Here is a 144,179-nt window from a genome sequence, read left to right on the forward strand (position 1 = left end):
GCAGCGAGACATGGACGATGTACGCCAGACAAGAAAAACGCCTGAACACCTTCCACATGAGAAGCCTCCGCCGCATCCTGGGAATTTCGTGGCAAGACAAAGTCCCAAACACAGAGGTCTTGTCTCGTGCGGGCCTGCCAAGCATGTCAACCTTACTCAGGCAACGTAGACTCCGCTGGCTGGGCCACGTTCATCGCATGCCAGACGGCCGCATCCCCAAAGACTTACTGTATGGTGAACTAGCCACTGGAAGTAGACGCAGAGGACGCCCACAGCTGCGATACCGAGATGCTTTGAAGCGTGACATGAAGGCTGTAGGAATTGACACAGAGACCTGGGAAAATCTCGCAGCTGATCGGTCACAATGGAGAGGAGCCGTTACAAGGCACCTCAAAACAGGAGAAGAGAAGCTGACACAAGCTGCCACAAGGAGGCGGACCCGCAGAAAACTTCGTATCAGCAATGTCCAACAAACAGCATACACGTGCAGCACTTGCGGCAGGGACTGCCATTCACGCATTGGCCTTCACAGTCATAGTCGCAGATGCTCCAGCCAAACACACAATTAGGATGCTATACCCATGGTCGACCCTGACCGATGGAGGCCTACAATCCGTTTCAATTATTACTCAGTAGTCCCTATCAACCAAGCTAGAGGTCTGTATGGCAGAACTTCCATGTTGTCATTCTAATCCATTCTAAGTTTTGCCCGAGAACACACCACCATCAAACTGTAAAGGTCGATCTGGAATTACGTGCGCTACCCACTACGCCGGCTCCCCATCTCCCTTAAATGATCCTAACTAGGGATTGGGAAATTAGCAAGAAGTATATGGAATGATACTTGTGTATGGATCTCATCGGTAAAATTTATTATTTCAGTACCTGACGAATGCCAAATGTTTTTTGTCTCCAAATCCTCCCACTCGTTGTATTCGGGGTCAACCAACTGCTTTATAACCACCTCGTACCCTTTGGAGTTAGAGGCACTGTGCAACAAAGCTACATTTATGCTTCCCGAAGCATTTTCCATGAATTCCAGATCAGGTGGGCCATCATGAGACAGTTCAATCACATTGCTTACCAAGAGCTCATTACTACCAATGGGCGGAGAAAGGGCTGCGGGGGTCCACAATGAACATGTTATGGTCAAGGATTTTGTTATCGCTCCAAGGTTAAATGTGATGGATGCACCAGCTTTTGCAAGATTCCAAGTCTCTGACTCGTCTGCAATTTTACCTCTGAAATCACAAAATTACATTTTCCAAGCTTTTGTTTGAGTGAAAACGCTTATCATGTTTCCTCTTGAATGTAAAGTGAGTTTCTCTTTCAAGACGGTTTTGCAGCTCTTTAAACTCGGTCTCATCAACTTCAGTGATGGGCTATCTTTATTAATTGGTTGTCTGTATCTTACTCCATCGGCGAAAAGCTTATGCATAACGTAACATTCTGATATTTTATGCTCGAGGGTTGACATTCCGGATGTGATGTCACTATCAAATAACCAAATCACGAAGATGCAGTCTACTTCGTTGGGCAAGGCCAAAACGGCGTATTTTATACCTTTTTTGCGGGTGAATATGCGACAGAATCGGCTTTTTTTTTAACAGTTATTAGCCCTCTGCAGGAACGCTAAACTATAAAAATACTGAAGTTAAAGAATAAATTATAAGCAACCTAAGACTACACTTTCTATAGGTCTATCGTTGTATAAATAACGAAGGACGGATATTGGGGAAGAACTTAAAGACGCTTTAGATTACCGGACTATAGCCAATACAACGCTTCCGAATGTCGCAAATTGAGAGTACCTAATTGAAGCAACGATTCTTCTAATTAAGTGTGGACTTACTTTTATGGAATAAATTGTAGGTTTTTGAGTAATTGTAGTGCAAATTGTATCTAAGCTATCTCATCAAGTAAGAGAATCAATAACATTCTATACAAAAGTTCACACGGCAACCAGGTGGACAATCAGACATAGCTTGATGCCACTCTGGTTAGCAGATTTAATGAATGTAACCGAAGAAGTTACAATTCATAGACCTAACGTTTCGACACTCCTCTCTAGTGCCTTCATCAGGGGTGATCTAAACGCTGAAACAATAGGTTTCTTTTTCTGACTAGGTGTAATTAGGCGTCAGAAAGCAAACCACCATCGTCACGATTTAAAGGAGCGTGGGCGGAGTTAATATGCCAAACCTCCAAACAAAGGCGCTGGTGGTAACGCCGATTAGTGGTGATAATTTTAGAATTATCCCACCCAATTGTATGGTTAGTTAGGCACATATGCTCCAATAAAGCTGAATTTTCCTATTGCAAAGGAAAACCGCTTTTTGGTGCTCTTTTAACCGTGTACCAAACTGACGTTTGGTCTGTCCGATGTATTCGTTAACACAGTCATTGCAAGGAATAGAATAAATGGCGTCGTTTCGTTGTTCTTTCGTGACAGGATCCTTAGGTTTGGCGGAAATATGCCCCAAAGTCTGAAAAGGTTTTTGAGCAACTTTAACGTTGTGGCTATTCAAAATTCTCTTTATGGGTTCCGTGACACCATGTATGTAAGGACCCCGGAACCAGTCGCTGGTTCCCTTTCATCAAGAGCGTTACTATTTGTAACTGGTTTTTGGCAGTTACGGAGAAAAGTTTTTGTATAGCCATTTGCCTTTAGGACATTGGAAACATATTTCCTCTCCTCAGCCTTCGAATCGAGTGATGATAGTAGACAATCAGCCCTCCTAAGTAAAGTTTTGGCTACAGACTTTTTATGGCAAATAGGATGGTGAGAATCGAAAGCGAGGTATTTGTCGGTGTGGGTGGGTTTACGGTAGACACTTGTCTCTAAATTACCCTGAACCCCTCTAGACACATTTAAATCAAGGAAGGGCAAATGTCTATCCTTTTCACGTTCAAGGGTGAATTGGATCGACGGCTCTACTGAATTCAAATGCGACAAGAGGCGCTCCGCTTCATTTCCGGATACCGCAGAAATAACATCATCGACATATCGTTTCCAGAAAAAGGGTTTAACCGGTGAAGTGGCTAAGGCCCTTTGTTCCACGTCTTCCATTACCATGTTAGCAATGACAGCAGAAACAGGCGAACCCATAGCTGTACCAAAAACTTGTTGATAGTATGTGCCGTTATATGTAAATTGCGTGGTTTTGAGGCAAAAAGACAGCAGATGAATAATATCCTCCACAGGCAAAGAAGTTCTTAGTCCTAGGGAAGCATCTTCTCTGAGTCTTTCCTCCGCAACCTTAACGGCAAGATCAACTGGGATTTTAGTGAAGAGCGAAACAACGTCGAAAGATACTAATTCTTCACAAGCGTCAAGAGTTTTATCTCTTATGAAATCCGTAAATTCGCAGGAATTTTTGACAGTGTAATACCTAAAATTCATAAACCGGGAATTCCTTTGAGACCCATTGTCTCTTTTGTTAATTCTCCGACTTATGCAATTTCTGGTTATCTTGCGAGAATTTTGTCGCCTGTTGTTGGGATACATCGGACAGACCAAACGCCAGTTTGGTACACGGTTAAAAGAGCACCAAAAAGCGGTTTTTCTTTGCAAAAAGGAAAATTCAGCTTTATCGGAGCATACTTGCCTAACCAACCATACAATTGGGTGGGATAATTCTAAAATTATCACTACTAATCGGCGTCACCACCAGCGCCTTTGTTTGGAGGCTTGGCACATTAACTCCGCCCACGCTCCTTTAAATCGTGACGATGGCGGTCTGCTTCCTGACGCCTATTTACACCTCGTCAGAAAAAAGGCCGCTAATTAGTGATCATATAAAAGGACCTCTTGTTGCAGCGTTTAGATCACCCCTGATGAAAGCACTAGACAGGAGTGTCGAAACGTTGGGTCTATGAATTGTAACTTCTTCGGTTACATTCATTAAATCTGCAAACCAGTGTAGCTTCAAACTATGTCTGATTGTCCACCTGGTTGCCGTGTGAACTTTAATATATTTTAATTTGAGTAGTATGCTCAACTTCGCTGGAAGCAACAAAGCGGAAATGAATTGGGCTACAACCGGAAGTTGGGAATCACTTGTCTTTGTGATACGTACTAGAAGAGTATGAAACAAACAGACCTTAGAGCCTTCTTAAACACGCTTACAAAATTCTGCCAAAACCAAAATGTAGGAAACTTAAGGACGAAAAAGATTATGAATGGTTGATTTTTTTAAGTTTTGTCAGTTGTCAATTAGTTGCCAAATTTAGTCTCCTCACAGCAGGATTCCGCCTGTACTGAAGCAAAACCGGAAAAAAAAAATTGAAACAAGGTTTTGGCAGATGGAAAACTTTTTCTAAAGGCATGGTCCATCGAATAATTGCCACGATTGCAGTAAACTTGGCGTGCAATGCTTGTGTGGCAAAAAACTTTTCAACCTGACTTCGTTTGCCCGGTTGTTAAATTTATGAACGACTCGTCACAATATCGCGACGTTGATATCTGTTGTTTTAAGCCCGTCTCCGTATTGGCCATCTGGGGCAAACTCCGACCTTTTCTTCTATTTCTGGAAATAACGCATCCTTGCCGCAAGCATCTTTACAACGATCTCAACGGAGCTATTGTCTAAGAGATTGGCTTCTATACCATACACGTTGTTGTATTCGGAAAAAAAAAACCGACATTTGAAAACAACGACTTGAGCGCTAGAGGCGACTTCAGTGTTAACCCGGCTACGTTTTATCATTTCTTAGGGATTTTAGTTCGAATAGCCCAATTAAATTTTTGTGCACAGCCTGTGAATCAAATCTATGAAGTAAAATATTGTATCCTTCCTCGTACTAGTTTATAGGAATGAGTTTGCTAGTACCTGTATGGCTTTACACTATGATATTTTCCAGGCTCCAGAAAAGTCACTTTCCTCATTAACATTTCCCTTAAATCTAATGGCTTGCTAAAATCCTCAGTCCCTCGCCCTGATAGCCCAGCCTCATGAACTAGTCTGCAACAGGTGCGAGAAGCAAATGAATGACAGAAACAAGCCACCCTTCTCCCTTATACACGTTTCTCAATGCCGTTCGCTTAGTCTGAAGGAGGTTTTTCAGACATTTTGTATATACTACACATTTTTCTATTTAGCCAGGGTACCGGCATAATTATTTCGTAATGGTGTTCACAAGAAAATGGTTGTGTTGAAATATATTATTATGTTTTGCCAGTAGGTAACTGCATTGATGAAAAAATGTTAAAAAAGGTGCATTCAATGTATAACCTGAGTTGTTGCATCAAGTTGGCTAATTTTAACAAATACCCAAGCCTTTTAAAACCTCTCATATTAAAATTTTGTCGGAGTGAACCAGTGAAAGTCTTAGTTGATGGTTAAATGAATACTTTTTCAGGTCAATAAAATGTATTTTTGTTTTTCATGGTAACCGTGATGTTGCCGCAACTCCAGTTTCCAGGATAGAATTTCATAGAGGCTAGCGTAGAAGGTATAAGAGATGCTAAGTACGATCCTGGCACATTGTTTCACGCATATTGATATGTTGATCACTTTGCAAGTTGTGAGAATATCTTCCTTCCGTTCCACATCTCGTTAACTCTTCGAGAGCCAGTGCATAGGAATTTTTAAAAGTTGAAGGGCTGGACAATAAACTGACTGGAACTCCGCTTTTAGGGTTGGCTATATAAATCTATATAATATTTGACGAGGACCACTCGTCGAAGCAGGGGTGAACTTGTTGTTGAACTTTCAATGGGGCGAAACCTCTATAAACCACAAAGAATCATGGGAGTTAGACCTGAGAAAGAGACATTTTGTATTTGGTTTTTGCTGAACTTTCACACTTTTTAAGAACAAAAAGGTAGCTCAGCATCTACAAATTTTACAATCTAAGGCCGTTACACGTTTTATACTTATCCACCACACTGAGACAAGGGGAATCTCACTCTTTACAAAATTATTCTGTTAATTCAAGCTAACCACAAACGATTAATTCAACTCAAATAGTGCCTAGCATCTAAATTTTCCTTACAGTGTCAACCTAAATCAAAAATTAAGAACACGAGAATATAGTAACTGATCACTAACTTAAGAAGCTCTTAACTGTTAAACCAATTCTCTTTGTTTGTTCCTTAGGAAATGCACAGAGAATAATGAGGAGAAAATACATTCTAATTTCAAGCTGTGAAGTATGAAGTAAGATGCTTGAGGGTAGTAATGTGCTTCACATGTTCTGGACGTTATTCAGCTCTGTCGTTCTGGACGTCTGAGTGTATTCCGACCTTAGTGTTCTTTAGCTAGCGGTTCTTGAGTGCAAAAATACGGGTAAATATGTTTTTTTTTTAAAGAGATAATCTTTCCCCTATCTTGAATCGCAAGGAAAAGGAACGACTTACTAAGCGCGAATGCTCGACACAGACGCTCTTTAGAGTAATCGCAAAGATATTTGACGTAATACAGAAACGACTCAGTCTCTATCGTATATGACTAAGGAGAGTCATCGCAACAATACTGCTCTGCTAAACGTTTACATTCCACCAATTTGTGACACAAGGTATCGTACAAAACTTTGTAAGTAGCTTCGCAGCCTCCTTTTTGTTTCCAAGCCATTAACATTTTATAAGCCTTCTCTGCCAGCTCCTTATTGGCTTGTTCAAAGTCATCTATTGCAGCTTCGTTGAATCCCAGGCGTCTTCCTAATGTCTTCCATTTTCCTGCAAGTTCCCTGGACAGACATTCCAACTCCTCATCTGATGGTTCACCATCTTTAACCAAATGAGGATAACAAACCAAACCTGAGGATAACAACGGAAGGAGAATAAAAAAATTTGAAAAGGGATGCTTCAAGGCTTTGGCGAATAGCGAACAGTTGTGGCGAAAGGCGACTTCTCACCTTTTGGTATCATTCAATACCGAATCGTCTGCCCTAAAGATTTTCAAGCTTGAGCGAGGATACATTTGCAGCGGCAGGGGAACCATTTTCCCAACCATACATAAAAAAAATAAAAACGCTTAGGAAATTTTCCAGACTCGTTATCTATTTCTGACCTCTTATTCGCGTATGGCCCGACAAGCATCTTGAAAATGGAGGTCATTAACGTCTCCTAGCTAAAGTCTCCAGCAGTTAATGCTGGAATAGGTTAATGTTGTTCAAGATACACGGGTTTTGGATTAATGATAGAGCCCACTTTTAATTCATTATTTTTTATTCTCTTATATAAGTGGGTAAAGAGGATGTCTAAGAAATATAATGCCAGTCTTTCTGCATAAACAAATTTTACCATACATAAACGCGTGTAAACAACATGCAAACTTGAAAAAAAATACAATTAAAAAGGAAAATCCATCGCGACATTTTCAATCTCGGTACTACCTGTAGATTGGTGTATCTTCTTCCTAGGAGCTGCAACAGGGCTGCATGACGATGATTCAGAATTTGGATGCTTTACGATTGAATGTTTCACACTTTGGGAGGAGATACCTGCGGAATAATGGGGTTAATTAGATGGCTGGCTTGAGAACTAATGCAAGTTTTATGGCGCTGATGGTTCGGAAACGTTGATGTGGTGATCCTGGACTGTGATCATTCGGGTAAGACCCGGCGTTTACAAATTAAAGTGGTAAGTTTTGTCGATTTCTCTTATAAGTAACAATGAGCATTGACAAATTTGACGAAGAGGCAGTTATATTGAAAAATATTCGATTCAAGATTTCATTTGAAAAGCAATAGCAGGTGCAAAGGATTCATCACTGTCAGAGTTACTCCATCATTCTAACGATAAAGCCAACGGAATAATTTTCTGGAGAATTACACTTCTTTGTGTCTTTCCTAAGCCGTTTTGTGTTTTATTCGTTTTCAGCATCAAATTCCCTGCATGGAGGGACGCACGCACCGTGGTCTGCATTGAGTTTACTGATACATAACAGAGACAATAAGCCATCACTGTTGAGCGTGAGGGGGGCACGGCCCAATTTATTAACACATGAAGTAAGGCAGGTTATTATGACTTTCCGTTGAGAACACCTGCTTTGTCATTAAAAGCTACATTCTCAAAACCCATAAAGCCTACATTTCTGAATTTACATATTTTAGAACAAGATAACTGGTCTTAAGTAATTGTATTTATTCGAATCGCATATTTTAGAACAAGATGAATGGTCCAGTAAATTGTATTTATTCAAACAACAACGAAACCTACAACAAAAACAACAACTTACCACTTCCTTCTTCAAAGTCAGAGGTGACAGGAATAGAAACCTAAATGGAGGAAGGAAAATTTGCAATATTACGGGTGCGTATGTGATGAATAGAAATTAGGAAATAAAGAAAATTACTAATCAATAAGAAAAAGGAAAGTTAATTAAGAAAAAAGGCAGAGGCATACAAAGGGACTTTAAAGCAACTGAAAGTAAAGTAACCACAAAATCAAAATAAAAAATTTGCAAGGTCCTGCATGTTCATGTACTGTTTTCTGTGGGCAGGACATTTCTTTACCTATTCGACGTTCCTCAGTGTTTTGTTTCTAGTGATTCGTCCTTAATAAGTTTCGTGCCGCCTTAAATGACCTCATTATCTTACTCGGAAACTAGCTTTACTACTCCTAGGAAGAAAGAAACCTAAAAATGGAGAACTTGCTAAAATGGCTTCTTTTCATCTTAGTAAGCGGTCTGACCACAGGCAATGCACTTTGGAAGTAAGGTGAGATATTTTAATTGAGAATTTGACTGTAATTTTACTTCCTAAGAGCGGTCGTAATTATTCCAACACAAACTAAAATTTTCGCTAGGACTCTTATTTCGCAAGATGATCATCTCACAAATGGAGCTTGGGCTGCCTGTGGTTAAAACTTTGCTAATCCTTTTAATGAATTGTCATCTACTATAGTAAGGTTGGCATCAGTACTATATTAGCTCTGGGCTAAAAGGGCATTTAATTAGGAAATCCACAAACCGTGAGATGTCACCTACTTGAGACGCTAATACCATGATAATGTTGCACAAAAGTTGCTGATTTTGGTCGCAAAACTTCACTCCTGGAAAACTCTCACTTCCTAAGCAAACTTCACCACCTGTGTAATAAACTTTGTTCTCGTGGAATCTGTTAAAAATGAAATGAATTTAAATGAGGCAAACCTAACGTACACCAGCCGAGTCTTCGTCTAGAAAATCACACGTTTTGAAATCTTTTCTTACAACCGAAAATGACAGCACATTTAACGAGAGCCCTACTAAATATTTAAAAACGAGCATTTGAAGACCATAAAGCCGAAAAAAGCCATGGCGAAAAATGTTTCACTGACAGTTGAACAATGTACAATTTTACAATGGAAGGAATAAATCATTTCTTTGTAAAACTAGCATGACGTAATATATTATACCTCACAAACTGCAGGGCATTTTTTTGGTCTGTGCCCTGGGGTATGATAGCCTCGGAAGGAGACACCAAAATTTTCTCCTCTCCACAAACTGGTTTAGAAGAGCAGCCTTCGTCTTTGTAGGGTACGACACATTCCGATATTTTCCGTATTACATTATAATACAGTCTTTGAGGATAGCAAAAAAGTTTGAGTTTAAAATGTCCACGAACACCGGTCTCACACAAGCACGTAAAAAATCGGGCATGCTGAGGCCTAGACCTATAGCAAAGTTTTCCTACAAACTCAGTGAAGCCCGAAGTAGATTGTAAAAGTGATCTCATCAACTTGATTGGACGGAATCTATCGAAAAAGAAAAGGAAAAATCAAACACAGCTCTAGCAATCCAATGGAAACGATTATCAGCCATTGCACAGTAATCTTGAGTATATACGTACTCGAGTGGTCATTTCAATTACTGAATCTATAGTTAACTAAAGGAAATCCATGTATGTATGACTGTACACTAAAATACGTTTGAATTTCCTCTACGTCGTGCGTATTATTTTTCAAATAAAGCCGACGAGAAATACTTACCCAGAGAAATGCCTAACTTTAAATTGCACTTTCCCATCTACAAGACGTGGCGGTTCATCTAATTTATCTGTTATGTCTTTCCAGTCATGTGCTTCACATTGTAATATCCTCAGTTCACCGGGACGTAACTCTGCCAACTCTTGTTTTTCTTTACGGAAGGTGAGAGGAATCCTTATTGTCACAGGCGCGATGAGACTAACATTTTGAGAGCCTGAAATGTAAATAACTGGACCGACAAGTCCTCCCTCTCCTTTTAGCTCACTGCTTGGAAATTCTTGTACCTGGATTTAAAAGCAAAACAAGTTGTTGGGCATGTTAAACCACTCCCAGCATAAAGATAATTTGCTTTACATTGTGGAAAGTGAATTTCAGGATGAAATTATCTAAAATTATAGTACACAATGTAAATGTCCTTTCAAAGTTTTACGTAGTAATATAAGCATTATTATGAAAAAATGCATACACTGGACTCAATATAAAAAGTCTGATTGGTCATGAGCACTCAATCAATATACAGTAAAGAGTGAAGTTCACATATAACCCAATATCTACCGCAGATATTGCAGTTATCATGTCGAGTTCAACCTCTGCCTAGTTTCCAAGCCCTGACTGTCTGTGAAGTATTCTTAAACTTTTGCAAATTTAAAGAGATATCTTCTTTCGGAATTTGTTTAAAAGATGTATGATAAAACAATAATTTAATGTGGTTTTTGCATGATGTCATAACTCACCAAACCTTATGTCTGTGTTGTCTTCGGCTTACGTAGATAACTCAGACCTTGGCTTTGCTAATTCATCATGATATCATGCATAACTTCATCCACTAATTGCATTAATTGCAAACCAATACAAACCAATTTACCTGACAGGAATGACTTCAATTTGACATTTAAATCGAGGCAAAAGTCTGTTTGTTGCTTAGAATGAGTTTTCCAAAACCTAGTTTTAAAAAGGGAATGCCCAGGATCCATGAGTACACATGGGGACAGTAGTACCACAAATAATTCGAAGTTACCAAAACTGCTGATTATAACTTTGTCACATGTATCTTCACACACATGCAAGCACAAGCCCAACTGTCCTCTATTTTAGCTTAAAGTTGTTAATTAATATCTCTCTTTCCATGAATATTGCCACTAAGTTCATGGAGTGTATGACAAGTAACTGAGGGTACAGGTTATACTATTGCAACACCTTTGTTTTATCTCCTTGCTTTTGACAATCCCCTCACGCCAATCCTATGACTTTCAAAACTGGAAAATAAAAAAGTTGCAGGACTCATGCACGTATATAATTTTATAGTGCCATGCACCTTGATTGTCACACAGAAATCTTGATAAACAGGAACACAACTCTGAGGAATTTGGACACTGACATCAGGAAGGTCAGGCACAATACATGTCAATTCCGGGCCTCCTGCAGTACCTCTTGAAAAGGTGAAAGACTTAGGACGCCAGACTGCAGCAAATGAAGAAACTGCTGATTTTGTACAAACAGCTTGTGCAAATGGGAAAAGCCACTTGGGAACTGTTGAAGTTTCTGCATATAAAAATAAATGATTGGAAATGCATCCTTCAGCTGTGGTTTGAAGTCTTCAAACAATAAAGTTACCCCCAACAGATGTCATTATGATATTTATGCTTCAAAGAATAAAGTTTAATTTGCAACAACATGGTTATTGAGGAAAATTTATATTATAGTGATTAAAATGCATTGGAGACTTCATGTAACATTTGTGCAATAATTACACGTACTGCTTGGATACACCTAAAGGGTAAACGAAAAAAAAGTTCTAAAGTTGGATTTGAAATGCCTATGAAGAAGCAAGAAGTCTACTTTGACATTATGAGTGCAGCAGGTCATGCATTGCAGGGATAGATGTCCGCATCTAAGTCATTGCACACCTACTCCTTCTCCCTTAAGTCAACTGATAAGTTCGGGTTACCAGTTGGGTTTAATTTTGGGTTAGGAGAGGGGGAGCTGCACATTTCTCAAATGCTGACATTGATGCCAGTGAAAAAGGGAACCTAGGAATATCATGATCATTCATTAAGTTATTATGAAGTTATTCACAGCTATATTTAATAAAAACATAACGTTACCTGATCCATGCCAAGTATTGTGTGTCTTTAATTCCTTCCATTCATTGTTCTCTTTGTCAGTCAGTTGCTTGATAACCACCTCATACCCCTCCAAATATGGGGCATTGTGCATCAAAGATACAGTAAAACTTATTCCTTCAAAACTTTTCTTGTAATCCAGATCTGGTGGGCCATCATGAGATATTTCAATAACACTGCTAACCAATATCTCATCACTGGCAGTGGAGGGGGAGAGGGTCCTGGGGTTCCACAATAAGCATCTACGTGCAAATGGCACAGGTTGTTGTACAGCTCCACTGCAAAGTTTGATGGAGGCACCAGCTTCCCTCAGGTGCCATGAGTCTTCCTTACCTCCGATTTTTCCTCTGAAATACAAAGGAAATTAATTATCCAGCATTTTAAGATATTTTTCCCAAGTGGAGTAAGCAATGACAAAGGTATTTAAAATGCAAGTGGCAAACTGGCAGTTTGAAAAACTCATTTAGATATTGACACTTAATTTCAAAACTAGATCTAATAAATGTTATTTTTCTTTATTTTTCTTTTCTTTTCCATTAGTTTGCTTTTCCTTGACTCAAATAGCCTCAAGTTATAATCATAAATCAAAACATTTATTTAAATGATTCACTATCATTTTTGATAATAATTAAATACCCCTTTATTGATGGAAACACTGAAAAAAAATGTTGAATACCTGTAGAACATGGTAATTGAACTGGGTGGAGTAAACTATGTTCTGAAATCATACGCGTGACATCTGAATCAAAGGGTTGTGCAGCAGCATTAGACTTGAAATCACCAGAATGATTTCAGACCAAAAGTGCATGGCAAAAGTTCAATTACCACTTCATTACATTTATTTTAAATTTCCAAATTCAGTTGCTAAATGAATAAAGATCTTTTTAAAGCCGGTACAAATACATATATGTTATTTATCCAGTACTGAGCTGGTGTGTAAAATGTTATAAAAGTTGTCGTTCTTTTTTTCTGCAATTTGATTGATTTCCTAAAACAATCGGTTAAATCTAATTTGTTGCTGTACTTTCGTGGAGCTTTCTCATTAGCTGAGAAATCGATGCACTTTAGAGCAAAAAATAGTGCATTTTATCAATAAATCGTGCCAATGAGAACCAATCAGATTGCAAGGATCACCAGTGATTTGAGCACGAATGTAATAAATTTTTAATAGCATTACAGTTATTAAGCATGAACTTTATTAACTAAAGATTAAAAATAAAATAAAAGAAAGTAACTGTCATTTATAAAGAGGTCCGGAGGGTTGTTCTTTAGTCAGAGCACTTTGTCAAAAGTTGCCATTAGTTAACACCTCCTAGCAACTCCAACCCTGCTCTTTACAATGGTCTGTGCATCCATGAGAAAAAAAAACATGGGAAAGGCAAAAAACTGAGTCATTGCAGAAAAACCCATACCTTTTGATCAAAGTCTTTTCATTGTCTTCAGTGTCTACTGTTGCATCTTCTATATCTGCCAAATCTTTCCTGTCGGTGTAATAAGGTACCTCATCCTCCTCTTTGGCTGGGGAAATTATTATTTTGAGGTGTTTGGTTTCAGTATACAATATAACGGACATTTACTACCACTTAATTCCCAATATCTGTTCAACCAAAATTGTTCAACATGGGGTCTTTCCGCACTAACAAAAAAAGTTGTTTATTTAAAACGATTTTTTCGTCATCACTAAATTTTGACAAATTTTGGCCAAGGCCGACAAATCGTGAAACACATTGCCGACAAATTTGTCCCAAGTAAAATCTGGACAAAATTAATTAAATAAGCAAGACCGTGATAAACTTGTCGATTAATTATCGCAAAAGCTACGAACAGCGTGTAGCTGAACTGAAATCAGGTTACTACAGAGGCAAAAATTCTCTTTTGTCGCAAAACTCTGGGATTCTAAAATTTTAAAACAGCTTTGAAAAATCCTAGAAATTGGAGGTGGAATCCTTTGGCAGACTAGGTCGAGCAGTAAGAGAATTTTCAACTTTGAAATTTATAATGTAGATGTAACACTCAAACAAACTTTTGTCCTTTGATTTTGCCAGGACAATTTTAGGCTGGAGTCATGAAAATCGCGAAAGCTCGGATATCCATTGATTAAGAGTATAACATAAGATTACCGTATGACTCTCCTTCTCCAGCCATGTCCCCCATTTCTTTTGCAATTTGTAGATGACGCTCACGGTACTCGATTGCCTTTGGAAAGTTGCCTAAGCTATGGAAGGCATTGCCAAGACTTCCATAAGCCCGTCTCTCTCCAGCTTTATCCCCCACTTCTTTTGCTTTTTGTAGATGACGCTCGTGGTAACTGATAGCCTTATGAAAATCGCCTAAGCTATCATAGGCATTGCCAAGATTTCCATAAGCCCGTCCTTCTCCAGCTTTGTCTCCCACTTCTTTTGCAATTTGCAGATGACGCTCGTGGTAACTGATAGCCTTATGAAAATCGCCGAAGCTATCATAGGCATTGCCAAGATTTCCATAAGCCTGTCCTTCTCCAGCTTTGTCTCCCACTTCTTTTGCAATTTGTAGATCACGCTCGTGGTAACTGATAGCCTTATGAAAATCGCCTAACTTCCGATAGGCATTGCCAAGATTTCCATAAGCCCCTCCTTCTCCAGCTTTGTCTCCCACTTCTTTTGCAATTTGTAGATCACGCTCGTGGTAACTGATAGCCTTATGAAAATCGCCTAAGCTATGATAGGCATTGCCAAGATTTCCATAAGCCCGTCCTTCTCCAGCTTTGTCTCCCACTTCTTTTGCAATTTTTAGATGACGCTCGTGGTAACTGATAGCCTTATGAAAATCGCCTAAGCTATGATAGGCATTGCCAAGATTTCCATAAGCCCCTCCTTCTCCAGCTTTGTCTCCCACTTCTTTTGCAATTTTTAGATGACGCTCGTGGTAACTGATAGCCTTATGAAAATCGCCTAAGCTATCATAGGCATTGCCAAGATTTCCATAAGCCCCTCCTTCTCCAGCTTTGTCTCCCACTTCTTTTGCAATTTGTAGATGACGCTCGTGGTAACTGATAGCCTTATGAAAATCGCCTAACTTCCGATAGGCATTGCCAAGATTTCCATAAGCCCGTCCTTCTCCAGCTTTGTCTCCCACTTCTTTTGCAATTTGCAGATGACGCTCGTGGTAACTGATAGCCTTATGAAAATCGCTTAAGCTATCATAGGCATTGCCAAGATTTCCATAAGCCCGTCCTTCTCCAGCTTTGTCTCCCACTTCTTTTGCAATTTGTAGATCACGCTCGTGGTAATTGATAGCCTTATGAAAATCGCCTAACTTCCGATAGGCATTGCCAAGATTTCCATAAGCCCGTCCTTCTCCAGCTTTGTCTCCCACTTCTTTTGCAACTTGTAGTCGACGCTCGTGGTAACTGATAGCCTTATGAAAACCGCCTAAGCTATGATAGGCATTGCCAAGATTTCCATAAGCCCCTCCTTCTCCAGCTTTGTCTCCCACTTCTTTTGCAATTTGTAGATGACGCTCGTGGTAACTGATAGCCTTATGAAAATCGCCTAAGCTATGATAGGCATTGCCAAGATTTCCATAAGCCCGTCCTTCTCCAGCTTTGTCTCCCACTTCTTTCGCAATTTGTAGATCACGCTCGTGGTAACTGATAGCCTTATGAAAATCGCCTAACTTCCGATAGGCATTGCCAAGATTTCCATAAGCCCGTCCTTCTCCAGCTTTGTCTCCCACTTCTTTTGCAATTTGTAGTCGACGCTCGTGGTAAGTGATAGCCTTATGAAAATCGCCTAAGCTATAATAGGCATTGCCAAGATTTCCATAAGCCCGTCCTTCTCCAGCTTTGTCTCCCACTTCTTTTGCAATTTGTAGATGACGCTCGTGGTAACTGATAGCCTTATGAAAATCGCTTAAGCTATGATAGGCATTGCCAAGATTTCCATAAGCCCGTCCTTCTCCAGCTTTGTCTCCCACTTCTTTTGCAATTTGTAGATGACGCTCGTGGTAACTGATAGCCTTATGAAAATCGCCTAACTTCCGATAGGCATTGCCAAGATTTCCATAAGCCCCTCCTTCTCCAGCTTTGTCTCCCACTTGTTTTGCAACTTGTAGATGACGCTCATGGTTCTCGACTGCCTTATGATAATCGCTTGAATTTTGATGGACAATGCCAAGATTTCTGTAAGTCTCTTCCCTTCCAGCTTTGTCGTTGGGTTTCAACTTTTGTGTATTTTGCAAATTTTCGCCTACCCTCCAATATGAAAAAGGAAAAAATGGCGTTCGTGAGAAGAAAAGAGAAATAATCTAGCAATCATAAATACACAAAAAGTTCTTTTCTTCATAGAGATTCTCTTTTGCATTTAGCTTTCCACTTTTTTTTCTTATTCAAATATCCGTACAATTGAAAGTAAATAATATTTTTATTTAACAAATGGCCAAATTGATTGGAAACTAACGAAATGTAGATGTTGCTCGATGGATTACACTAAGTTTGACCTTGGATGAATTTTATTGCAAATGCTCTTCCGGTCCTTGCCCACAGTTTATTACTAAACTATGGAAAAAAATAAATAATCGTTTCGGGATATCCTTTTCTCCATTTGTTTGAGGCTGGTTTTCACTAATGACGGAGTCGAAGTGGTAAGAGCACTTCTTTTCGCGTGAAAACTGAATATCGGAGTCGACCAGCCTTTGGGTGATGCCTTATCATCGGCCGTTAAGCTTTCAACATAGGAGATTGATATTGAAGTGAAACAATTTATTAAAAAATCACCCGTCGCAGTTTGAGGATAAGTGTTAACAAATGTTTTGTTCCCCCCTCCTTCTGCATTCCTAGAAGCACCATAACCTAAACATAGCCACTGCTGGTAGAGAAGAGAAGGGAGAAGGCAACAAGGTTCTTCTAAATGTTTTAGCATGCCTTTGGCAAAAGTGCTTCACATCGCTGATGATTGGAAACAATTAAAAAGTCCCATTTATTGAGCATGACATGAAGAAACTATAGTGGGAAGCCATTGCCTAGGTTCTGCTATATGGTTACCTATGGGCCAATTACTGCCTGGTAAATTTGTTAGATCTTTTTGTGGCCTTGTATCTTTATGGGAATGAAGTGATCACTTCAGAGACGTTGATATGAAGACTTAGCCAATTTGTAACTACAGAAGATAGAGAGGCATTGGACAAGTGCCTTGGCGATGATTTTAAACCTAATGATGAAGATGTCTTGGAATTTTTATATTATTCAAGTGTTTTAACCCTTTGCATCCTAACATCAGCATACTTTTTTTCCGTACTGTTCTCTATGCATATCCTATGGTGCTGACAAAGAGAATTTGTTTGACAACCAAGAGCCTCTTTAGTTCGTTATCATTTCCTTATTCTCATGATCTTGATGTTTGTTTTAGAGGGGATTCTGATAGGAGAAAATGGTCACTAATCACTCTTAGAGATCAACTGGTGGAGTCCAATTCTCAAGATATTATGCTCTAAGGGAAACTTTCAGTCCCTCGAGACTAAAGTAAGCCGCCAAATTAATTAACAAGTTATTCAGAGCTGAAGAACCAACTGAAGCAGAACTGACATCCTTTGAACCACTGAAACGGTTTATAGAGTCACTGAATTGCAAATCTTTACCCATATTTCTCTGGATCTGTACTGGTAGTGATGTGATCACTGTACGTACACAACATAGATGTGCACTTTGCTATCCTTGAAGAGTAGCATTGACGTCCTTTTGCCAGAACATGTAGACCATTGCTAGAACTTCCATCTACATATGAATCATACCCAGCACTGCTTGAGGAGTTCACTAATGTAATGAAAGAGGAGCAAGCCTGTTTTGTGGTATTGTTGAGTATGGAAGATGTGAACAATTTGAAATGAACACTCAGAATGCTTTGAAATGAATACTTTGAAATTTGCTTCTTAGTTTTTACAATTTTTTATGTTATGCATAACATTTTCACATTACTGATATAAAGCTTTTTTTAAACACAGAATACAAGTTACTGTTGATGGCATTTTCTAAACTTTCCGAAAGAATAAAGAATTAGGTCACAAATTTATATCTATTCAAATGTCATTACAGTTGTCACTGGCAGTTAGTTTGGTTACAAGTTAGAAAGCCTTTCGAGAGGGATGTAAAATATGCAAGTTTCATGACTACAAATTCTAAATTAAAATTTTATCAGCTTATCTCTAATATCACTAAGACTTTAAGTAGTAAGTTTAAGTGGTCATAACATGACAAGATTTTAATTGTCAGCCCTTGGAATGCGAAAACTTGGGGTAAAAGGTGACATGTCGCTTTTACTACCATTACGTGTCTTCTAGGAGATCAATGCCTGAATTTTAAATTGCACGAAATACTACATTGATTTCCGTGGACTACTTTACACCACCAAATAAATGCATCTACAAAAGTGAAAATGGTTCGATGATAAATCAGTGAAAATAACAGCATCCATCAAGATTACATCAAAATTCAGGAGTCATACTTGAAGTTATCATTAAGGGTCAATTATACTGGTGACAGCCGTTAAAAAATGTCATTAATTTCATTTTATACCTCCAGACAAATCGTGAAGCATGAAAATTTTCATCCTCTCTTAGTGTTCAGTGCAATTTTGAAAGTATTGAAAAAAAGATTATTACCATTTCATTATACAAGCTTCGAACGCAACAGCATAACTTCAGTCTTATTCACTGGTTGATCTTCACAATGTTTTATGTTGTAATTAACACAGCGTCTGCATTAAACTTTCCCATGTGAGGGAGGGATAACAATGATCATGTACAAGTACTTCCATTATCATCAAAGGAAATATCAAAATAATTTTGATTAGACGCTGATAAATGTTAAATTCAATATTGAAACTTTCAATGATCGTCACAGTGTTCAGAAAGTGCTTAATCCCATTGTTTCCATCGTCAGAGAGAGGGTCAATCCTATTGTGTAATTACTGTAAGCTGACTGTGTGACTCTGGCACAATAAACATTGTTTTCTGTTTCAGTATCAGTCATAATCACAGTCAACCATCATAATCAATTCCAAATGTCTGCCAATTTGTGCATTAGCCCCACATTTTAGACTGCCTGTAACATGAAAGTGCAGCGCTTGTTATCTGACAGCTTGCTATTTTTAAAAGAACCCATTTTAGCGAGTTATCCATTTCTAGGTTTGCAACATTAGACAAGCCGTTCTTGTATAGTAAACCTAGAAAACATAGTAAGCGGTCAGATAATAGGCGATGCACTGTGGAAGTAAAGTGAGGTATTTTTATTGAGAATTTGACTTAATTTTTTTATTCCCAACAGCGGTCGTAAATATTCCCATATAAACTCTTATAATTTCGCCATGACTACTATTTCGCAAGATGATCATCTCACAGCTGGAGCTTGGGCTGCCTGTGGTTGAAGATTCCAAGGCACGTTCCCATACTTATCCAGTTTAAACTAGTCTCACGCAGTTGCTCGATAATTTCCTTTGTAATAATGTACGCCGGTCTCCCTCCTGAACTTGCAGAGAATGCCAATGGAATTTTTTCCTTTGGACAAAGGCATGATACATTTAAAATATCTGACGTCTTTCTTAATAAGACGACTAAAGATAATTCTAACAGCTAAAACAGGTTTGAAGAGGAATTTTGAGACAGTGATACGGCGATAAGCATTGTTGTGTATTCCTAAAGCTTCCTGGCACAGATTTCTAATCCTACATTAACAATGCGTGATAAACGAAAGTCCCTTTCAATGGTGCTCTTTAGAGAATCAACAAACTTTGTAAAGTATTCTGCACTAAGTTGCTCCGCCATTTTGAGAGAAATATTCCGCTTACTAGCTGTTGTTCACCGGCTCAGAAAAAGTAATCGATAATCTCGCATAGTGATTTCTTTTTCTCAAGCAACAATTTCTCAATTCTGAACAGTTAATATTTAATTCTCAGTATATTGCTACATCAGTCTTTTTCTCGATTAAGGTTTTATCATTCTCGATGGGTAATTTAAATTAATTTTTTTTTTCGAGGGCACGGTGACGAATCTTGCAATTTGATTGGTTCCTTACCCGGCCAGTATTTTCCTATCTCTGCCCACGGGCCACGGTAACGCCTTCGTGAGTCGCTAAGTACATCCCAACTTTCGTTGCCATTTTTCATAAACGTATCTCGTTTTTCCGGCTGGGCAGTATTTTTAAGCAAACACGTCGGTCATTAACTCAAGCCGATGAATAACTTATGAATCCTCTCTTTTCTCTCACTCAAATCACTTTGGTTGACAGAAAAATATTGGTTTCAGAATAAATTGGTATGAACAATAGTGTCATTACGTTGGTTGACAAGAGGCCTAAAACCCGTCTGCAATTAATTTTAATCGTTCACAAAAAGTACCTAGAAAATTAAAACGTGAGGTATTTGGTTACAGTTAAACTGAACGATGGAACTTTCATTCATTTAATACCTGAATTTTCTCAAGCAATTTGTTCGCAGTGAAAGAGCGAGCGAAGTTTTAATTTAAGTTCTACAACAAATATCCGCTCTCGGTGAGTCTTTCCAAGTCCGTTCTATCTGAACATTACCGTAAATTGCACAACAGAAACTGAAGGAATTTTTTGAGAAAAGACCGAATTAAATCCCCTTGTGTCTCGTTGGAATGTGCCATTCGAATTTAGTTTTCGTGAAGGAAAGACCAGATTTACACACGCCATTGCAGCAAACAAACGAGCAAACTCTCACAACTTCAAAATAAAAAAAATTGAATTTACTCACAATTACTTTCCTCGCCGTTCACTTAATAAACAGAGGTAAATCTTCTTACATGAATGAATCGTCTACTTTCCGTTAGATCATTGACTGTTTTTGAAGAAAACATTATCGTGAAAGTCCTTGCCAAACTAGTTCCGTTGTTTTTCAAATGTTCTTACGCTTTTTTTACTTACGCGCTCTCTAATTGACAGGTGTCAGATTGTGACAGATACTTGTAAAAATAATGTTTCAAAGTTTGTTTGGAAGCCTTTTAAATTATCGTTACGGTAATGAAAATGTTTCGCTAAGGCATCTCTCTTGAATTTGCATCATCTCTATTTTAACTACCATTTACTCGCTCAAAAACTGTTCAGTTTATAGAAGATCTTGCCGTATTTACAGCCCTAAATCATTCGGGTTCTTTCGGAAAGAATTTCGTCAAGTTTCAAAAAAATAACTATGTTATTTACCGGCTAAGGGTCGGTCCTTATGGTGAAAAACTGTGACCTCGGTCTTGAAAATGCTGTTCTTGGCCTACGGCCTCAGGCAGTATTTTCAAGACCTCAGTTTTTCACGGACCTCCCAGCCGGCAAATAACATATATATATCTCATGACAGTTCTTCATTCTCATACAGTGATTGCTATTTCTGATGTAGTGGTGATGTAGGCTAATTTCAAATTGTTTTTAAGACATAGTCTGGTAACTAATTATTAGCACCAAGCTGAGGCTAAGGGGCGCTTATTTTGAAAGCAAGATCGGAGTGACTGTAAGTCGAATATGAAGTTTTGTGCCATTTCTGTGTGCAAAGGCGTACTAGACTCAGGTATCGTTTCTTCAGCCTCTTGCTCCTGTTGACTATCCGCTGCCCGAGTTTCTACTAGATCCAACAATGCGCTCTACCCAGTCACTGTCAGACTCTGAATTTGAGTCAGAGGCTGGCTGAAAGTTGTTCTGACTGTCCTCCACAATAGAAGTCAAAATCTTACTGCCAATATGTGCCTCACCAGCCTAACTCTCTCATCTTTCTTTCCTTTAAATGCAATAAAGTTCAAGTTCACCTACTCTAAGGGGTGGCGACTGGTTTCTGTGATAGAGATCTTCCTAGTCAATGTCATTGTAGCCCTGTTTCTTTATTTCGGCACAATTCCTTTCATTATCTGTTCGCCGCTTATCTTTTCTCATTTCAATGTCAGTTAGATACTCAATATAATCTGCAACAAGCTTTTCTGAGACCATGTACTTTTCAGAAAACTCTTTGATTGCCTTTTTATCCCCTGCTTTGAGCTTACCCTTTTGAAACATCTGTTTTATTTGAGCTCAAGGCTGATAATCATCAGGTTTACGGCCACTCGTAGATGTTTTCGTACGTGGAGGAGGTGAAAGTCGGGAAGTTTGGTGTAATCGGGATTGGTTCGTGGAGTTTGTGTGCCTGGAGAAGGACTTACAAAGTCTCAAAGTTTATACTTCCATATTCAAACTTCAGCTATACAACGTTAATATCCCACAGTGAATGTTCGCAATTTCTTGTTTCACCTCACACTCATTTAATATCGAGATATATTTACATTCAAACATTTTGCGTTCACAAGGGAAACGTTCCGAGATAACTACGGCATGGAACATACCACGAAGTAGTTAGGGGAGTGTCGCACTTTTGTCAGTCACCTTAAGGTGGGGGGTCAGGAGTTTTTTCTATTAAAAGGCCAGGGAGGGCCAACACTTTTTTTTGAAAAAAATACCAAAAATTCCCCAGCCACCCCCCTCCAAGAAGAAACGTACCTTAATTCTTTAAGATCGAAGAGAGGAACATCGCACTGAGCTTCATATTCGCGATGTAATTTCGGTATCAGGTCACTGAGCCGCGAGAACTCGGATTTACTCAGTCCGGCCGATCAACATTACAGAGAAGTACCAAGTCTTACAAATACCTTTGTATATTCTTGTGGTAACAGAGAAAGTTTGCGTCGCAAAATAAACTTCGTTTCGACCGAGCTTAACTGTTGTAAATCAGAAACAATGAACCAAAAAGCTTAATTGTCCATAGGATTCAATTTGTGCTATATTTAAAGCCGACAAACATTGAAGCATGAAAAACAATCAAACATGAAGAAACTGAATATTTTAAGCTGTGTTTGAAAAAACAGCTTTAAAACATGTTTAAGCCTTGTTTTGAGTGGGGTATAACCCTGTTACTGGCTAATGATGCATCACGTTAAGCAAAACGAGGTGAAAGTATCTACCAAAAGATGGCAGACTAGCCCGCTATTTATTCCGTTGGGACTTTAACTAACAGCTCTAAAAGCCACGCAATATTTGCAGCATGATTAAGGTTCTTGTTTCTCCATCTTCACGTCGTTGTACTAATTTTACTTTCAAACAAAATTTAAGGCCATGATCAGTATTTAAAGTTAACTTGCAAATATGTAGCTCTACTCTAAGCATGAAAGACGTCATTATGGAATAGTGTTAATGTTCATATTCAGTGTTTTCAAACCTGAAGAGCTGTCTTGTTCACGATCTCGATCTGTCTCGCCTTGCGGAACCTCCATAGCTAAAAAAAAAGAACATAAAGGAAAATATTACTTATCTTCCCCAAGCGCTTCAGCGGTCAGTTCATTTTCCTAATTTATCAAGTTAAACAAGCCATAATGCAAAGGAAAAAATCGAAGGTTTCTTTGCACACCTTTATCTCAAAACAATCGTATGTTCAATTTAAAGAATTAAGCTGCGGCTCAATTTAAATAGACGTAAGTATAGGAAGACGCCTAAAGGTAATTCCGTTGGATGCCTGGGAGCTACTAAGTGTAGCATTGAAAGAAATTGTGCAGTTACAGTGTACCATGATTAGTCATTTTAATAGATCAGCCGAAGAAACCACTGTAGAAAATTTTAGCGTTGAAGAAAAACCGTGACTGTTTTTGTATTTGAAAATGGCGGAGAGTCGCAGGTAAAAAACCTTTTTCTAAAACAAACTGCCACTCCACCTCCTAATCTCCTCGTGTTTCTCAGCGCCTGTTTCATCCCTCCTAAAAGCAACAGCTCGGTAAAAACAATTTCCATCCCCGCTGACAGACTTCTCTCCTTTGAGCCGTGATTTGTTTATCGAAAACGTCAATAAGTACGAAAACAGGCCGTATACACTTTAATACAACTGAAAGACTGTACTTAAGTTAAAGACTGTACCTAAGTTATTTCCTAGAGATTTGTAGTTAAGTTTGTGGTAAGAAAGAAATCGATTAAAACACCACAGCATGACAAATAAATTCAGCTGTCTCCTTTATCTAATCAAAGAATCATCATTGTAACGCAATGATCTTTGTTGACACGGTTTTCTCCAGCTTGTATCTGATAAGTTTTCTGCCTCGGAACAAAAATACCTCAGAACGTACTTAATATGACCGGTAGTTTTTTTGACTGAGTGAAATTATAGATATGCGGAAATGATTTCCATAGGTTTTCTTTTGTAAGAAAATTATTTTCGTCCGCTTCTGATCAATCTAGCCGCCAATGTTTACATAAGATGAAAATCGATAAGATTTTACGTATTCCTATTGACTAGCTTTGCAATTTTTCCATGCAATGAAAAAGAAACACAGCTGGGTTTTCACCATGGTATGCCATACGCATACCACGGAAAAAGGGAAAATTCCTAGCTGCGAGCGACCAGGGGCAGAGGGAATTTCCATCTTCAGAGGTCGAAAAAATCGATTTTGCTTTATTTCACTAGACTGAATTCAAACATTCAACATAATGTTTCCATAAAATAATTCCGAAATCTTGAAAAGCAACCGATTTATTTCGAAAAATGTATTTTTAAATGAAAGTTAATAAATTAGGAAGGTGTCATAATCTCGGACCTGGGCGCATCCCCTGGGCGAGTTTCGCGGCAACCGCTCACGTTGAGGCTCGATTTTCATTTAAATATAATTCCATATCTTGTTTACATCGCGCACTTTAAAAAAGCCACTCGTAGAAGCTCTTTGCTTGTGGAAAAATCTTTGCTGACGGAAAAATCAAGAGCGGAAAAAACTCCTTGGTAAAAAAAAAAAAAGAAAAAAGAAATAAAAGGCCCAAAGAAGAAAGAAAGAGTACCATTCTGTAAAGAAAAGAAAAAATTTCCTTTGTAAATGAGACTTGTAATGTTGGAGCTCCACGCTGGCGTCCATATTTCGAACAAAGAAGTCGCCGTCCAACCAAACTTTGCCATACACAATGTTGAAAACGAGGTTTCCTTTTCTTTATTGAAGCCTGGATACAAAGACATCAACAATCGCCTCGAATCGTAATTTTAAAAGTTGTCTGTCGATTTGTTGTCTTGCTCCTCAGCACATTTTCCGGCTTCTCCATTTTTACCGCGGGTTTTCTTTGCCTTTGGCAACTTTGCTCATTATTGTGTCGCCCTCCTCGACGCTCCACCGAGCGATCGAGAATCTTGATCCATCGTCATTGACGCCAGGAGGTGCAGTTGTCCCATTGCTTGCGGTTTGAGGAGACGAGTAATCTCCTGGCGTGGGGAGATGTTGTTTGGGAACCTCTATGAGCTAAAATCTCGAATTTGATTTTAGGAGGAATATGACAAATTTGAGGGAATTTATTGGATACATAGATTTGTCCGATTTTCGTCAAATTTCACCAAAACATTCAAGGAATAATGATAACGGATGTATGAACGGTTGTGAATATATGGAAGTCATATATTTGAACTGCGGTTAAAGATGTGAATATGAAAGCGATCTATCACTTCTTTTCACTACTTCTTAAGTAGTGTTCATTACTGCGAAGATCGCTTTCATATTCACGTCTTTAACCGCAGTTCAAATATATGACTTCCATATATTAAGAACCGTTTATTCACCACTTCGCGGGTTTATTTGGAACCAACACAGTGAACAACTTCCAGTCGGCTTGTTAGCTCAGTTGGTGGAGCACTGCACCGGTATCGCAGAGGTCATGGGTTCAAATCCCGTACAGGCCTGATTTTTTTTCAGGTGTTCTTTTCACTACTTTTTAAGTAGTGTTCAGTACTGCGAAGATCGCTTTCATATTCATGACAACGGATGTGTCGGGAAATCGTGATATTTGAAATATTTGTCCCATGGCGTCCATTTACGCAACACGCCTCACATATTTTTAGCTCAGCTCCAACTTTAGATGCCGATGATCATGTCTAAAAGTACACCCCGAGTGACCACGCGTGACCACGAGTCACCACGAGTCACCACGAGTCACCACGAGTGAAAAAGCGAAAAAAAAATCAATCATTAACTAAAATAAAAATAATTGATTAGCTAAGAAAAATATTAAGGTGAATTTTATGAGAAATGCTAAAGGAAAAAGAACTATAGGGCTGACCGACATTCCGCAAAGGAAACTACTTTGCGGTTCTGACGACTATCGACTCAAGTGAATCAAGTTCATCCCCTGACACTTGATTTATGGGGAGTGTATCATATGTCTGTTCGTCTCACATGGTACTGGTGAAGATGGCGTTCTTGAGAGGGAAGTAATTGTTAAAGGTAAGCCAAATTTGGTGTTGTTGGTTTAAGGATGAATTTATAATCATTGGGAATTTTCTGAGATAATGCACTTATCAGCGGCCATCCCGTGGGGTTGACCCCGGAGAACCCCCGGGCATTTGCACCAAGACATTTGCAAATTCCACCTATCCAGGGCCAATATTCTTCCACAAAGAGCTTCTACTGTCCCTCCCCCGGAGAGCATAATTTGAAAGGAATTCCAAATTGTAACGTAATTTCCTACATAATTTTTAATTAAAAAATTGTAAAAGTTTAGTTAGCAAAATATGAATAATTCAAACAGATGGCAATATAAATATTCAACACCTAATCATTAAAAGACTAGCATGGAAGAGATCATAGATTCTTGCGAAAAATGTTTTGGCTATGTTAGGGAAGGATGACTAACAAAAGGGGACAGATTTACGAGAGAAACGTAAGACACGCTTACCTTTTTCTCCGTCGCCAGTTTGGAAGCCGTTCAACGGTAATACCCAGTCCCCGCGGTCCGGATCTTTCATTTTCAAGATAGCGGCGATGTTACAAATCCCGCGGGTCTTTCCCCGTGTATCTTGCCTCGGAAGTGCAAAAGCGATCTAATGCCCGCGTCCCGGGCCAAAGATTGGCGACAAAAGTCAGCAAATCCCGCGCTATTCCCCCAGTATGTCCCCGGGGTTAACCCCCCGGGATGGCCGCTGATAAGTGCATAAGATGCATCATTCCTCTAACTTAGGATATGCTACATGATTATCGGCTGTACATTTGAGCGGTGATTTGAGAAATTATCTTGTTCATCGACACAAAATGTTGAGTAAACTAGGTTGAATAATTTTGCGCGATACCCACGAGCAAATGTGTGTAATGGTCATGCAAAACTAATTTAATTAATAGATCCTTAAAACATTTTCAAAGTCATTTATTACGGCAAAACGATTCGATTGCGTTACTTCAGTCGACAGCTTAAAGGTCAAACTATGAATGAAGCGTGGACGACTAGACTTATTACTAGACTTATTACAGATTACAAGGAAAAAATCACATTCGAACTTGACAGAAATTTAGATTTTGCTATGAGCTTTCATAAAAAACTTTCAATAAAATCACATTTATTTCACTTTTATTCGGGGTTTTTAATGAATGAGAGCTACAGTTCTTTTTCCTTTAATACTTCCCTTAAATTCACTGAGATATTTTTCTAATTATTATTTTATTTTAGTTAATGATTAATAAATTTTACTAGTCACGCAATCAAACGCCGGCAACACTCGATCGAGAGAGATGTGGATTTATATGTGTCATAAAATGCTTTAAAAAAATACGGTATTTTACGAGAGAAGGAAGCAAATAATCATAGAGATCTGCAGATTATTCTGAAGTTTTTATCTAGCAGACAGCATGAACAACGCGCTTGAGTAATTCCTACGGAAAGTCTACGGGTCACGCAACAGTTAGTTTGGCGGAGTTCTGCATGGAAATGTTCGATGGCGGTAATAAGGATGTAATAATATGTGTGCAAACCCTCAGAGTAATTGGTTAAATACCATGGCAGTGAAAGCTTCATACATTTTACCTATTTTGAAGCGATTTCCCTGGTAAAAACCAAGAAAAACCGAGGGGGGGGTTGTCTATCTCTCCCCGGAAAAACCAAAACAGAAACCAATTTGTCTTTTTGAGTTTTGGGGTAGATCCTTTAAACTGGCCAAATTTCACTGAAATCGATAAGACGGTATGTAGCACGACTGCCTGGTGCTCTCGTGGACACACTTAAGCTTTGTTTTGAATGGGGTATAACCCTGTTCCTGGCTAGTGATACATTTCTTTAAGCAAAATGAGGTGAAAATATCCACCAAAAGATAGCAGACTAGCCCGCAGTTTTTTTCCGGTTAGGCTCTAATTAACAGCTCTGAAAGCCACGTAATATTTTCAGCACGATTAAGTTTCATGTTCCTCCATCCTCATGTCGTTGTACTAATTTTACTTTCAAACAAAATTTAAGGTCATGATCAATATTTACAGTGAACTTTCAAATATGTGGTAGTTCTACTCTAAGCATGAAAGGCTGCATTGTAGAATTGTGCTAATGTTCATATTCAGTGTTTTCAAACCTGGAGAGCTGTCTTGTTCACGATCTTGATCTGTCTGGCCTTGAGGAACCTCCATAGCTAAAAAAGAACACAAAAGAAAATATTATTTGTCTTTCCCGAGCGCTTCAGCGATCAGTTCATTTTCCAAACTTATCAGTTGAAGTTGAAGTTAAACAAGCTACAATACAAAAGAAAAAATCAGAGGTTTCTTTACACACCTTAATCTCTAATGAGCTTATTTCCGTGGTAATTTATGTCTTGCATGACAATCTTAAGTTCAAATTTAAGAATTTAGCTGCGACTCAATTTGAATAGACGTTTAGTATAAAAAGGGAAAATAATTCGTAGCTGAAAGCGACCGGAAGCAGAGGGAATTTCTCTTCGTTAAGTGAAAGTGAAAATGAAACTCATGACTTGGATTTCACACAATCAATATTCAAGAGACAGAAAGAGGGATGCCCTCTCGATTGCGGTGATTTGAAAGTTTTACTCAGCATCCTTAGATTTCATTTACCCATTGCTATAACAGTAAACATGGTGAAATATTTTTAACACCGAGTTAATGCGTAAGCTCTTCATTAAGAGTCAATGTGACTGTATAAACGTTAAAATCAAATTACGAACGTCTGCACAATGTGAAACACACTTAGCTGCGTTAGACATGGTTAACAGCCGGTAAGAGACAGATTAAAGCGGTAGATTTATGAAGACAAGCAACCTTCGGAAATACTACAACCTCTTGATCAACATTTCACAGCTTGCTTCCTCGAGTTCACGACACTCTTAGTTTGCTCTGAAAATGGTTCACATGCAAGCATACCGAGCTCCCGAGCCCCCGAGCCGAATTTTTCCCGAGTGCGTCTCTTTCCAAATGTTTTGACAATAGTTTAAGCGTTCTGAATTTTCTCATTAGCATTTCCGAGAAACAGAAAGCTACCGACCGTGTGCTCGAATGTTTATCCAACATCTTGAACCCTTACGTTTTATTCCGATTCTATTAAGCTTGATCTTGCTTCGCTTTCGCTATTTATCAGAATCACATACGACTGTATACACGATGATCTGAAGCAGGTTGTTTGGGACATCTCTACAATTGAGGGTACTACAAACAACGACTGTCATCAAAATATCTTCCAAACCGCTGCTCTAAGTCTTACCTGGAACACAGAGGTAAGGATTCAACCAATCTGTTACTCAAATCGCTTGGGAAAATTCATCCACAGCTACAGTTCCTTTCCTTCGGCTGAGGTGTAAAACTAACTGATTTGTAGATAACTGTACAGCACTTTTACAAACGAGAAATTCGACGAGACGAGAGGCGGGAGACGAACGACGATTGATTCATCGCTTCGTTTGTTTCCTAGAATTTGAATATGTAATCGTTACATTCGCACAATAAAAATCTTCACTTGACCATGACAATAGAAATCAAATTTTCTTACTGTCACGCGATTACTTGATGAGGTCTTTGCCTCACTTTACGGTTACATTCTTCTGACCCCTATTTTTATTCAGTGGGGAAATGTATTTCCTCGTGTTTATCTTGGTTACATCGTTGTCATTTTCATGAATCTCCGAAGATAAGTTCAACCGACAAATTTTCCAAAAATAAGAAACCTGCTCGAGACTCTGAGTCAGTGGATTGGAGACGAGCGAAGAACCGGGCGAGTTAAAGTTCCTGATCCTACGGCAGCTTTTTCGCTCATTTTCATCAGCCCTGCCCCGTCTCCACCCATTAAAAATAAATGGCGCATTTTTGGTAATTCCACTCTTTTCTTGTTTTTAAGTTCTACGCTGAATGCGTGACTGAGCCCACAGGCAGCCCAAGCTCGCAAGTAAGCCTTTAAAACTATGCAAAGATGATGATTATTTTAGCCGACGAACGACGGTATGAGGATTTGTCTGAGAACAAACTGTGGCATACTTGGCCCAGAAATTTGAAACACTGTTCAACAAATAACTTTACTTGCCTCTATATTGTTTGTTCGTTTGAATTTTGTAAGTTTTTTTGAAGCTGATTTACGGCCGCATAGGTAGCTCTCAGTTCCCTCTCTTGCCTCTCTCAACAGCGAGCTAATCAGCCGCAAAACAGCCTTAAAAATTCGAAAAAAAGCTGTGTTATCTTTATTCTCACTGAAAACGGAATCAAACTTTCAAGTTGAGAATGTGACTATTCCAATCCTTTCTGATCCACAACACAAATATACCGAAATCTAGCGATTATAAGCTCAGCGACTATACAACTTTGTTAGAGGTTTAGGAAGAGCTTATAAACGAAGGGGCCTGTATCCGAGAGGGCCTATAAACGGAGGGCGCTTGTGAACAGAATAGAAAAAGCGAAACCAGCTGGGCGCTGATCAGAATGCGTTTTGCATTTATTGGTTGTTAATTAAGCTTCAAAACGTCAAAATAATTCAAACTCGTTTCGATACATTTAAAACAGAATTTAAAAAAAACTAACAATACGAACAAAGTTGCAAGATAACAAAGCTGAAGTTCAGACTTCTCCCTTAAAGTTCATCTTTGCTCTCCTAGTATATATAATATTTTTATTTTATATATCGTTGTTTAATGGTAGATGGGCATTCAACCTGGGGGGGAGAGAAGGTTTATAAATGGGGGTTGGGGGCTTATAAGCAGCAGTTTACAATGTTTATATCTTTGCAGTATTTATATACTATCAAAGTGTTAATGTAACAGTTTGGGCTTCCTGTGGTGTGGTAGGCTGTAAGTAGGGTATTGTACATCTTTCTGTTACAAAATACAACTGAGGTTAAATGAGCCATGGGCATTTTTAGTTTAATAGATACTCTTTTCAAAAGCTTGGAAAAGAGAGCCACAATAGGATATAACAAATCCTTATCAGCATCACACAGTGCAACTGCCACTTTGACATCTCAGGGACAGAGGATGGGGACACTGAGGTAGAAATATTAAAACTAGCAGATTTCAGATGACAATTAACAAGCGACATCATTAGAATACACAAGTTCAATAACAAGCCATCAAACTAAGTTAAAACTTGACTTCTTTATGATCATATGCCCAGTATTCTTTTTGATGACTGATGTTTCTGTTCTTCATGGGTTCAACTGCCTAGCACCTAAAAAAAAAAAAACTAATTAAAAAACTAGTAAAATCATAGCATTCAAAATGAGCACAAGGATGTCCATTACATTGTTTTTAAGCTTCCACTAGCCCAAAAATCTCGTTACAACATTTTTTATCCCAGACAAAAAGTGAGTGAGTCCCCTATGGCGTCTTCTGTCTCCGAACTTTGCTGCAACAGGAGTGGTCGTTCTCTCTTTCCAAGTTTCTACACTTAAATTTTCTTTGCCTGCAACAAAAATACATCATCAAACCAGACGGAAACTTAAGAGAGGTAAAACAATTAAATACGTAATAAATTTTTCATTGATAAGAATCCCTATTTTACTTACAACTTGTCCCATAGGAAAAAAAAGGCCAGGCACACCAGGTTTTCTACTGTTTAAATATAAACTTTCTCTGAACCTTTAACCCAAAATAGTGACAAGCAACTAATTTCTCCTTGCAATATTATCCCTAAATTATCATTATTATCATGAGACTGAATAGAGGACACAATTACTAACGAAAAAAAGCTCTTGATTGTTGAACAAATTCTCCTTCTCAAAACATTAGGAAATGCATAGAGAAAAGAATGGAGAATATGCACATATACAAGATGTTAGAGTTTAAAGGGTTAAAACAGACAACACCAATTGCATGTGAATGTATGAAGGATTTTATAATATCATTGTGCTTCTATGATTTCCTTAGCTGACAGTGTGTTCTTGCAGGAATTGGCACATGTGAGCACAGGCTGTAGATGGAAATGTGTATAATGGCAGAACAATTACATGAGCATCATCTTCCAGATATGATGAATTTCATTTCTTTTTTTCTATTGCTCAATTCTACAAATCTAATTTAATCTCACATGTATTTGTAAGGGAAATCCCATGAGCTCAAGTACATTTCTTAATTAAAAGACATGAGTGATGTTTAGAAAGCTTTGGTAATTGCACAAGCTATGGGAGTGCTTTTTGAAAACCTTTCATAACAAATTTTGAGTAACTATAAATTATGAAATGCAAGAGCTGTTTATGCTGTTTTATGTATGCAGATATGTTATAAACAAAACCTCATAAAAATACTGCTCTTTGTAAATTTCTGGTGCACATTTCTTAAAATATTTTCAACCAATTGGAAAATGCCATAAGATAATTATATTGTGCAATCTGACTATTCATTAGATTGCAGAGGGTGATGGACACATCAAATTTTAATGTTTTTTTCTTTAACAATGAAAAAGTTTAGTGCTGTTTAGTTATCTTTAAAAGCTTTAATTTCAGGCCAGTGTGTGGTATGGAAAACCTGTAACATAATAAGTAACTTAATAAGTTATTTTTCACTTCATTCACAATAGACCAGCCAGGAAGGAAACATTTTGTTCCAGTATATAATGATTATCATTAGATTATTTTAAAGGTAGTATTTGAACTTAAGTAGACAAAGCACAACAGTCCTATGTCTAAGTGACTTGCTGTAGTCTCTTATTTATCTCAAGTCCCTTATTTTTGCTGATGACTGGTAATTAAAATCGAAGAGAAAATAACAAAAAAAGGACACCAACAATTTGACAATGAAATTTTAAACCCCATCCCTCTCTCAATGTGGGAAAGTTAACCATTGCATTATAAAGTATGAACCTGATTAATTCTGATGAAAGCTGACTAATTTGAGAGTATATGAGTTTGAGAGTACATTTTTAAGTATGTAGGTACTCAAAATTATTTTGCAATAATTGTTTAAAATCATGATGTTATACCTCCCACCTCAAAAACCATTTTTTATTTGACCCTAGTTTTCCCCTTTGGCCTCAGCTCAGGAACATTTGAGAGTCTTGGAAAAGAAAACTCACTTTTTCCCTTGAAGCCAGTCATTAGGTGCTTATGTTTAAGTACATTAACAAAGCTTGATCTGAAACAAACTCTGGACAAGTATGGCAAAGAATGCATTGCACCCTAAAACCAAGGCTTCCTCTTTTTAACACCCCTCTCTTTATTGGCAACTTAGCCCTATTCACTTGGGTTTACTGAACTACACTTAAGAAACGATCGGTAGAGTTGTTTGTCTAACGATTTAATCACTTGGCTCACTTTTGTAGTAAATCACTCAGTATAACAGATGTGCCAGAGCTACTTTTATCACATGGAAAAGAATGCTTGATTTGTTATGGGTTTTATGCTAGTAAATTAGATAATGTAATTGGTTGTTGCAAGGTGATAATCAGAATTAAAGGCAATAAATTCCTGTTATTAAATTATGCTTTGTCTCTTGATTGCTAGAATTATTCTAAACATCTGTCACTGGGTAGATGGCTGTCATCCCTGAAAGGACACTTTTGTGCCCCTCGTTGACTATCTTGTTATGATAATTGAGTTTGTGGTTTAAAAACTAACATCATGATGGTACCCAAGCAAATTAAACACAGAAAGAAAAGAGAGCCTGATCAGTTGACCAGGAAACTTACTGCTTGTCTCATACAGGCTTTAAGAGCTCAAAACTCCTTATCACAGGCATGTTTGGTAATGTTGTCTTTCTGGGACACAGTTTCCATAAAGAAGGGCCTGAAGAAAAAAAAACGTTTAAATGAAATAAAATATCTAAGACAACTTGAAGACAAATTTTTGGTTGAGCATTTAAACAATCTCCAGTATATTTTCAGCCATACTAAAAACAAACTGTGTAAGGTTTTCAGTTGAGTGAGTCAACTCTCAGCTCTTGGAAGATTTCAGGTGGTCGGCTGAGAGGAGACAATTTTAGACAGACTTGAACACTATACACGGTGCTATCTACAACATTGATTGAGCCTAAAAACAATCAAAACAAAATTAGTTTCTTTGTCTCTGTTTTTTTTTCCTCTTTCTTCTTATTTTAAAATCTTAATTACAAGACCACACATTACACTTTAATACCTCAGCTACCTTACTTCTATCAAAAATTTCTCATGATCAATAATTCCATTATAATCCAACAAATATATTTGCTGGTGGGCAAATGGTCTAAACCCATCACATGACAGAATATCCCCCGCAGTTAAATGAGTTGAGGCAAACTGCTTTTTTAAAACAATTATCTCTTTTTTGCTTTTTTGTTATTTTTCACTTTTGTATTTTATTTTTTTACTTTCGACTTTTTTAAGTACGCACGTGCGTACCGTGCGTACAAGTAGCTACGCCCCTGTAGATTAACGACTCACTTTTTATAACATAAGACTAAGGAGAGGCATTGCCTTCAATCTCAATAGAACAAAAGTTTTCTGCTAGAAGTTTGCATTCCACCAATTCGTCACACAAGGCATTGTGCAAAACTGTGTAAGTGGCTTGGCAGCCTTCTTTTTGTTTCCAAGCCAATAACATACGATAAGCCTTCCTTGCCAACTTCTTATTGTCTTCATCCAAGTTAGTTATTGCAGCGTGGTCGAATCCCAGACAGCTTCCCAATTCCTTCCATTTTTCTCCAAGTTTCAGAGACAGCTCTTCTAACTCGCGATCTGATGGTTTCCCATCTTTAACCATATAGATATCTGAGAATAACAATTGAGGGAGAATTAAAAAATTAGGAAAGGGGTGCTTCAAGGCTTTGGCGAAAAGCGAACAGTTGTAGCGAAAGGCGATTTCTCTTTTGGGTACCATTCAATACCGAATCGTTGGACTTAAAGACTTCACGCCTCGGAGAGGAGACATTTGCACCAGCAGGGGAACCATTTTCCCAACCCATCAAAGAAAAACGCTGAGAAAGTTTTCCGGACTCGTTACTTTTTTCTCACCTCTTATTCCGCGTATGGCCCGAAAAGCATCTTGAAAATGGAGGTCATTAACAACGTGTCCTAACTAGTCTCCAGCTGCTAATGCTGGAATAGGTGATAGCTGTTCAAGGTACACGGATGTTGGATTAGTGAGAGCGCCTAGTTTTAATTCGTTATCTTTTATAATCTTCGCATTATAACGAGGTGTAAAGGATGTCTAATAAATGTAATGCCAGTCTTTCTGTATAAACAAATTTTACCATATATAAACGTGTAACAGCAACATGCAAACTTGAAAAAAAATAGAATAAAAAGGAAAATCCATCGCAACATTTTCAATCTCGGTACTACGTACATTGTTTCCTCTTCCCAGAAGCCGCAACAGGGCTGCATGACGATGATTCTGATTTTGGATGCTTTACAATTGAATGTGTCACACTTTGGGTAGAAATACCTGGAGAACAATGGGGTTAATGAGATGGCTGGGTTGAGAACTAATGCAAGTTTTATAGCATTGATGGTTCGGAAACGATGATGTGGTGATCCTGGACTGTGATCATCCGGGTAATACCCAGCCTTCACAACTTAGGGTAGTAAGTTTTGTCGATTTACCTGTTAAGTAACAATAAGCATTGACAAATTTGACGAAGGAGGCTGTTGTAAGGAAACATCTCGATCCAAGGTTTCATTTGAAAAGCAGTGGCAGGTTGCAAAGGATTTCTCACTAGTTACTCCATTACTTTAACGATATAGCCAACGGAATAATGTTTTGGAGAATTACACTTCTTTGTGTCTTTCCCGAGCTTTTTTGCGCTTTACTCGTTTGCAGTATCCAACTCCCTACAAGAAAGGACACACGCGCCGTAAACGTATGCATTGAGTTTACTGATACGTAACAGAGATAATAAGCCATCACTCTTGAGCGTGAGGCGGGCACGACCCGATTTATTAATACATGAGGTAAGGCAGGTTAATATGACTTTGCGTTGAAATACGTTTCTTCGTCACTAAGTACTAAATTTTCAAATCCCACAGAGTCTGCATTTCTAAGTTTGCACATTTTAGAACAATGATGACTGGTCTAGTAAATTGTATTTATTCAAAAAACAACGAAACCAACAACAAAAAAACAACAACTTACCTCGAAGGAAGTCACTTCCTTCTTCATGATCAACGGTTACAGGAACCTAAAGGAAGGAAAATTCGCAATGTTACGGATGCAAATGAAGTGAATAGAAATGAGGAAACAAAGAAAATGACTAAATAACAAGAAAAAGGAAAAATAAGTAAGTAAAAAGGCATAGAAAGTGACTTCAAAGCAACTTAAAAATAAAAATAGTACACTTAATAAAAAACTCGCAAGGTCCTATATGTTCATGCGCTGCGTCCTGTAAACAGGACATTTCTTTACCTATTCGACATTCCTCAGTCTTTTTTTTCCAGTGATTCGTCCTCTATATGGCCCGTGCCGCCTTAAAATAACCTCATTATCTTACTCGGAAACCTTTAGATGGCGAATTTGTAAGACTGCTATCGACTCAGCAGTGCTTATCTAACCTCTCTCTTTCTAGATTACTACTGGTATTTTAGAAAAAAGGCTGGATCAAAAGACCGGAAGGCCGATCCTAGTGTGGCCGCTTTATTTTCTTAAGTACTTGCTGGATTTGTTTCGGTAAAATGAATACAGCAAAGCTTATCCCAGTAATGTTAAATTTCATGTTGAGCGTACAAGAAATATTAGCAAGCAATAATGTTTGCAGGAAGGGTAAACACATTTGTATCAGTGCATCGAGAACTCATGCTGTCAATTTTGTGTCTCTCGAAACTAAACCACTCTCAGGAGTAGCAAACCTCGAAATGGAGAACTCGCTAAGATGGTTTCTTTTCAACACGGTAAGCGGTGAGACAAAAAGCAATGCACTTTGGAGGTAAGGTGAGATATTTTTATTGAGAATTTGACGGTAGTTTTACTTCCCAAGAGCGGTCGTTATTGTTCCCATACAAACTCATATTTTCGCCATGACTCTTATTTCGCATGATGATCATTTCACACCTGGAGCTTAGACTGCCTGTGGTTACAACGTTGCTAATCCTTTTAGTTCACTGTCACATACTATAGTAAGGTTGGCATCAGTAATATATTAACTCTGGGCTAAAAGTTCATTTAAGTAGCAAATCCACAAACCGTAAAATGTCACTTACTTTAGATACCAATACCATGGTCACGTTGCACAAAAGTTCCTGACTTTGGTTGTTAAACTTCACTTTTGGAACACTCACACTTCCTAAGCAAACTTCACCACCTGTGTCATAAACTTCGTTCCCACGGAATCTGTTGAAAATAAAATGAAATTTAAATGGGACAAACCCAACATACACTACACCAGCCGAGTCTTTGTGTAGAAAAGTACACGCTTACAATCGAAAATGACAGCATATTTGACGAGAGCCCTACTGAATCTTTGAAAACGAGCATTTGAAGACAATCACACCGAAACAAAACAAAATGTATACCTTCATGGCCCTATTGATTGATAAGAAACCTAGAAAAGCCATAGCGAAAAATAATTAACTGACAATTGAACAATGAAAAATTTTACAATGAAATAAACAAATCATTTCTATGTAAAACTAGCATGACTTTATCTCGAAGTATTCAGTTAAATCCTATGTATTTGATGGAGCAAAAATAAATTCTATGATTATACCTCACAGACTGTAAGGCATTTTTCTCGTCTGAGCCTTGTGGTATGATTGTCTCAGAAAGAGACACAAAAATTTTCTCCTCTTCACATACTGGTCTTAAAGAGGTGCCTTCGCCTATGTAGGGCACGATACACCTTGATATTTGCTGGTTTACATCATGTTGCAGTTTTTGTGGATAGCAGAAAAGTTTGAGTCCAAAATGTCCAGGAACACTAGTCTCACACAGGCACGTAAAAAATCGGGCATACTGAGGCCTCGACCTACGGCGAATTTTTCTTACAAACGCATTGAAGTCTGAAGCAGATTTAAAACGGGATGTCCTCAACTTGACTGGACGGAATCTATGGAAAAGAAAAAACCAAATACAGCTCAAGCACTCTAACGGAAATGATTATGGCCATTGCACCGTAACCTTGAGTCTACGTACTCGAGTGATCATTTTAATGATTAATTTGTATTTAAATAAAATAAATAGATGCATTTATGACTGTATGCTGTATGCTGAAGGACTTGTTAAATTTCCTCTACGTCCTGCGCACTATTTTTCAAATAAAGCCGACAAGAAATACTTACCTAGAGAAATGATTGACTTTGAATTGCACTTTCCCATCGAGAAGAAGTGGCGGTTCATCCAGTCCATCTGTGATGTCTTTCCAGTCATGTGGTTCAACTAGTGACTCACAGTGTAATATCCTAAGTTCACCAGGACATAACTCTGACAACTCTTGTTTCCCTTTACAGAGGGTGAGAGGAATCCTAACAGGCGCGATGAGAGTAACATTTTGAGTGCCTGAAATGTGCAGAACTGGACCGACAAGTCCTTCCTCTCCTTTTAACTTACTGCTTGGAAATTCTTGTACCTTGATTCAAAACCAAAAAATGTTATGTTGAACATGTTAAACTACTCCCAAAATAAAGTTCATTTACACCCTTTACATGATGAAAAGTGAATTTGAGGATGAAATTCAATTCTCCAATGATAGTATACAATGTAAATGCCCTCTTAAAGTTTGATGGAGCATTAATTTAAGCACTATTATCGAAAAAACTATACATTGAACTTACTATAATATATCTGATTTGTCGACGGCATTCCATCAATAAACAATAGTGTATAAAGTTAACAGGATAACCCAATATCTGCAGCAGATATCGCAGTTATCATGTTGAGTTCAGCTTGTGCCTATTTTCCAACGCCCAGAAAACTTAGAGAGAAGTGTCTTTTTTTATCAAACCTTATGTATGGGTCATCTTCAGCTTTGGCAGATACGTGAAACCTCGGTTTTGATAATGCAGGACTTCATGCTCAACTTCATCCACTAATTGCAGTAATTGCAAACCAATAAAAACTACATAACCAACTCAGCTCACAAGAATGATTTCAACTTGAAATTTATATTGTAGCGAAACAAAAACAATGTTCCGTTGTGAGTTTTCCAAAATCTAATTTTTGAAAAGGCGATTGCTAGGATTCATGAGTACATTAGGGGACAGAAAGTGCCACAAATAATTCATAGTTACCAAAACTACTGATTAGAACATTACTTCATGTATGTATCCTCACACACATGTAGATACATGCACAGTTGTCTTGTGTTTAGCTTAAAATTGTTAATTTGTTTCTCTCCATCAATATTGCCACTAAGCTCATGAAGTGTATTGCAAGTAACTGAAGGTACAGGCTGTACTCTTATAGCACCTTTATGCTATCTGCTTGCTTTTGACAATTCCCTCACACCAGTCTTATATGTTACTTTCAAAACTGAAAAAGGTTTTATTCATCCATGTATATAAATATATAGTTTAATGTACCTGGATTGTCACACAGAAATCTTGATTAACAGGAACACAACTCTGAGGAATTTGAACACTGACATCAGGAAAGTCAGGCACGATACAGGTCAATTCCGGACCTACTGCAGTACCTCTTGAAAAGGTGAAAGACTTAGGACGCCAGATTGCAGCAGATGAAGAAACTCCTGATTTTGAACAAATAGCTTGTGCAAATGGGAAAAGCCACCTGGGAACTGTTGAAGTTTCTGCATGAAAATAAAAATGATGGTTGAAATTACGCCTTTCAGCTGTTTCTTAAAGTCCTCAAACAATGAAGTTGCCCCCAACAGATATCATGAGAATAGTTACGCTTCAAAGAAGAAAGTTTGCAAGAACATTGTGATTGAGAAAAATTTATATCATAGTGACTAAAATGCATTGTAAACTTCACGTAACATTTATGCAACAATTACACGTACTGCTTGGATGCAACTACAGGTAAAACGAAAAAAAAGTTTTAAAAAAGCCATTGGATTTGTAACGCATATGAAGTGGCAAGAAGTGTATTTTGACATTAAGAGTGCAGGAAGCCACGCATTGCTGGGATCAATATCAGTATCTGAGTCATTGCACACCTACTCCTCCCCTAAGCCAATGATAGCCAACTGATGAGTTCAAGTTACAAGTTCGGATCAATTTTGGGTCAGGAGAGGGGGAGGTTGACAATTGCTCAGATACTGACATTGATGCCAGTGTAGAGGGGAGCCTGAGAGTATCATTCATTAAGTTATTCACACCTGCATTTAATAACAACATAACGTTACCTGATCCATGCCAAGTATTCTCTGTCTTCAATTCCTTCCATTCATTGTTCTCTTGGTCAGTCAGTTGTTTGATAACCACCTCATACCCCTCCAAATTTGGGGCACTGTGCAACCAAGCTACAGTAAAACTTAATCCTTCAACACTTTCTCTGTATTCCAGATCTGGTGGACCATCATGAGATAGTTCAATAACACTGCTAACCAATATCTTATCACTGGCAACGGGTGGGGAGAGGGTCCTGGGGTTCCACAATTGGCATCTACATGTAAATGGCACGGGTTGTTGGACAGCTCCACTGCAAAGTTTAATGGAGGCACCAGCTTTCCTCAGGTGCCATGTGTCTTCCTTACCTCCAAGTTTTCCTCTGAAATACGCAGGAAAATTAATCATTCAGTATTTAAAGATAATTTTTCCCAAGTGGAGTAAGCATGACAAAGGCATTTAAAATGCGAGTCGCAAACTTGCAGTTTGAACGAGTCATTCAAATAATTGGCACTTAACCTCAAAACTAAATCGAATAACTGTTCTTCTTCTCTAATTTTGTCTCAGTCAGTTATTAAAGTAAAAGATACAAAAAAATATTTTGAATTGGCCACTCCCTATAGTAAATTGAGATTCCTGCTCTGGTTCATTAAATTGCTAGATGAACATAATAAGAAATTCTGTAGTATATGAACATCCTAAAGGTTGTTCCTCAAAAACCCAATTTACACAAAATTAAAAAATGGCTCTAACATTATTAAGCCAGCTGTGCTAAGAAATTTTTCCATCAATTTATTTTTCTTTGACTCAAATAGACTCAAATGAGAATCATAAATCAAAACATTCATTTAAATGATTCACTATCATTCCTTATAATGACTAAGTACCACTTCATTGATGGAAACACTGAAAATAAAAAAACAAAAAACAAGGGATAGGTAAACAACTGAGTTATTGCGAAAAACATACCTTTTGATCAAAGTCTTTTTATTTTCTTCATAGTCAACTGTAGAATCTTTTTTATCCGCCAATTTTTTTCTGACGGTGTAATAAGGTACCTCATCCTCTTCAATGGCTAGGAAAATTATTTGTTTGAGGTATTTGTTTCAGTACACAATATAACACACATTTTACTACCACTTAATTTCCAATACCTGTTCAATAAAAATTGTTCAACATAGGGCCTTTCCGCACTAGCGGAAAAGTTGTTTACTTAAACAAATTCTGAACAAACAAATCTTGAAATACATCACGGAAAAACTTGTCCCGCGTAAAAACTGGACAAAATCGACCTACTAAACAAAACCGTAATAAACTTGACAATCAATTGTTGCAAAAGCTATGACTAGTGCGTAATTGAACTGAAATCAGTTTACCAGAGAGATAAAAACTGTTTTTTGTTGCAAAACTCTGGGATTCTAAAATCTTAAAACGGCTTAGATTAAATCCTGAAAATTGGAGGTGGAATCCTTTGGCAAGCTAGGTCACGCGGTGACAGAATTCTACGGCTGTGAAATTTTTAATAGGGATGTAACAGACAAAACAAAAATTTATCCTTAGATTTTCTCGGGAAAACTTTAGGTTTAACAAAGCTCTGATAGGCATTGCAAAGATTACCATATGCCCCTCCTTCTCCAGCTTTGTTCCCCACTTCTTTTGCAATTTTTAGATGACGCTCATTGTACTGGATTGCCTTTTGAAAATCGCCCAAGTTATAATAGGCAAAGCCAAGCCTTCCATAAGCCCGTCCTTCTCCATCTTTATCCCCCACTTCTTTTGCTATTTCTAGATGCCGCTCATCGTATTCGATCGCCTTATTAAAATCGCGTAGCCCCTGAGAGGCATTGCCTTCAATCTTATCGCAACAATACTGCTCTGCTTGATGTTTACATTCCACCAATTCGTGACACAAGGTATCGTACAAAACTTTGTAAGTGGCTTCGGAGCCTACTTTTTGTTTCCAAGCCATTAACATTTTATAAGCCTTCCCTGCCAGCTCCTTATTGGCTTGATCAAAGTCATCTATTGCAGCTTCGTTGAATCCCAGGCGTCTTCCTAATGTCTTCCATTTTTTTGCAAGTTCCCTGGACAGATATTGCAATTCCTCATCTGACGGTTTACCATCTTTAACCAAATAGGTACCTGAGGATTACAACGGGGGGAGAATAAAAAATTAGACAAGGGATGCTTCAAGGCTTTGGTGAATAGCGAACAGTTGTGGCGAAAGGCGACCTCTCATTTTTTGGTATCATTCAATACCGAGTCGTCTGCCCTAGAGATTGTCAAGCCTGGGCGAGAAGACATTTGCAGCAGCAGGGGAATAATTTTCCCAACTCATAATAATAAAAAAAAAAAAACGCTTAGAAAGTTTTCCAGACTCATTATTTATTTCTGACCTCTTATTTCGTGTATGGCCCGACAAGCATCTTGTAAATGGAGGTCATTAACAACGTCTCCTAGCCGGTCTCCAGCTGCTAATGCTGGAATAGGTGATAGTTGTTCAAGATACACGAGTATTGATGTAGTCACCGGATAGCGCCCAATTCTAATCCGTTATTTTTTATTCTCTTCCAACCCAGTTATAATGTGGCACATTGTAACTGGGTGTGAAGGATGTCTGATAAATATAATGCTAGCCTTTCTGCAGCAAAAACAATTTTCCACAGATAAACGTGAAGCAGCAATATGCAAACTTGAAAAAAATACAAAAAAGAAAATCCATCGCAAGATTTTCAATCTCGGTACTACCTGCAGATTGGCATATCTTCTTCCTTGGAGCCGTAACAAGGCTGTGTGACGATGGTTTTATATTTGAATGCTTTACAACTGAATGTTTCACACTTTGGGCGGAAATACCTGCATAATAATGGAGTTAATGAAATGGCTGGGTTGGGAACTAACCTAAGAGTTTATGGCGTATGGCCCGACAAACATCTTGAAAATGGAGGTCATTAACAACGTCTCCTGGCTAGTCTCCAGCTACTAATGCTGGAAAAGGTGATAGTTGTTCAAGGTACAAGGGTGTTGGATTAGTGACAACGCGCAGTTTTTATTCCTTATTTTTAAATAACATTCGCATTATAAGGAGGTCTAAAGGATGTCTAATAAATATAATGCCAGCCTTTCTGCATAAACAAATTTCACCATAGATAAACATGTAACAGCAATATGCAAACTTGAAAAAAATACAATAAAAAGGAAAATCCATCGCAATATTTTCAATCTCGGTAATACCTGTAGATTTCCGTTTCCTCTTCCTATGAGCCGCAACAAGGCTGAATGACGATGATTCTATATTTGAATGCTTTACAATTGAATGTTTCACACTTTGGGCGGATATACATGCATCATAATGGAGTTAATGAGATGGCTGGGTTGAGAACCAACGCAAGTGTAAGGGCGTATGGCCCGACAAACACCTTGAAAGGGAGGTCATGAATGTTTCTCACTTTGGGCGAAAATGCCTGCATAAAAATGGGGTTAATGACATGGTTGGGTTGAGAGCGAACGCAAGTGATATGGCGCGTATGGTTCGGAAACAATGGTTTGGTGATCCTGGACTGCGATCGTGCAGGTAAGACCCAGCCTTCACGACTTAGAGTAGTAAGTTTTGTCAATTTCTTTTCTAGGTAATAATGAGCACTAACAAATTTGAAAAATGGGGCTGTTATAATAAAACATAGTCGATCCAAGAGTTCATTTGAAAAGTAATAGCAGGTTGCAAAGGGTTTCTTACCGTTAAAGTGACTCCATTATTTTAGGGATATAACCAACGGAATGATATTTTAGAAAATTATAATTCTTTGTGTCTTTCCTAACTGAGCTGTTTTGCACTTTACTCGTTTCCAGTATCAAATTCCTTACAAGGAAGGACAAACCTACTGTGAAGGTCTGGATCGAGTTTACTGATACGTAATAGACAAGAAGCGATCACTGTCGAGTGTGGTAGAGCATGTCCTGATGTATTAACACATGAATTAAGGCAGATTACTATGACTTTCCGTTGAGAACACGTTGCTTTGTCACTAAATGCTACATTTTCAAAACCCACAGAGCCTGCATTTTTGAGTTTGCATATTTTCGAACAATGATGGCTGGTCTAGTAAACTTTACTAAACCAGCCATCATTTTATTCGAACGACAACGAAACCAACGACAAAAACAACAACTTACTACTTTCTTCTTCAGGATCAAAGGTGGCAGGAACATGACCCTAAATGGTGGAGGGAAAATTCGCAATATTACGGGTGCGTATGGAGCAAATAGAAATGAGGAAATAAGGAAAATTACTAAATAACAAGAAAAAGAAAAAACAAAGAAGAAGAAAGCAGAGGCATGGAAAGTGACCTCAAAGCAACTGAAAAATAAAAGTAGTACACTAAATCAAAAACTTTTAATGTCTTATATGTTCCTGTACGATTTCCTTTGGGCAGGACATTTCTTTACCTATACGACATTCATCATACTTCTGTTTCCAGTGATTCGTCCTCAATAAGGTCGTGCTGCCTTAAAATGACTTCATGATGTTACTCGGAAACCTTTTGATGGCGAATTTTACAAGACTATTGTCGACTCAGCAGTGCCTCTAACCCGAAAGGACTATTTTTCAAGAAGAAACCTGCCGCTTTCCAGATTACCACTGATATAACAAGAAAAAATCTGGATCAAAGGATCGGAAGGCCGGATCCTAGTTTGCCGCTTTATTTTCTTAAGTATTCGCTGGATTTGTTTTGGTGAAATGAATACAGTAGAGGTTATCCCACTCATTTTAAATTTCATATTGAGCGTGTAAGGAACATTAACAAGCAATAATAATTACTGGAAAGGTAAACATATTTATATCCGAGTGGATCGAAAACTCATGCCACCAAATTAGTGTCTCTGGAAATTATATGGGTGTGGCCACATGCTTTTCACTGCCAGGTACACCCTAAATTTCAATCCAAAAGACTGTAATCTCTAAAACGTATGGTTCAGTGGGGCAACAGGATTAACATCCAATATTCAGAACAGCTTAAATTTATTTGTCGAAAAGCTGCTGAAGTTGCAAGGCAATTGGGAGATGGAAATTGCAGAATATATGTATGTCGAAGAGAGCCTCGAGAAAAAGCTGCAAGTGTAACTCTTTGACTTTACTTTACATTATAATCGTCCTAATACTTTAATGAAATAAAAGATATTTCACCACAGATACTTTGTTTGGTTGAGTTCCAAGCATTCTGGGAAGCGATTTACGACAGTACAATTTTTGTTTATCCACATAGTTTGTTTCAGTGAATGAAAATGCAGATGTATGCATTTAAACAGCAGTATCGTAAATACCTGTGCTGGAGATCTTGGAATGATGGGCACTTTACATATTATTGGGAAATTATTTCTCTCCTCGCCTCCTAGCAGTTTTAGGAAGTCGACTTGCAGATCACTCGGGTCTTTAATACTAACACGCAGAAACTCGTGATCATGGTGCTCACTGTGGAACCTCGCATAAATAAGGGAACAAAAGTTTAGATGGATATTAACTTTTTTCTTAGGTTTCTAGTATAGTGGATTTAGCAAATCACTTAAATTTGCGTCTTTGCAAGCGGCAAAAACACTTGTTAAGTTATTTTGACTTTCTTCCTGGTCAAACTCAGTGAAGGAATCACGTACTTAAGGAACTTATTTAACTTTACAATGCTGAAGTGTAAATTTCTCTTAGATTTTGAGCTTTCTAAAGGTAAGAAGTTAGAATGGATAATTTAGATCCCTTCGTGAAACAGACTTGTGACCTTAAGCCGGGAGACCATAGGACAGAGCCGCTTTCTCAACCCTCCTCTTAGTTGCAGCTTAGTTACAGAGGCAGAGTCACTATGCCTTTCTACATTATTTTACGAATGAGCTGATCATGAGGACGGAACGATAAAACGTAACAGTGCTGGTACTTCCTTTAAGACGATTTTCTCTACATTTCCCGCTCCCTGCACTTCAAATCCATTTGATAGAGACACACATGTTTCATCACCGCTAGACAGCGGTTTCTTCGAGGTTCCTTCTCCTTGCATATTCACACAATATGTTGAGGACATATCGCTATTCACTTTGGACCTTAACTGCCGCGGGAAACAAAACATATTCAACACGTATCTCGAGGGTACTACATCATTGCATAAGCAAGCTAAAAACCCAGCTTGCTGTTTCATGATTCCATCGCATAGGAGCGAGGCATATTTGCATGGAATGCTGGCGGACGTCTTCAACAACCAGGGCCAAAACCTGAAAGAGAATGGCAGGAAACTCTACACGACATGAAAAAAAAAAAAAAAAAACACACACACACACACACACACGTTTAAAGAGCTATGTACACTTTTGTAGATGTTGACCGCTTGAGAAGAAATATTTGCTAGAGGGAAATAATCCCTCGACAAGTACCATGACCTTTTTAAAGTATCTACCCGAGTCAGTTACCTAGCTCAAAACTAATCAACAAGTCCGGTTTTTCGACTTCGCAAGAGAGAAACTATTTCCAATGAGAACTTTTGATTATAAAGCCAGCTTGATTAACCTGGGGAAGCTCGAGAGACGCGCCAAATGTTGAGAGAGAGTGGGAGGAGGAAGAGAAGGGGGAGGAAAACGAGGAGCAGAGGGGGGGAGGGGGTTATTTTACTCACAAGTAGGTATACCTCATTTGTGGAAAGTGCTGCATGTTAAAACAACAGATTTCAAACGTTTGTATACGACTTACACTGTGGAGCAGAACAAAAGCTCACATGAGGAGCAGTTTTTGCAATAAAATTGGCGTTAAGCATCCTTCTTTTCAACTTCTAGAGAATTTTCACTGGATGCTTGTTATTTTTAACAACTCAATTCACTCGCCAGTGGGATCAAAATATCTCAAAAATTAGGCGTATAATTTGGAAATGGTCCTCACGGCCTTAAATATGTGTTAGGTTACTCTTTTGCACTCATCATCACATTCAACCCCATAGCATATGAATTGACGAAATTTAGAGTTTCACAGCAATTGCAAAGCGAACTTCTGGTTTCTAAAACTAATGGTTCACTTCGAGAAATGTAAAAAAAAAAATTAATTAACTGCATACAGTTTATAAAATAATAATGCGGTCTACACATTCATCTTACCGGCAGAAAGTTTTGACATGAAACGTCACTATTCCACCTCTAAGAACTACAGGCATATCCAAATGATCTGTGATATCCGTCCATTCTTGAGATTCCTCTCTCGAATTGAAATGTAGTATCTTCACTTGACCTGAATGCAGTTCCGCTGGCTCTATTCCACCGTCTGTGAGTGCCAACGGGAGGCTGATTTTCGCTGGCGCTGACAGCGTCACATTGTTTGAGCACGAAATGTGAAGAATCGGACCAACAAACATTCCTTCCACATCGTGGTCGATGGTTGGCGCTTCTTGCACCTCAAATTAAAAGAGCCAAAACAATCATATCAAAAATTTATGATAACCCAAGGTACTCTTGTTAGCTACCAGTAGTTTGCCAATTGAAATAGGGACGATAAATAGATTTGATTAAACATTTTTTTTTCAGCTAAAATCTATGCACTCTATACTAACATGATAGTTTTCATAAAATCCGCTATTGGCTGTAATTAAGGTCAAAGCATTTGATTTTATATCAAGGTAACATCCTCTCGGCAATAAGTTGGTTTTTTTGTTATCACCATCTAAGTCTTTTGAAACAAATGATCGATATAGTAATAATGATGTGAATGATAACGATAATGATGGCAATAAATTTCATCATTATTATTTCTTACAAATGCAACATCGGGTGTAAATACCTTTAGAGTTAAAGAAAAGTCTGTATCGGCAGGCAAAGAATTCCATGGAATCGCAACACTAACATTTGGATAGTCTGGCAGTGGACAGATAAACTCAGAGGTCTTAGACTTAGGCTTAGGAAAGACAAAAGACTTGAGGCGCCAGACTGCTGCAAACGAGGAAAACCACCTTTTCGAGCAAGAAGCTTCAGCGGAAGGGCACGTCCAATTGGGGACGGTTGGATTTACTGTAATATATTGATATTATTAGTAATGCTGTAATAGATATCATTAGTTATGGTTACTACTTAAACCTTGCTAACAGAGAGGTCTGTGTAAGAGAATCTCGACCACGACATAAAGATACTGTTAATAACGTTCCTGTAGGTTTAATCCGTGTCAATTATTACTTAGTCCCTATTAGCCAAGCTGAAGGTCTGTATGGGAGAACTTCCATGTTGTTATTCTAATCCATTCTAAGTTTTGCCCGAGAACATACCACCATGAAGCTGTAAATGTCGATCTGGAATTGCGTGCACTAACCACTAAGCCGGCTGTCCATCTCCCTTAAATGATCCTAACTATGGATTGAGAAATTAGCAAGAAGTATATGGAATGATACTTGTGTATGGATCTCATCGGTGAAATTTATCATTTCAGTACCTGACGAATGCCAAATGTTTCTTGTCTCCAAATCCTCCCACTCGTTGTATTCGGGGTCAACCAACTGCCTTATAACCACTTCGTACCCTTTGAAGTTTGAGGCACTGTGCAACAAAGCTACATTTATGCTTCCCGAAGCATTTTCCATGAACTCCAGGTCAGGTGGGCCATCATGAGACAGTTCAATCACATTGCTTACCAAGAGCTCATTACTACCAATGGGCGGAGAAAGGGCTGCGGGGGTCCATAATGAACATGTTATGGTCAAGGATTTTGTTATCGCTACAAGGTTAAATGTGATGGATGCACCAGCTCTTGCAAGATTCCAAGTCTCTGACTCGTCTGCAATTTTACCTCTGAAATAATTACAAAATTACATTTATCAAGCCTTCTGCAGGAATGCTAAACTATAATAATACCGCAGTTAAAGAGTAAATTATTAGCAACCTTTACTTTCTACCTATACTTTCTATAGGGCTATCGTTGTATAAATAACGTAGGACAGATGTTGGGGAAGAACTTAAGAAGGCTTTAGATCACCGGACTATATAGCTAATACAACGCTTCCGAATTTCACGAATCGAGAGTACCTAGTTCAGTGAAGCAATGCTTCTTCTAAATAAGTGTGGACTTACTTTCATGGAATAAATTGTAGGTTTTTGAGCAATTGTAGTGCAAATTGTATCTAAGCTATCTCATGAAGTTAGAGAATAAATAACATTCTATTTAAAATTTTATGAACAGCATTCAAAATAGCCATTCTTTTCTTTATCCCGAAATTTTCAATTGTGCATGTGACCATCATGGCTGATTCTACTCAGGGAAAGTTTTTCTTTTATTAAGCTCAGCTTAATATAATTGTTATGTCGCTAATGTGCATTGCACGCAAATATTCGCAAATCATGTTAACCCTTTACACCCTGACATCATACAGTTTTTATTTTCTCCAAACTATTCGGTAAAAATTTCTTAAGTTGCTGACGAGGAGAAGTCTTTTGGCAATCTAGAGCTGCATTAGAGGGTGATCATTTTCTTTATTCTCCTGACCTTAAAGTTTGATTCAGGGGTGATGTTGTGAGGAGAAATTGCATAGTAGCCACCCTTAGGGGCAATTGTATAACTCATTTTTTTATCTATATATGTATTTATAATTCCACTAACGTGGGATAACAGAACGACTACATGCAAATGAACTGCACCTCTTGATGACAGTCTTTCTTTCATCCACATTTCTTGCAGCCTCCTCCTTCTGGAGAACGTCTTGATCAGTTGATCTGGAGGAGTAAGCAATGACAAAGGCAAGTGGCAAACTGGCAGTTTGAAAAACTCATTCAGATATTAACACTTAATTTCATAACTAAATCTAATAAATGTTATTTTTCTTTTCTTTTCCATTAATTTGCTTTACTTTGACTCAAATAGCGTGTAAATATGCGTCAAATATGTGCAAATATTATAATCATAAATTAAAACGTTTATTAAAATGATTCACTATCATTTTTGATACTAATTAAGTACCCCTATATTAATGGAACACTGAAAAAAAATGTTGAATACCTGTAGAACATGGTAATTGAACTAGGTGGAGTAAACTTTGTTCTGAAATCATACGCGTGACAGCTGAATCAAAGGATTGTGCAGCAGCATTAGACTTGAAATCACTAAATATGATTTCAGACTAAAAGTGCATGGCAAAAGTACAATTACCACTTCATTACATTTATTTTAAATTTGCAAAATTCAGTTGCTAAATGAATAAAGTTTTTTTTTTTTAAAGCCGGTACAAATACATGTATGTTATTTATCCAGTACTGAGCTGGTCTGTAAAATGTTGTAAAAGTTGTCTTTCTTTTTTTCTGCAATTTGATTGATTTCCTAAAACAATTAGTTAAATCTGATTTATTGCTGTATTTTCGTGGAACTTTCTCATTAGCTGGGAAATCGATGCACTTTAGAGTAAAAAATGGTACATTTTATCAATAAATCGTGCCAATGAGAACCAATCAGATTGCAAGGATCACCAGTGATTTGAGCATGAATGTAATACATTTTTAATAGCATTACAGTTATTAAGCATGAACTTTATTAATTAAAGATTAAAAATAAAATAAAATAAAAGAAAGTAACTGTCATTTATAAAGAGGTCCGGAGGGTTGTTCTTTAGTCAGAGCACTTTGTCAAAAGTTGCCATTAGTTAACATCTCCTAGCAACTCCAACCCTGCTCTTTACAATGGTCTGTGAATCCATGACAAAAAAAAAACATGGGAAAGGCAAAAAAACTGAGTCATTGCAGAAAAACCCATACCTTTTGATCAAAGTCTTTTCACTGTCTTCAGTGTCTACTGTTGCATCTTCTATATCTGCCAAATCTTTCCTCCCGGTGAAATAAGGTACCTCATCCTCCTCTTTGGCTGGGGAAATTATTATTTTGAGGTGTTTGGTTTCAGTATACAATATAACGGACATTTACTACCACTTAATTCCCAATATCTATTCAACCAAAATTGTTCAACATGGGGTCTTTCCGCACTAACGAAAAAGTTGTTTATTTAAAACAATTTTTTCGTCATCACTAAATTTTGACAAATTTTGGCCAAGGCCGACAAATCGTGAAACACATCGTGAAACACATCGTCGACAAATTTGTCCCAAGTAAAATCTGGACAAAATTAATTAAATAAGCAAGACCGTGATAAACTTATCGATTAATTATCGCAAAAGCTACGAACAGCGTGTAGCTGAACTGAAATCAGTTTACTAGAGAGGCAAAAGTTCTTTGCCTTTGGTAGACTAGGTCGAGCGGTAAGAGAATTTTTCAGCTTTGAAATTTATAATGTAGATGCAGTACTCAAACAAACTTATATCCTTTGATTTTCCAGGACAATTTTACGTTGGAGTCATGAAAATCGCGAGAGCTCTGATATGCATTGATTAAGAGTATAAGATAAGATTACCGTATGACTCTCCTTCTCCAACCTTGTCCCCCACTTCTTTTGCAATTTGTAGCTGACACTCACGGTACTCGATTGCCCTACGAAAGTTGCCTAAGCTATGAAAGGCATTGCCAAGACTACCATAAGCCCATCTCTCTCCAGCTTTATCCCTTACTTCTTTTGCTTTTTTTAGATGACGCTCATGGTACTTGATAGCCTTATGAAAATCGTTTAAGTTTCCATAGGCAATGCCTAGATTTCGATAAGCCCGTCTTTCTCCAGCTTTGTCTCCCACTTCTTTTGCAACTTGTAGACGACGCTCATGATAACTGATAGCCTTATGAAAATCGCCTAATATCTGATAGGCATTGCCAAGATTTCCATAAGGCCGTCCTTCTCCAGCTTTGTCTCCCACTTCTTTTGCAATTTGTAGATGACGCTCGTGGTAACTGATAGCCTTATGAAAATCGCCTAACATCTGATAGGCGTTGCCAAGATTTCCATAAGCCCCTCCTTCTCCAGCCTTGTCTCCCACTTCTTTTGCAATTTGTAGATGACGCTCGTGGTAACTGATAGCCTTATGAAAATCGCCTAACATCTGATAGGCATTGCCAAGATTTTCATAAGCCCCTCCTTTTCCAGCTTTGTCTCCCACTTCTTTTGCAATTTGTAAACGGTGCTCATGGTAACTGATAGCCTTATGAAAATAGCCTAACACCTTATAGGCATTGCCAAGATTTCCATAAGCCCGTCCTTCTCCAGCTTTGTCTCCCACTTCTTTTGCAATTTGTAAACGACGCTCGTGGTAACTGATAGCCTTATGAAAATCGCCTAATATCTGATAGGCATTGCCAAGATTTCCATAAGCCCGTCCTTCTCCAGCTTTGTCTCCCACTTCTTTTGCAATTTGTAAACGACGCTCGTGGTAACTGATAGCCTTATGAAAATCGCCTAATATCTGATAGGCATTGCCAAGATTTCCATAAGCCCGTCCTTCTCCAGCTTTGTCTCCCACCTCTTTTGCAATTTGTAGATGACGCTCGTGGTAACTGATAGCCTTATGAAAATCGCTTAACATTTTATAGCCAATGCCAAGATTTCCATAAGCCCCACCTTCTCCAGCTTTGTCTCCCACTTCTTTTGCAATTTGTAAACGACGCTCATGCTAACTGATAGCCTTATGAAAATCGCCTAACATGTGATAGGCATTGCCAAGATTTCCATAAGCCCGTCCTTCTCCAGCTTTGTCTCCCACCTCTTTTGCAATTTGTAGATGACGCTCGTGGTAACTGATAGCCTTATGAAAATTGCTTAACATCTTATAGGCATTGCCAAGATTTCCATTAGCCCTTCCTTCTCCAGCTTTGTCTCCCACCTCTTTTGCAATTTGTAGACGACGCTCGTGGTAACTGATAGCCTTATGAAAATCGCCTAAGCCACGATAGGCATTGCCAAGATTTCCATAAGCCCGTCCTTCTCCAGTTTTGTCTCCCACTTCTTTTGCAATTTGTAGATGACGCTCGTGGTAACTGATAGCCTTATTAAAATCGCCTAACATGTGATAGGCATTGCCAAGATTTCCATAAGCCCGTCCTTCTCCAGCTTTGTCTCCCACTTCTTTTGCAATTTGTAGATGACGCTCGTGGTAACTGATAGCCTTATGAAAATTGCTTAACATCTTATAGGCATTGCCAAGATTTCCATTAGCCCTTCCTTCTCCAGCTTTGTCTCCCACCTCTTTTGCAATTTGTAGACGACGCTCGTGGTAACTGATAGCCTTATGAAAATCGCCTAAGCCACGATAGGCATTGCCAAGATTTCCATAAGCCCGTCCTTCTCCAGTTTTGTCTCCCACTTCTTTTGCAATTTGTAGATGACGCTCGTGGTAACTGATAGCCTTATTAAAATCGCCTAACATGTGATAGGCATTGCTAAGATTTCCATAAGCCCGTCCTTCTCCAGCTTTGTCTCCCACTTCTTTTGCAATTTGTAGATGACGCTCGTGGTAACTGATAGCCTTATGAAAATCGCCTAACATCTTATAGGCAATGCCAAGATTTCCATAAGCCCGTCCTTCTCCGGCTTTGTCTCCCACTTCTTTTGCAATTTGTAGATGACGCTCGTGGTAACTGATAGCCTTATGAAAATCGCCTAACATCTTATAGGCAATGCCAAGATTTCCATAAGCCACTCCTTCTCCAGCTTTGTTTCCCACTTCTTTTGCAACCTTGGATGAATGTTATTGCAAATGTTCTTCCGGTCCTTGCCCGCAGTTTATAACTAAACTATAGAAAAAAAAATTAATCATTTCGGGATATCCTTCTCTCCAATTTGTTTAAGGCTGGTTTTCACCAATGACGGAGTCGAAGTGGTAAGAGCATTTCTGTTCGAGTGAAAACTGAATATCGGAGTCGACTCCGACTCCGACTCCGTTGTAAAAGAAAACCAGCCTTTGGGTGATGCCTTATCATCGGCCGTTAAGCTTTCTACATAGGAGATTGATATTGTAGTGAAACAATTTATTAAAAATCGCCCGTCGCGGTTTGAGGATTAGTTTAGTGTTTAGTTTTATTTTTCCCCCCTTCTTCTACATTCCAAGAAGCACCATAACCTAAACATAGCCACTGCTGGTAGAGAAGAGAAGGGAGAAGGCAACAAGGTTCTTCTAAATGTTTTAGCATGCCTTTGGCAAAAGTGCTTCACATTACTGATGATTGGAAACAATTAAAAAGTCCCATTTATTGAGCATGACATGCAGAAACTACAGTGGGAAGCCATTGCCTAGGTTCTGCTATATGGTTACCAATGGGCAAATTACTTCCTAGTAAATGTGTTACATCTTTTTGTGGCCCTGTATCTTTATGGGGATGAAGTTATCACTTCAGAGACGTTGATATGAAGACTTAGCCAATTTGTTACTACAAAAGATAGAGAGGCATTGGACAAGTGCCTTGGCGATGATTTTAAACCTAATGATGAAGATGTCTTAGAATTTTTACATTATTCAAGTGTTTAAACCCTTTGCATCCTAACATCAGCATACTTTTTTCCGTACTGTTCTCTATGCATATCCTATGGTGCTGACAAAGAGAATTTGTTTAACAACCAAGAGCCTCTTTAGTTCGTGATCATTTCCTTTATTCTCATAATCTTAATGTTTGTTTTAGAGGGGATACTGATAGGAGAAAATGGTCACTAATCACTCTTAGAGATCAACTGGTGGAGTCCAATTCTCAAGATATTATGCTCTAAGGAAAACTTTCAGTCCCTCGAGACTAAAGCAAGCCGCCAAATTAATTAACAAGTTATTCAGAGCTGAAGAACCAACTGAAGCAGAACTGACATCCTTTGAACAACTGAAACGGTTTATAGAGTCACTGAATTGCAAATCTTTACCCAGGTTTCTCTGAATCTGCACTGGTAGTGATGTGATCACTGTACGTACACAACATAGACGTGCACTTTGCTCTCCTTGAAGGGCAGCATTGACGTCCTTTTGCCAGAACATTTAGACCATTGTTAGAACTTCCATCTACATATGAATCATACCAAGCACTGCTTGAGGAATTCACTAGTGTTATGAAAGAGGAACAAGCCTGTTTTGTAGTATTGTTGAGTATGGAATATGTCAACAATTTGAAATGAAAACTCGGAATGCTTTGAAATGAATACTTTGAAATTTGCTTCTTAGTTTTTACAATTTTCATTTCATGCATAACATTTTCATATTACTGGTATAAGGCTTTTTTTAACACAGAATACAAGTTACTGTTGATGACATTTTCTAAACTTTCCGAAAAAAAAAAGAATTAGGTCACAAATTTATATCTATTCAAATGTCATTACAGTTGTCACTGGCAGTTAGTTTGGTTACAAGTTAGAAAGCCTTTCGAGAGGAATGTAAAATATGTAAGTTTCAAGACCACAAACTCTAAATTAAAATTTTATCAGCTGATCTCTAATATCACTAAGACTTTAAGTAGTAAGTGTAAGTCGTCATAACATAACAAGATATTAAATTGTCAGCCCCTTGGAATGCGAAAACTCGGGGTAAAAGGTGAAATGTCGCTTTTGCTACCATTACGCGTCTTCTAGGAGATCAATGCCTGAATTTTAAATTGCACTAAATACTACATTGATTTCAGTGGACTACTTACACCACCAAATAAATGCATCTACAAAAGTGAAAATGGTTCGATGATAAATCAGTCAAAATAACAGCATCCATCAAGATTACATCAAAATTCAGGTGTCATACTTGAAGTTATCATTAAGGGTCAATTATACTGGTAACAGCCGTTAAAAAATGTCACTACTTTCATTTTAAACCTCCAGGCAAATCGTGAAGCATGAGAATTTTCATCCTCTCTTAGTGTTCGGTGCAATTTTGAAACTATTGAAAAAAATTATTACCATTTCATTATACAAGCTTCGAACACAACAGTATAACTTCAGTCTTATTCACTGGTTGATCTTCACAATGTTTTATGTTTTAATTGACACAGCGTCTGCATTAAACTTTCCTATGTGAGGGAGGGATAACAATTATCGTGTACAAGTACTTACATTATCATCAAAGGAAATATCAAAATAATTTTGATTAGACGCTGATAAATGTTAAATTCAATATTGAAACTTTCAATGATCGTCACAGTGTTCAGAAAGTGCTTAATTCCATTGTTTCCATCGTCAGAGAGAGGGTCAATCTTATTGTGTAATACTGTAAGCTGACTGTGTGACTCTGGCACAATAAACATTGTTTTCTGTTTCAATATCAGTCATAATCACAGTCAACCATCCTAATCAATTCCAAATGTCTGCCAATTTGTGCATTAGCCCCACATTTTAGATTGCCTGTAACATGAAAGTGCAGCGCTTGTTATCTGACCGCTTGCTATTTTTAAAAGAACCCATTTCAGCAAGTTATCCATTTCTAGGTTTGCAACATTAGACAAGCCGTTCTTGTGTAGTCAACCTAGAAAACATAGTAAGCGGTCAGATAACAGGCGATGCACTGCGGAGGTAAAGTGAGGTATTTTTATAGAGAATTTGACTGTATTTTTTTATTCCTAACAGCGGTCGTAAATATTCCCTCTAAGCAAACTCTTATAATTTCGCTATGACTGCTATTTCACAAGGTGATCATCTCACAGCTGGAGCTTGGGCTGCCTGTGGTTGGAGATTCCAAGGCATGTTCCTATACTTATCCAGTTTAAACTAGTCTCACGCAGTTGCTCGTTCATTTCTTTGTAATAATGTACGCCGGTCTCCCTCCTGAACTTGCAGAGAATGCCAATGGAATTTTTTCGTTTGGACAAAGGCATGATACATTTAAAATATCTGACGTCTTTCTTAATAAGACGACTAAAGACAATTCTAACAGCTCAAACAGGTTTGAAGAGGAATTTTGAGACAGTGATATGGCGATAAGCATTGTTGTGTATTCCTAAAGCTTTCTGGCACAGATTTCTAATCCTACATGAACAATGCGTGATAAACGAAAGTCCCTTTCAATGGTGCTCTTTAGAGAATCAACAAACTTTGTAAAGTATTCTGCACTAAGTTGCTCTGCCATTTTGAGAGAAATATTCCGCTTACTAGCTGTTGCTCACCGGCTCAGAAAAAGTAATCGATAATCTCGCATAGTGATTTCTTTTTCTCACGCAACAATTTCTCATTCTCAACAGTTAATATTTAATTCTCAGTACATTGCTACATCAGTCTTTTTCTCGATTAAGGTTTTATCATTCTCGATGGGTAATTTAAAATATCGCATAACAGTTCTTCATTCTCGTACAGTGATTTCAATTTCTAATGTAGTGGTGATGTAGGCTAATTTCAAATTGTTTTTACGACATAGTCTGGTAACTAATTATTAGCACCAAGCTGAGGCTAAGGGGCGCTTATTTTGAAAGCAAGATCGGAGTGACTGTAAGTCGAATATGAAGTTTTGTGCCATTTCTGTGTGCAAAAATAACTGAAAGGTCGGACCTCAACTTTTCCGAATTTTCAGGCGAAGAGAGTCTAAGAAAGAAAGGAAGCGCCTACTGTCGTCGCGCTGATAAGGAGTTCACGTCCATCAAGAACTTGCATATATGCTCCGAACACTTTAAGACTAAAAAAGTCGTGAAGACACTTTCTGGAACTAAAAGGTTAACACACGGCACGGTTCCAACAATATTTAATCAGCTTACAGTCCGTAGAAGTCCAAGTCAACGCGAAAAAAGGTCGAATGAGCGGAGAAAACGAAAACGCTAACGAAGACAGCAAAGGAGTACTTCACGCCCAAATCCTGAAGTCTGAAATACCGGTGAAGTCATGAGTCCAAAACTTCAGCAAAAATGGATGGGGAAGTAATTTTTCTCCTGGCAACGTAATCAACTCGTCGCATTGCTCTGTTTTCTTCTCAAGTTCAGGAACTTTTATTTCAGCTGCGTTCTTGCAAAGCTCTAGCAGTTCTGCCCTTTTCCTACTCTTACCATTTACAGAAATTTGAATACCCCTTTCCTTTAAGAATTTCCGTAGCTCAGGAACTTTCACATTTGTGAAGAAGGCATCATTCCCTGCCATGTTGAGACGACTCCTATTCCCCTCAGCCTCGACTTGATGCTAAAAATCAGACTTACTCGAAAAATAATTCGAAACTAGCCTATTAAAATCTCACATATCGATCACTGAAATTCGATAGGTAGTTTTGAACTCAACTCAATTTTGTCATGTTTGGCTTGCAACATTAAGGAAAGCTACGTTTTTTCTTGGGGGGTAGGGCTGGGGCCTCAGAGGGGAAGGTTATCAGTAAAAGTGAGCACCTAAAGGGGAGGGTCATACCTTTCTGTAAGCAATTCAAGCTAAGGGACACACTTTTTCCAGAATTTTTAAACGAGGTCTTTTGTGATGTGCTTTCCATTTTACTTATAGTTTAAGTTTTTCTTTTCACCTACTTTGATTTAATTTGATGTTTTGTTATCGCTTCGATGTTGCATTTCTACATTTATATGCCATGACACATAGTTTTTTCTCGGAGGACTCGTGTCCTTTTCCATCCGTATCGAGGTGCACTAGACTCAGGTATCGTTTCTTCAGCCTTTTGCTCCTGTTGAGTATCCGCTGCCTGAGTTTCTACTCGATCAAACAATACGCTCTACCCTGTTACTGTCAGACTCTGAATTGGAGTCAGAGGCTGGCTGAAAGTTGTTCTGACTGTCCTCCACAATAGAAGTCCAAATCGTACTGCCAATACGTGCCTTCACCACCCTCACTTTCTCATCTCTCTTTCCTCTAAATGCAATAAAGTTCAAGTTTACCTACTCTAAGGGATGGCGACTGGTTTCTGTGATAGAGATCTTCCTAGTGAATGTCATTGTAGCCCTGTAGGGCCAACACTTTTTTTTGGAAAAAATACCAAAATTCTCCAGCCACCCCCTTCCAAGAAGAAACGTACCTTAATTCTTTTGGATCGATGAGAGCGACATCGCACCGAGCCTCATCTTCGCGCTTTAATTTCGGTATTAGGTCATTGAGCCGTGAGAACTCGGATTTACTCAGTCCGGCCGATCTACATTACAGAGAAGTACCAAGTCTTTCAATACCTTTGTATATTCTTGTGGTAACAGAGAAAGTTTGCGTCGCAAAATAAACTTCATTTGGACCGGGCTTAACCGATTGTAAATCAGAAACAGTGAACCAAAAAGCTGAATTGTCCATGGGATTCAATTTGTGCTATATTTGAAGCCGACAAACATTGGTTTAAACAGCTGCTATGAAGAAACTAAATATTTAAGCTGTGTTTGACAAAACAGCTTTAAAACATAATCTCAATTGACAATCTTATGTTCATTTTAAAGAATTAAGCTGCGGCTCAATTTAAATAGACGTAAGTATAGTAAGACGCCTAAAGGTGATTCCGTTGGATGCCTGGGAGCTACTAAGTGTAGCATTGAAAGAAATTGTGCAGTTACAGTGTACCATGATTAGTCATTTAGATCAGCCGAAGAAACCACTGTCGAAAATATTAGTGTTGAAGAAACCGTGACTGTTTTTGTATTTGAAAATGGCGAAGAGTCGCAGCTCAAAAACCTTTTTCTGAAACAAACTGCCACTCCATCTCCTAATCTCCTCGTGTTTCTCAGCGCCTGCTTCATTCCTCCTAAAAGCAACAGCTCGGTAAAAACAATTTCCATCCCCGCTGACAGACTTCTCTCCTTTGAGCCGTGATTTGTTTATCAAAAACGTCAATAAGTACGAAAACAGGCCGTATACGCTTTAATGCAACTCAAAGACTGTACTAAGTTATTTCCTAACGATTTGTAGTTAAGTTTGTGGTTAGAAAGAAATCGATTAAAACACCACAGCATGACAAATAAAATCAACTGCCTCCTTTATCTAATCGAAGAATCATGGCCAACTCGTGCAAAATGAAACATGGTTATGAACTTATAGATACAGGTCTTACTGCAAAGCAAGGTTGCTCTTATTTCAAAAGCCAAGGTTCCGGAAAATCACGAAGAGATCCAAAATTATGGTAACCATCCAACTCCGCAGAATAATTAACCTATATACAGCCGACAAAAACAGCAAAAAATAGTAACCTGCGTTTGTCGAATTTACTTTTGCAGAATTCGTTAAATTTAGCTGCTGGAATCCAAATCTTTCCTCGCCTGCACAAGCCAAACTCCACCATTCTCGAATCCTCAATATATCTTTGCATTGTAACGCAATGATCTTTGTTTACACGGTTTTCTCCAGCTTGTATCTGATATGTTTTTTGCCTCGGAACGAAAATACTTCACAACGTACTTAATATGACCGGTAGTTTTTTTGACTGAGTGAAATTATAGATATGCGGAAATGATTTCAATAGGTTTCCTTTTGTCAGATAACTATTTTCGTCCGCTTCTGATCAATCCAGCCGCCAATGTTTACATAAGATGAAAATCGATAAGATTTTACGTATTCCTATTGAGTAGCTTTGCAATTTGTCCATACAATGAAAAAGAAACACAGCTGGTTTTTCACCATGGTATGCCATACACATACCATGGAAGAAGGGAAAATTCCAAGCTACGAGCGACCGGGGGCAGAGGGAATTTCCACCTTCAGAGGTCGAAAAAATCGATTTTGACTAAACTGAATTCAAACATTCAACATAACGTTTCCATAAAATAATCCCGAAATCTTTAAAAGCAACCGATTTTTTTCGAAAAACGTATTTTTAAATGAAAGTTAATAAATTAGGAAGGTGTCATAATCTCGGACCTGGGCGCATCCCCTGGGCGAGTTTCGCGGCAACCGCTCACGTTGAGGCTCGATTTTCACTTAAATGTAATCCCATATCTTGTTTACATCGCGCACTTAAAAAAAATCACTCGTAGAAGCTCTTTGCTTGTGGAAAAATCTCTGCCAACGGAAAAATCAAGAGCGGAAAAAAGTCCTTAGTAAAAAAAAAAGAAAAAAGAAAAAAATGGCCCAAAGAAGAAAGAAAGAGTACCATTCTGTAAAGAAAAGAAATATTTCCTTTGTAAAAGAGACATGCAATGTCGGAGCTCCACGCTGGCGTCCATATTTCGAACAAAGAAGTCGCCGTCCAACCAAACTTTGCCATACATAATGTTAAAAACTTTATTTTTATATGTAGCCATAAAATGCTTTAAAAAAATACTGTATTTTACGATAGAAGCAAGCAAATAATCATAGAGATCTGCAGATTATTCTGAAATTTTTATTTAGCAGAAAGCATGAACAACGCGCTTGAATAATTTCTACGGAAAGTCTACGGGTCACGCAACAGATGTTAGTTTGGCGGAGTTCTGCATGGAAATGTTCAATGGCGGTAAGTGACAACGTCAACACTATTTTAATGCTATTTTCGGGATAGTAGCACAGTTCCTAGTTTGATGGAGCTATTGATATTTGCTCTCGAGCGAGAGCGCAGAATTTCTCGTCTGTAAAAGCCGAAGTTGTAGCACACTGGAACTTGTGATAATGTCAACCAAAACGCAGCGTGTGACTTTAAAATCCCCTGAAATGAGCAGTAATGACGACAAACGATCAAATTCTGGACTTATGAATGTTTTGTGCTGTACAAAAACCATATTTTCTGATTTCAGCAAATCTCCAGAGTAATAAACGACAGAAAAAGAAACGCTACGATTTTCCCATTAATTTTTCGCCTACACGCATCACTGTAAGCTTGAAATTCTCCATTCCTACGAAAAATCTTGAAAGTTCTTCAAATTTTTTAGCTTTCTTGATCAATCATCTTGTAAAGAGAGCTAAAAAATTTAGGTTTATTCAGTTAAGTGACCGCCTAGATCCAGAATTGCGTGACTGGTGTAGTTGAGAGAAGCTTGTCACAGTCGCAGATTTCAAAAGGCATTTAACACAAAAATACGGTAGTGCCTGGAGATTTTTTTTGATGGTTTTCAGAGATGAAATGATGGATTATAAGGAGAAATTAAGATTAGTGTTGTAGCTTTCTGGCAAGGGGAGATATTTGACCCCAAAGTTGTTAATATTTGGATGAATCGAAAAGAAAGGTCTAAGAACACAGTCGTTTATTTGCCTCTGTTGATTGATAAGCCGTCAATCAAATTGACTGATACTTGCGTCGGACATTTACTAAGGATGTAATAATATGTGTGCAAACCCTCAGAGTAATTGGTTAAATACCATGGCAGTGAAAGCTTCGTACATCTCACATACTTTGAAGTGATTTCCCTGGTGAAAACCAAGAAAAAGCGGGGGGTTGTCTATCTCCCCCCGGAAAAAACAAAAGCAGAAACTAATTTGTCTTTCTGAGTTTTGGGGTAGATCCTTTAAACTGGCCAAATTTCATTCAAATCGGTGAGATGGTATGTAGCACGACTGCCTAGTGCTCTCGTGGACACACTCTTAAGCTTTTTTCCTGTTCCTGGCTAGTGATACATCTCTTTAAGCAAAATGAGGTGAAAATATCCACCAAAAGATGGCAGACTAGCCCACTGTTTTATTTTTCCGGTTAAGCTCTAACTAACAGCTCTGAAAGCCACGCAATATTTTCAGCACGATTAAGTTTCATGTTTCTCCATGGTCGTGTCGTTGTACTAATTTTACTTTCAAACAAAATTTAAGGTCATGATCAATATTTACAGTAAACTTGCAATATGTGGTAGCTCCACTCTAAGCATGAAATATTTTATTGTAGAATAGTGCTAATGTTCATATTCAGTGTTTTCAAACCTGGAGAGCCGTATTGTTCGCGATTTTGATCTGTCTTGCCTTGAGGAACCTCCACAGCTAAAAAAAAACACAAAGGAAAATATCATTTGTCTTCCTCGAGCGCTTCAGCGATCAGTTCATTTTCCAAACTTATCGGTTGAAGCTCAAGTTAAACGAGACTCAATACAAAAGAAAAAAAAATCGGTGGTTTCTTTACACACCTTAATCTCTTCTAAGCTTCATTCCGTGATAATTTATGTCTTGCATGACAATCTTAAGTTCAAATTAAAGAATTTAGCTGCGGCTCAATTTGAATAGACGTTTGGTATAAAGGGAAATTCCTATTTGAAAGCGACCTGGGGCAGAGGTAGTTTTTCTTCTCTTGAAAATGAAACTTATGACTTTGATCACATAATCAATATTCCAGAGACAGAAAGAGGGATGCCCTCTCGATTGTGGTGTTTTGGGAGTTTTACCCGGCTTCTTTGGTTGTATTTATCCATTGCTATAACCGTAACCATGGTGAAATATTTTTAAAACTGAGTGAATGCGTAAACTTCAATACGAGTCAATGTGACTGTCTAAATGATCAAATCAAATCACGAACTTCTACACAATGTGAAACACATTTAGCTGCGTTAGACATGATTAACAGCCGATAAGAGAGAGATTAAAGCGGTAGATTTATAAAGACAAGCAACCTTTGGAAATATTACAACCACTTGATCAATATTACACGGCTTTCTTCCTTGAGTTCACGACTCTCTTAGTTTGTTCTGGAAATGGTTCACATGCAAGCATAGCGAGTCCCGAACCGAATTTTCCAAAAGTACGTCTCTTCCAAATGTTTTGACAATAGGTTAAGCGTTCTGAAGTTTCTCATCGACATTTCCGAGAAAACAAAAGCTAACGACCTCGCGCTCGAATGTTTATCCAACATCCCGGACCCTTAAGTTATATTCAGATTCTATTAAGCTTGGTCTTGCTTCACTTTTGCTATTTAACAGAATCACATACGACTATGTACACGATGATAGTTGTACTGAAGCAGGTTATTTGAGACATATTTACAACTCGGGGCATTACAAACAACGACTGTTATCAAAACATCTTCTAAATCGCTTCACCTAGTCTTACCTGGAACACAGAGGTTAGGATTCAACCAATCTGTTACTCAAATCTCGTGGGAAGATTCACCTACAGCTTAAGTTCCTTTCCTTCGGCAGAGGTGTGAAACTAAATGATTTTTAGATAACTGCAGAGCACTTTTACAAACGAGAAATTCGACGAGACGAGAGGCGGGAGGTCGATTAATCGCCTCGTTTGGGTTCCTGAAATTTGAGTATGTAATCGTGACATTCGCACAATTAAAATAATCACATGACCTTGACAACGGAAATCAAATTTCGCAACTGTCACGCGACTACTTGTCGAGGTCTTTGCCTTACTTTGTGGTTACGTTCCTCGAACCCCTATATTTATTCAGTGGGTAAATTTGATTCCTGTGTTATCTTGGTTAGATCGTTGTCATTTTCATGATTGTCTGAAGGTAAGTTAAAGCGACAAATTTTCCCACGATAAGAAACCTGTTTGCGACTCTGAGTCAGTGGATTAGAGACAAGAGAAGAACCAGGCGAGGTAAAGTTCCTGATCCCACGGCAACTTTTTCGCTCATTTCCATTAACCAAGAGCATGAAGAAAATTAAGGCCAACATCAGCCCTGCCCCCCTCCCAACCATTAAAAATAACTGGCGCATTTTGGGTAATTCCGCCCTTTTCTTGTTTTTAAGTTCTTCGCTAAATGCCTGACTGAGCCCACAGGCAGCCCAGGCTCGCACAGTTAGCCTTCATAACTATGCAAATATGATTATTACTTTAGCCGACGAGTGAAATACGAGGATTTGTCTGAGAATAAACTGTTGCATACTTAACCCAGAAATTTGAAATACTTTTGAACAAAGAACTTTACTTGCCTCTATATTGTTTACTCGTTTGAATTTTGAGAGTTTTTTTAAAGCTGATTTACGGCCGCATAAGTGGTTTTCAGTTCCCTCTCTTGCCTCTCTCAACGGCGAGCTAATCAGCCGCAAAGTAGCCTTGAAAATTCGAAAAAAAGCTGTTATCTTTTTTTTCAATAAAACGGAATCAAACTTTCAAGTTGAGAATGTCACTATTCCAATTCTTGAAGTTCCACAAAACAAATATGCCGAAACCTAACGATTACAAGCTCAGTGATTATGCAACTTCGTAAGAGGTTTTAAACGGAGGGGCCTATATCCGAGGGGGCTTATAAACGGAGGGGCCTATGTCCGAGGGGGCCTATAAACGGAGGGGCCTATATCCGAGAGGACTTGTGAAAGTAATAGACAAAGCGAAAGAAGCTAAGCGTTGATCAAAATACGTTTTGCAATTATTGGATTTTAATTAAGCTTCAAAACGTCAAAATTACTCAAACTCGTTTCAATACATTTGAAATAGAATTTAAAAAAAAAACTAGCAACACGAGCAAAACTGTAAGATAACAAAACTGAGGTTTAGACTTCCCCTTTGAAGTTCATCTTTCTCCTAGTATTAAATATTTTTCTTTTGCATTTTATAATTTATTTTTGTCCAAAGGTAGATTGGCATTTAACCTGAGGAGGAGCAGTTTACAGTGTTTATATCTTTGCAGTATTAATATATTAACAGAGTGTTAATATAGAAGCTTGGGCTTCCTGTGGTGTGTAAGGGTATAACTGGATTATTGTTCTCCTTTCTGTTACAAAAACCAACTGAGGTGAAATGAACCATAAATATTTTTAGTTTATTAGATAATCTTTCCAAAAGCTTGGAAAAGGGAGCCACAATAGGATATAACAAATCCTTATCAGCATCATACAGTGTAACTTCCATTTTGACATCTCAGGGACAGAAGATGGGGACACCGTGGCAGAAATATTACAACTTGTGGATTTCAGATTACAGTTAGCAAGTGACATAATTAGAATGCACAGGTTCAATAACAAGCCATCAAACTAAGATAAAACTTGACTTTTTTTATGATCATATGCCCAGTATTCTTTTTAATGACTGATCTTTCTGTGCTTCATGGGTTCAACTGCCCAGCATTTTAGCTTCTATTTCAGTCTTCAAATATAATCTCACTATTTAAATGAAATGTACACAGGACACAACATACTCAGTATGCCACGTAAGTCTCGTATATTTTTTATTAGCAGTAATCTTTTTAAGTTTCCACAAGCTCAAAAGTCTCCTCACTACATTTTTCATCCCAGACAAAAGGTGAGTGGATCTCCTGTGGCATTTTTTGTCTCTGAACTTTGCTGGAACAGGTGTGGTTGTCTCTTTTCAAGTTTCTACAATTAAATTTTCTTTGCCTGCAACAAAAGTACATCATCAAACAAGAGGGAAACTTCAGAGAGATAAAAAATTAAATACATGACAAATTTTTTATTGATAAGAATCCCTATTTTACTTACAACTTGTTCCAGAGGAAAAAAAAGGCCAGGCATACCAGGTTTTCTACTGATTAAACATTAACTTTCCCAGAACCTTTAACCTCAAATAGTGATGTGAATGCATGTGTATGTATGAAGGATTCTATAATAGCATTGTGCTTCTATGATTTCCTTGGCTGACAGTGTGTTCTTGCAGGAATTGGCACATGTGAGCACAGGGTGCAGATGGGAAATATATCTAACAGCGTAACAGTTACATGAGCATGACATCTTCCAAATATGATGAATTTTTTTTCGTTTTTTCTATTGCTAAATTCTATGAATCTAAGTTAATTTCACATGTATTTGTAAGGGAAATCCCATGAGCTTCCCTGAACAACCTGCTTCAGTATAACTATCATCGTGTAGAAAGTCGTATGTGATTTGGATAAATACCAAAAGTACATTCCTTAATTCAAAGGCATGAGTGATGTTTAGAAAGCATTGGTAATTGCACAAGCCACTCATACAAATTATGAGAAACCATAAATTTTTAAATGCAACAGCTGTTTATGCATTTTTATGTATGATATGTTCTAAACAAAATCTCTTAAAAATACTGCTCTTTGTACATTCCTGGTGCAAATTTCTCAAAACATTTTCAACCAGTTGGAAAATGCCTTAAGATAATTATAGGGCATGAAATGTTGCCTAATACAGGCACCAATGCAACTAAATTTTCCACTTTGGCGACCAAATCCTGAAAATTAGTCGCCAAATTGGCGACTGATAAATCCGCAGCAAACTTCCTTGCTAAGTTTGTTTCCAAAATGCAGCACATGCATCTCAATCGATAACTAGACGCCATCTTGGATTTAGGTGAGCTTGAACATTGCATATCATACATTCTAGTGTCCCCTTTGTAGCACGTTAAAGATCTTTTCCCTAACTTAATTTCTAGAATGATGACAGCGTAAAAAAAAGGTTTTGATTGTCTTTGAAAATGGTGACCAACTTTTTTTTTTAGAAACTTTTTTTTTCTAACAGAAAAAAAAAAAATTCACGCCCTAAATTATATTGTTTGATTTGATCATTCTTAGAGGGCAGAGGGTGATGGACACATCAAATTGTAATTTTTTTTTCTAACTACGACAAAGTTTAGTGTTGTTAAGTTATCCCTAGAAGCTTTAATTTCAAGCCAGTGTGCAGTATGGAAAACCTGTAACTTCAGTTACAGGTTATATCAAGTACCTTAGTAACTTATTTTTCAATTCATTTACACTAAACCAATCAGGAATGAAACATATTTTGTTTCAGTATATAATGAATATCATTAGATTACTTTAAAGGTAGTATTTGAGTTTAAGTAGACAAAGCATTAAACAGTCCTATGTCTGAGTGACTTGCTGTAGTCCATCTCTTATCTCAAGTCACTAATTTTTGCTGATGACAGTAAAATAAAATTGGGGAGGACAGTAAAATAAAATTGGGGAGAAAATAACAAAAAAGGACACCAAGAAATGACAATGAAATGTTAAACCCCATCCCTCTCTCACTGTAGGACAGTACCCACTGCATGATAAAAGTATGAACCTGATTACAGCTGACTAATTTGAGAGTATATATTAGAGTTTGAGAGAATATGTTTAAGTATGTAAGTATTCAAAATTACTTTTAAATTGTTTAAAATCATGATATCATACCTCCCAACTCAAAAACCACTTTTTATTTGACCCTTAAATTTTTCCCTTTGACCTCAGCTCAAGGAACAGTTGAGAGTCTTGGGAAAAGAAAACTAAGTTTTTCCCTTGAAGCCAGTCATTAACAAAGTTTGAAGTGAAACAAACTCTGGAAAAGTATGGCAAAGAATGCATTAAACTCAAAAAACCAAGACTTCCTTTTTATATCACCCCACTCTTTGTTGAGAACTTAGCCCCATTCACTGAGGTGTGCTGAACTACACTTAGCCCTTAACCTCCCAGAAGTGATTAACATGAAACTTCTCCCTAAAATATCCATACTTATATCTAGCAAACAGGTAATGAGAATATTCAAATTTCTCAGCTAAAAGTCACTTTCTTGATCTAACACCATGAAAATTCTTGTACCTAATTTGCAAGGACATGTGTAGCAGCTAGAGGGGAGAATTAACATTAAGATCTTGGGGGTTAAAAGGTTAAGAAAAAATTAGTAAAGCTGTTTGTCTAACTATTTAATCACTTGGCTCACTTTTGTAGTAAATCACTCAGAACAACAGATGTGCAAGAGCTACTTTTATCACATGGAAAAGAACACTTGATTTATTATGGGTTTTATGCTAGTAAATTAGTTAATGTAATTGGTTGTTGCCAGGTGATAATCAGAGTAAAAGTCAATGAATTCCTGTAATTAAATTGTGCTTTATCTCTTGATGGCTAAAAATATTCTAAACATCTGTCACCAAGTACAAGATATACTACTGTCAAGCAACATGAAGTCTCCGCCATCCCTGACAGGACACTTTTGTGCCCCCCCTTTGACTATCTTGTTATGATAATAATTGAGTTTGTGGTTTTAAATCAAACATGGTATCAAAGCTAATTAAACACAGAAAGAAAAGAGCACCTGATCATTTGACCAGGAAACCTACTGCTTGTCTCACAGGTATGTTTGGTAATGTTGTCTTTCTGGGATACACAGCATGCATAAAGAAGGGCCTGAAAAACAAATAAAATAAAAACCATAAAGGAAATAAAATATCTAAAAAAACTTGACAAATTTTTGTTTCAGCAGTAACACAATTTCATACATATTCTCAGCAATGTTGAAAACAAACTATGTCAGGTTTTTAGTTGAGTGGATCAACTCTCAGATCTCAGAACTAAAAGGATCACGATTTCAGGTAGTTGGATAAGACGAGACAATTTGGGACAGATCTGAACACTATATTAATCATTTTACTTGTCCTACACAGTGCTATTTATAACATTGATGGAGCCTAAAAACAATCTAATATTTCTTTGCTTTTCCATGACCCTGGTCTGTGATTTGCTTAAATACTAACACTATAATCAACCAATCAGAGACAAAAATAGCAATTTGGTCTCTTGTATTTTGCAGAAGTTTCTTTCTTTCTCTCTGTTTTTTTTCCTTTTTTTTTCATATTTTAAAATCTTACTACCTTGCTTTTATAAAAAATTATTCTTGATCCATAAATTCCTTTATAATCCAACAAATACAATTATTTGCTTGTGGGCCATTGGTCTAAACCCATCACATGACGGAGTATCCCCTAGCTAAAACTGGGGGATATATGCAAGAATAATTATACCTCAAGTGATATTCCCCAATTTTCAAACCTTACATCTAATATGGAAAACTCTGTGTTTAAGATTTGATTCAAGATGAAGAGCATTGCTATAGAAGGAAAATGTTTCTTTTGTTCACAAAATCATTTCAGAGAACACTGACACACCATAAACAGTAGTCTGTTCATAAACATTTTTCTTATGTGTTGAAAAACATTTGAAGTATAATAGACATAAAAGAGGGCAGCTGTAATATAATTTATGAAATAAACCTCTCAGGCATGAGCATTCTTTTCTCCAACAAAGACACAGGTTTTCAAAGGCTACCAATTGGGTTGTCATCCATTATATACTGAGCCAAAAAAATCAGAATTTCAGGCAGCCAAAATTAGACAACTCTTCAAGACAGATATATTGGGTAATATCTTATCATCAGTATATATCAAGAAGTAGGTATGCATGTGAAGGGGAAAATTATAGACTGAAGGGAACTGCAAGATGTTGGAGACTTGCTCAGCAAATGTTGATAAGCTGAACAAAACAACAGCATCATTGGTTCAAAAAAGATAAATGAAAGAGAAAAAAAGATGTGGGAATCACAGTCCCAGAGGTGCTCATAAAAAAATACTTTTAACAGTCCAAAAAAAAACTCTTTAATATACTTCCAAACAAAATAAAAAAAACTGAAGAATCAAAGCAAGGTAAACAATTGAAGCAGTTGCTAAAATAAATTACAAATAATAACTTACTTTAGATAAAGAAAACAAAATAAAGGAGAACAAAAGACACTAACAAATGTTGTACCAGATCCAGGGAGAAACAGCTGGTTAAAGACAATAGAGAACGATTTAAAATGATTGAAAAAAATGATAAATAAATCACAATTAATAAAATTTACAGTTAAGAACTTATATGAATGATACAAAATAAGTAATAAGCAAAAAAAAGTAACAGATAAACAAACAAACTGACCATATAGCTATCTTCACTCTTTTGCTTCCAAGATCTGATTGTTAGTTCTCCTCTCTTGCTGTTACACTTTTCCTGGTAAATTAGGGACAAGGATTCAGTGTTAGATCAAGATGACAACTTTGACATGATAAATCTGAGTATTCTCATTACCTGTTTGCTGGAAAATGTATATTTATTATATGGAGAAGTTGCATATTAATCACCTCTGGGAGTTTAAGGGTTAAAAAAACTCTTACAAAATTCTGCAAAGCCTAAAATATAGGAAACTTAGGAAAGAAAAAATTAATCTTATGAACATGGTTAAATTTTTTTTTAATTAAAAATGTCATCAAAAATAAAATATGACTTACACTAAACTTTTTTTGTTTCATTTCAGTGGTGAACCAAAGAATACATTCTGCTCTTAATTAATTCAACCACAAGTTGCATTATGCTGAAGGGTAAATTGAAACAAAATAAAGCAAAATAAGAAAAATAATAATAAAAAACCTGAAGATAAATTTGTCCTAAAGAATTCATTTTAAGCAGCAACTACACGTAACTGCTATTTTTCCATGGATATTTTTCCTTAGCACTATGTAAGCTTAATTAGCCATTTAACTCCCAGAAGTGATGAACATGAAACTTCTCCTGATAATTAATCCTCACATTATCCAGCAAACAGGTAACAAGAATCCTAAAACTTATCAGGGAAAAGTTGTTATGCTGATTTAACAACAAATTCTAACAACAAAATTTACAAGACAATGTGTAACAGCTAGAGGGGAGATTTAACAATCAGATCTTGGGGGTTAAAGTTTTAAAAAGAAACAAACCAAACCTCACGTGCCTTCGATGTCATGTTTTTATTCTAGCTTTAAAATAACTTTCCTATTGAGTAATTTGTTACGATTAAGATTAATACGAGCAATACTCAGAAAAAGAAATGTAAGCATAAACTGGAACAATCCCTAGCTACCACCCTAGCAGCAACGTGTACCGGCATCTGAATAACCAGGTCTTGGACAATCTTGAAGCTGACTTTGTTGAAACGTACATATCCTTGTGTTAACTACACGTACTACTTCAGCCTAGTGAACACGATGAGTCGACTAAAATCCTACCTCTATTTTGCAGTCAGCGAGAGGCTTCGCCAAACCTGACATTCTTCAGTAATCTTTTCCCTTTAAGCTCATTATGTCAGGTAAATTTCATTCCCCTTTGTCCGCCGTCTTTAACCACGCACAATGTATCCAAAGTAATTTGAGTAGTATGCTCAACTTGGCTGGAAGCAACAAAGCGGAAATGAATTGGGCTACAACCGGAAGTTGGGAATCACTTGTCTTTGTGATACGTACTAGCAGAGTATGAAACAAACAGACCTTAGAGCCTTCTTAAACACGCTTACAAAATTCTGCCAAAACCAAAATGTAGGAAACTTAAGGACGAAAAAAATTATGAATGGTTGATTTTTTTAAGTTTTGTCAGTTGTCAATTAGTTGCCAGATTTAGTCTCCTCACAGCAGGATTCCGGAAAAAAAAATTGAAACAAGGTTTTGGCAGATGGAAAACTTTTTCTAAAGGCATAGTCCATCGAATAATTGCCACGATTGCAGTAAACTTGGCGTGCAATGCTTGTGTGGCAAAAAACTTTTCAACCTGACTTCGTTTGCCCGGTTGTTAAATTTATGAACGACTCGTCACAATATCGTGACGTTGATATCTGTATTTCGTAATGGTGTTCACAAGAAAATGGTTGCGTTGAAATATATTATTATATTATGGCCGGCAGGTAACTGCATTGATGAAAAAATGTTAAAAAAGGTGCATTCAATGTATAACCTGAGTTGTTGCATCAAGTTGGCTAATTTTAACAAATACCCAAGCCTTTTAAAACCTCTCATATTAAAATTTTGTCAGAGTGAACCAGTGAAAGTCTTAGTTGATGGTTAAATGAATACTTTTTCAGGTCAATAAAATGTATTTTTGTTTTTCATGGTAACCGTGATGTTGCCGCAACTCCAGTTTCCAGGATAGAATTTCATAGAGGCTAGCGTAGAAGGTATAAGAGATGCTAAGTACGATCCTGGCACATTGTTTCACGCATATTGATATGTTGATCACTTTGCAAGTTGTGAGAATATCTTCCTTCCGTTCCACATCTCGTTAACTCTTCGAGAGCCAGTGCATAGGAATTTTTAGAAGTTGAAGGGCTGGACAATAAACTGACTGGAACTCCGCTTTTAAGGTTGGCTATATAAATCTATATAATATTTGACTAGGACCACTCGTCGAAGCAGGGGTGAACTTGTTGTTGAACTTTCAATGGGGCGAAACCTCTATAAACCACAAAGAATCATGGGAGTTAGACCTGAGAAAGAGACATTTTGTATTTGATTTTTGCTGAACTTTCACACTTTTTAAGAACAAAAAGGTAGCTCGGCATCAACAAATTTTATAATCTAAGGCCGTTACACGTTTTATACTTATCCACCACACTGAGAAAAGGGGAATCTCACTCTTTACAAAATTATTCTGTTAATTCAAGCCAACCACAAACGATTAATTCAACTCAAATAGTGCCTAGCATCTAAATTTTCCTTACAGTGTCAACCTAAATCAAAAATTAAGAACACGAGAATATAATAACTGATCACTAACTTAAGAAGCTCTTAACTGTTAAACCAATTCTCTTTGTTTGTTCCTTAGGAAATGCACAGAGAATAAAGAGGAGAAAATACATTCTAATTTCAAGCTGTGAAGTATGAAGTAAGATGCTTGAGGGTAGTAATGTGCTTCACATGTTCTGGACGTTATTCAGCTCTGTCGTTCTGGAAGTCTGAGTGAATTCCGACCTTAGTGTTCTTTAGCTAGCGGTTCTTGAGTGCAAAAATACGGGTAAATGTGTTTTTTTTTAAAGAGATAATCTTTCCCCTATCTTGAATCGCAAGGAAAAGGAACGACTTACTAAGCGCGAATGCTCGACACAGACGCTCTTTAGAGTAATCGCAAAGATATTTGACGTAATACAGAAACGACTCAGTCTCTATCGTATATGACTAAGGAGAGTCATCGCAACAATACTGCTCTGCTAAACGTTTACATTCCACCAATTTGTGACACAAGGTATCGTACAAAACTTTGTAAGTAGCTTCGCAGCCTCCTTTTTGTTTCCAAGCCATTAACATTTTATACGCCTTCTCTGCCAGCTCCTTATTGGCTTGTTCAAAGTCATCTATTGCAGCTTCGTTGAATCCCAGGCGTCTTCCTAATGTCTTCCATTTTCCTGCAAGTTCCCTGGACAGACATTCCAACTCTTCATCTGATGGTTCACCATCTTTAACCAAATGAGGATAACAAACCAAACCTGAGGATAACAACGGAAGGAGAATAAAAAATTAGAAAAGGGATGCTTCAAGGCTTTGGCGAATAGCGAACAGTTGTGGCGAAAGGCGACTTCTCACCTTTTGGTATCATTCAATACCGAATCGTCTGCCCTAAAGATTGTCAAGCTTGAGCGAGGATACATTTGCAGCGGCAGGGGAACCATTTTCCCAACCCATACATAAAAAAAATAAAAACGCTTAGGAAATTTTCCAGACTCATTATCTATTCTGACCTCTTATTCGCGTATGGCCCGACAAGCATCTTGAAAATGGAGGTCATTAACGTCTCCTAGCTATAGTCTCCAGCAGTTAATGCTGGAATAGGTTAATGTTGTTCAAGATACACGGGTTTTGGATTAATGATAGAGCCCACTTTTAATTCATTATTTTTTATTCTGTTATATAAGTGGGTAAAGAGGATGTCTAAGAAATATAATGCCAGTCTTTCTGCATAAACAAATTTTACCCTACATAAACGCGTGTAAACAACATGCAAACTTGAAAAAAAATACAATTAAAAAGGAAAATCCATCGCGACATTTTCAATCTCGGTACTACCGGTAGATTGGTGTATCTTCTTCCTAGGAGCTGCAACAGGGCTGCATGACGATGATTCAGAATTTGGATGCTTTACGATTGAATGTTTCACACTTTGGGAGGAGATACCTGCGGAATAATGGGGTTAATTAGATGGCTGGCTTGAGAACTAATGCAAGTTTTATGGCGCTGATGGTTCGGAAACGTTGATGTGGTGATCCTGGACTGTGATCATTCGGGTAAGACCCGGCGTTTACAAATTAAAGTGGTAAGTTTTGTCGATTTCTCTTATAAGTAACAATGAGCATTGACAAATTTGACGAAGAGGCAGTTATATTGAAAAATATTCGATTCAAGATTTCATTTGAAAAGCAATAGCAGGTGCAAAGGATTCATCACTGTCAGAGTTACTCCATCATTTTAACGATAAAGCCAACGGAATAATTTTCTGGAGAATTACACTTCTTTGTGTCTTTCCTAAGCCGTTTTGTGTTTTATTCGTTTTCAGCATCAAATTCCCTGCAAGGAGGGACGCACGCACCGTGGTCTGCATTGAGTTTACTGATACATAACAGAGACAATAAGCCATCACTGTTGAGCGTGAGGGGGGCACGGCCCAATTTATTAACACATGAAGTAAGGCAGGTTATTATGACTTTCCGTTGAGAACACCTGCTTTGTCATTAAAAGCTACATTCTCAAAACCCATAAAGCCTACATTTCTAAATTTACATATTTTAGAACAAGATAACTGGTCTTAAGTAATTGTATTTATTCGAATCACATATTTTAGAACAAGATGAATGGTCCAGTAAATTGTATTTATTCAAACAACAACGAAACCTACAACAAAAACAACAACTTACCACTTCCTTCTTCAAAGTCAGAGTTGACAGGAATAGAAACCTAAATGGAGGAGGAAAATTTGCAATATTACGGGTGCGTATGCGATGAATAGAAATTAGGAAATAAAGAAAATTACTAATCAATAAGAAAAAGGAAAATTAATTAAGAAAAAAGGCAGAGGCATAGAAAGGGACTTTAAAGCAACTGAAAGTAAAGTAACCACAAAATCAAAATCAAAAATTTGCAAAGTCCTGCATGTTCATGTACTGTTTTCTGTGGGCAGGACATTTCTTTACCTATTCGACGTTCCTAAGTGTTTTGTTTCTAGTGATTCGTCCTTAATAAGTTTCGTGCCGCCTTAAATGACCTCATTATCTTACTCGGAAACTAGCTTTACTACTCCTAGGAAGAAAGAAACCTAAAAATGGAGAACTTGCTAAAATGGCTTCTTTTCATATTAGTAAGCGGTCTGACCACAGGCAATGCACTTTGGAAGTAAGGTGAGATATTTTTATTGAGAATTTGACTGTAATTTTACTTCCTAAGAGCGGTCGTAATTATTCCAACACAAACTAAAATTTTCGCCATGACTCTTATTTTGCAAGATGATCATCTCACAAATGGAGCTTGGGCTGCCTGTGGTTAAAACATTGCTAATCCTTTTAATGAATTGTCATCTACTATAGTAAGGTTGGCATCAGTACTATATTAGCTCTAGGCTAAAAGGGCATTTAATTAGGAAATCCACAAATCGTGAGATGTCACCTACTTGAGACGCTAATGCCATGATAATGTTGCACAAAAGTTGCTGATTTTGGTCGCAAAACTTCACTCCTGGAACACTCTCACTTCCTAAGCAAACTTCACCACCTGTGTAATAAACTTTGTTCTCCTGGAATCTGTTAAAAATGAAATGAATTTAAATGAGGCAAACCTAACGTACACCAGCCGAGTCTTCGTCTAGAAAAGCACACGTTTTGAAATCTTTTCTTACAACCGAAAATGACAGCACATTTAACGAGAGCCCTACTGAATATTTAAAAACGAGCATTTGAAGACAATAAAGCCGAAAAAAACCAACATGTATATCTCCATGGCCCTATTGATTGATAAGAAACCTAGAAAAGCCATGGCGAAAAATGGTTCACTGACAGTTGAACAATGTACAATTTTACAATGGAAGGAATTAATCATTTCTTTGTAAAACTAGCATGACGTAATATATTATACCTCACAAACTGCAGGGCATTTTTTTGGTCTGTGCCCTGGGGTATGATAGCCTCGGAAAGAGACACCAGAATTTTCTCCTCTCCACAAACTGGTTTAGAAGAGCAGCCTTCGTCTTTGTAGGGTACGACACATTCCGATATTTTCCGTATTACATCATAATACAGTCTTTGAGGATAGCAAAAAAGTTTCAGTTTAAAATGTCCACGAACACCGGTCTCACACAAGCACGTAAAAAATCGGGCATGCTGAGGCCTAGACCTATAGCAAAGTTTTCCTACAAACTCAGTGAAGCCCGAAGTAGATTGCAAAAGTGATCTCATCAACTTGATTGGACGGAATCTATCGAAAAAGAAAAGAAAAAATCAAACACAGCTCTAGCAATCCAATGGAAACGATTATCAGCCATTGGACAGTAATCTTGAGTATATACGTACTCGAGTGGTCATTTCAATTACTGAATCTATAGTTAACTAGAGGAAATCCATGTATGTATGACTGTACACTAAAATACGTTTGAATTTCCTCTACGTCATGCGTATTATTTTTCAAATAGAGCCGACGAGAAATACTTACCCAGAGAAATGCCTAACTTTAAATTGCACTTTCCCATCTACAAGACGTGGCGGTTCATCTAATTTATCTGTTATGTCTTTCCAGTCATGTGCTTCACATTGTAATATCCTCAGTTCACCGGGACGTAACTCTGCCAACTCTTGTTTTTCTTTACGGAAGGTGAGAGGAATCCTTATTGTCACAGGCGCGATGAGACTAACATTTTGAGAGCCTGAAATGTAAATAACTGGACCGACAAGTCCTCCCTCTCCTTTTAGCTCACTGCTTGGAAATTCTTGTACCTGGATTTAAAAGCAAAACAAGTTGTTGGGCATGTTAAACCACTCCCAGCATAAAGATAATTTGCTTTACATTGTGGAAAGTGAATTTCAGGATGAAATTTGAAATTATCTAAAATTATAGTACACAATGTAAATGTCCTTTCAAAGTTTTATGTAGTAATATAAGCATTATTATGAAAAAATGTATACACTGGACTTAATATAAAAAGTCTGATTGGTCAAGAGCACTCAATCAATATACAGTAAAGAGTGAAGTTCACATATAACCCAATATCTACCGCAGATATTGCAGTTATCATGTCGAGTTCAACCTCTGCCTAGTTTCCAAGCCCTGACTGTCTGTGAAGTATTCTTAAACTTTTGCAAATTTAAAGAGATGTCTTCTTTCGGAATTTGTTTAAAAGATGTATAATAAAACAATAATTTAATTTGGTTTTTGCATGATGTCATAACTCACCAAACCTTATGTCTGTGTTGTCTTCGGCTTACGCAGATAACTCAGACCTTGGTTTTGCTAATTTATCATGATATCATGCATAACTTCATCCACTAATTGCATTAATTGCAAACCAATACAAACCAATTTACCTGACAGGAATGACTTCAATTTGACATTTAAATCGAAGCAAAAGTCTGTTTGTTGCTTAGAATGAGTTTTCCAAAACCTAGTTTTAAAAAGGGAATGCCCAGGATCCATGAGTACACATGGGGACAGTAGTACCACAAATAATTCGAAGTTACCAAAACTGCTGATTATAACTTTGTCACATGTATCTTCACACACATGCAAGCACAAGCCCAACTGTCCTCTATTTTAGCTTAAAGTTCTTAATTAATATCTCTCTTTCCATGAATATTGCCACCAAGTTCATGGAGTATATGGCAAGTAACTGAGGGTACAGGTTATACTATTGCAACACCTTTGTTTTATCTCCTTGCTTTTGACATCCCCTCACACCAATCCTATGGCTTTCAAAACTGGAAAATGAAAAAGTTGCAGGACTCATGCATGTATATAATTTTATAGTTCCATGCACCTTGATTGTCACACAGAAATCTTGATAAACAGGAACACAACTCTGAGGAATTTGGACACTGACATCAGGAAGGTCAGGCACAATACAGGTCAATTCCGGGCCTCCTGCAGTACCTCTTGAAAAGGTGAAAGACTTAGGACACCAGACTGCAGCAAATGAAGAAACTGCTGATTTTGTACAAACAGCTTGTGCAAATGGGAAAAGCCACTTGGGAACTGTTGAAGTTTCTGCATATAAAAATAAATGATTGGAAATGCATCCTTCAGCTGTGTTTTGAAGTCTTCAAACAATAAAGTTACCCCCAACAGATGTCATTATGATATTTATGCTTCAAAGAATAAAGTTTGCAACAACATGGTTATTGAGGAAAATTTATATTATAGTGATTAAAATGCATTGGAGACTTCATGTAACATTTGTGCAATAATTACACGTACTGCTTGGATACACCTAAAGGGTAAACGAAAAAAAAGTTCTAAAGTTGGATTTGAAATGCCTATGAAGAAGCAAGAAGTCTACTTTGACATTATGAGTGCAGCAGGTCATGCATTGCAGGGATAGATGTCCGCATCTAAGTCATTGCACACCTACTCCTTCTCCCTTAAGTCAACTGATAAGTTCGGGTTACAAGTTGGGTTTAATTTTGGGTTAGGAGAGGGGGAGCTGCACATTTCTCAAATGCTGACATTGATGCCAGTGAAAAAGGGAGCCTAGGAATATCATGATCATTCGTTAAGTTATTCACACCTGTATTTAATAAAAACATAACGTTACCTGATTCATGCCAAGTATTCTCTGTCTTTAATTCCTTCCATTCATTGTTCTCTTGGTCAGTCAGTTGCTTGATAACCACCTCATACCCCTCCAAATATGGGGCACTGTGCATCAAAGATACAGTAAAACTTATTCCTTCAAAACTTTTCTTGTAATCCAGATCTGGTGGGCCATCATGAGATATTTCAATAACACTGCTAACCAATATCTCATCACTGGCAGTGGAGGGGGAGAGGGTCCTGGGGTTCCACAACAAGCATCTACATGTAAATGGCACAGGTTGTAGTACAGCTCCACTGCAAAGTTTGATAGAGGCACCAGCTTCCCTCAGGTGCCATGAGTCTTCCTTACCTCCGATTTTTCCTCTGAAATGCAAAGGAAATTAATTATCCAGCATTTTAAGATATTTTTCCCAAGTGGAGTAAGCAATGACAAAGGTATTTAAAATGCAAGTGGCAAACTGGCAGTTTGAAAAACTCATTTAGATATTGACACTTAATTTCAAAACTATATCTAACAAATGTTATTTTTCTTTATTTTTCTTTTCTTTTCCATTAATTTGCTTTTCCTTGACTCAAATAGCCTCAAGTTATAATCATAAATCAAAACATTTATTTAAATGATTCACTATCATTTTTGATAGTAATTAAGTACCCCTTTATTGATGGAAACACTGAAAAAAAATGTTGAATACCTGTAGAACATGGTAATTGAACTTGGTGGAGTAAACTTTGTTCTGAAATCATACGCGTGACATCTGAATCAAAGGATTGTGCAGCTGCATTAGACTTGAAATCACCAGTATGATTTCAGACCAAAAGTGCATGGCAAAAGTTCAATTACCACTTCATTACATTTATTTTAAATTTGCAAAATTCAGTTGCTAAATGAATAAAGATTTTTTTAAAGCCGGTACAAATACATGTATGTTATTTATCCAGTACTGAGCTGGTGTGTAAAATGTTATAAAAGTTGTCTTTCTTTTTGTCTGCAATTTTATTGATTTCCTAAAACAATCGGTTAAATCTAATTTGTTGCTGTACTTTCGTGGAGCTCTCTCATGAGCTGGGAAATCGATGCACTTAGAGCAAAATATAGTGCATTTTATCAATAAATCGTGCCAATGACAACCAATCAGATTGCAAGGATCACCAGTGATTTGAGCATGAATGTAATAAATTTTTAATAGCATTACAGTTATTAAGCATGAACTTTATTAACTAAAGATTAAAAAGAAAAGAAAATAAAAGAAAGTAACTGTCATTTATAAAGAGGTCCGGAGGGTTGTTCTTTAGTCAGAGCACTTTGTCAAAAGTTGCCATTAGTTAACTCCTCCTAGCAACTCCACCCCTGCTCTTTACAATGGTCTGTGCATCCATGAGAAAAAAAAGCATGGGAAAGGCAAAAAACTGAGTCATTGCAGAAAAACCCATACCTTTTGATCAAAGTCTTTTCATTGTCTTCAGTGTCTACTGTTGCATCTTCTATATCTGCCAAATCTTTCCTGCCGGTGTAATAAGGTACCTCATCCTCCTCTTTGGCTGGGGAAATTATTATTTTGAGGTGTTTGGTTTCAGTATACAATATAACGGACATTTACTACCACTTAATTCCCAATATCTGTTCAACCAAAATTGTTCAACATGGGGTCTTTCCGCACAAACGAAAAAGTTGTTTATTTAGAACAATTTTTTCGCCATCACTAAATTTTGACAAATTTTGGCCAAAGCCGACAAATCGTGAAACACATCGCCGACAAATTTGTCCCAAGTAAAATCTGGACAAAATTAATGAAATAAGCAAGACCGTGATAAACTTGTCGATTAATTATCGCAAAAGCTACGAACAGCGTGTAGCTGAACTGAAATCAGTTTACTACAGAGGCAAAAATTCTCTTTTGTTGCAAAACTCTGGGATTCTAAAATTTTAAAACGGCTTTGAAATTTATAATGTAGATGTAACACTCAAACAAACTTTTATCCTTTTATTTTGCCAGGACAATTTTAGGCTGGAGTCATGAAAATCGCGAAAGCTCGGATATGCGTTGATTAAGAGTATAAGATAAGATTACCGTATGACTCTCCTTCTTCAGCCTTGTCCCCCACTTCTTTTGAAATTTCTAGATGACGCTTACGGTACTCGATTGCCTTACGAAAGTTGCCTAAGCTATGAAAGGCATTACCAAGACTTCCATAAGCCCGTCTCTCTCCAGCTTTATCCCCCACTTCTTTTGCTTTTTGTAGATGACGCTCGTGGTAACTGATAGCCTTATGAAAATCGCCTAACATCTGATAGGCATTGCCAAGACTTCCATAAGCCCGTCCTTCTCCAGCTTTGTCTCCCACTTCTTTTGCAATTTGTAGATGACGCTCGCGGTAACTAATAGCCTTATGAAAATCGCCTAAGCCGTGATAGGCATTGCCAAGATTTCCATAAGCCCCTCCTTCTCCAGCTTTGTCTCCCACTTCTTCTACAATTCGCAGATCACGCTTGTGGTAACTGATAGCCTTATGAAAATCACCTAACATCTGATAGGCATTGCCAAGATTTCCATAAGCCCCTCCTTCTCCAGCTTTGTCTCCCACTTCTTTTGCAATTTTTAGATCACGCTCGTGGTAACTGATAGCCTTATGAAAATCGCCTAAGCTATGATAGGCATTGCCAAGATTTCCATAAGCCCGTCCTTCTCCAGCTTTGTCTCCCACTTCTTTTGCAATTTGTAGACGACGCTCGTGGTAACTGATAGCCTTATGAAAATCGCCTAAGCTATGATAGGCATTGCCAAGATTTCCATAAGCCCGTCCTTCTCCAGCTTTGTCTCCCACTTCTTTTGCAATTTGTAGACGACGCTCGTGGTAACTGATAGCCTTATGAAAATCGCCTAAGCTATGATAGGCATTGCCAAGATTTCCATAAGCCCCTCCTTCTCCAGCTTTGTCTCCCACCTCTTTTGCAATTTGTAGACGACACTCGTGGTAACTGATAGCCTTATGAAAATCGCCTAAGCTATGATAGGCATTGCCAAGATTTCCATAAGCCCCTCCTTCTCCAGCTTTGTCTCCCACCTCTTTTGCAATTTGTAGACGACGCTCGTGGTAAGTGATAGCCTTATCAAAATCCCCTAAGCTATGATAGGCATTGCCAAGATTTCCATAAGCCCGTCCTTCTCCAGCTTTGTCTCCCACTTCTTTTGCAATTTGTAGATGACGCTCGTGGTAACTGATAGCCTTATCAAAATCCCCTAAGCTATCATAGGCATTGCCAAGATTTCCATAAGCCCGTCCTTCTCCAGCTTTGTCTCCCACCTCTTTTGCAATTTGTAGACGACGCTCGTGGTAACTGATAGCCTTATGAAAATCGCCTAACCTATGATAGGCATTGCCAAGATTTCCATAAGTCCGTCCTTCTCCAGCTTTGTCTCCCACTTCTTTTGCAATTTGCAGACGACGCTCGTGGTAACTGATAGCCCTATGAAAATCGCCTAAGCTATGATAGGCATTGCCAAGATTTCCATAAGCCCCTCCTTCTCCAGCTTTATCTCCCACTTCTTTTGCAATTTGTAGATCACGCTCGTGGTAACTGATAGCCTTATGAAAATCGCCTAAGCTATGATAGGCATTGCCAAGATTTCCATAGGCCCGTCCTTCTCCAGCTTTGTCTCCCACTTCTTTTGCAATTTGTAGATCACGCTCGTGGTAACTGATAGCCTTATGAAAATCGCCTAGGCTATGATAGGCATTGCCAAGATTTCCATAAGCCCGTCCTTCTCCAGCTTTGTCTCCCACCTCTTTTGCAATTTGTAGACGACGCTCGTGGTAACTGATAGCCTTCTGAAAATCGCCTAAGCTATGATAGGCATTGCCAAGATTTCCATAAGCCCGTCCTTCTCCAGCTTTGTCTCCCACTTCTTTTGCAATTTGTAGATGACGCTCGTGGTAACTGATAGCCTTATGAAAATCGCCTAACATCTGATAGGCATTGCCAAGATTTCCATAAGCCCCTCCTTTTCCAGCTTTGTCTCCCACTTCTTTTTCAATTTGTAGATCACGCTCGTGGTAACTGATAGCCTTATGAAAATCGCCTAAGCTATGATAGGCATTGCCAAGATTTCCATAAGCGCGTCCTTCTCCAGCTTTGTCTCCCACTTCTTTTTCAATTTGTAGACGACGCTCGTGGTAACTGATAGCCTTATGAAAATCGCCTAAGCTATGATAGGCATTGCCAAGATTTCCATAAGCCCGTCCTTCTCCAGCTTTGTCTCCCACCTCTTTTGCAATTTGTAGACGACGCTCGTGGTAACTGATAGCCTTATGAAAATCGCCTAAGCTATGATAGGCATTGCCAAGATTTCCATAAGCCCGTCCTTCTCCAGCTTTGTCTCCCACTTCTTTTGCAATTTGTAGATGACGCTCGTGGTAACTGATAGCCTTATGAAAATCGCCTAAGCTATGATAGGCATTGCCAAGATTTCTATAAGCCCGTCCTTCTCCAGCTTTGTCTCCCACCTCTTTTGCAATTTGTAGATCACGCTCGTGGTAACTGAGAGCCTTATGAAAATCGCCTAAGCTATGATAGGCATTGCCAAGATTTCCATAAGCCCGTCCTTCTCCAGCTTTGTCTCCCACTTCTTTTGCAATTTGTAGATCACGCTCGTGGTAACTGATAGCCTTATGAAAATCGCCTAAGCTATGATAGGCATTGCCAAGATTTCCATAAGCCCGTCCTTCTCCAGCTTTGTCTCCCACCTCTTTTTCAATTTGTAGATCACGCTCGTGGTAACTGATAGCCTTATGAAAATCGCCTAACATCTGATAGGCAATGCCAAGATTTCCATAAGCCCGTCCTTCTCCAGCTTTGTCTTCCACTTCTTTTGCAATTTGTAGACGACGCTCATGGTAACTGATAGCCTTATGAAAATCGCCTAAGCCATGATAGGCAAAAAAAAAACAGAAAAAGAAAAAAAAACAGCCTTTGGGTGATGCCTTATCATCGGCCGTTAAGCCTTCTACACAGGAGATTGATATTGAAGTGAAACAATTTATTAAAGAATCACCCGTCGCAATTTGAGGATTAGTGTTAACAAATGTATCGTTCTCCCCTCCTTCTGCATTCCAAGAAGTACCATAACCTAAACATAGCCACTGCTGGTAGAGAAGAGAAGGGAGAAGGCAACAAGGTTCTTCTAAATGCCTTTGGCAAAAGTGCTTCACATCACTGATGATTGGAAACAATTAAAAAGTCCCATTTATTGAGCATGACATGCAGAAACTACAGTGGGAAGCCATTGCCTAGGTTCTGCTATATGGTTACCAATGGGCCAATTACTGCCTAGTAAATTTGTTAGATCTTTTTGTGGCCTTGTATCTTTATGGGGATGAAGTTATCACTTCAGAGACGTTGATATGAAGACTTAGCCAGTTTGTACCTACAGAAGATAGAGAGACATTGGACAAGTGCCTTGGCGATGATTTTAAACCTAATGATGAAGATGTCTTGGAATTTTTATATTATTCAAGTGTTTTAACCCTTTGCATCCTAACATCAGCATACTTTTTTCCGTACTGTTCTCTATGCATATCCTATGGTGCTGACAAAGAGAATTTGTTTAACAACCAAGAGCCTCTTTGGTTCGTGATCATTTCCTTTATTCTCATGATCTTAATGTTTGTTTTAGAGGGGATACTGATAGGAGAAAATGGTCACTAATCACTCTTAGAGATCAACTGGTGGAGTCCAATTCTCAAGATATTATGCTCTAAGGAAAACTTTCAGTCCCTCGAGACTAAAGCAAGCCGCCAAATTAATTAACAAGTTATTCAGAGCTGAAGAACCAACTGAAGCAGAACTGACATCCTTTGAACAACTGAAACGGTTTATAGAGTCACTGAATTGCAAATCTTTACCCATATTTCTCTGGATCTGCACTAGTAGTGACGTGATCACTTTACGTACACAACATAGATGTGCACTTTGCTATCCTTGAAGGGTAGCATTGACGTCCTTTTGCCAGAACATGTAGACCATTGCTAGAACTTCCATCTACATTTGAATCATACCCAGCACTGCTTGAGGAGTTCACTAATATAATGAAAGAGGAGCAAGCCTGTTTTGTGGTATTGTTGAGCATGGAAGATGTGAACAATTTGAAATGAACACTCAGAATGCTTTGAAATGAATACTTTGAAATTTGCTTCTTAGTTTTTACAATTTTTTATGTTATGCGTAACATTTTCACATTACTGTTATAAGGCTTTTTTTTTTAACACAGAATACAAGTTACTGTTAATGGCATTTTCTAAACTTTCCGAAAAAAAAAAAAGAATTAGGTCACAAATTTATATCTATTCAAATGTCATTACAGTTGTCACTGGCAGTCAGTTTGGTTACAAGTTAGAAAGCCTATCGAGAGGGATGTAAAATATGCAAGTTTCATGACCACAAACTCTAAATTAAAATTTTATCAGCTGATCACTAAGACTTTAAATACTAAGTGTAAGTGGTCATAACACAACAAGATATTAAATTGTCAGTCCCTTGAAATGCGAAAACTCGGGGTAAAAGGTGACATGTCGCTTTTACTACCATTACGTGTCTTCTAGGAGATCAATGCCTGAATTTTAAATTGCACTAAATACTACATTGATTTCAGCGGACTACTTACACCACCAAATAAATGCATCTACAAAAGTGAAAATGGTTCGATGATAAATCAGTAAAAATAACAGCATCCATCAAGATTACATCAAAATTCAGGAGTCATACTTGAAGTTATCATTAAGGGTCAATTATACTGGTGACAGCCGTTAAAAAATGTCATTAATTTCATTTTATACCTCCAGACAAATCGTGAAGCATGAAAATTTTCATCCTCTCTTAGTGTTCAGTGCAATTTTGAAACTATTGAAAAAAAATTATTACCATTTCATTATACAAGCTTCGAACGCAACAGCATAACTTCAGTCTTATTCACTGGTTGATCTTCACAATGTTTTATGTTGTAATTAACACAGCGTCTGCATTAAACTTTCCTATGTGAGGGAGGGATAACAATGATCATGTACAAGTACTTCCATTATCATCAAAGGAAATATCAAAATAATTTTGATTAGACGCTGCTAAATGTTAAATTTTGGACAAAGGCATGATACATTTAAAATATCTGACGTCTTTCTTAATAAGACGACTAAAGACAATTCTAACAGCTCAAACAGGTTTGAAGAGGAATTGAGACAGTGATATGGCGATAAGCATTGTTGTGTATTCCTAAAGCTTCCTGGCACAGATTTCTAATCCTACATGAACAATGCGTGATAAACGAAAGTCCCTTTCAATGGTGCTCTTTAGAGAATCAACAAACTTTTTTAAAGTATTCTGCACTAAGTTGCTCCGCCATTTTGAGAGAAATATTCCGTTTACTAGCTGTTGCTCACCGGCTCAGAAAAAGTAAATCGGTAATCTCGATAGAGATTTCTTTTTCTCACGCAACAATTTCTCATTCTCAACAGTTAATATTTAATTCTCAGTATATTGCTACATCAGTCTTTTTCTCGATTAAGGTTTTATTATTCTCGATGGGTAATTTAAAATATCGCATAACAGTTCTTCATTCTCACAGTGATTTCCATTTCTGATGTAGGGGTGATGTAGGCTAATTTCAAATTTGAAAAGATAGAGGGGCCGCAGCTAGGATTAACGGGTTGAAGGCTGTAGCGCAAACAGCCGAAAGCTCGTATTCTTAAAAGTTTCAGCCAGAGATCGTTTTTTAAATTTCATAAGATAATTTCAAATTGTTTTTACGACATAGTCTAGTAACTAATTATTAGCACCAAGCTGAGGCTAAGGGGCACTTATTTTGAAAGCAAGATCGGAGTGACTGTAAGTCGAATATGAAGTTTTGTGCCATTTCTGTGTGCAAAAATAACTCAAAGGCCGGACCTCAACTTTTCCGAGTTTCCAGGCGAAGAGAATCTAAGAAAGAAAGGAAACGCCTTCTGTCGTCGCGCTGATAAGGAGTTCACGTCCATCAAGAACTTGCATATATGCTCCGAACACTTTGAGACTAAAAAAGTCGTGAAGACACTTTCTGGAACTAAAAGGTTGGCACACGGCACGGATCCTCCACATACCCCTCAGTAAATGAGCAAAAACCCTCAGGACTTTTATACGACCGTAAACAGTCTTCATCGTAACCATCTTTTCCAACCAGATAATGGCAGCTATCGGGAATCCTGAAGTCTGGAGTACCGGTGAAGTCATGAGTCCAAAACTTCAGCGAAAATGGATGGGGAAGTAGTTTTTCTCCTGGCAACGTAATCAACTCGTCGCATTGCTCTGTTTTCTTTACAAGTTCAGGAACTTTTATTTCAGCCGCGTTCTTGCAAAGCTCTAGCAGTTCTGCCCTTTTCCTACTCTTACCGTTTACAGAAATTTGAATACCTCTTTCCTTTAAGAATTTCCGTAGCTCAGGAACTTTCATATTTGTGAAGAAGGCATCATTCCCTGCCATGTTGAGACGACTCCTTTCCCCTCAGCCTCGACTTGATGCTAAAAATCAGACTTACTCGCACAAATAATTCGAAACTAGCCTATTGAAATCTCACACGTCGATCACTGAAATTCGATAGGTAGTTTTGAACTCAAATCACTTTTGTCATGTCTGGCTTGTCACATTCAGGAAAGGTACGTTTTTTCTTGGGGGGCAGGGCTGGGGCTTCAGAGGGGAAGGTTATCAGTAAAAGTAAGCACCTAAAGGGGAGAGTCATACCTTTCTGTAAGCAATTCAAGCTAAGGGACACACTTTTTCCAAAATTTTTAAACGAGGTCTTTTGTGATGTGCTTTCCATTTTACTTATAGTTTAAGTTTCTCTTTTCACCTACTTTGATTTAATTTGGTGTTTTTTTATCGCTTCTATGTTACATTTCTACATTTATATGCCATGGCACATAGTTTTTTCTCAGAGGACTCGTGTCCTTTTCCATCCGTATCGAGGCGTACTAGACTCAGGTATCGTTTCTTCAGCCTCTTGCTCCTGTTGACTATCCGCTGCCCGAGTTTCTACTAAATCCAACAATGCGCTCTACCCGGTCACTGCCAGACTCAGTGACCAAGTTAATTTGAGTCAGAGGCTGGCTGAAAGTTGTTCTGACTGTCCTCCACAATAGAAGTCAAAATCTTACTGCCAATATGTGCCTCACCACCCTAACTCTCTCGTCTTTCTTTCCTTTAAATGCAATAAAGTTCAAGTTTACCTTCTCTAAGGGATGTCGACTGATTTCTGTGATAGAGATCTTCCTAGTCAATGTCATTGTAGCCCTGTTTCTTTATTTCGGCACAATTCCTTTCATTATCTGTTCGCCGCTTATCTTTTCTCATTTCAATGTCAGTTAGATGCTCAATATAATCTGCAACAAGCTTTCTGAGACAATGTACTTTTCAGAAAACTCTTTGATTGCCTTTTTATCCCCTGCTTTGAGCTTACCCTTTAGAAACATCTGTTTTATTTGAGCTCAAGGCTGATAATCATCAGGTTTGCGGCCACTCGTAGATGTTTTCGTACGTGGAGGAGGTGAAAGTCGGGAAGTTTGGTGTCATCGGGATTGGTTCGTGGAGTTTGTGTGCCTGGAGAAGGACTTACAAAGTCTCAAAGTTTATACTTCCATATTCAAACTTCAGCAATACAACGTTAATATCCCACAGTGAATGTTCGCAATTTCTTGTTTCACCTCACACACATTTAATATCAAGATATATTTACATTCAAACATTTTGCGTTCACAAGCGAAACGTTCTGAGATAACCACGGCATGGAACATACCACGAAGTAGTTAGGGGAGTGTCGCACTTTTGTCAGTCACCTTAAGGTGGGGGGTCAGGCGTTTTTTCTATTAAAAGGCCAGGGAGGGCCAACACTTTTTTTTGGAAAAAATACCAAAATTCCCCGGTCGCCCCCCTCCAAGAAGAAACGTACCTTAATTCTTTAAGGTCGAAGAGAGCGACATCGCACCGAGCTTCATCTTCGCGATATAATTTCGGTATCAGGTCACTGAGCCGCGAGAACTCGGATTTACTCAGTCCGGCCGATCAACATTACAGAGAAGTACCAAGTCTTACAAATACCTTTGTATATTCTTGTGGTAACAGGGAAAGTTTGCGTCGCAAAATAAACTTCGTTTCGACCGGGCTTAACTGTTGTAAATCAGAAACAGTGAACCAAAAAGCTTAATTGTCCATAGGATTCAATTTGTGCTATATTTGAAGCCGACAAACATTGGTTTAAGCAGCTCCCATGAAGAAACTGAATATTTTAAGCTGTGTTTGAAAAAACAGCTTTAAAACATGTTTAAGCCTTGTTTTGAGTGGGGTATAACCCTGTCACTGGCTAATGATGCATCACTTTAAGCAAAACGAGGTGAAAGTATCTACCAAAAGATGGCAGACTAGCCCGCTATTCATTCCGGTGAGACTTTAACTAACAGCTCTAAAAGCCACGCAATATTTGCAGCATGATTAAGGTTCTTGTTTCTCCATCTTCACGTCGTTGTACTAATTTTACTTTCAAACAAAATTTAAGGCCATGATCAGTATTTAAAGTTAACTTGCAAATATATAGCTCTACTCGAAGCACGAAAGACGTCATTGTGGAATAGTGTTTATGTTCATATTCAGTGTTTTCAAACCTGAAGAGCTGTCTTGTTCACGATCTCGACCTGTCTCGCCTTGCAGAACCTCCATAGCTAAAAAAAGAACATAAAGGAAAATATTACTTATCTTCTTCCCCAAGAGCTTCAGCGGTCAGTTCATTTTCCTAATTTATCAAGTTAAACAAGCCACAATGCAAAGGAAAAAATCGAAGGTTTCTTTGCACACCTTAATCTCAAAACAATCGTATGTTCAATTTAAAGAATTAAGCTGCGGCTCAATTTAAATAGACGTAAGTATAGTAAGACGCCTAAAGGTGATTCCGTTGGATGCCTGGGAGCTACTAAGTGTAGCATTGAAAGAAATTGTGCAGTTACAGTGTACCATGATTAGTCATTTAGATCAGCCGAAGAAACCACTATAGAAAATTTTAGTGTTGAAGAAACTGTGACTGTTTTTGTATTTGAAAATGGCGGAGAGTCGCAGCTAAAAAACCTTTTCCTGAAACAAACTGCCACTCCACCTCCTAATCACCTCGTGTTTCTCAGCGCCTGTTTCATCCCTCCTAAAAGCAACAGCTCGGTAAAAACAATTTCCATCCCCGCTGACAGACTTCTCTCCTTTGAGCCGTGATTTGTTTATCGAAAACGTCAATAAGTACGAAAACAGGCCGTATACACTTTAATACAACTGAAAGACTGTACTTAAGTTAAAGACTGTACCTAAGTTATTTCCTAGAGATTTGTAGTTAAGTTTGTGGTAAGAAAGAAATCGATTAAAACACCACAGCATGACAAATAAATTCAACTGTCTCCTTTATCTAATCAAAGAATCATGGCCAACCCGTGCATGATGAAACATAGTTGTGAACTTGTAGATACAGGTCTTACTGCAAAGCAAGGTTGCTCTTATTTCAAAAGCCAAGGTTCCGGAATATCACGAAGAGATTCACAATTATGGTAATCATCCAACTCCGCAGAATAATTAACCTATATACAGCCGACAAAAACAGCAAAAAATAGTAACCTGCGTTTATCGAATTTACGTTTGCAGAATTCGTTAAATTTAGCTGCTGGAATGCAAATCTTTCCTCGCCTACACAAGCCAAATTCCACCATTCTCCAATCCTATGTCACTTATCGCCTCTTAGTAGCTCAATATATATTTGCATAGTAACGCAATGATCTTTGTTCACACGGTTTTTTCCAGCTTGTATCTGTTAAGTTTTCTGCCTCGGAACTAAAATACCTCCGAACCTACTTAACATGACCTCTAGATTTTTTGACTGAGTGAAATTATAGATATGCGGACATGATTTTTATAGGTTTTCTTATGTCCGAAAATTATTTTCGTCTGCTTCTGATCAATCTAGCCGCCAATGTTTACATAAGATGAAAATCGATAAGATTTTACGTATTCCTATTGGTTAGCTTTGCATTTTGTCCATGAAACGAAAAAGAAACCCAGCTGGGTTTTCACCATGGTTTGCCATAGGCATCTCACAGAAAAAGGGAAAATTCTTAGTTGCGAGCGACCGGGTACAGAGGGTATTTCCACCTTCAAAGGTGGAAAAAATCGATTTTTGCTTTATTTGACTAAACTGAATTCAAACATTCAAAAAAAAGTTTCTATAAAAAAATTCTGAAATCTTTAAAAGCAACTGATTTATTTAGAAAAACGTATTTTCAAATGAAAGATAATAAATCAGGAAGGTGTCATAATCTCGGACCTGGGTGAATTCTCTGGGGAAGTGTCGCGGCAACCGATCACGCCGAGGCCCTATTTTCATTTACATGTAATTCCATATTTTGTTTACATCGCGCACTTTAAAAATTCACTCGTAGAAGTTCTTTGCTTATGGAAAAATCTTTGCTCACGGAAAAATCAAGAGCGGAAAAAAGTCCTTGGTAAAAAAAAAAAAAAAGAAAAAGAAAAAAATAAGCCCAAAGAAGAAAGAAAGAGTACCATTCTGTAAAGAAAAGAAAAATTTTCTTTGTAAGAGAGACTTGTAATGACGAAGCTCCACGCACACAAAGAATCGCCGTCCAACCAAACTTTGCTATACATAATTCTCATTAATTCATAATACATTATCAACCGAAGCCGATTTCTTGCAAAAATTTTCCTAGCGATGACATTGATAAACATAAAAACAAAACATATTGGTTCAATGTTCATCATCGATAAATTCTATGTCGTCACGACAACTATCCTTTTTCGTTCAGGGGAACTACATAGATCTGCATCGAATGTTTATCAGTTCAAGCCCAAAAGGACACGAAGTCATTCATCCACGATGGAGGGCGCCTAACACGAGTTAGCCGTGAAGGAACGGGACTTGCTGAGGATTCAGGAGGTGGGGTAGGGTGTTTAATTATATAGGTTTGCAGGATCAAAGCAGTCGCTTTTGATTGTCCTCCAGTGGGTATGTCATCTCCTTCGTCTCCTCCGTGGGCTTCAGTGGCTTCAGTGGATGGGCTGACTAAATAAACTTTTCAATGTGGCTCGAATTGCACAGTTTGGTGTTTCCCTACTGATCTTTTTTGAGGATTACATTGCCCTTCTTTTCTACCACTTTGTATGATACTGGTTCAAAGTTGGAAGACAGTTTGTTGTCACGGGTCTTGTTGAACAGGATGTGATCTCCCTCGCCAATATCACTGTATTGTGCTGACCGCTTTCTGTCTGCAATCTCCTTCTGCCGAAGTTTCCCCCGCGCGTCTCTCTCGCGAAGAGGCTGTTGCCAATGGGCCTCGGTGATTCTTTCACTTGGAATGGTTACTCTTGGAAGTTTGTCTTTGAGGCGTCGACCCATCAGGAGCTCGGCTGGGGACAACCCAGACATTGTGTGATGTGTGGTTTGACACTGAAAGGAAATTTGGTAATGCCCTTTTCCAGTCTTTACCTTCCAAGGTAGCGATTCTTTTTATCTTCAGTAGAGTCTCGTTGCAGCGCTCGACTTCACCATTACTCTGCGGCCAGTAGGGGATTCCTTTCCGGTGAACTATTCCTAAGAAATCTAGAAAGCCTTCAAGCTATGTGGAGGCAAATATCGGGTCATTCTCACAGCGGACACTTTAAGGTATGCCATGTGTTTGAAAAATACCCTCCATGGCTCTTGCGACGTGTGATGCATCTGTCTTCTTCAACAAGATGACTTCGGGCCAGCGTGAGTAGTTGTCTACTACTACGAACAGGTGGTTTCCGCTGGGAATCCCAAATAGGTCGACGGCGATGTCAACCTATAGAACTTTGGGTAATGTTGTGGACCTGATGGGTTCGATCGTACTTCTAGGGCCGACTAGCTGGCAATGATGACAGGCTTTTACTAATGTATAACCTGCTTATCCATGCTGAGCCACCATGCCTTTTCTCTGAGGCGGACCTTTGTGCTTGTCATACCTTGGTGACCCTTATGTGCGAGTGTATGTTTCCAGTGGCTTCTGGCATTATGATACGGTTACGTTTGAGGGGAAGCTGGCCAAGGACCCGGAGTCCTTCTACCAAAGCTCTGTATCTTGTGCCCGTTAAGTGATTCCAGTCTCCTGGGGTAACAACTTGATTCATCAACTATAATGTGGGATCTTTTGTAGATGCTTGCACAACTTGTTGGGGTGTGAGTGCTGCTGATGCAGCTTCACTAGCTATACGGAAGGCATATTCCGTGCTTTCATGTGCATCTTCTTGAGCTGGATCTTCTGGGAGCCGGCTTAGGGCATTCGCAGAGTTTTCTTTCCCCGAAGTGTCACTAGATAACGAAATTGCTCGCGGTATAACAACCATATTTCAATAACTGCTAATGGGCGTGTACTCTTGACACCCAGAACGGTTACCAGCGGCTTGTGGTATGTGCGGAGCTCAAACTCGATTCCATACAAGTGGAGGCAAAATTTTTGATAGGCCCAACGGACGGCTAGCGCCTCTCTCTCGAACTGAGAGTGCCTCTTCTCCACATTACTTAGCTTGCGGCTGGCATAGCACACTGGGCTGTATGAACCATCCTCTTGTTGTTGTTCTGGGACTTCTCCAATGCCAACAAGTAAGGCTTTTGTTACAAGACGGATCTTAGCATCTTTGACGAAAGAAACCATGACTGGGGCATTTGTTAGCAACTTCTTAATACGTTCAAAAGCTTATTCTTCCTTAGTACCCCACTTCCTGGACTTGCCAATGCACGTTAGGTCCCACAAGCGGCTCGATATTGTCGAAATTCCAAGGAGGACAGATCCCGGGAAGCTTCTCTCTTTAGATTGATTTTGGGGTTTTGGTGCGTCAACAGTCGCTTCCACTCTCCTCTTGGAGATCTACAGCCCCTCTCCCGTGAGCACTTCTCCCATGTACTCCAGGCTCAGCTAGCCCATGTACTCCAAGGTCAGCCCATGCTCTTCAAACTTGCGTCTTACGTTGTCGAGGTTTTCATCATGTTTCTTGTGGTCACAGCCAAGTACTCTCACATTGTCATGCAGGTTGTAAGTGCCGGGGCAATCCTTTAGTATTTGCCATTTAGCGGTTGAATCTTTTCTGTTGCCAAGTTGACGCCAAAGAAAAGTCGCTTATATCGATACAGGCCATCCGGGGTGGTAAACGTGGTTACGTCATGCGAGTCAGGGTATAGCTCTATTTGATAAAACGCCATGTTTAGGTCGAGTTTCCCGAAAACTTTTTCCTCTGAAATCTCCTGTAATGTTTCTTCCAGTGTGGGAACTGGGTGTTTCTCCCTGAAGATTGCACGATTCGCCTGTCTCATATCCAAACAAATGCGAATGTCTCCGTTGGGCTTCTCTTCGGCAACAAGTGGGTTGATCCAGTTAGTGGGAACATTGACTTTTTCAATGACTTCTAGTTCCTCTAATTGTTTCAACTTTGCTGTCACTTTCTGTCTCCTGCTGAATGGTATTCGGCGAAGGGGTTGTGCCACAGCTGAGACACTGTCATCTTGGTGTAACTTCATGCGGTAAGCGTTTAGTTTTCCGGGGCCCTCAAAAACTTTGGGAATTTAACTTTAAGAGCAGCTCTAGAGGCTGGGCATTGTCAATGTTTGTACTGCAGTTCATAACCGCATCAACTCCAACCTTAAGGATTGCAAGGATCTCTGATGTTTTACGACCTAGCAGGGTTGCAGCCTGCCCTGAGACTATGTAAAATTCTGCAGTGGCTGACATGTCAGGCTGTGGTACAGTGATTCTCAACATACAGCTTCCCTTAAGCCGCGACAAGTGGCAGAAAAAGGCGCGTAAGACAAGGCGACAAACTTCATTGGAACGTTTTTCGATTTTTTAGGCAAGAGGTTAAGCGAGTGATAAGAATCGCAAAAAAGGAAAATGTTCGCTCCGAACTATTAAAGGGCAACGGAAACACAAACTCTGTCTGGAAAGTTATAGATGCCTTCCCAATAAAGATCCACCACTGACTACTGTCGAAGATCCTGTGGTCCAAGCGAACAGATTTAGCGATTTCTACGTTTTGGTGGTGGTGGCTGCAGCCGCTAAAGCCAAGGCCCTATGCGATCACAATGGAAAGTAAACTAAAAATAACAGCAGAATACTGAAAACCGTTAAAGTATCTGTAAAGTATTTGAAGTCTTTCTCGATAAGACGACTAAATACAATTCGAAAACCTCAAACAGGTCTTAAGAGGAATTTTCAGACAGTGATATGGTGATAAGCATTCTTGTGTGCTCTTCAAGCTTCTTAGCACAGATTTCTAATCTAAAGTGATCAGAGGCGTAATAAAGGGAAGCGCCTCTTTAAATGGTACAAACTCTGTAAAGTCTTCTGCACTCAGTTGTTGCGCCATTTTGAGAGAAATACACTCCGCTGACTAGCTGTTGCTCACCGGCTCAGAAAAACTAATCGATAATCTCGCATAGTGATTTCTTTCTCTCACGCAACAATTTCTCATTCTCAACAATTAATATCTATTTCTTGGTATATTGCTACAAAATATTTTAAACTGTGTTTGACATAACAGCTTGAAAGGGTCCAAAGACGCGCATTATCCATCATTTCACCAGAACTGCCATACCATGACTCTTTAGACAGGCACGGTTTTAGCTTCGCTCTATGACAGACGCATGAAATTATGTACGGATCTGTTTTTGTCTGTCTCAAATCCATCTCACAAATTATATAATTTGCTGCCAGATAGGCATTTTTCAGCTTACAATACTAGACACCGGCGCGTTTTTAACATGCCGCGCTTTCGCACTGACCGTTTTAAATTTTCATTTATCCCGGCCATGTGCGTGTGTGCTAACCTAGATTTTTAGCTATTCCACTGCTGTATATTAGCTATATTAGTTATATTAGTAATTTTATTTAGGTCTTAGCATTTTTGTAATAGGTAGTCTTATATAGTCTTATATAATCAATGATTGTGAAAAGCACGCAACTCAGCCTATGGCTGCAATGTATTTTATTTGATAATAAACTATCTATCTATCTATCTATCAGCTTTGAAACATGTTTAAGAGTGTGTCCACAAGAGCACTGGGCATGCCATCCCACCGATTTCAATGAAAATTTGCCAGTTTAAAGGGTCTACCACAAAACTCAAAAAAGACAAACTGGTTTCTGTTTTGGTGTTTTCCGGGGGGAGATAGACCACCCTCAGTTTTCCCGGTTTTTACCAAGGAAATCGCTTCAAAGAAGGTAAAATGTATGAAGCTCTCACTACCATGGTATTTAACCAATTACTCTGAGGGTTTGTACACATATTATTACATCCTTAGTAAATGTCTGACGCAAGTATTAGTTAATTTGATTGACAGCTTGTCAATCAACAGAGGCAATTAAACGACTGTGTTCTTAGACTTTTCTATTCATTTAAATATTTGACAACTTTGAGGTCAAATATCTCCCCTTGCCAGAAAGCTACAGCACTAATCTTAATTCCCCTTTATAATTCATCATCTCATCTCTGAAAACCATTAAAAAAATCTCTGAGCACTACCGTACTTTTGTTTTAGATGCCTTTTAAAATCTGCGACAGTGGCAAGCTTTTCTCAACTACACCTGTCACGCAATTCTGGCTCTAGGTGGTCACTTGACCAAATAAACCCACAGTTTTTTAGTTCTTTATATACGATGATTAATCAAGAAAGCTAAAAATGTAAATAACTCTCCAGAGATTTTGTAGGAATGGTAAATTTCACGTTTAGAGAGTTGCATGTAGGCGAAAAATCGATGGGAAAATCGTAGCGTTTCTTTCTCCTGTCTTTTCTCCTGTCCACGTCCAGACCGTGGATGACGGAAAACTCTTTCCCCTTCATTTGAAAGGAAACATCAATAGCCCCATAAAATTCATTAACTGCGTCATTTTTCCAGAAGGTAAGACTTGAAAATTTTTTTTCCACTTTCCACCATCAAGAAATTCCACGCAGAAATAGTATTTGTAGCGTGACTGCGTGACCTTTCTTGAGCACTAACAATTGTTTATCTTTTTTATCAAGAAAGCATTTCTAGAAAGTTCTTTAACCTTCTGTTATTTTATTGGCCTGTTTTTCGGCTGCAAATATTGTCTGCATCTGCTATTATTTTCGCTGAATGTCGTGGCCTTTCCTGCGTGTACGTGCGAGCCAGCTGGTGTACAGCACTCTTTCGAGTTTCTTTGCGTGGTGTCAGGCTTAGGTGTGTAGGTCTGGCTTTCTTTATTTGTATTTTTATTCTCTCTCTCGCAAAATCACACATGTATGATTTTTTTAAATTCCCTCAGTGCGTTCCCTCAGATTTGAAAGTAGGCTATTAAAAGTCAGTATCGACCAGAAATGAAACCTTTTCTATCACTATTTGTTTCAAAGAACCCCTGTTATTTATAACTTTATTTCTCAAGAGAATAATTTTATTTGGTTTTATTTCCATTAGAAAATGAAACTAGGTCCCGATAAATTTTTTTGTTTCGTGACTCCCAAAAACTGTGTTTGCGGCAACATCAGTTGAGAAGTCAAAAGCAATTACGCCCGAGAAATTCGCTTTCAGCTTTCTGGCCAGACAAGGCGAATCCATTTGTTCAGCGTTCTAAGACCTCTGTAAATAGAGACATTACCTGGACGAGGATGTAAGATGTTGAGGCGTCAAATATTTACACTAAATCTGTGACCCTCAAACGGATCATGTACTCGTACATGTAACATCCGAAAAATGTCACGCATGTACAACATTGTAAGTGCACCAGGAGAATTCTTTCCACTGGCTTCAATAGTAAAGAGACAAATTACTACTTGTATATGAGCAAGCTTATTTACCCTAGTTGTGAAACTCCTTGATGAAGTCTGCTATTGTCAGACGAAACGCGTGGGAGATAAATACAAGTTTTTATTTTCTCAGTTCGTGTAGTGATGCTCATTGGGGACCTTTAGCAAAGCAATACGGCGACGGCAACTAGGACGTGGCAAAAAAAAAAAAAGATTTAATGAGCAGAACAATAGTTAAGCACGTGCATTTAAAAACTTTGTACATTTCTTAGCCGTCCTCTGCAAAATAATAGCGTGAAACCATCAAGATTTTCCGAGAGAGGAAACCCCGACGGCAAATTGATTAAGTTTCTATTTGGAACTCAACGCCGCTCCCCTACGTTATACTGTGGTTAACTTGCGGCGCCGTAAGAGATGGTGAACACATCAGGTAACGACAGAGACGACACCGGCCAGAAAGGTTGTCTAAGACTGACTGGTTGATAGAGCAGCAAATCGCTCGATACTTCGGCCGGTTATCTGCCGTAACAAAAATTGATTTATAGACGAGGTCCCCCTCTGTAAGTATGAATGAGAACGAAGAGGCCGATGCCGATGATCTACCATCAGAAGTCGATACTGACTTAACAAGGCAGAAGATAAGGAGGGACCCTGCAAAATTTAGACGAAGACTGCAGCAGAGTGTACAGCTGCTATTAAGCTAAAGAAAATAAAGACCTTTGCATTTCACTTTTCTTTTTCATTTATTGTCTTTGCTCAGGAAAGCAACTGACTATGTCTTGAGATTTTTTCGTCGAGGGAAATATGCAGGAAGCCTACTGGTCAAAATATTTCTGGCTCATTCTTAAAGGGTAACTGACGGCTAACAGGTCACTTTTTTTTCGGAATACCGTCTAAATGCCTCAGGCAACACATTAACACAGACACAAGGTGCTTCGTACGCCTCTTTGTGCCTTTTTTCACCGGGAAAACTGTCCTGAATTTAGCTTCGTGGGTCATTGGCCGTAAACGCTTCGATTTTGATCATTTGACCTTAAAAGTCACACGTGTGTATAATAAGCAAAGTAAATATGGCGGATAGTACTTTGAGTTAAAGCGGTTCTATTTCGGGGTCTGATTATTCGGATTCTGAGGCCTTGATGGAAGGTAAACATAATGAAAGGGTTTACGAATCTGTTGGTGAAATCAGGCCCTGGCAATTTGAACCGCCAGGACGATCGTAACCTAAAATAGAGCGCGAGAGTCAGAAGAAGATCAAGGGCGCGTGCGCCGCGGCCGCCTCAGTCAAGAAAGCGAGAATGGTGAGTGTATTTACAATTGTAAATAAAGTATCTGAAAATCAGTTGCTTATTAAATATAGGAGCGATCTAGTAAAGAAAACCAAACGTGCAGACTCTCGAATACCATGGGAGTGAAGTGTTTTTATGCTACACGCACGCACCTTCCGAAGCTAAGGTTTCACTGACTGAAAGTATAAACATACATGCTTGTGGAGGTGAATTTGATGGATTATACAAGTTCAGACGCGATTGAATCGGTTTTAAGTTTTCCTATGTTGAATTTGGCGAGCGATTGAAGATTTCTCGGCTTTTATTTTAAAACACGATGCAGCAAAAATAGCATTCGCACATGTAGACTTGTAAATAAAGTAAAGTAGCCTAAAGTTTGAGTTATTTGTCACGTTTGTGACAGTTACAGAGCTGATAACTGTTCCTTTTGGTGAAACCAACCATACAAGTTGTGCTCTCTATTTCTTCTATTCAACATCTTGGAAAAAATTGCTTCTTTACAATTTTTTTTTTTTTATAACAAGATGTCAGCGTGGAAACTACCAATCAATGTGGAGGGAGGAGGAATAAAACATCTTTTAGTAAGAAGTAGATGTGGTCGAAAATAAAAATTTGGAGGATGTTACAGTAGAACAGTTGTAGGCAGAAGCCAGATGTATTGTCCAGCATCCAAGGTTTGAGGAAACTGGTGAAGGCTGACTCCGTCTGCATTTGTTTTGTTACAAAACATCACTACACAACGCTTCCCTGGTTTCCGTTTTCCTTGTTTTACACCTTATTGTTTTCCGTCCATATTGTAAATGTCAACGCGGCTAAGAGTAGTACAGTTTTGGATATATATATATATATATATATATATATATATATATATATATATATATATATATATATATACATAAATATTTTCAGAGGAAAAAAGGACGGAACTACATTTCCCGACAAGCCTGTTTCGTGAATCGCTTCACTCTTCAGGGGTTTAATGAAAGAATATTCATGTGACTATCTTGTATATACTAGGAACTGATTTACATAATACGCGGTAAACTTAAAAAACTTTAAAGTTCAGCTGTTACGTAGCAACACTTTGTTTCTGTGTCGGCATGAAGATACGAGCTCGTTACGCTTATTTAGTGATGAGAGGTCAGGTCGGTAAATTATCAGGGATTTTTCTTTTAGGCAGAGGTTGCATCTTTTACTGGAGCTGTTGTAGGGAGAGTTAGATGATAAGACGTGCCATGAAATAGAATAGTCAATGTTGTCGTTCTTGAGTGTCCAGATGTGTTTGCTAAGTTCGGCAAAATTCCGTCATTTTTTCCTCTCATAATATTTATTCTGCGCTGCTTCAACGTATTGAGAACTGTTCCACGCGAAAATCGACTTGCAGACTTCCTATATTGATACATATATATAACTAACTACAGACAAGGTAAGGCCATATAGCCACCCCAAGTGATCTCACACGTGTGGGATCATCTAAGCCATGCCAGAGTGCTCAAACTAGAAAAACTAGTGAGCATGCATAATGCTAGCAGTAATGACTCATCCTAGTAGAGTGCTCAATTTGGACATGAAAGCAAAGCTTTGTATGCCAAAGAGCTATATCTATCTGCAGACATTTTTTAAGTTCAGGTCGTAATTTGAGAACCATTACGTGCTTGTTATTTCCATATAACCAAAGCACTGCCTTTTTAGACGGTGGGTGCAAGGTAGTCCCATGACATGTGCTTTAATGGTTTCGTCTCTCAGGCCGTCGGCTTGTTTTATTTACGATAAACGAGCGCGCGTAATTTACTGTTCACTCAGCTGACATTGGTGCATTTTTGCACCTTTGCACCTTTCGGAAAGGATTGATTTCATCATGTTTCCGGTTGCAAATGAGAAACAACGCCTGAGTGTGGCGCTCATAACGAGGCGTTTCTTGTAATATCCGTTTACAGCATGTTTCTGATATTATTCACCACCATTGGAAGTTAATTAAACTTAGGGACACGAATGTGCTACATATGCTGCTCAATGTTAGTTGTAATCGTTCCTGGAGAACTCTCAGCTAGAGAAGGAACGCATCGAGAGAAATAAACAAAAAAGTTACAACAGTTGGAAGTCTTCCTTTGTGCTGCTCACTAGTCTCCGTTAAAAAAAGTAAAAAATGATAAATCTTGTACATTTCCGGAACGTGGAAGAAGAGTTTCGTACACGAAACCAGATGACGGCCTCCCGTAATACGCGACAACACTTTACGTTTATTGAAGTCACGTTTACTCAAGAACCGACGGGCTTGAGGTCACAGTGATATACACCGGACAAAATCTAAAGTCAAATACTTTTTGGCTTGGACTAAAAAACATTTTTTTTTAAGTATAGGGCTTGATAATGGTCAAGAGGAAAAAAATATGGGAATATTTATTTTCTTTACAGCTGTTTGGAATGGCGCACAGATTACCTTTGGCTCCAAATACAGACATGCGATCCCACGCGTTGCGATTATTCAACCTTCAGTATTTTATTTCTCACTTCGTATTTCATAGTCTCTAAATGGTGGCTCATAGCAAAATGGAACAAATCTTGTTTTTTTTCCGCTCGTAAATTTCGGCATCAGCTGAACAACCAAGAAGTTACTTTCAGGTCTTGATGTTACGCTCTTCACTTCCTTACACACGTATGACGTATCACCTCACGTGACCTGAATCGGACCGTTTTTAAAATGGCCGACGATTAAGCATCAAAAAAAATTTGTAGAAAATTTGATTTTGCATAATGTATTGTTAATTTGCTCATTTAGGATTCTTTAACCTAAGAGGAATGTATTGGGACAAAAGAAAAGGAGAAAAATGTAGGGTCAGTTACCCTTTAATGAATTTTACTAGTCACGCAATCAAACGCCGGTGTCACAGCGGATTTGGACCCACCGCGGATTTGGACCCCCTACCAAACGTTCCTTTTAAGCATGGTTTGTATCATACTTGGTCCCTAATTCTATTTGGAAGCTTTTTGCCGATGTTCTTTTCCATCACAAAACAACATTCCTCAGTAAAGGTAAAGAAAAACAGCCATTTCGTCTGCTGCATGTATTATAGCGAGTCATACAGTATACGCAATAATTAAATGCGAACAAACTACTGCATTCGAACTCTTAAAATCGTTCCAGTAAATCTTTGCTTCTTTTGATGCGAATCAACATCAATACGAAACGTCATAACATTTGTGGAGACTGTTGCATCCCGTCACAAAAATAACTTCGTCTGATTTTTAAATAACATTAAACAGTTTCTGAACAAGAACGAAGTAATCAACACCGAAGAACGAAGTAATCAACGCCGAATTGTTGATAGCGGCATTGTGTCCCTATCAAGAAGCGATCATTCGTTAATTTATTGTGTGCTAAAAGCTGGTGTCCCAAAGGCCACATCGAGGCCAATAGAATATCGGTCATTCAAAGGATTTGACGAAAATGCCTTCATCCAGAACTTAAAAATGTTCCGTGGCACATTGTTGACAATGAGAGCAATGTCAACGACGCAGTCTTGACTTGGAACAAATTATTTAACGAAGTTGTGGATTCTCACGCACCACTTAAAAAGCGTCGAGTAAAGGGCACAACTGCTCCTTGGATGAATAATAAAATCGCTGAAGTGATGCGCGATTTGCAATTATCATCTTCGGAAAGCACAGAAATCAAACTCTACATACCACTGGGGAATTTATAGCTTTGTTTTGAATGGGGTATAACCTTGTTCCTGGCTAATGATAAATCTCTTTAAACAAAATGAGGTGAAAATATCCACCAAAAGATAGCAGACTAGCCCGCGGTTTTTTGGTAAAGTTTCCGCACAGCCCCAAACTATTGTAAAACAAATCTGTTTTCCCAATGGAAATGTATTGTTTTTGTCATTGTTTTCTCTATTCAAGAACTCAATGCATAATGTAGTAGGGGGCTGTGCGGAAATTTTACCGGTTTTTTTCCGGTTAGGCTCTAACTAACAGCTCTGAAAACCACCCAATATTTTCAGCACGATTAAGCTTCTTGGTTCTCCATCCTCATGTCGTTGTATTAATTTTACTTTCAAACAAAATTTAAGGTCATGACTAATATTTACAGTAAACTTGCAAATATGTGTAGTTCTACCTTGAGTATGAAAGATTTTATTGTAGAATAGTGCTAATGTTCATATTTAGTGTTTTCAGACCTGGAGAGCTGTCTTGTTCACGATCTTGATCTGTTCTGCGCTGAGGAACTTCCAAAGCTAAAAAAAGAACACAAAGGAAAATATTATTTGTCTTCCCTGAGCGCTTCAGCGATCAGTTCATTTTCCAAACTTATCAGTTGAAGTTCAAGTTAAACAAGCCACAATACAAAGAAAAAAATCGATGGTTTCTTTGCATACATGACGACTTCAACACGGACAAAGTGTGTAATTCTGCGAACCCCACATGAGTGGGGTTCGTGTATATGTATGAGCACTGTTACCTAGTAACGCGTGACGTATTTTACGTCACGTTCCACTGGGAGTCTTAGACGGAAGCTGTGTAGCGAAACCTGTTTGGATGCGGTCTGAGAAACTAGGATAGAACAAGAAATTCGAAGTGAACTACGTCTGGTGTTTTGACTGTAATTTGGAAAGCTTTGTTTGCTAAGTGGATAAAGATAAAGCTGATGTAGTTGAGAAAATGGTTTTGATCTTTGAAATTCATAAAGATTTCGTCCATGAAAGATTATGCAAATTTACGCCTGAAATTGAAGCGAACCGTAATTTGAGCTTTTTGTTTAATAAGTTTGAGTGATATTTAAAAGAAAAAGTCGGTCTTCTTTAAGCGAAGACATTGTTCACTGAAGGGAAAGGTTTCTTCGCTTTCTTTTCCGATCAGGCAATGTTCGATCCCTGATCTCTCGTGGATCACAAACGCGGCGATTCCACTCCGCATTCCAGCCGTCAAAAGAAACGATCACGTAATCATCGTCTACTTCTTCAACAGTGCACGCACACTAAACTCCTTCATCGACTGCTTCAGCTTTGAAGCCTACAGTTTGTGGAAGCGCCATCACGTTTTTAGTCAATCATGCGTTTAGCTCATGCGATCAAAGCAGGTTTGCGATCGATAAAGCCGGTCAACTTATTTTGATGCATCTGCAATCGGTCGCTAGGAAACTTAGTGGTGTCGTTGTCCCAGGGTAATTGTAGCGCCTCGTTGCGCATGTGCCGATTAAAACCGGAATTCTTAATGAATTACACACTTTGTCCGTGATGTCTCCTATAAGCTTCATTCCGTGATAATTTATGTCTTGCATGACAATCTTAAGTTCAAATTAGAGAATTTAGCTGCGGCTCAATTTGAATTGACGTTTGGTATAAAAAGGGAAAATTCCTAAATGAAGGCGACCGGGGTCAGAGGTAATTTATCTTCTCTTGAAAATGAAACTCATGACTTGATTTCACATAATCAATATTCCAGAGACAGAAAGAGGGATGCCCTCTCGATTGTGGTGTTTTGGGAGTTTTACCCGGCGTCCTTTCGTTGTATTTACCCATTGCTATAACCGTAAACATGGTGAAATATTTCTAACACCGAGTTAGTGTGTAAACTTCAATACTAGTCAATGTGACTGTATAAAACGGTCAAATCAAATTACGAACTTCTACACAATGTGAAACACACTTAGCTGCGTTAGACATGATTAACAGGCGATAAGAGAGATCGAGATTAAAGCGGTAGATTTAATGAAAGACAAACAACCTTCGGAAACATTACAACCACTCGATCAGTATTACACAGCTTACTTCCTTAAATTCACGACGCTCTTAGTTTATTCTGAAAATGGTTCACATGCAAGCATAGCGAGCTCCCGAGCCCCCGAGCCCCCGAGCCCGCGAGCCCCTGAGCCAAATTTTCCACGAGTACATCTCTTTCCAAATGTTGTGACAATAGTTTAAGGATTCTGCAGTTTTTCATCAACATTTCCGGGGAAACGAAAGTTGACGACCTCGCGCTCGAATGGTTATCCAGCATCTTCAACCCTACGTTATCTTCTATTAACCTTGATCTTGCTTCGCTATTGGTATTTATTAAAATCACATACGACTGTATACACGATGATAGTTATACTGAACCAGGTTGTTCGGGGCATCTCCGCAATCGAGGGTACTGCAAACAACGACTTTCATCAAAATATCTTCTAACTCGCTGCACCTAGTCTTACCTGGAACACAGAGGTAAGGATTCAACCAATCTGTTACTCAAATCTCTTGGGAATTTCATCCACAGTTAGAGTTCCTTTCCTTCGGCAGAGGTGTAAAACTAAATGATTTTAGGTAACTGTACAGCACTTTTACAAACAGGAAATTCGACGAGACGAGAGGCAGGAGACGAACGACGTTCGATTCATCGCTTCGTTTGTTTCCTAGAATTTAAATATGTAATTGTGAAATTCGCACAATTAAAATAATCACTTGACCATGACAATGGAAATCAAATTTCCTAACTGTCACGGGATTACTTGATGAGGTCTTTGCCTTACTTTACGGTTACATTTCTCTGACCCCTATTTTTACTCAGTGGGTAAATTAACTTCCTCGTGTTTATCTTGGTTACATCGTTGTCATTTTCATGAATGTCCGAAGATAAGTTAAACCGACAAATTTTTCAAAAATAAGAAACCTGCTCGAGACTCTGGGTCAGTGGATTGGAGACGAGCGAAGAACCGGGCGAGTTAAAGTTCCTGATTCCACTGCAGCTTTTTCGCTCATTTTCATCAGCCCTGCCCCCTTCCCACCCATCAAAAATAAATGGCGCATTTTTGGTAATTCCACCCTTTTCTTGTTTTTAAGTTCTACGCTGAATGCGTGACTGCACCCACAGGTAGCCCAAGCTCGCACAGTTAACCTTTGAAACTATGCAAATATGATAATAATTTTGGCCGACGAACGAAATATGAGGATTTGTCTGAGAATAAACTGTTGCTTACTGAGCCCAGAAATTTGAAATACTTTTCAACAAATAACTTTACTTGCCTCTATATTGTTTGTTCGTTTAAATTTTGGAAGTTTTTTAAAGCTGATTTCTCTTGCCTCTCTCAACAGCGAGCTAATCAGCCGCAAACCAGCCTTGAAAATTCGAAAAAAAGCTGTGCTATCTTTGTTTTCAATCAAAACGAAATCAAACTTTCAAGTTGAGAATGTGACTATTCCAATCCTTTAAATTCCACAATACAAATATATCGAAACCTACCGATTATAAGCTCAGCGACTATACAACTTTGTACGAGGTTTAGGAAGAGCTTATAAACGGAGGGGCATGTATCCGGGGGGGGGGTCTATAAACGGAGGGCCCCATGTCCGAGAGGGCTTGTGAAAACAACAGAAAAAGCGAAAGCAGCTGGGCGCTGATCAAAATACATTTTGCATTTATTGGTTTTTTTTAATTAAGCTTCAAAACGTCATCCGAAAAAACTAACAACACGAACAAAGCTGCAAGATAACAGAGCTGAAGTTCAGACTTCCCCCTTAAAGTTCATCTTTGCTGTCCTAGTATTAAATATTTTTCTTTTGTATTTTATTAATATTTTTTCTTTGTTGAAAGGTAGATGGGCATTTAATCTGGGGGGGGGGGGGGAAGGCTTATAAATGGGAGTTGGGGGCTTATAAGCAGCAGTCTACAATGCTTATATCTTTGCTGTACTCATGTACTAACAAAGTGTTAATGTAAAAGCTTGGACTTCCTGTGGTGTGTTAGGCTGTAAGTGGGGTATTGTACATCTTTCTGTTACAAAATCCAACTGAAGTGAAATAAGCCATAGATATTTTTAGTTTATTAGACACTCTTTCCAAAAGCTCGGAAAAGAGAGAGCCACAATAGGATATAACAAATCCTTATCAGCATCACACAGTGCAACTGCCACTTTGACTTCTCAGGGACAGAGGATGGGGGCACTGATGCAGAAATATCAAAACTTGCGGATTTCAGATGACAATTAACAAGCAACATCATGAGAATACACAGGTTCAATAACAAGCCATCAAACTAAGTTAAACCTTGACTTCTTATGATCATATGCCCAGTATTTTTTTCAATGACTGATCTATCTGTGCTTCATGGGTTCAACTGCCCAGCATTTAAACTGCTATTTCAGTTTTGAAACATAATCTCACTTTTTCAATGAAATGTACACAGGACACAACATTTTCATATCAAGGGTGACTAAAAAAGAAATCATAAACTGGTTTCCAATTTAGAATAAGCTCTACACTCAGTATGCAGAGTAATTCTCATATATTTCATATTAGCAATAATTTTCTTTTACTTTGTGGATTCCAAACTGATGTTGGCTTTTCCAAGTACCTAGAAAAACAAAAAAAAATTAAAAAACTAGCAAAATCATAGCATTCAAAATAAGCATTACATTGTTTTTAAGTTTCCACAAGCCCAAAAAGTCTCCTTACAACATTTTTCATCCCAGACAAAAAGTGAGTGGGTCTCCTATGGCGTCTTCTGTCTCTGAACTTTGCTGCAACAGGTGTGGTTGTTCTCTCTTTGCAAGTTTCTACACTAAGTTTTTCTTTGCTTGCAACAAAAGTACATCATCAAACCAGAGGGAAACCTAAGAGAGGTAAAAAATTAAATACATAATAAATTTTTCATTGATAAGAATCCCTATTTTATTTGCAACTTGTCCCACAGGAAAAAAAAAGGCCAGGCACACCAGGTTTTCTACTGTTTACACATAAACTTTCTCTGGACCTTTAACCCCAAATAGTGACAAGCAACTAATTTCTACTTGCAATATTATCCCTACATTATCATTATTATCATGAGACTGAATAGAGGACATGATCACTATAACGAAAAAAAGCTCTTTACTGTTGAACAAATTCTCCTTGTCAGAACATTAGGAAATACACAGAGAAAAGAATGGAGAATATGCATATATATTGATGTTAGAGTGTAAAGAATTCAAACAGACAATATTAATGCATGTGTATAAATTAAGGATTCTATTATAGATAGTGCGTACTTGCAGGGATTGGCACATGCAAGCACAGGGTGCAGATGGAAATGTGTATAACGGCAGAACAATAACATAAGCATCATCTTCCAAATATGATGAATTTCATTTCTTTTTTTCTATTGCTCAATTCTATGAATCTAATTTAATCTCACATGTATTTGTAAGGAGAATCCCATGAGCTCAAGTACATTTCTTAATTCAAAGGCATGACTGATGTTTAGAAAGATTTGGTAACTGCACAAGCCATGGGAGTGCCTTTTGGAAACCTTTCCTAACAAATAATGAGTAACCATAAATTATGAAATGCAAGAGCTGCTTTGTACATTCCTAGTGCACATTTCTCAAACATTTTTAACCAGTTGGAAAATGCCTTAAGATAATTATATTGTTTGATTTGATCATTCATTAGAATAATCACATCAAATTTATGAACAAATCAAATTTAAATGTTTTTTTTTAAACTATGAAAAAGTTTAGCATTGTTTAGTTATCTTAAAAAGCTTTAATCTCAAGCCAGTGTGTAGTATGGAAAACCTGTAACTTAATAACTGACTTAACAAGTTACTTTTCAAAATAATTCACAATAGACCAATCAGGAATGAAACATTTTGTTTCAGTATATAATGATTATCATTAGATTATTTTAAAGGTAATATTTGAATTTAAGTAAAGAAAGCACATTACAGTCCTATGTCCAGGTGACTTGCTGTAGTCTCTTATTTATCTTGAGTCCTTAATTTTTGCAAATGACTGTTAATTAAAATTGGGGAGAAAATAACAAAAAAGGACAACAACAATTTGACGATGAAAAGTTAAACCCCATCCCTCTCTCACTGTAGGACAGTACCCACTACATGATAAAAGTATGAACCTGATTAATTCTGATTAAAGCTGACTAATTTGTGAGTAGAGGAGTTAGCTTGAGAGTACATGTTTAAATATGTAAGTACTCAAAATTCTTTTGCAATTGTTTAATATCATGATGTTATACTTCCCAACTCAAATCCATTGTTTATTTGACCCTAATTTTTCCCTTTGACTTCAGCTCAAGGAACATTTGAGAGTCTTGGGAAAAGAAAACTTACTGTTTCTCTCGCAGCCAGTCATAAGTACCTAATATGTTCAAGTTCATTAACAAAGTTTGAACTGAAACAAACTCTCGACAGGTATGGCAAAGAATGCATTGCATTGAAAAACCAAGGCTTCCTTTTTCTATCACCCCACTCTCTGTTGAAGAACTTAACCCTGTTCACTTGGCTCTACTAAACTACACTTAAGAAACAATCAGTAGAGTTGTTTGTCTAAGTATTTAATCACTTGGCTCACTTTTGTAGTATTCACTCAGTACAACAGATGTGCAAGAGCTACTTTTATCACATGGAAAAGAATGCTTGATTTATTATGGGTTTTATGCTAGTAAATTAGATGTAATTGGTTGTTGCTAGATGATAATCAGAACAAAAGTCAATCAATTCCTGTAATTAAATTTTGCTCTGTCTCTTGATAGCAAGAATTATTCTAAACATCTGTCACCGAGTACAAGATATACTACTGTCAAGCAACATGAAGTCTCCACCAACCCTGACAGGACACTTCTGTGCCCCCCCTTGACTATCTTGTTGTGACAATAATTGAGTTTGTGGTTTGAAATCTAACATGGTATCAAAGCTAATTAAACACAGAAAGAAAAGAGAGCCTGGTCAGTCTACCAGGAAACTTACTGCTTGTCTTCTACAGGCTTTGAGAGCTCAAAACTCCTTATCACAGGCATGTTTGGTAATGTTGTCTTTCTGGGACACTGACAGAATCCATAAAGAAGGGCCTGAAAAAATTTAAATAAAAACCATTACGGAAATAAAATATCTAAAACAACTTGACAAATTTTTGGTTGACCATTAAAACAATCTCAAGCATACTCTCAGAAATATTAAAAACAAACCATGTCAGATTTTCAGTTGAGTGAGTCAACTCTCAGATCTCGGAAGTAAAAGGATCAAGATTTCAGGTAGTTGGTTAAGAGGAGACAATTTGGGACAGATTTGAACACTATAATGATCTTTTTATTTGTCATACAAAGTGCTATTTATAACATTGATTGAGCCTAAAAACGATCTAATATTTCCAAGCTTTTCCATGACCCTGTCTGTGATACGCTAAAATACTATAATCAACCAATCAAAGACAAAAATGGCAATTTGGTGTCTTGTATTTTGCAGTGGCTAAAGTTGGTTTCTTTCTTTTTCTCTTTTTTTTTCCTTCTTTTTCATATTTTAAAATATTAATTAAAAGACCACACATTACATTTACAATACATCAGCTACCTTACTTTTACAAAAAATTACTCATGATCAATAAATGATATTATAATCCAACAAATACAATTATTTGCTTGTGGGCAATTGGTCTAAGCCCGTCACATGACAGAATATCCCCTAGCTAAAACTGGGGGATATGCAAGAATATACCTCAAGTGATATTCCCCAATTTTCGAACCTTACATCTAAAATGGAAAACTGTGTGTTTATAGATTTGATTCAAGATGAAGAGCGTTGCTATAGGAGGAAAATGTTTCTTTTGTTCACAAAATCATTTCAGAGAACACTGACACACCATAAACAGTAGTCGGTTCATTAACAATTTTCTTGTGTGTTGAAAAATAGTTGAAGGATAATAGACATAAAAAATAATATCCATTATATACTGAGCCAAAAAAATCAGAATTTCAGGCAATCAAAATTAGACATCTCTTCAAGACAGATTTATAGGGTAATATCTTATCATCAGTGTATATCAAGAAGCAGGTATGCAGGTGAAGGGGAAAATTATAGAAAGGAACTGCAAGATGTTGGAGACTTGCTCAGCAAATGTTGATAAGCTGAACAAAACAACAGCATCATTAGTTCAAAAAAGATAAATAAAAGAGAAAAAAAGATGCAAATCTGGTGGTTTGTGGGGATCACAGTCCCAGAGGACTGCTCTTATTTAAGGCCAAAAATACTTTTAACAGTCCAAACAAAAACATTCTCTGTAATATACTTCCACACAAAATAAAAAAAAAAACTGAAGAATCAAAGGAAGGTGAACAATTGAAGCAGTTGCTAAAATAAATTACAAATAATAACTTACTTTAGATATAGAAAACAAAATAAAGGAGGACAAAAGACACTAACAAATGTTGTACCAGATCCAGGGAGAAACAGCTGGTTAAAGACAATAGGGAATGATTTAAAGCGAATGACAAAAATGATAAATAAATCAGAATTAATAAAATTTACAGTAAAGAACTTATACAAAATAAGTAACTTGAGCAAAAAAAAGTAACAGATAAACAAACAAACTGACCATATAGCTTTCTTCACTCTTTTACTTCCAAGATCTGATTGTTAGTTCTCCTCTCTTGCTGATACATTTTTCCTGGTAAGGGACAAGGATTCAGTGTTAGATCAAGATGAAATTTGAAATGAAATTAATAAAAATGCAATGGAAAGAAAAAACTATGTGAATTTAAAATAAATTATGTCAATGTGATTTTTGGCAGCAAGAAAGCATTTCATTCATTTCTTAAAAGTTTCCTTCTTTCTTTTAATTAAGTCACATAAGGGGGCAAAATTTCAGAAGAAGACACATATTAAACAGTTAAGTTACTCTCTGTAATCCTAAAGTGCAGTGGCAAACAAATCTTCTCAGAGATCACACCACCATAGTGCTTTAACAGCTGACATGTGACTTCTCTTTAGTGTTACTCTTTTCACTCCTTTATCACACTGCGACCATTTAATAAGTTGTCATCAAAAATAAAATATGACTTTGACTTAACTTTTTTTGTTTCATTTCAGTGGTGAGCCAAAGAATCCATTCTGTACTTAATTAATTTAACCACAAGTTGCATTATGCTGAATGGTAAATCGAAACAAAATAAAGCAAAGCAAGAAAAACAATAAATAAAAGAAAACCTGAAGATAAATTTGTCCTGAAGAATTCATTTTAAGCAGCAACTACAAGTAATTGCTATTTTTCCATGGAGAAAAACATAAGTAAATCCTTAGCACTATGTAAGCTTAATTAGCCATTTAACTCCCAGAAGTGATTAACATGAAACTTCTCCTGATAATATCCTCACATTATCCAGCAAACAGGTAACAAGAATCCTAGAGCTTATCAGGGAAAAGTTGTTATGCTGATTTAACAACAGATTCTTACAACTAATTTACAAGATAATGTGTAGCAGCTAGAGGGGAGATTTAACAATCACATCTTGGGGGTTAAAGGGTTATAAAGAAACAAACCAAACCTCACGTGCCCTAGATGTCATTTTTTCATTCTAGGTTCAAAATAACTTTCCTGTTGAGTAATTTGTCACGATTAAGATTAATACAAGCAATGCTCAGAAAAAGAAATGTAAGCATAAACTGGAACAATCCCTCGCTACAACCCCTAGCAGCAACGTGTACCGGCATTTGAATAACCCAGCTGACTTTGTCAAAAAGGACATATACTTCAGGGCGTGAAATTGTGCCTAATACAGGCGCCAATGCGACTAAATTTTTCACTTTCGCGACCAAATCCTGAAAGTTAGTCGCCAAATTGGCGACTAGAACGTTTCATTATAACCTTACCAAGAGATATAGAGAATTTAAAAAATTTGCAAAGATAAATCCGCGGCAAACTTCCTCGTTAAGTTTGTTTCCAAAACATAGCACATACATCTCGATCGATAACAAGCGACTAAATACAGGAATGGCTCCGACCTGTGATTGGATGATAAAAATAGTAAAAGTTCATAAGTTATATCTTAACTCCTTGCACGTGAGTATTGTTAACTGCGTGTACCGAAGCGGAACAATGAAATATCCATGCGAAAACACCGACGTGTCAAACAAGAAATGACCACTTACATAACGAAGATAAGGCAGAGTCTATCTTCTTCAGCTAGGTCGTTCAGAGATATTCCGGCGATGAAAAAGTCATCCGCTGCCAATTTCCGTTGACAAAACTAATTTAGTCTGTCTAGGCGGACGACCAGAGACTGGAGCCATTCCTGTATTTTACCGCTGACAGGAATGGCTCCAACTCATGCGTATATTAATTTTTTGGTTGTGGATTAATAATTTATATACAGATAAAAAGTGAAAGAGCTATTTATTAGGTTCTTCTTATGTTGAAGTCTACAGTGCTTGCAAATGAAGCCCTCTTTTATTTTTACAGGGCCATGTAGTTTCTAAGTTTTAAAATAATGCACAACTGCATACCATGTTTGAAAGATCACGCAAGGTTGCGTGACGCTGCCACCGATGTTTTTAATTTACAGTATGCTCTACTGGAGAAGTATCTTTGAACAGTTTTTGGCTATAACAAGAAAGAATAAAATGATTTTATAAAATATGTTCCAAAATTAATGAAGGCTGTTCATCACATGACATAGTATTGGAACGAGTATATCTCATTAGTTATCGTATCACCATAGGCGGCCCAAGCTCACGTCTCGAGAAAAAGCCAACGATGAATTCATGAACGCGTCACGCGTTGTGTGACTCGGTGTTAAGTTACGGGAGGAACCGTTGAAAATTTGAACACGTTATAAAGCAGTATGGGGAACGACATATGGTCGATTTATAACGATAAATATTTCGAAATCTGAATATTTTACACGTAAAATCAATAAAAACTTACTCATGCCCTGTGTATCCGTCGAAGTTTCTAGCGATTTCTGCTGTTTTAAGCTTGCTTTACCATCACTGTTAACCATGTCAAAAGACGAAGTCAAGGCTGCACACTCCGATTTCGACCTTGGTCCACGCGGAGGTGGTTTGCGCCCCGAAAATCCTCCCGATCGGCATTTTTCTCAGCCACACTTTACGATCTAAGATCGCTGCACCCTGGGACATGTCTCAGTACCAAAACTTCACGCGCATTTCGCTGGAAACGAGTGTTTTCTACCTGAATTTCCAAGTTCGCTTCTTTCTGGTTAAGCTTTGAACACGAAGACTGGACACGGCCGCGAAAGAGACTTGGGTACGAGGTCAATTTTCTTTCTACCGCGAGTGGTACGGTCGATTAATGTACAATACTTACCCCATCTCCACAGAGGCAACTCGCCTTAACCTATTGTCCTAATCAACCAATCAGACAGCGAGTCGAAAGTAAAACAGATAAACAACGTACAAAATTTGAATATTCTGTGGGGTTTTCTGTGAGCATCTAAGCTTCGATTATTTTCGCGAAAATGCTATCCTTCTGATTCGCTTCGCCGTTAATTTCACCGCATCTTATGATTTATGATTTCGCCTAACGTAATTTTCGAAAACGAAGTTAACGATTCGCTATTCTCTTTGTCAGCCACACTGTGGCTGATCACGTCCCTAGCAAAGGTAAGGCTACCTTCAGCATATTCATAATTTGAAATGAACCTGCAACGAAGGAAAATTATATATTTTAAACTGAATTGAATGGATACTGAAATAAACTACACATGCGGACATTCAATTTGTATACCAAAGAAAGCGTTCGGATTTCGACTCACCAAAATTTCCAATAGTGCAAACTTGAAACTTTGCCACTCTTTACTCTCTTCTGATTCGCTTCGCCGTCAATTTCACCGCATCTCTTCCTCTTCGATAGCATTTTCGCGAAAATAATCGAAGCTTAGATGCTCACAGAAAACCCCACAGAATATTCAAATTTTGTACGTTGTTTATCTGTTTTACTTTCGACTCGCTGTCTGATTGGTTGATTAGGACAATAGGTTAAGGCGAGTTGCCTCTGTGGAGATGGGGTAAGTATTGTACATTAATCGACCGTACCACTCGCGGTAGAGAGAAAATTGACCTCGTACCCAAGTCTCTTTCGCGGCCGTGTCCAGTCTTCGTGTTCAAAGCTTAACCAGAAAGAAGCGAACTTGGAAATTCAGGTAGAAAACACTCGTTTCCAGCGAAATGCGCGTGAAGTTTTGGTACTGAGACATGTCCCAGGGTGCAGCGATCTTAGATCGTAAAGTGTGGCTGAGAAAAATGCCGATCGGGAGGATTTTCGGGGCGCAAACCACCTCCGCGTGGACCAAGGTCGAAATCGGAGTGTGCAGCCTTGACTTCGTCTTTTGACATAGTTAACAGTGATGGTAAAGCAAGCTTAAAACAGCAGAAATCGCTAGAAACTTCGACGGATATACAGGGCATGAGTAAGTTTTTATTGATTTTACGTGTAAAATATTCAGATTTCGAAATATTTATCGTTGTAAATCGACCATATGTCGTTCCCCATACTATGCTTTATAACGTGTTCAAATTTTCAACGGTTCCTCCCGTAACTTAACACCGAGTCACACAACGCGTGACGCGTTCATGAATTCATCGTTGGCTTTTTCTCGAGACGTGAGCTTGGGCCGCCTGTGGTATCACACTACTGTTTTAGACAAGGTATTTATACCACTTAAATTTAAGAAAGAATGAGTGGACCATAAACTACATTTTCTGTACGAGCCATCCTAACCTAATTTTCCAACTGCTTTCCAGGCATCATCTGTAAAAAACCTCTTCAATTTTTCAAATTTGAAAATTTTCAGCTAAAACCGCGGCTCCCAAAAAATATTTCTCATCTTGCCTAATAAATTTTCAAAAGAAATTTTCAAATTTTCACAACTTTGCCTATTCCTGCTCGTAGGTCCAGGTAAGCCCTTATGGTCACTGGTCATAGCTGCTAACAATGGTTTATAACTATACGCGTTTAGTGTTACCTCGTAAAACTCCCCGAAGAAGTTACGAGAGTTAGACGAAACGCGTCAGAGAATAAAGAAGTTTTACAACTACTGTTCGTACAGCACTGCTCACCATTTTAGTTTTAATTACTAAAAAGTTATTGAAAAAAAATTAATAAACGTTTGAGTCGGAGCTATTCCTGTCAGCGGTGAAATACAGGAATGGCTCCAGTCTCTGGTCGTCCGCCTGAACTGACCAAATGAGTTTTGTCAGCGGAGCTTGTTAGCCGATGACTTTTTCATCGCTGGAATATCGCTGAACGACCTCGCTGAATAAGAAAGGCTGCCTTCCCTTCGCTACGTAAGTAATCATTTCTTTTTTTACAGATCGGTGTTTTCACTCGCATTGATATTTCATTGTTCCGCTTTGAGACACGCGGTTAACAATACTCACGGGCAAAGAGTTAAGATATAACTTATTAACTTTTACTATTTTTATCATCCAATTACAGGTCGGAGCCATTCCTGTATTTAGTCGCTTGTCGATCGATAACTAGACGCCATCTTGGATTTAGATAAGCCTGAAAGTTGTATACTATCCATCCTAGTGTCCACTTTGTAGCACGTTAAAGATCTTTTCCCTAACTTAATTTTTGAGGGCCTATCTAGAACGCTGACAGCGTAAAGAAAGATTTTGTTTGTCTTTGAAAATGGCGACCAACTTTTTTTGAATTGGCTACCACTTTGAAGAATTTAGGAGCCAAGTGGCTATCAGAAAAAAAAGTTAATTTCACGCCCTGTACTTGTGCGTAGTGAACACGATGAGTCGACTTAAATCTTACCTCTATTTTGCAATCAGCAAGAGGCTTCGCTAAGCCTGAGATTCTTCTGTTATCTTTTCCCTATGAGCTAATTGCTTCGGGTAAATTTCCATTTTCCTTTGTCCGCCATCTTTAACCGCGCACAATGTATCCTGGAACAAAGCGGAAATAAATTCAGCTACAACCGGAAGTTGGGAATCACTTGTCTTTGTGATACATGCTAGCTGCGTATCAAACAAACAGACCTTAGAGCCTTCTTAAACACACTCACAAAATTCTGCCAAAACCAAAATGTAGGAAACTTGAGGACGAAAAAAATTATGAATGGTTTATTTTTTTAAGTTTTGTCAGCTGTCAATTGGTTGCCAAATTTAGTCTCTTCACAGCAGGATTCTGCCTGTACTGAAGCAAAACCGGAAAAAATTATTGAAATAAGGTTTTGGTAGATGGAAAACCTTTTCTAAAGGCATGGTCCATCGAATAATTGCCACGATTGCAGTAAACTTGTCGTGAATTGCTTGTGTGGCAAAAAACTTTTCAACCTGACTTCGTTTGCCCGGTTGTTAAATTTATGAACGACTCGTCACAATATCGCGACGTTGATATCTGTTGTCGAATTGTCATGGCTAGAAATCGAAGACATCATGGCGGCTAAGCATGCGCATAAAAGACAAATTACGGAGTTTAATATGGCGGCTGCATAAGGCTTTCTGTGGGAAAATTTTGAAAATCAGACACAGTAATTTTCTGGAAGCGTGTACTAAAAATGCCCTCGTCTGAAATGTATTAGAAGAGTGTCCAGATCACTCACCTCCGTTCTCAAACTCTTACGATTTCGCTACGATCTGCCCCAGTCGAAGAAACTTTAAACCTTTTTGGTGCCCTAAGTGTCTTAAAATGGCTTATGTTGGTCAGCTAAAGCTTCTCCTGCAGCCACAATTGCCCAGGTCTGTTCGATCTCTTCGAAAGCCGACCTTCTAATTGAAGGCTATTTGAAGTCATAAAAGTGTGAATCCACGGTGCCAACCGACTTCCAAAAGTCCAAAAAATTTTTTTTCTTATGGGTCTTGTTCCCACGTTGACTCAAAAACTAAAATTATAAGATCTGAAAACATATCAAAGTACTCTTCGATCGCCATTTTGTAAAAACATAGTAACCTAGCCTGTTATGGACAATACCGCTACAGGGCAGCTACTGAAGGCTTAAAGATTGACATAGATTGCAGCATTGGCGCGAAAATAATTTGACTTGAAAAACAACATAGTAAGCTTCTTACTTGGAAAAGATTTTAACAGCTTCTCGAGCAATATCTCGGAAAGAAAATAATAAAGAAGTTATCAGCGCTGCAAAATGTCTGATACACCTCCATTTGATTCATTTTTAAAATGGAAGTTGGGGATTGAAAGTCCGTCTTTAGCCTATGCTGCCAAGACAGTGACAAGGAATATCATCTTAGCTGTGGACGTACCCTACCCTTTGCTGAAATTGTGGCATGATTTTATCAAGACACAGAAAAATGATAGAAATCACACCTATGGCAATGGCTTTGTAAAAGGTCATTTCCGACATCTTTTAATATTTGATTTTAGTGGGATGCGCAGACGCAGTAAGGTGAAACGCAACTCGTGTTGCGTCCGCGACATCAGCCGCTGACTGACCTCGATTTCTAGCCATGTTCAAGCCTGTCTCAGTATTGGCCATCTGGGGCAACTCTGACCTTTTCTTCTATTTCTGGAAATAACGCATCCTTGCCGCAAGCATCTTTGCAACGATCTCAATCATTTTCAATCTATTATCTTTGTACTTAATTCGGCTTCTCGGAGCCATTGTCTTTATACCATACACGTTGTGTTCGCAAAAAAAACCGACATTTGAAAACAACGACTTGAACGCTAGAGGCGACTTCAGTGTTAACCCGGCTACGTTTTATCATTCCTTAGGGATTTTAGTTCTAATAGCCCAATTAAATTTTTGTGCACAGCCTGTGAATCAAATCTATGAAGTAAAAAATTGTATCCTTCCTCGTACTAGTTTATAAGAATGAGTTTGCTAGTACATGTATGGCTTTACACAATGATATTTTCCAGGCTCCAAAATAATCACTTTCCTAATTAAAATTTCCCTTAAATCTAATGGCTTGCTCGCCCTGACAGCCCAGCCTCATGAACTAGTCCGCAACAGGTGTGAGAAGCAAATGAATGACAGAAATAAGCGACCCTGTTCCCTTATACACCTTTCTCAATGCCCTTCGCTTAGTTTAAATGTGGCATTTAAAACATTTTGTATATACTACACATTTTTCTATTTAGCCAGGGTACATGCATAATTATTTGATAATGGTGTTCACAAGAAAATGGTTGGATTGAAATATATCATAATGTTTTGCCAGCAGGTAACTGCATTAATGAAAAAATGTTTAAAAAAAGTGTGCATTCAATGTATATCCTGAGTTGTTGCATCAAGTTGGCCAATTTTAACAAATACTCAAGCCTTTTAAAACCTCTTATGTTAAAATCTTGTCAGAGTGAACCAGTGAAAGTCTTAGTTGATAGTCAAATGAATACTTTTTCAGATCAATAAAATGTATTGTTGTTTTTCATGGTAACCGTGATGTTGCCACAACTCCAGTTTCCAGGACAGAATTTCATAGAGGCTACCATATGAGAATCTCTTTCATCGGTCAATAACAACATCGACTCAACTTTAAAACTAAATATAAAACTTGATTGATCTTTGGATTAGTTTCTGTTATGCACAAAGATATTCTAGCTCTAGCCTGTCTTCATTGAAATCTAACTTTCGCAGCGTAAGAACCAGATGGTAGACAAATTTAGAATTTCAGTGGCTAGGGTTGCCAGGATAGAGGATAGTTGGTTTCAAGACATGTACATTGATATGCAATTACAGCATCGGTCTTTCCAGCCAGAGCAGTTGAAAGAAGAGAATTTAAACATTGACTCGAGTTGAAATGTGACTTTTCTTTCTAATTTTCTACGCTTATCAGAGGAGTTTGACAGTTTAGAGAAAAACCTTTGAAGTAAACAGTCATAAATGGCGCATCAGGAGAAGGTATAAGAGATGCTAAGTACGATTCTGGCACATTGTTTCAGTGACTACTGATCCCGCGTGTAAACCCTTAAATGGACCGGTGATATCTAGATCTTAACTCGAAGTCGTTTAACGTCGTTTCATTCTGTCTAAACCAAAATTAACAAACACGGGCAATAAAATATCATTTCGACCGATACAGACATCTACGGAAGAAAACATTCTATATTCTTGACAATCCGTTCAAACAATAAGGAATTCCACATCTCGTTAACTCTTCGAGAGCCAGTACATAGGAATTTTTAGAAGTTGAAGGGCTGGAAAATAAACTGACTGGAACTCCGCTTTCAGGGTTGGCTATATAAATCTACATTATATTTGACAGGGACCATTCGTCGAAGCAGGGGTGAACTTGTTGTTGAACTTTCAGTGGGGCGAAACCTCTATAAACCACAAAGAATCATGGGAGTTAAGCCTGAGAAAGAGACATTTTGTATTTGATTTTTGCTGAACTTTCACACTTTTTAAGAACAAAAAGGTAGCTCAGCATCTACAAATTTTATTCTAAGGCCGTTACACGTTTTATACTTATCCACCACACTAAGACAAGGGGAATCTCACTCTTTAAAAAATTATTCTGTTAATTCAAGCTAACCACAAACGATTAATTCAACTCAAATAGTGCCTAGCATCTAAATTTTCTTTACAGTGTCAACCTAAATCAAAAATTAAGAACACGAGAATATAGTAACTGATCACTAACTTAAGAAGCTCTTAACTGTTAAACCAATTTTCTATGTCTGTTCCTTAGGAAATGCACAGAGAATAATAAGGAGAAAATACATTCTAATTTCAAGCTGTGAAGTATGAAGTAAGATGCTTGAGGGTAGTAATGTGCTTCACATGTTCTGGACGTTATTCAGCTCTGTCATTCTGGACGTCTGAGTGAATTCCGACCTTAGTGTTCTTTAGCTAGCGGTTCTTGATTGCAAAAATACGGGTAAATATGTTTTTTTTAAGAGATAATCTTTCCCCTATCTTGAATCGCAAGGAAAAGGAACGACATTCTGACTACACTATCACGAAACATTCAATGTGAAATAGTTTATTGAGGAATGGTCAGTCAGTCATCCGACAACAACAATGTGACGTAACATATACTTATTACAACATAGAATATGCTAGCAAGTCTAACTTGAAAAGCTTGGAAAATTAAGTGTACCACGCCAGATACGAAAAACCACTAAAAAAACCACTCTTTAGATGTGGCCAAAAAATATGTGGAAACGTATTCCCCATCTAATGCAGTGGCACGGAACCTCGGGGAAGAGGTACAAACAAACCCATACTCCATAGAAAAAATTTAACTAAATTGTTGACAGCAAACAGAAAGACTGACTGAGCTAGAATGATTAATATTCCCCGCTAAAACATTAAATACTCAAAACTCTCCCCTGAGAATGCTAGAACCTCTCAATCGTGCCATCAGAATAGTAATTTCTGACTAATTCGTTCCTAGTCACTCAACCGTCAGAAATTACATTTACTAAGCGCGAATGCTCGACACAGACGCTCTTTTGAGTACTCACAAAGATATTTGACGTAATACAGAAACGACTCAGTCTCTATCGTATATGACTAAGGAGAGTCATTTCCTACAATCTCATCGCAACAATACTGCTTTGCTAGACGTTTACATTCCACCAATTTGTGACACAAGGTATCGTACAAAACTTTGTAAGTAGCTTCGCAGCCTCCTTTTTGTTTCCAAGCCATTAACATTTTATAAGCCTTCTCTGCCAGCTCCTTATTGGCTTGATCAAAGTCATCTATTGCAGCTTCGTTGAATCCCAGGCGTCTTCCTAATGTCTTCCATTTTCCTGCAAGTTCCCTGGACAGACATTCCAACTCCTCATCTGATGGTTCATCATCTTTAACCAAATGAGGATAACAAACCAAACCTGAGGATAACAACGGAAGGAGAATAAAAAATTAGAAAAGGGATGTTTCAAGGCTTTGGCGAAGAGCAAACAGTTGTGGCGAAAGGCGACTTCTCACCTTTTGGTATCATTCAATACCGAATCGTCTGCCCTAAAGATTGTCAAGCTTGAGCGAGGATACATTTGCAACGGCAGGGGAACCATTTTCCCAACCCATACATAAAAAAAAAAATAAAAACGCCTAGGAAGTTTTCCAGACTCATTATCTATTTCTGACCTCTTATTCGCGTATGGCCCGACAAGCATCTTGAAAATGGAGGTCATTAACGTCTCCTAGCTATAGTCTCCAGCCGTTAACGCTGGAATAGGTTAATGTAGTTCAAGATACACGGGTGTTGAATTAATGGTAGAGCCCACTTTTAATTCATTATTTTTTATTCTCTTATAAAAGTGGGTAAAGAGGATGTCTAAGAAATATAATGCCAGTCTTTCTGCATAAACAAATTTTGCCATACATAAACGCGTGAAAACAACATGCAAACTTGAAAAAAATACAATTAAAAAGGAAAATCCATCGCGACATTTTCAATCTCGGTACTACCTGTAGATTGGTGTATCTTCTTTCTAGGAGCTGCAACAGGGCTGCATAACGATGATTCTGAATTTGGATGCTTTACGATTGAATGTTTCACACTTTGGGAGGAGATACCTGTAGAATAATGGGGTTAATTAGATGGCTGGGTTGAGAACTAATGCAAGTTTTATGGCGCTGATGGTTCGGAAACGTTGATGTGGTGATCCTGGACTGTGATCATTCGGGTAAGACCCGGCGTTCACAAATTAAAGTGGTAAGTTTTGTCGATTTCTCTTATAAGTAACAATGAGTATTGACAAATTAGACGAAGGGGGCAGTAATATTGAAAAATATTCGATTCAAGATCTCATTTGAAAAGCAATAGCAGGTGCAAAGGATTCATCACTGTCAGAGTTACTCCATCATTTTAATGATACAGCCAACGGAATAATTTTTTTGTAGAATTACACTTCTTTGTGTCTTTCCTAAGACGTTTTGTGTTTTATTCGTTTTCAGCATCAAATTCCCTGCAAGGAGGGACGCACGCACGGTGGTCTGCTTTGAGTTTACTGATACATAACAGAGACAATAAGCCATCATTGTTGAGCGTGAGGGGGGGCACGGCCCGATTTATTAACACATGAAGTAAGGCAGGTTATTATGACTTTCCATTGAGAACACGTGCTTTGTCACTAAAAACTACATTTTAAAAATCCATAGAGCCTACATTTCTGAATTTACATATTTTAGAACAAGATGACTGGTCTTAAGTAGTTGTATTTATTCGAACAACATATTTTAGAACAAGATGACTAGTCCAGTAAATTGTATTTATTCGAACAACAACAAAACCTACAACAAAAACAACAACTTACCACTTCCTTCTTCAAAGTCAGAGGTGACAGGAATAGAAGCCTAAATGGAGGAAGGAAAATTTGCAATATTACGGGTGCGTATGTGGTGAATAGAAATGAGGAAATAAATAAAATTGCTAATTAATCAGAAAAAGGAAAATTAATTAAGAAAAAAGGCAGAGGCATAGAAAGGGACTTTAAAGCAACTGAAAAGTAAAGTAATCACAAAATCAAAATCAAAAATTTGCAAAGTCGTCCATGTTCATGTACTGTTTTCTGTGGGCAGGACATTTCTTCACCTATTCGACGTTCCTCAGTGTTTTGTTTCTAGTGATTCGTCCTTAATAAGTTTTGTGCCGCCTTAAATGACCTCATTATCTTACTCGGAAACTAGCTTTACTACTCCTAGGAGAAAGAAACCTAAAAATGGAGAACTTGCAAAAATGGCTTCTTTTCATCTTAGTAAGCGGTCTGACCACAGGCAATGTACTTTCGAAGTAAGGCGAGATATTTTTTATTGAGAATTTGACTGTATTTTTACTTCCTAAGAGCGGTCGTAATTATTCCAACACAAACTAAAATTTTCGCCATGACTCTTATTTCGCAAGATGATCATCTCACAACTGGAGCTTGGGCTGCCTGTGGTTAAAGCATTGCTAATCCATTTAATTAATTGTCATCTACTATAGTAAGGTTGGCATCAGTACTTTATTAGCTCTGGACTAAAAGTGCATTTAATTAGCAAATCCTCAAACTGTAAGATGTCTCCTACTTGAAAGGCTAATACCATGATAATGTTGCACAAAAGTTCCTGATTTTGGTCGCAAAACTTCACTCCTGGAACATTCTCACTTCCTAAGCAAACTTCACCACCAGTGTAATAAACTTTGTTCTCGTGGAATCTGTTAAAAATGAAATGAATTTAAATGAGGCAAACCTAACGTACACCAGCCGAGTCTTCGTCTAGAAAAGCACACGTTTTGAAATCTTTTCTTACAACCGAAAATGACAACACATTTAACGAGAGCCCTACTGAATATTTAAAAACGAGAATTTGAAGACAATAAAGCCGAAACAAAACCAACATGTATATTTCCATGGCCCTATTGATTGATAAGAAACCTAAAAAAGCCATGGCGAAAAATGGTTAACTGACAGTTGAACAATGTACAATTTTACAATGGAAGGAATAAATCATTTCTATATAAAACTATCATGACGTAACCTAGAAGTATTTAATTAAATCATATGTACTTGATGGGCCAGAAATAAATTGTATTATATTATACCTCACAAACTGCAGGGCATTTTTCTGGTCTGTGCCCTGGGGTATGATAGCCTCTGAAAGAGACACCAAAATTTTCTCCTCTCCACAGACTGGTTTAGAAGAGCAGCCTTCGACTTTGTAGGGTACGACACATTCCGATATTTTCCGTATTACATCATAACACAGTCTTTGAGGATAGCAAAAAAGTTTGAGTTTAAAATGTCCTCGAACACCAGTCTCACACAGGCACGTAAAAAATCGGGCATGTTGAGGCCTAGACCTACTGCAAAGTTTTCCTACAAACTCAGTGAAGCCCGAAGTAGATTGTAAAAGTGATCTCATCAACTTGATTGGACGAAATCTATCGAAAAAGGAAAGGAAAAATCAAACACACCTCAAGCAATCCAATGGAAACGATTATCAGCCATTGCAGAGTAATCTTGAGTATATACGTATTCGAGTGGTCATTTCAATTATTGGATCTATAGTTAACTTTAAGAAATCCACGTATGTATGACTGAACACTAAAATACGTTTGAATTTCCTCTACGTCATGCGTATTATTTTTCAAATAAAGCCGACGAGAAATACTTACCCAGAGAAATGCCTAACTTTGAATTGCACTTTCCCATCTACAAGACGTGGCGGTTCATCTAATTGATCTGTAATGTCTTTCCAGTCATGTGCTTCAATAAGTGACTCACATTGTAATATCCTCAGTTCACCGGGACGTAACTCTGCCAACTCTTGTTTTCCTTTATGGAAGGTGAGAGGAATCCTTATTGTTACAGGCGCGATGAGAGCAACATTTTGAGAGCCTGAAATGTAAAGAACTGGACCGACAAGTCCTTCCTCTCCTTTTAGCTCACTGCTTGGGAATTCTTGTACCTGGATTTAAAAGCAAAACAAGTTGTTGGGCATGTTAAATCACCCCCAGCATAAAGATAATTTGCTTTACATTGTGAAAAGTGAATTTCAGGATGAAATTTTGGAATTATCGAAAAATTATAGTACACAATGTAAATGTCCTTTCAAAGTTTTATGTAGTAATATAAGCATTATTATGAAAAAATGTATACATTGGACTTAATATAAAAAGTCTGATTGGTCAAGAGCACTCAATCAATATACAATAAAGAGTGAAGTTAACATTAAATAACCCAATATCTACCGCAGATATTGCAGTTATCATGTCGAATTGAACCTCTGCCCAGTTTCCAAGCCCTGACTGTCTGTAAAGTATTCTTAAACTTTTGCAAATTTAAAGAGATGTCTTCTTTCGTAATTTGTTTAAAAGATGTATAATAAAACAATAATTTAATTTGGTTTTTGCATGATGTCATAACTCACCAAACCTTTTGTCTGTGTTGTCTTCGGCTTACGTAGATAATTCAGACCTTGGTTTTGCTAATTCATCATGATATCATGCATAACTTCATCCACTAATTGCATTAATTGCAAACCAATACAAACCAATTTACCTGACAGGAATGATTTCAATTTGACATTTAAATCAAAGCAAAAGTCTGTTTGTTGCTTAGAATGAGTTTTCCAAAACCTAGTTTTAAAAAGGGAATGCCCAGGATCCATGAGTACACATGGGGACAGTAGTACCACAAATAATTCGAAGTTACCAAAACTGCTGATTATAACTTTGTCACATATATCTTCACACACATGCAAGCACAAGCCCAACTGTCCTCTATTTTAGCTTAAAGTTGTAAATTAATATCTCTCTTTCCATGAATATTGCCACCAAGTCCATGGAGTGTGTGGCAAGTAACTGAGGGTACAGGTTATACTATTCAGCACCTTTGTTTTATCTCCTTGCTTTTGACAATCCCCTCACGCCAATCCTATGGCTTTCAAAACTGGAAAATGAAAAAGTTGCAGGACTCATGCATGTATATAATTTTATAGTTCCATGCACCTTGATTGTCACACAGAAATCTTGATAAACAGGAACACAACTCTGAGGAATTTGGACACTGACATCAGGAAGGTCAGGCACAATACAGGTCAATTCCGGGCCTCCTGCAGTACCTCTTGAAAAGGTGAAAGACTTAGGACGCCAGACTGCAGCAAATGAAGAAACTGCTGATTTTGTACAAACAGCTTGTGCAAATGGGAAAAGCCACTTGGGAACTGTTGAAGTTTCTGCATATAGAAATAAATGATTGGAAATGCATCCTTCAGCTGTGTTTTGAAGTCTTCAAACAATAAAGTTACCCCCAACAGATGTCATTATGATATTTATGCTTCAAAGAATAAAGTTTAATTTGCAACAACATGGTTATTGAGGAAAATTTATATTATAGTGATTAAAATCCATTGGAGACTTCATGTAACATTTGTGCAATAATTACACGTACTGCTTGGATACACCTAAAGGGTAAACGAAAAAAAAGTTCTAAAGTTGGATTTGAAATGCCTATGAAGAAGCAAGAAGTCTACTTTGACATTATGAGTGCAGCAGGTCATGCATTGCAGGGATAGATGTCCGCATCTAAGTCATAGCACACCTACTCCTTCTCCCTTAAGTCAACTGATAAGTTCGGGTTACCCATGAGGGGACGCAAATCGTCTGCACTGTAAGTACATATCAAGCTCTGTAGGTGATTTAATCCCATTTTAATCCCATCCGATCTCACAATTTACGAAAACTTCATTATTCTTGTAAAAAATGATAGCCGTCTTATTGAAACTTGATGACAAGTATGAGCCGGCAAAGAAAACAGTGCAAAAGCAATTATCTGTCACATCGATGTCAGCAGCAACAGGATTATGACACCTTACAGTCCCCATACATTTTCTTAGACTAAAAGTCTAAGAAAATGTAGGGGACTGTCCGGGATACTTACAGTACAGACGATTTGCGTCCCCTCATGGGGCGGTTGGGTTTAATTTTGGGTTAGGAGAGGGGGAGCTGCACATTTCTCAAATGCTGACATTGATGCCAGTGAAAAAGGGAACCTAGGAATATCATGATCATTCATTAAGTTATTATTAAGTTATTCACAGCTGTATTTAATAAAAACATAACGTTACCTGATTCATGCCAAGTATTGTGTGTCTTTAATTCCTTCCATTCATTGTTCTCTTGGTCAGTCAGTTGCTTGATAACCACCTCATACCCCTCCAAATATGGGGCACTGTGCATCAAAGATACAGTAAAACTTATTCCTTCAAAACTTTTCTTGTAATCCAGATCTGGTGGGCCATCATGAGATATTTCAATAACACTGCTAACCAATATCTCATCACTGGCAGTGGAGGGGGAGGGGGTCCTGGGGTTCCACAATAAGCATCTACATGCAAATGGCACAGGTTGTTGTACAGCTCCACTGCAAAGTTTGATGGAGGCACCAGCTTCCCTCAGGTGCCATGAGTCTTCCTTACCTCCGATTTTTCCTCTAAAATACAAAGGAAATTAATTATCCAGCATTTTAAGATATTTTTCCCAAGTGGAGTAAGCAATGACAAAGGTATTTAAAATGCAAGTGGCAAACTGGCAGTTTGAAAAACTCATTTAGATCTTGACACTTAATTTCAAAACTAGATCTAATAAATGTTATTTTTCTTTATTTTTCTTTTCTTTTCCATTAGTTTGCTTTTCCTTGACTCAAATAGCCTCAAGTTATAATCATAAATCAAAACATTTATTTAAATGATTCACTATCATTTTTGATAATAATTAAATACCCCTTTATTGATGGAAACACTGAAAAAAAATGTTGAATACCTGTAGAACATGGTAATTGAACTGGGTGGAGTAAAATATGTTCTGAAATCATACGCGTGACATCTGAATCAAAGGGTTGTGCAGCAGCATTAGACTTGAAATCACCAGTATGATTTCAGACCAAAAGTGTATGGCAAAAGTTCAATTACCACTTCATTACATTTATTTTAAATTTCCAAATTCTGTTGCTAAATGAATAAAGATCTTTTTAAAGCCGGTACAAATACATATATGTTATTTATCCAGTACTGAGCTGGTGTGTAAAATGTTATAAAAGTTGTCGTTCTTTTTTTCTGCAATTTGATTGATTTCCTAAAACAATCGGTTAAATCTAATTTGTTGCTGTACTTTCGTGGAGCTTTCTCATTAGCTGGGAAATCGATGCACTTTAGAGCAAAAAATAGTGCATTTTATCAATAAATCGTGCCAATGAGAACCAATCAGATTGCAAGGATCACCAGTGATTTGAGCACGAATGTAATAAATTTTTAATAGCATTACAGTTATTAAGCATGAACTTTATTAACTAAAGATTTAAAAGAAAATAAAATAAAAGAAAGTAACTGTCATTTATAAAGAGGTCCGGAGGGTTGTTCTTTAGTCAGAGCACTTTGTCAAAAGTTGCCATTAGTTAACACCTCCTAGCAACTCCAACCCTGCTCTTTACAATGGTCTGTGCATCCATGAGAAAAAAAAACATGGGAAAGGCAAAAAACTGAGTCATTGCAGAAAAACCCATACCTTTTGATCAAAGTCTTTTCATTGTCTTCAGTGTCTACTGTTGCATCTTCTATATCTGCCAAATCTTTCCTGTCGGTGTAATAAGGTACCTCATCCTCCTCTTTGGCTGGGGAAATTATTATTTTGAGGTGTTTGGTTTCAGTATACAATATAACGGACATTTACTACCACTTAATTCCCAATATCTGTTCAACCAAAATTGTTCAACATGGGGTCTTTCCGCACTAACAAAAAAAGTTGTTTATTTAAAACGATTTTTTCGTCATCACTAAATTTTGACAAATTTTGGCCAAGGCCGACAAATCGTGAAACACATTGCCGACAAATTTGTCCCAAGTAAAATCTGGACAAAATTAATTAAATAAGCAAGACCGTGATAAACTTGTCGATTAATTATCGCAAAAGCTACGAACAGCGTGTAGCTGAACTGAAATCAGGCTACTACAGAGGCAAAAATTCTCTTTTGTCGCAAAACTCTGGGATTCTAAAATTTTAAAACAGCTTTAAAAAATCCAAGAAATTGGATGTGGAATCCTTTGGCAGACTAGGTCGAGCAGTAAGAGAACTTTCAACTTTAAAATTTATAATGTAGATGTAACACTCAAACAAACTTTTGTCCTTTGATTTTGCCAGGACAATTTTAGGCTGGAGTCATGAAAATCGCGAAAGCTCGGATATGCATTGATTAAGAGTATAACATAAGATTACCGTATGACTCTCCTTCTCCAGCCATGTCCCCCACTTCTTTTGCAATTTGTAGATGACGCTCACGGTACTCGATTGCCTTAGGAAAGTTGCCTAAGCTATGAAAGGCATTGCCAAGACTTCCATAAGCCCGTCTCTCTCCAGATTTATCCCCCACTTCTTTTGCTTTTTGTAGATGACGCTCGTGGTAACTGATAGCCTTATGAAAATCGCCTAAGCTATCATAGGCATTGCCAAGATTTCCATAAGCCCCTCCTTCTCCAGCTTTGTCTCCCACTTCTTTTGCAATTTGTAGATAACGCTCCTGGTAACTGATAGCCTTATGAAAATCGCCTAAGCGATGATAGGCATTGCCAAGATTTCCATAAGCCCGTCCTTCTCCAGCTTTGCCTCTCACTTCTTTTGCAATTTGTAGATGACGCTCGTGGTAACTGATAGCCTTATGAAAATCGCCTAAGCTATGATAGGCATTGCCAAGATTTCCATAAGCCCCTCCTTCTCCAGCTTTGTCTCCCACTTCTTTTGCAATTTGTAGATCACGCTCGTGGTAACTGATAGCCTTATGAAAATCGCCTAAGCTACGATAGGCATTGCCAAGATTTCCATAAGCCCGTCCTTCTCCAGCTTTGTCTCCCACTTCTTTTGCAATTTGTAGATCACGCTCGTGGTAACTGATAGCCTTATGAAAATCGCCTAAGCTATCATAGGCATTGCCAAGATTTCCATAAGCCCCTCTTTTTCCAGCTTTGTCTCCCACTTCTTTTGCAATTTGTAGATGACGCTCGTGGTAACTGATAGCCTTATGAAAATCGCCTAAGCTATCACAGGCATTGCCAAGATTTCCATAAGCCCCTCCTTCTCCAGCTTTGTCTCCCACTTCTTTTGCAATTTGTAGATGACGCTCGTGGTAACTGATAGCCTTATGAAAATCGCCTAAGCTATCATAGGCATTGCCAAGATTTCCATAAGTCCCTCCTTCTCCAGCTTTGTCTCCCACTTCTTTTGCAATTTGTAGATTACGCTCGTGGTAACTGATAGCCTTATGAAAATCGCCTAAGCTATGATAGGCATTGCCAAGATTTCCATAAGCCCCTCCTTCTCCAGCTTTGTCTCCCACTTCTTTTGCAATTTGTAGATGACCCTCGTGGTAACTGATAGCCTTATAAAAATCGCCTAAGCTACGATAGGCATTGCCAAGATTTCCATAAGCCCGTCCTTCTCCAGCTTTGTCTCCCACTTCTTTTGCAATTTGTAGATCACGCTCGTGGTAACTGATAGCGTTATAAAAATCGCCTAAGCTATCATAGGCATTGCCAAGATTTCCATAAGCCCCTCCTTCTCCAGCTTTGTCTCCCACTTCTTTTGCAATTTGTAGATGACGCTCGTGGTAACTGATAGCCTTATAAAAATCGCCTAACATCTGATAGGCATTGCCAAGATTTCCATAAGCCCCTCCTTCTCTAGCTTTGTCTCCCGCTTCTTTTGCAATTTGTAGATGACGCTCCTGGTAACTGATAGCCTTATGAAAATCGCCTAAGCGATAATAGGCATTGCCAAGATTTCCATAAGCCCCTCCTTCTCCAGCTTTGTCTCCCACTTCGTTTGCAATTTGTAGATGACGCTCGTGGTAACTGATAGCGTTATGAAAATCGCCTAAGCTATGATAGGCATTGCCAAGATTTCCATAAGCCCCTCCTTCTCCAGCTTTGTCTCCCACTTCTTTTGCAATTTGTAGATGACGCTCCTGGTAACTGATAGCCTTATGAAAATCGCCTAAGCTATGATAGGCATTGCCAAGATTTCCATAAGCCCCTCCTTCTCCAGCTTTGTCTCCCACTTCTTTTGCAATTTGTAGATGACGCTCGTGGTAACTGATAGCCTTATGAAAATCGCCTAACATCGTATAGGCACAGCCAAGATTTCTATAAGCCCCTCCTTCTCCAGCTTTGTCTCCCACTTCTTTTGCAATTTGTAGATGACGCTCGTGGTAACTGATAGCCTTATGAAAATCGCCTAAGCTATGATAGGCATTGCCAAGATTTCCATAAACCCGTCCTTCTATAGCTTTGTCTCCCACTTCTTTTGCAATTTGTAGATGACGCTCGTGGTAACTGATAGCCTTATGAAAATCGCCTAACTTCCGATAGGCATTGCCAAGATTTCCATAAGCCCGTCCTTCTCCAGCTTTGTCTCCCACTTCTTTTGCAATTTGTAGATGACGCTCGTGGTAACTGATAGCCTTATGAAAATTGCCTAACATCTGATAGGCATTGCCAAGATTTCCATAAGCCCGTCCTTCTTCAGCTTTGTCTCCCACTTGTTTTGCAACTTGTAGATGACGCTCATGGTTCTCGACTGCCTTATGATAATCGCTTGAATTTTGATGGACAATGCCAAGATTTCTGTAAGTCTCTTCCCTTCCTGCTTTGTCGTTGGGTTTCAACTTTTGTGTATTTTGCAAATTTTCGCCTACCCTCCAATATGAAAAAGGAAAAAATGGCGTTCGTGAGAAGAAAAGAGAAATAATCTAGCAATCATAAATAAACAAAAAGTTCTTTTCTTCATTGAGATTCTCTTTTGCATTTAGCTTTCCACTTTTTTTTCTTATTCAAATATCCGTACAATTGAATGTAAATAGTATTTTTATTTAACAAATGGCCAAATTGATTGGAAACTAACGAAATGTAGATGTTGCTCGATGGATTACACTAAGTTTGACTTTGGATGAATTTTATTGCAAATGCTCTTCCGGTCCTTGCCCACAGTTTATTACTAAACTATGGAAAAAAATAAATAATCGTTTCGGGATATCCTTTTCTCCATTTGTTTGAGGCTGGTTTTCACTAATGACGGAGTCGAAGTGGTAAGAGCACTTCTTTTCATGTGAAAACTGAATATCGAAGTCGACCAGCCTTTGGGTGATGCCTTATCATCGGTCGTTAAGCTTTCTACATAGGAGATTGATATTGAAGTGAAACAATTTATTAAAAAATCACCCGTCGCAGTTTGAGGATAAGTGTTAACAAATGTTTTGTTCCCCCCTCCTTCTGCATTCCTAGAAGCACCATAACCTAAACATAGCTACTGCTGGTAGAGAAGAGAAGGGAGAAGGCAACAAGGCTCTTCTAAATGTTTTAGCATGCCTTTGGCAAAAGTGCTTCACATCGCTGATGATTGGAAACGATTAAAAAGTCCCATTTATTGAGCATGACATGAAGAAACTATAGTGGGAAGCCATTGCCTAGGTTCTGCTATATGGTTACCTATGGGCCAATTACTGCCTAGTAAATTTGTTAGATCTTTTTGTGGCCTTGTATCTTTATGGGGATGAAGTGATCACTTCAGAGACGTTGATATGAAGACTTAGCCAATTTGTAACTACAGAAGATAGAGAGGCATTGGACAAGTGCCTTGGCGATGATTTTAAACCTAATGATGAAGATGTCTTGGAATTTTTACATTATTCAAGTGTTTTAACCCTTTGCATCCTAACATCAGCATACTTTTTTTCCGTACTGTTCTCTATGCATATCCTATGGTGCTGACAAAGAGAATTTGTTTAACAACCAAGAGCCTCTTTAGTTCGCTATCATTTCCTTATTCTCATGATCTTAATGTTTGTTTTAGAGGGGATTCTGATAGGAGAAAATGGTCACTAATCACTCTTAGAGATCAACTGGTGGAGTCCAATTCTCAAGATATTATGCTCTAAGGGAAACTTTCAGTCCCTCGAGACTAAAGCAAGCCGCCAAATTAATTAACAAGTTATTCAGAGCTGAAGAACCAACTGAAGCAGAATTGACATCCTTTGAACCACTGAAACGGTTTATAGAGTCACTGAATTGCAAATCTTTACCCATATTTCTCTGGATATGTACTGGTAGTGATGTGATCACTGTACGTACACAACATAGATGTGCACTTTGCTATCCTTGAAGAGTAGCATTGACGTCCTTTTGCCAGAACATGTAGACCATTGCTAGAACTTCCATCTACATATGAATCATACCCAGCACTGCTTGAGGAGTTCACTAATGTAATGAAAGAGGAGCAAGCCTGTTTTGTGGTATTGTTGAGTATGGAAGATGTGAACAATTTGAAATGAACACTCAGAATGCTTTGAAATGAATACTTTGAAATTTGCTTCTTAGTTTTTACAATTTTTTATGTTATGCATAACATTTTCACATTACTGATATAAGGCTTTTTTTAAACACAGAATACAAGTTACTGTTGATGGCATTTTCTAAACTTTCCGAAAGAATAAAGAATTAGGTCACAAATTCATATCTATTCAAATGTCATTACAGTTGTCACTGGCAGTTAGTTTGGTTACAAGTTAGAAAGCCTTTCGAGAGGGATGTAAAATATGCAAGTTTCATGACTACAAATTCTAAATTAAAATTTTATCAGCTTATCTCTAATATCACTAAGACTTTAAGTAGTAAGTGTAAGTGGTCATAACATAACAAGATTTTAATTGTCAGCCCTTGGAATGCGAAAACTCGGGGTAAAAGGTGACATGTCGCTTTTACTACCATTACGTGTCTTCTAGGAGATCAATGCCTGAATTTTAAATTGCACGAAATACTACATTGATTTCAGTGGACTACTTACACCACCAAATAAATGCATCTACAAAAGTGAAAATAGTTCGATGATAAATCAGTGAAAATAACAGCATCCATCAAGATTACATCAAAATTCAGGAGTCATACTTGAAGTTATCATTAAGGGTCAATTATACTGGTGACAGCCGTTAAAAAATGTCATTAATTTCATTTTATACCTCCAGACAAATCGTGAAGCATGAGAATTTTCATCCTCTCTTAGTGTTCAGTGCAATTTTGAAACTATTGAAAAAAAATTATTACCATTTCATTATACAAGCTTCGAACGCAACAGCATAACTTCAGTCTTATTCACTGGTTGATCTTCACAATGTTTTATGTTGTAATTAACACAGCGTCTGCATTAAACTTTCCTATGTGAGGGAGGGATAACAATGATCATGCACAAGTACTTCCATTATCATCAAAGGAAATATCAAAATAATTTTGATTAGACGCTGATAAATGTTAAATTCAATATTGAAACTTTTAATGATCGTCACAATGTTCAGAAAGTGCTTAATTCCAGTGTTTCCATCGTCAGAGAGGGGGTCAATCCTATTGTGTAATTACTGTAAGCTGACTGTGTGACCCTGGCACAAAAAACATTGTTTTCTGTTTCAATATCAGTCATAATCACAGTCAATCATTATAATCAATTCCAAATGTCTGCCAATTTGTGCATTAGCCCCACATTTTAGACTGCCTGTAACATGAAAGTGCAGCGCTTGTTATCTGACCGCTTGCTATCTTTAAAAGAACCCATTTTAGCAAGTTATCCATTTGTAGGTTTGCAACATTAGACAAGCCGTTCTTGTGTAGTATACCTAGAAAACATAGTAAGCGGTCAGATAACAGGCGATGCACTGTGGAAGTAAAGTGAGGTATTGTTATTGAGAATTTGACTGTATTTTTTTAATTCCCAACAGCGGTCGTAAATATTCCCATATAAACTCTTATAATTTCGCCATGACTGCTATTTCGCAAGATGATCATCTCACAGCTGGAACTTGGGCTGCGTGTGGTTGGAGATTCCAAGGCATGTTCCTATACTTATCCAGTTTAAACTAGTCTCACGCAGTTGCTCGATCATTTCCTTTGTAATAATGTACGCCGGTCTCCGGTCTCCTGAACTTGCAGAGAATGCCAATGGAATTTTTTCCTTTGGACAAATGCATGATACATTTAAAATATCTGACGTCTTTCTTAATAAGACGACTAATGACAATTCTAACAGCTCAAACAGGTTTGAAGAGGAATTTTGAGACAGTGATATGGCGATAAGCATTGTTGTGTATTCCTAAAGCTTCCTGGCACAGATTTCTAATCCTACATGAACAATGCGTGATAAACGAAAGTCCCTTTCAATGGTGCTCTTTAGAGAATCAACAAACTTTGTAAAGTATTCTGCTCTAAGTTGCTCCGCCATTTTGAGAGAAATATTCCGCTTACTAGCTGTTGCTCACCTGCTCAGAAAAAGTAATCGATAATCTCGCATAGTGATTTCTTTTTCTCACGCAACAATTTCTCATTCTCAACAGTTAATATTTAATTCTCAGTATATTGCTACATCAGTTTTTTTCTCGATTAAGGTTTTATCATTTTCGATGGGTAATTTAAAATATCGCATGACAGTTCTTCATTCTCATAAAGTAATTTCCATTTCTGATGTAGTGGTGAAGTAGGCTAATTTCAAATTGTTTTTACGACATAGTCTGGTAACTAATTATTAGCACCAAGCTGAGGCTAAGGGGCGCTTATTTTGAAAGCAAGATCGGAGTGACTGTAAGTCGAATATGAAGTTTTGTGCCATTTCTGTGTGCAAAAATAACTGAAAGGCCGAACCTCAACTTTTCCGAGTTTTCAGGCGAAGAGAGTCTAAGAAAGAAAGGAAGCGCCTTCTGTCGTCGCGCTGATAAGGATTTCACGTCCATCAAGAACATGCATATATGCTCCGAACACTTTGAGACTAAAAAAGTCGTGAAGACACTTTCTGAAACTAAAAGGTTGACACACGGCACGGTTCCAACAATAGTTAATCAGCTTACAGTCTGTAGAAGTCCAAGTCAACGCGAAAAAAGGTCGAATGAGCGGAGAAAACGAAACGCTAACGAAGACAGCAAAGGAGTACTTCACGCCCAAATTATCCGTGTTTCTACTGAAGTTGCTCTGAATGATCATGGCCACGTCCTTTATAAAAACAAAGTTCATAGAGAAGAAGCTTTCAAAGGAAAGGACTATGAACTGGAAATAGCAGTATCCAGTGGGTTTATCTGTCCCAGCATCAGTTAAATCGTGGTACTTCAGATCCTCCAGATCCTCCACGTACCCCTCAATAAATAAGCAAAAACCCTCAGGACTTTTACACGACCGTAAACAGTCTTTATCGTAACCATCTTTTCCAACCAGATAATGGCAGCTATCGGGAATCCTGAAGTCTGGAATGCCGGTGAAGTCATGAGTCCAAAAACTTCAGCGAAAATGGATGGGGAAGTAGTTTTTCTCCTGGCAACGTAATCAACTCGTCGCATTGCTCTGTTTTCTTTTCAAGTTCAGGAACTTTTATTTCAGCTGCGTTCTTGCAAAGCTCTAGCAGTTCTGCCCTTTTCCTACTCTTACCGTTTATAGAAATTTGAATACCCCTTTCCTTTAAGAATTTCCGTAGCTCAGGAACTTTCATATTTGTGAAGAAGGCATCATTCCCTTCCATGTTGAGACGACTCCTTTCCCCTCAGCCTCGACTTGATGCTAAAAATCAGACTTACTCGCACAAATAATTCGAAACTAGCCTATTAAAATCTCACACATCGATCACTGAAATTCGATAGGTAGTTTTGAACTCAAATCACTTTTGTCATGTCTGGCTTGCCACATTAAGGAAAGGTACGTTTTTTCTTGGGGGGCAGGGCTGGGGCCTCAGAGGGGAAGGTTATCAGTAAAAGTGAGCACCTAAAGGGGAGGGTCATACCTTTCTGTAAGCAATTCAAGCTAAGGGACACACTTTTTCCAGAATTTTTAAACGAGGTATTTTGTGATGTGCTTTCCATTTTACTTATAGTTTAAGTTTTTCTTTTCACCTACTTTGATTTAATTTGGTGTTTTGTTATCGCTTCTATGTTACATTTCTACATTTATATGCCATGGCACATAATTTTTTCTCAGAGGACTCGTGTTCTTTTCCATCCGTATCGAGGCGTACTAGACTCAGGTATCGTTTCTTCAGCCTCTTGCTACTGTTGACTATCCGCTGCCCGAGTTTCTACTACATCCAACAATGCGCTCTACCCGGTCACTGTCAGACTCTGAATTTGAGTCAGAGGCTGGCTGAAAGTTGTTCTGACTGTCCTCCACAATAGAAGTCAAAATCTTACTGCCAATATGTGCCTCACCACCCTAACTCACTCATCTTTCTTTCCTTTAAATGCAATAAAGTTCAAGTTTACCCACTCTAAGGGATGTCGACTGGTTTCTGTGATAGAGATCTTCCTAGTCAATGTCATTGTAGCCCTGTTTCTTTATTTCTGCACAATTCCTTTCATTATCTGTTCGCCGCTTATCTTTTCTCATTTCAATGTCAGTTAGATGCTCGATATAATCTGCAACAAGCTTTCTGAGACAATGTATTTTTCAGAAAACTCTTTGATTGCCTTTTTATCTCCTGCTTTGAGCTTACCCTTTTGAAACATCTGTTTTATTTGAGCTCAAGGCTGATAATCATCAGGTTTGCGGCCACTCGTAGATGTTTTCGTACGTGGTAGGAGGTGAAAGTCGGGAAGTTTGGTGTAATCGGGATTGGTTCGTGGAGTTTGTGTGCCTGGAGAAGGACTTACAAAGTCTCAAAGTTTATACTTCCATATTCAAACTTCAGCTATACAACGTTAATATCCCACAGTGAATGTTCGCAATTTCTTGTTTCACCTCACACACATTTAATATCGAGATATATTTACATTCAAACATTTTGCGTTCACAAGCTAAACTGTGAGAGATTATTCAGCGTTAATTCATTTCCGGTTGACTTTTTGCGATAAGTGACAGATGATTGAACAATAGGATCATATTATACATTTAAAATGAGAGAGATCAGAGCGTAAGACAGAGAACGGTGAGAGAGAGCGGGAGATTAAGTTGATTTTATAAAATAAAACGTGAAGTTTCGGAACATAGCAGATTCTTTAGTCCCATTTCCGACAAAACGTTCCGAGATAACTACGGCATGGAACATACCACGAAGTAGTTAGGGGAGTGTCGCACTTTTGTCAGTCACCTTAACGTTAAGGTGGGGGGTCAGGAGTTTTTTCTATTAAAAGGCCAGGGAGGGCCAACACTTTTTTTTGGAAAAAATACCAAAATTCCTCAGCCACACCCCTCCAAGAAGAAACGTACCTTAATTCTTTAAGATCGATGAGAGCGACATTGCACCGAGCTTCATCTTCGCGCTGTAATTTCGGTATCAGGTCACTGAGCCGCGAGAACTCGGATTTACTCAGTCCGGCCGATCAACATTACAGAGAAGTACCAAGTCTTACAAATACCTTTGTATATTCTTGTGGTAACAGAGAAAGTTTGCGTCGCAAAATAAACTTCGTTTCGACCGGGCTTAACCGTTGTAAATCAGAAAAAGTGAACCAAGAAGCTTAATTGTCCATAGGATTCAATTTGTGCTATATTTGAAGCCGACAAACATTGGTTTAAGCAGCTCCCATGAAGAAACTGAATATTTTAAGCTGTGTTTGACAAAACAGCTTTAAAACATGTTTAAGCCTTGTTTTGAATGGGGTATAACTCTGTCACTGGCTAATGGTGCATCACTTTAAGCAAAACGAGGTGAAAGTATCTACCAAAAGATGGCAGACTAGCCCGCTATTTATTCCGGTGAGACTTTAACTAACAGCTCTAAAAGCCACGCAATATTTGCAGCATGATTAAGGTTCTTGTTTCTCCATCTTCACGTCGTTGTACTAATTTTACTTTCAAACAAAATTTAAGGCCATGATCGGTATTTAAAGTTAACTTGCAAATATGTAGCTCTACTCCAAGCAAGAAAGACGTTATTGTGGAATAGTGTAATGTTCATATTCAGTGTTTTCAAACCTGAAGAGCTGTCTTTTTCACGATTTCGATCTGTCTCGCCTTGCGGAACCTCCATAGCTAAAAAAAGAACATAAAGGAAAATATTACTTATCTTCCCCAAGCGCTTCAACGGTAAGTTCATTTTCCTAATTTATCAAGTTAAACAAGCCACAATGCAAAGGAAAAAATCGAAGGTTTCTTTGCACACCTTAATCTCAAAACAATCGTATGTTCAATTTAAAGAATTAAGCCGCGGCTCAATTTAAATAGACTTAGGTATAGTAAGACGCCTAAAGGTGATTCCGTTGGATGCCTGGGAGCTACTAAGTGTAGCATTGAAAGAAATTGTGCGGTTACAGTGTTTTTTCTGAAACAAACTGCCACTCCACCTACTAATCACCTCGCGTTTCTCAGCGCCTGTTTCATCCCTCCTAAAAGCAACAGCTCGGTAAAAACAATTTCCATCCCCGCTGACAGACTTATCTCCTTTGAGCCGTGATTTGTTTATCGAAAACGTCAATAAGTACGAAAACAGGCCGTATACACTTTAATACAACTGAAAAACTGTACTTAAGTTAAAGACTGTACCTAAGTTATTTCCTAGAGATTTGTAGTTAAGTTTGTGGTAAGAAAAAAAATCCAAACCACAGCATGACAAATAAATTCAACTGTCTCCTTTATCTAATCAAAGAATCATGGCCAACTCGTGCATGATGAAACATGGCTGTGAACTTGTAGATACAGGTCTTACTGCAAAGCAAGGTTGCTCTTATTTCAAAAGCCGAGGTTCCGGAATATCACGAAGAGATTCACAATTATGGTAACCGTCCAACTCCGCAGAATAATTAACCTATATACAGCAGACAAAAACAGCAAAAAATAGTAACCTGCGTTTATCGAATTTACGTTTGCAGAATTCGTTAAATTTAGCTGCTGGAATCCAAATCTTTCCTCGCCTGCACAATCCAAACTCCACCATTCTCCAATCCTCAATATATCTTTGCATTGTAACGCAATGATCTTTGTCTACATGGTTTTCTCCAGCTTGTATCTGATAAGTTTTCTGCCTCGGAACGAAAATACCTCAGAACGTACTTAATACGACCGGTAGTTTTTTTGACTGAATGAAATTATAGATATGCGGAAATGATTTCCATAGGTTTTCTTTTGTCAGAAAATTATTTTCGTCCGCTTCTGATCAATCCAGCCGCCAATGTTTACATAAGATGAAAATCGATAAGATTTTAGGTATTCCTATTCACTAGCTTTGCAATTTGTCCATGCAATGAAAAAGAAACACAGCTGGGTTTTCACCATGGTATGCCATACGCATACCACGGAAAAAGGGAAAATTCCTTGCTGCGAGCGACCGGGGGCAGAGGGAATTTCCACCTTCAGAGGTCGAAAAAATCGATTTTGCTTTATTTCACTAAACTGAATTCAAATATTCAACATAACGTTTCCATAAAATAATTCCGAAATCTTTAAAAGCAACCGATTTATTTAAAAAAACGTATTTTAAAATGAAAGTTAATAAATTAGGAAGGTGTTATAATCTCGGACCTGGGCGCATCCCCTGGGCGAGTTTCGCGGCAACCGCTCACGTTGAGGCTCGATTTTCATTTAAATGTCATCCCATATCTTGTTTACATCGGGCACTTTAAAAAAATCACTCGTAGAAGCTCTTTGCTTGTGAAAAAATCTTTGCTCACGGAAAAATCAAGAGCGGAAAAAAGTCCTTAGTAAAAAAAAAAAAAAAGAAAAAAAAGGCCCAAAGAGGAAAGAAAGAGTACCATTCTGTAAAGAAAAGAAAAAAATTTCCTTTGTAAAAGAGACATGTAATGTCGGAGCTCCACGATGGCGTCCATATTTCGAACAAAGAGGTCGCCGTCCAACCAAACTTTGCCATACACAATGTTAAAAACGAGGTTTCCTTTTCTTCATTGAAGCCTGGATACAAAGACATCAACAATTGCCTCGAATCGCAATTTTAAAAGCTGTCTGTCGATTTGTTGTCTTGCTCCTCAGCAAGGGTTGACGCGTTGACGCTTCTCCATGTTTGCCGTGGGCTTTTCTTTGCTTTGGCAACTTTGCTCCTTATTGTGTCGCCCTCCTCAACGCTCCACCGAGCGATCGAGAATCTTGATCCATCGTCATTGACGCCAGGAGGTGCAGTTGTCCCATTGTTTGCGGTTTCAGGAGGCGAGATGATCTCCTGGCGTGGGGAGATATTGGTTGCGAACCTCTATGAACTAAAAATCTCGAATTTGATTTTAGGAGGAATACGACAAATTTGAGCGAAATTATAGGGTACATAGATTTGTCTGATTTTCGTCAAATTTCACCAAAACATTCCAGGAATAATGAAAAAGGATGTGTCGGGAAATCGTGATATTTGAAATATTTGTCCTGTGGCGTCCATTTACGCAACACGCCTCACATATTTTTAGTTACTCCAACTTTATGGATGATGATCATGTCTAAAAGTACACTCCGAGTGACCACGCGTGACCACGAGTGATTATGAGTGATCACGAGTGACCAAGAATGACCACGAGTAAAAAAGCGAAAAAAGAATCAATCAGTAACTAAAATAAAAATAATTGACTAGCTAACAAAAATATTAAAGTGAATGTTATGGGAAATATTGAAGGAAAAAGAACTATGGGGCTGACCGACATTCCGTAAAGGAAACTACTTTGCGGTACTGACGACTCTCTACTTAAGTGAATCAAGTTAATCCCCTGACACTTGATTTATGGGGAGTGTATCATATATCTGTTCGTCTCACATGTTGCTGGTGAAGATGACGTTCTTGAGAGGCAAGTAATTGTTAAAGGTAAGCCAAATTTGCTGTTGTTGGTTTAAGAATGAATTTATAATCATTGAGAATTCTCTGAGATAATGCACTTATCAGCGGCCATCCCGGGGGGTTGACCCCGGAGAACCCCCGGGCATTTGCACCAAGACATTCGCAAATTCCACCTACCCAAGGCCAATATTCTTCCACAAAAAGCTACCACTGTCCCTACCCCGGGGAGCATAATTTGAAAGGAATTCCAAGTTGTAACGTAATTTTCTGCATAGTTTTTAATAAAAGTTTAACAATAATATATATAGTAAGCAAAATATGAATAATTCAAACAGATGACAGTATAAATATTCAACACCTAATCATCAAAAGATTAGCATGGAAAAGATCATAGATTTCTAGCGCTATGTTAGGGAAGGATGACCAACGAAAGGGGACAGATTTACGGGAGAATCGTAAGACAAGCTTACCTTTTCTCCGTCGCCATTTTGGAAGCCGTTCAACGGTAATACCCAGTCCCCGCGGTGCGGATCTTTCATTTTTGAAGATAGCGGCGATGTTACAAATCCCTCGGGTCTTTCCCCGTGTATCTTGCATCGGAAGTGCAAAAGCGGTCCAATGCCCCCGTCCCGGGCCAAAAATTGGCGAAAAAGGTCAGAAAATCCCTCGCTATTTCCCCGTATGTCCCCGGGGTCAACCCCCCCGGGATGGCCGCTGATAAGTGCATAAGATGCATCATTCCTCTAACTTGGGATATGCTACATGATTATCGGCTGTAAATTTGAGCGGTGATTTGAGAAATTATCTTGTTCATCGATGCAAAATGTTGAGTAAACTAGGTTAAATAATTTTGCACGATACCCGGGAGCAAATGTGTGTAATGGTCATGCAAAATTAATTTAATTAATAGATCCTTAAAACATTTTCAAAAGTCTTTTATTACGGCAAAACGATACGATTGCGTTACTTCAGTCGACAGCTTACAGGTCAAACTATGAATGAAGCGTTGACGACTAGACTTATTACTAGACTTATCACAGATTACAAGGAAAAAAATCGCATTCGAACTTAACAGAAATTTAGATCTTTTTATGAGCTTTCATAAAAAGTTACAATAAAATCGCGTTTATTTCACTTTTATTCGGGGTTTTTAATGAATGAGGGCTACAGTTCTTTGGTCAGCATTAGATTCCATCCACCAAAACCTCCTTGGTCGAGAGGGACTTAGATGGAATGATAGACAACTCATGACTTGTTATACTAAATGAAAATTACGATGCTACGACAACATGCCGACTTATCCCGATGACCTAAGTGAATTATTTGTTTGGGAAATTGCGTCAAAACTTTTTACTCAAGAAATGGTAAGTATTAATTTATTGTTCGATTGTAGTATTATAAAACATTTTATGCAATTTTATGTAGATATTTCACGTATTTAAAAGGTGCCCAGATGTTACGTAGTTTTGGTGGATGTCATTAGGGAACAACAACCAAAACTTTGACCAAAACCATCAACAATATATTTTTTTAATTTTATCTATAGCCACTGTTAGATGTTCAGGGAGACAAAAGATTTATACTACTAATTAGCGGTTAGTGCTCTGGCTAATTATTTTTTATGGTGCACAACTGCTGACCGACCAAACGTTCATAATTTATTAAACCGGATTTGTTCTGTTTATACATGAGTAGAACTACCTTGTTCTCTGAAAAAAATTAAATTTCTCGCATTTTCTCTCCAGCTGTTCTATCTATGCCGCGCTGGCAATTGAACCTTTCCTTCCCAAATTAGG

At 38.1% G+C, this 144,179-nt stretch overlaps 1 long non-coding RNA gene and 1 pseudogene across 10 annotated transcripts; both read right to left on the reverse strand.

Annotated features, from left to right (window-relative positions):
- Positions 1–16,539: 16,539 nt before the first annotated feature.
- On the reverse strand, positions 16,540–118,168 carry LOC149053008 (uncharacterized). 10 transcript variants are annotated; one of them, XR_016188810.1, is made up of 6 exons: positions 117,828–118,168; positions 117,038–117,168; positions 111,848–111,919; positions 69,116–69,182; positions 63,071–63,127; positions 61,552–61,871 (listed from the first exon to the last, which is right to left on the reverse strand). It is a non-coding gene; the product is annotated as an uncharacterized LOC149053008 (long non-coding RNA). The 10 variants fall into 10 exon arrangements; XR_016188808.1 differs by lacking the exon at positions 111,848–111,919; XR_016188815.1 differs by lacking the exons at positions 61,552–61,871; positions 63,071–63,127 and adding an exon at positions 66,070–66,426.
- LOC149053009 (uncharacterized) lies at positions 92,289–92,842 on the reverse strand (annotated as a pseudogene).
- Positions 118,169–144,179: the final 26,011 nt, after the last annotated feature.

Source organism: Pocillopora damicornis, chromosome 1 (genome assembly GCF_964200805.1).
Source record: "Pocillopora damicornis chromosome 1, jaPocDami1.2, whole genome shotgun sequence".
Lineage (NCBI taxonomy): Eukaryota > Metazoa > Cnidaria > Anthozoa > Scleractinia > Pocilloporidae > Pocillopora > Pocillopora damicornis.